This window comes from Oreochromis niloticus, linkage group LG18 (assembly GCF_001858045.2).
Source record: "Oreochromis niloticus isolate F11D_XX linkage group LG18, O_niloticus_UMD_NMBU, whole genome shotgun sequence".
Classification (NCBI taxonomy): domain Eukaryota; kingdom Metazoa; phylum Chordata; class Actinopteri; order Cichliformes; family Cichlidae; genus Oreochromis; species Oreochromis niloticus.
The window spans coordinates 13,580,286-13,683,534 of NC_031982.2; the positions used below are offsets into that span (position 1 = coordinate 13,580,286).

Below are 103,249 nucleotides of genomic sequence, written 5' to 3' on the forward strand. Positions count from 1 at the left end.
GATGTCAATGTTAAACATAACAAGTTAATTACAGTTTTTAAGGCTTGCAGAAATGAATCTCCATTCTTTTGCTGACTGTTTGTCTAAATCAGAAAATAACCTTTCATGAAATATAGATAGAGAAGTTGTCACTGGTACATTTGTTACCGAACTAATCAAAGCACAGGTTGATCTTTGTCTAACAATTACCCAGAAAATATTCATGAAAATGTCAGAACTCAAATTTAAGTATGGTATGTCTTTAATACCACATGGCATCAGAAAGACATGGACGTGTTTCAGCCTGTGGCTTTCCTCACTGTGTCTGATACACATTTGGGTGTGACGCTCATTTAAACACCCCCTGGTCCTAAACTATGGTGGATAAAATGAAATAAATGTCAAATTAAATGATAAATAGAAATATTCACAGCACGAGTTCCTTACTAAGTTGGTAGGTTGTCACAGCAGAGCTGTGCTTGCACAAATATGTAATTAAGTAAGATTGTAACATCTGATCAGACATTTGATAAGACTGGTTTCAGACACCTATTTTTAGCTGTCATCAACAAGTATCACTGAGGCTGGAACAAACTGTCAGCGGTTAAAACCTCTGAGGCTGGTATGAAATGCTGACTTCCTCTTCATGTGCTTTACCCACGTAGTATATCTCTTTATCTCTGTTGATGCAAATTCTGCTGCGAGCCTTTGGATTTCTTTTCACCAGTCATGTCAAACAAAGAGGAAAAATATAGTATTTGCAATTTTGTAAGTTACATTTAAATGTTTTATTTGTGAATATGCTGTTTGGGAAAACTAGTTTCCTGTTTGGGATTGGCAGAGAAAAAAGAGAAACAGATGCTCCTGAGGTACTTGGTTTAGAAAGAAGCTTTAAGAAAGCTGCACATTTGCATGGTTCAGATTAAAGTGTTTTCAGTGTGGGAAAATACTTGATGTACTGAGCTACATCAAACACTGAGGTTTCTCTTGGTTATTTTACAGCAGAGTGCCAAAAATATCAATCAGAGGATCTGGCATATGTAACTGTGGTTTAACAGCAACATCACATCAGTTTGAGACTGCAGGTGGAACAAATACCTGCAGCCTTCAGACGTCTGCAGAGACCTGCAACTATCAAGAAGTAACCTTCACTTTAGCTTTCTAACTGTTGTGGATTACAGAACTGGTAAGAATAACTAATTCATTTTATTCCATCTGTCTCACAGTAAATTGAATAGTCAAATATAAGCTTCACTTGTCATGGTCATGCATATTACAAAACTTTAAAAAACAAATACTGTACAGATAAGTCGTCCATGTACAAGTTTAGGAAACATATGAAACATTTGCTGTGTAAAAAAAACTCATTTTATTTGAGCAATTTCTGAATTCTAGATGTGGAAGAACAGTTTATGAACACATCAGTATTTTATTCGCAGCAGTTCCTGCAGGTTGTAGCTGCAGCTGTTTTCATGGATTTTTGCACTAACAAAACAAACCGTCTGTCAGTAACTTTCAGAGATGAACACAGTTTGAAACACAGTCCTGCATTTCATCTAGATTTAAGTTATCAACTCACTCTAATGCTGCACATACATATTTCTCTCATTTCATTTAGGTGCCAAATGAAACTTCTGTTTTGATTCGCTTTGTGTTTGTTTAGATAAAGGTTCACATGACACTGCACAGGGCTGCTGTTCTACATACACAAATCTAAAGTGATTATATTTTACTTTGAAATAAACCAGTCCACAAAGTCTTTACTTTAAAATACTAGAAAGGAGGAGGAGTTTGAAGGGAAAAAACCCAGTGTGAAGTGTTTGGGTCGACCACAGACTGAACTTTTCTGTCACTGATGACTCATTTTTACAGAGAACACATTTTGAGTCTCAGCCATGTGGACACAACAGAGAAACTTCTTCTATTTGACCATCGGTGAGATGAACTTTATATCAATTAATTATTTTCTTTCTTTGCTATACTAACGATGGGCGTAACTTTGTGCTGAACATAAATAAATAAATCTGGATAAATTCCCAGATGATTAAACATGCAACTATGTTGTGGGTAATAACTCAAATGAGTAAAGAAAATCAACAGCCTATTTATGCAAGATAATTCATAATTTTATGAATTAACCCCCCTGGAAATTACACCCCTGATACTAACAGAGTTTGTCAGAGGACTCCGGCAGTCAGTGTTCAGTTCCTTAAAGGTTTTCTGTTATTTATTGTATACAAATTAGAAACAAGAACAGCTCATTATTTCAGAATAATAAGTTATATTTTCTTTTCTACAGTCTCATATCTGTTTGCATCTTCAGCGTCTGCAGGTCAGTCAATTTTTCTGTGAACAGCATCAGACTCACAAATGTCCTACCACCACCTAAAACAGTTTTGCTACATTAAATTACAGTAAATCCATGTTTTCCCTCTTTTGTTCTTTTGATACATGCAATGCTTTATTTTTATCTATTTTTTTTATTAGATTAGATCTTTTATTAGTTTCTTTGAATAAGTGAATGAATTGTTTAAAATATAAACCCCACAGTACTGGTGAACATTTTAAATTTTGTTTTAATAGGTACACATTAACCTAACTGTATATATGTATGCATGTATATATATATATATATATACATATATATGTGTGTGTGTGTGTGTGTGTGTGTGTGTGTGTGTTTATGTTCAAGGAATGAAGAATTGTTCTAAAAGCAGTTTTTATGTACATATAAATATTTTTTATTTAGCATCAAAATCAAATATAAAAAACATTTAATGAAAACTTAAACTTACTACAATAACTCTTTTCAGGATTATCCATGTCAAGTGGAAAAGTAAAATATAAAACAATTGTAGCACATTTATTTGGTTAACAATATTAGGCCATATTTATCTGTTTGCAAGTCATTTAGCTCCTATTTTAGCACCATCACGTCGCAGAATAATGACTGCCCTGTTTTTTACAAGCTTCTATCATGAATTATGTTTTAATAGTGTTGAAATTAAACTAATTGCTACATTTCAGAGAGCTACTTATTTTGAAGGTTTCAGGCAATGCAGGCAATAATGTTGCCAGTAATTTAGTTTTCTTTTTAAAGCTCAAAGACATTTTTCTTTGTGAAATATGAATGCTGCGGACTGTGGCTGTTTTATATTCTTTTTGTTATGTTTCTTTTCTATTTTTTTTATTGTCTCCTTTTTTTTTTTCTTTTTCTAGTTGAATTTGCTTATTTAGAACATTTCTGCCACATGCATTAATGGTAGGTTTCAGTTATCAATTTCAGATTAAAATCGATTTTAGCTTGAATAATGCGATATCAATTCATTAAATCCTGAATTGATTATTAAATAAAAATGTATTTTGCAAGAAACACCAGAATCTCAGATTAAAGCTTTTATTCCAACAACCAGCAAACAGCTAAAACAACAATTGAGAGCAGGTTAACGATTCCACACAAAGACCTAAACACAAAGCGCAGACCCGACACATCAGAATCTGTGACATGTCGGCTTTCTCACCCGTCAGCACGTACATGGACATGCCGTCGGGGCTGAAAGCCGACAGCTCACAGATTCTGATGCTGCAGGTTTTGTCCAAAATTCACTGAACCAGCAGCAAAAGAAGATCAAAACTACGCTTCACATTTGATAAATATCCTCTTACCTTTGCTGTTTTGCTTCCACCATGATAAAAATCACACTTCCTGCAAAGTTCTTTCTCTCTCTTGGTGTACTTCAAGAACAGTTTCCCATCTCAAATTTCTGTTTTCTGCATTATTCGCGTGCTTATTATGCATCAGTTTACCATTGTGTACAGTGCTGTCGCCTGCTTTTTTTTCTCTTTTTTTTTTTTTGTTAATGGAATCCGACAAGAAAGCCATTTAGGCTTTCTTGTCGGATTCCATTAAAAAGTGGAATTCGGTTGTTAAGTGATGACATATGAAACCTGCTTCCGGGTCTAAACTACTCTGCGTTTATTAAGGTTGTTGTGTTTTTAACATGTTTTAATGCTTTCCAACATCTTGTTCTGTGTAATCTGAACAAGCTGTAATCCACAGAGAAATATATCGGTTACATAACATGCTGTAACACCGATGCTAACTTTCTTTAAAAAGCTGGCATGTGATTATATGTGGCTATTATTAGTTACATCGTATGTTTGAGTGAGCATCAAAGGTTTTAAACTTGAAACTTCTCACTCTCTGTAAAAATACCAACAGCTTTGTGAAAAATGCTGCTGTGGTACAGTTTATGCCATGCCCACTGGTTTCCACTGGCTTTTAGTTACTTCTTGTTTTCTTTCCTCACTGTGCCTCTGTGTTCTCCTGTCTGTGTCATCATGTTCAGTGTTAGTTATTTCTCTTTGTTTATTTTATTATTTTTTCAAATTACTGATTTTTTTCAGACAAATGTATTTGACACAGATGATGGAGTATTTGCCTTCATGAAACAGCACTAAACATTACAATCATGACTGCGTATATGCTTTATACCTTTTGTGCTTAGAAATCAGATTAGCTGGGCATCAGTCTGGTCTTTGCTCTGGAAGAGTTGAAATATCCTACAGCAACAGATGGGGAACAGTCTGTGATGATGATTGGGACCTTAATGACGCTCAGGTGGTCTGCAGACAGTTAGACTGTGGGACAGCTCTGGCAGCTCCTAAAAAGGCTCATTTTGGTGATGGAAGTGGACTAATCTGGCTTGATGATGTGTCCTGTTCTGGAAATGAAAGATCTATAATCCAGTGTCAGCACAGAAGATCTGGGAAAAACAGCTGTACACACAATAAAGATGCTGGTGTCATCTGTTCAGGTACGTCTTTAATCATCAACAGATTTATCATTAACTCACAGTAGTTTTGTCAGTGTTTGTTTAGTATCAACATTCAGGGTGAGCAATGGAAATCAACTCTTAAAGTAACCAAACTGTGCCACCTAATGAGCTTGGAAAGAAAAGTGACTGAAAGGTTCTTGAAGATGTTCTGCCTCTCAATCGAGAAGCTTTTTCTGTTCTATGACCAAATAATGGAGAGTCCAGGTTTTTAAGCTCTAGTGGGATTTATCCCTTAAGAGTCTTGAAGAAGTGAAGAGTGAGACCACATCAAGTTTCATCTGGATTCTTTGGATCCAGTGTAAGTTTCTGGACCTTTCCGTTTGTGTCAGTCAGTACTCTTAAAAAATGTGGTTATCCCAACTGGGCTTTCATCAAACTGGCAAAGATGCACAGGAAAGAAGGTCGAACACCAACTAGGAAGAAACAGAATGACAAACGGAAAAACATGTAGCAGGTTTATCAGAGAAACTCAGGAAGACTCAGAAGAGTCTTCTCTATGCACAACATCCAACTGCACTTCAAACCCAAACTAGCAGTGCTCAAACCTCTAAATTGGAGAAAACAAACAGGCACTTCATAAATGCATGGCACAACATTGAAGAGGCACCTTGACAAGACAAGACTCAGCTATACATCTGCATCTGAAGGATAAATGTCACTCTCTCAGGATGCCAATTTTCACATTTTGGACAGAGAAGACAGATGGTTTGAAAGAGGAGTGAAAAAAGCCTTCTATGTTCACTGTGAATGTCCATCCTTGAACAGCTAACGACACAAACCGTCTGCCGCCTGGACTTAGAACTGAAGAAGCTTCTCAAATGAGAGACGAAACGTCTTCAAGAAAGTCCAGAGCTTTTTCTTTCCAAACTCCGTAGATTACCATAACTTGGATGATTGAGAACCTAAACAGCCATTCTGTGCCATATTCAGTAATAAAATGTCCCACTATAAATGTACCTGTAATCTACAGAGAAATATGTTTTTTTTCTATCATCCTTTTAAACTGCTAATTCTTAAAAAGAAAAATGTCTGTCTGTGTGGAGCTCCAGCCATTTATTTCTCCACCGTGAGTTTGAGTGCGCTTCAGATGAGTCTCACAAAGATGTTCAAATAGTTGCTGTTCTAAACTATAAATAGAAAAAATATTGCATTTAAAATGCATGTACTGTGTGTTCAGGTGGACCCATCAGATTACCTGGGTCCATCCTTTGCTCTGGAACAGTTGAACTATATCACAAGCTCATTTATATTCTACTTTTTTGTTTTCAGTGACTCAAACTCACCATTATTTGCTTCTTTGACTTTAAGTAATAAAAAATAAGAAAAAAATTAGAAACACACAGTCTAATCTTGTCTTTTTTGTGTTAGGTGATCAGATAAGATTATTTAATCCAGATAAATCTGAGTCAGCTCGTTGCTCTGGAAGAGTCGAAATCTTTTACAACAACACTTGGGGAACAGTCTGTGATGATAACTGGGACATAAATGATGCTGAGGTGGTTTGCAGAGAGCTCGGCTGTGGAACGGCACAGAGTGCTGCTGTATCAGCCCGCTTTGGTGAGGGAAATGGATCCATCTCGCTTGATGATGTGGACTGTTCAGGAAGTGAGAGATCTCTGACTGAGTGTGAGCACAGAGGATTTGGGACACATGACTGTACACACAGTCAGGATCCTGGTGTTGTCTGCTCAGGTGAGAAGTGATTTTATTTGTAAATAATAAACAATGAAAATCATGAAAATAATCAAGTAAAACTTTTGTCATTATGGTTACACACGCTGTCTCACAGTGACTGCTATTTTCTCAGTGATCCTCCCAAAGCCCAGAATCTCCATGATTCCTGCTGGTAAAGTTGACCGGAGAAGCGACGTCAGCATCACTTGTTCAATATCACCTCAAAGCCAACAGCTTCTACAAGGAGAATTTACTCTGAAGCAGATTTCAGGCTCATTCAGTCAGAAAAAACTATCAACTACCAACTCTGCTACATTCAAGATCCTCCAAGTAGATTTTGATAAGGACGGATTGTACCAGTGTGAATATTCACACGGCTCCAGCATCTCCACAAGTGACTCTGCTAACCTCTCTGTTACTGGTAATAAGATGTACTATTGTTTATATTACAGTGATAAAGTAACAGTGAAAATATTGTGTTCACTTGTTACACCCACTACAGGTTATTATATTGAAAATATAACATTTGCCTCAATAGATAATTTTTAAGGAGAATTTAGTTCCAAACAAAGGTGGGATTAAGTGTTAATAAAAACAGAAAGCAATGATCTGTGAATCTCATAAACATAGAAAACATGTTTACACTGAGACCATTTCAATAAAAAATATTCACTCAGTCTGAATTTGATGGCAACAAATCTCAAAAACATGGACAGGGTCGTCTTTACCACTGTGTTGCATCCACTCTTACATTAACAACAGTCCATAAACAATTGAGGAGACCAGCTGCTGGACCTATGGGACGCAAATGTTGTCCAGACTGAAGATTCAAGCTGCTCAACAGTCTCGACTCCTGTTTATCAAGTGATTTTTATTTGATCCGTCAAAAAGGTCTGAACTGCAGAAACCCCAGTTCACCACCAGGATTCTTCTACTCTGAAGCTATGTTGTTATAATAGATGAGACCTCTGATGAACGCATAGCTTTGACTCCATGTACGGGCTATTTATAGTCCAAATGTGATCATTGTGGACATCTTTTCAAAAACAAACTCAGACTCCGTGTCATTTTTATAATGCTTCTACGTGTATAGCCTCTTTAGTCTCATGTTTTCAGAGGGCGGAGGGTATGCTTTCTGTACAGAAACAGTTATATGTGAAAGAATGCAGAGTGATCAGTGGACATCTGAAAGATGGTGCAGCCTCCTGAGCTAAAACAAAAGTGAGCAGCTGCACGGTGGATTTGGAGCAGAAATGTCCCAGCTTCTCACAGAAACTTTGCAAAATGTGCGCATTGTTGAGCGGATAGTTCACATACCAGTGATGGCCCATTTCAACCTGACATTCCAGTGTTCCAGATTAACTGGTGTCGCGAATTAACTGGTGACGGAGAGCAGTGTATTTCCCTTGGGTGGGGGGGATCCCGGAGGAGGGTCATCACATGGCGGGTGGACAGTGGATCCAGCGAGGCCTCCACATGATGGTATTGCATGTCGCCGGCTGAAACACCACGAAGAGCAAACTGAGCTTTGACGTCCATAAACCACGAAGGAGGGTTGTGAAGCCAAATCCGGCAGCTTAACCACCACAGCAAAAATTAAAACGTACAACTCTGCTATCCATCCCGATTGCCAGTCTTGATAGCCGGGCATCGGTCCTCCAGGACCTCCACTTCTGGCCGCAACCCGGCTCACAATGCACCCTACAGTGCCTCCTCCGGGTGGTGGGCCTGCATTAAGATGGGCACATGTCCCTTTTTCAGGTTGTGCCTGGCTGGGCCCTGACAAGGATGCCTCCTGGGCGCCTCCTGAGTGAGGTGATCCGGGCATGTCCTAGAGGGAGGAAGCCCCGGGGCAGACCCAGGACATGCTGGAGAGATTATATCTCTCGGCTGGCTTGGGAATGCCTTGGTGTTCCCCTAGACAAGCTGGAGGAGGTGGCTGCGGAAAGGGAGGTCTGGGCTTCTCTGCTTGGGAATAAAACTGTCACATAATGCCCAAAAAAATGACCCAGTCTAAAGTTCAAATGTTAAACGTCATACTGACGTCCAAGTTTGGTCACTGTTGGCCGTCAAATTGTGGAACTTGTTTGGACATCGTATAGATATCGAGAACTGGTCAAGGACCCAAGATAGACATGATCTGGACGTCTATCTGACATCCAGTGTTTAGTGGGCTATTTTTTTCTACAGTGCCACATGCACACACTAAAGTAAATTGTCTTGACATCACAACTGTGGTATAGAGTTTCTTCCTGCTACCAGGTGGTTCCTGTTTTACTTACTATAGCTTTGTTATTTGTTGTTTCTTTTGTTCTCAGTGTCCCTGCAGCAGCCCAGCATCTCTGTGACATCTCCAGATGGAGGACTGGTCAGGGTTCCTGATGGTTCAGAGATCATCAAGGGTTACAGCTTCGTCTTCACCTGCACAAACAATGAACACTATCCTGGAGGAGTTTTCAATCTCATCTTCTATGGCTCCAATATGAAACACACCAAACACACAAAGCCATCTGTCAACAACTCAGCCTCCTTTAGTTTCCCTGTAGCTGACTTTGGACATGACGGCCGCTACAGCTGTGTGTATGAGATAACTCTGTCAGCAGGAACATTCACTTCTCCTGAGGCATCGTCGATTCATATTATCATTATATGTAATCAGACAGCAAAACATTTCTACTTGCTGTGTGCAGTAATCGAATGACATATAGATCACTAGATTAATATCCACATATTGAAATAGATGTTGTTAAACATCACTGTAGTAACCCCCAAAAGTTTATTCTGTTCATCTGGACGTAGTGTTTTCAGTGGGAGAAAAGTTAAATCACTCATCCAAGTGACTTCTTCAGTCTCAGCTGACTGCAGGTTTCCCCAATCTTATAAACAGTACATTTGCACAGTGACTGAAACTAGCACCACTGAATGAACAATGGGCTGGGAGGTCAGTTCCTTGATTATTAATATGCAAATTGTCATGATGATTGATCAACAACGACTGATCAAAGCCCATGACTACCATTCACAGAGAGTTGGGGTTCCCCACTCCCAAAGGCCTTTGATCAGTGGGCTAAAGACTCCAAAACTTATCTGTAGGTACTTCATCAGTGGCTGCTGTTCAGTCTGATAATGATGCAATGTGGCCACCATATTGGCGAGATGGAGTCACACCTCCTAAACCATGTGTGTCTGGAGTGTCTGATGTGATGTAGTAAGGTTATGGGTGGAGAGACTTTTACATGCCATTCCCTGGGGGCCCATTGTTTCATAACATGGATGATTTATGAGGTTTGTCACATAATTTGTTTTAAGTTTTTTAAAACCAGTCATGTTTGTTTCATGGTGACTGATCTCTTTCCACAGATTCAATCATTTCAGTGCTGAGATGTGTTTTCCTGCCACTGATTCTGCTTTTGGAGAACATTGCCCTTCATTTCTACTATAAGGTACATCAGAGTGAATAAAAGCATGTATGAAACAGAGTAGTAGCTGAGAAGTGTATGAACAGTAACATGGATCGTGTCCCGTCTCTCCAGGTCATCAAAAAGCAGAAATCAGACAAAAAGCAGAACGATGAGACGGATGTTTCCAGAGATGAAGAAGTGGAGGCCGAGGAGGAAGCAGTCCAAGAAATAGAATAGAATCGAAACATATAGAAACAAATGCACAAGTTTAAAATTTTTGTTGGAATTTAGATTAAAATAGTTTAAATGTGGTTTAATTATGTTTTTTAAATGTGAGCCACATTAGTGCAGCGGCTCTATTTAACCTGCCTTTACTGTCCAGTATAAACTCTTAATAGCATGACTGTGACTTAAGTTTGAAAATAATCCTTCATCCTCTCCAGTCCTCACTTTCTTACATTTTCCTCCATCTCTGCCATTGAAGTTTTCACACATTAAGTTTTTTACTTCTCACTAAACTGTATCTTTGGCTAACAGACAGAATGTGTGTCAATCTGTACATAAACATGTTTTTATGTTTGGTGATATTTTTGAACTCTTTTAAATTATCTGTTACTTAAAAAAAGTTCTGACATTTATAGCATCCTATTATGTGGCACTAGCTAGATGCTTCAGTATTGTGACTGCAACTGTACTGACGGGCAGGGGCCAGTGGGACCCCGTCAGGCTCCCTCCTGTGGTATTGTGATAACCCAGAGTTCAACATATATTTAACATACATTTCGGTTATTTTCAATGCAAAGTATGAGAGTGGGCAGCTGTCAAGAAGCAGTTGTTAAGGAAGAGAAACAGGGAGGAAATGCTGACAAATTACACAAGAACTGGACTGAGAATCAGAGGCAACTGACGTTATAAGGTTAGGTCAAATTACAACAATATATTGGCAGAGAAAAACCCCCAAAAGGCAGTAAAAAGTGTTGTTTGTGCTTTGAATCATCATCACGCCTGGAGAATTTTTCCTGAAGACTACTAAAGAAATTAGAAGAATGCTGGCTAAGAGAGTTCAGGCTGTGTTGATCAATGAAGCTGATCACACCAAATATTAACTTTAATGCACGTTAGAATTGTACAAACTGTTTTTTCCTCATATACTGTGTTTGTATAAAGAAAACAATTGACTTTTGCACAGTACTGTAATAATGAACATGAAGCTGTCTCACATTCATGCAGCTTACAAAAAGTGTGAAAACAGAGCTGACAGCAGAGACACAGGAAGTCAGTGAGAGAGATAAGGGTATGAACAGCTAATAAACCTGAGATGTTGTGATTGTGTAATGTTGGACAAAAACAGACTAAATGATGAGCCTTAATTTGAATAAATTACTTTCATTTTCATCAAAGTAAACTGCAGGAAATTAAAAATCAGTTTTTTTGTTGACACTCTGATTTTTTAAAATATACTTTTGTTTTATTTTGTATTCTTAAAAAACAAACAAAAATAAACTTATTAATTCTTAAACAGACAAATTTTATCTGAGACTGTCTGATGGTGAAAAAATATACATTAATATATGAAAATTTTAAACCACCTCTCACTATCAGTAACACAAAAATACTCCTTTAACAGCCACAGTTTACTTCAGGCTGGAGGAGGTCAGTGGGAACCATTAAACCTCCTGACAGATTATATCAGCCCTCTTTTTGACTCCGTCCTTGTGGCTCACAAATCCTGGTGGGACATATGTGGTGTTTTTATTCCACAACCATCTGCAAAGGAAAGAAATCAAGGAAAATATACTGGTTTCTGAGAGCATGTCAGACACCACTGATCCAACATGTGGCTGTATTGTGCTGAGTAATTTTGACACAGTATAGGATCAGTGAAATTTCTCACATCATGTTCCCACTGAACAACATCTTTTGTTGTACTTCCTGTATTTTCCTGCTGCACTCTGAGCTCTCACTGCTACCGCTATAAAATGGCAAAGCTACGCCCCCTACTGTTCAAGATCAACACTGACAACAGGACTGTAGAGACTTTTCATTAGTGGTTTTATTTCCTAGTACATTAAATACTTTTTTTTTACTACCTGGTTGAAAAAAGTTTATTAACTTTATGATTGCTCGTCATTGCTTTTGCTACCTGTCAAAGTTCAGGGTCTGCCTGCTTGGCTCGGCATTCACTCAGATATAACTCTGGGTTCTTGGCTAGCTTAGCATTAGCATGCTGTCTGTGCTGAATCTTCAAAAGAGTCAAAGTTGTGTTATCAGCACAGTGCAGTTGTTTCTGTCCTGGGTCACGTTTTCACTTTAACATCACGCCCTTGTCATTTTGTGTAATAAAATATAAAAAAAAATGCTTAAATTTTGCTTATATTTTATAGACTGTGTGTTTGTGCCATTATTTTTTACCTAATGACACACAAACTGAGATCAGCTGATTGTCATGGAACCAATAAGCAGAATCGCAGATAACATTTCCAAGGAACTGAACTACTGGGAACCAGTTCTCTGCAAGAAGCAGTCCTCAGTTCCCATCCCTAATCTTGAAGAAAGTAAACATGAGAAGTTTGTCAACAGCTGTCTGAGCTGTTTGAGAACCAGATGTAGGACCTCCAGTGAAATCCACACTGACTGCTCGAGCCACCAGCTCAGTCAGCACTTTTACATTTTCATTGTTCAATGACGTTATGTATAATTTAAACCCATTATACCAGGATTTGGGGACTGCTGTCAACAAAATGTGAATTGTATAGTTGTTTATCAAATAACTTTTGAACCGTGGGTCACATATTGCTTCAGTAGGTGGAAAACGATCCACTCAGAAATAATGACATTATCACCAAAGTGATATGTAAACTATGACAGGAACATGTAATCATTGCTGTAAAAGAGACACAGGAACAGGGAGAAGATTTAAACACCTCAGAGAAATCCATCAGTTGATAAATGGCTTGAAGCAGGAACCATCTGTGAGGAAACACCACTAAACACTGAACCACCATACCGTCTAGGACAATATTTTGTTGGTAGCCAGTTTATTTAAACCAAAATAGAAAAGATGTGTTGGTGCTTTTTAACAATTTGCAATCATGAAAGGAGGGACCTGGACAAATACACAGGGAGTTGGAGTTCTTCCAGCCACAAGCTTCAGGTCAAAGTGTTGAACCAGCACACGTATTACTCCTGTGATGTCTGCAATGGCACGAGACAAGGGGAATATTTTGGTCAGTGATGATTCCCATGGGTGACGCTCACGCAGGCACTGGATGGGACAGCTTTGGGGTCCTGTGTGTTTTAGTGCATGGACAGCCTGCAGACTGCAGCCACGCTAAACCAAAGTGCTTGTGTTTTTGTATTTGCAGAGCAAATGAACAATTAAAGAGAAATGATTCTAAACTCATGCACGCCTGGAAGTGTCGTTTGTCCAAGTGTGCAACACACTGATATATGGAAACATGACTGACTCGGGAACAGTGGGAAACATAGAGACAAGGGTGTCCAGACATGAGATGTGGGACACAGGACACTCACAGAGAAGACATGAGGACAGAGACTAAACACAGGGTAAGATAAATACTACAGGAGGGAGAACTACGATCACCAGAGACATAAGAAACAAAGATAATCAAAACCATGAATAACAATAATCAAAGAATATTAGGTCAGAATCAAAAACACACAAATACTGGATCGCAGACCCAATACTGTGACATTTCCACCCATGGTGACCCTTACATTTTATTCAAGAACACTGGTTAAAATGTAACAGATAAAATGCCTACATACATTTGATGACTCAATGCAACAAGAATTTTTTTTTAGTAAGTAACTGTGTGGCGGGGTGAGCTTGGTGACGCGACCGCAGGGGAGGACTGGAGCAGTGGATTCAGATGTACTGGTAGGGAAGGCTGGGTTTTGCAGCTGGTGAACATCTTCTAATCATGCCTTCCCTATTTCAGTAGCGGCTGTAGCAGAGAGTTGGAGCTGGAAGCACTGCAAAGTACCAAACCACAGAGTATCAATTACCGAAACAGTGTGAACAAAATAAAAAGGCTGAAAGTGAGATTCCTGAGTTGTGTTGAATTCTTCAGGGTTACAATATGAAAATACTATCTATATTTCATGAAAGGTTAAAGTTGTCACTGGTACATTTGTCACTGAACTAATGAAAGCACAGGCTGATCTTTGTCTAACAATTACCCAGAAAATATTCATGAAAATATCAGAACTCAAATTTAAGTACGGTATGTTTTTAATATTACATGGCATCAGAAAGACATGGACGTGTTTCAGCCTGTTTCACTGTTTCTGATACACATTTGGGTGTGATGCTTTTTAAACACTCCTTGGTTCTAATCTATGGTGGATACAATAAAATAAATATCAAATTAACTCACAAACAGAAATATTCACAGCATGAGTTCCTTGCTAAGTTGGTAGTTGTCACGGCAAATGGGATAAGCCGTGTGAAGAAAATAAAGGAGGATCCAAGTGCAGGCACTCGTGGAGGTGTGAAGGAAGGTTATTGTAAGAATAAAGCATGAGGTGAACAATGGCAAAATGGAACAAAAGCTAAACTATACGGGGAAAAAGTAAACTACTAAAGACGAACACAAAAATGATGGAGGGTGAGCATAAGAAGGTGGACAGCAGGGTAAACACACAGATTCACAGGAGATTAACAGACAGACCAGCAACTAGTACATGAGAAGACACGACTTAAATACACACAGAAGAACACCGGGATATTACATAGCGGTGGGGAACACAGCTGGAAGTAATTGACGAAACGAGACAAGGGAAGCAAAACTGAATACACTCACATAAGACACGGACCTTCACAATAAAACAGGAAACAAGAAACAACTACACAAAGATGCAGACTAGACACTGAACTAAACCTACAGGAATCACAAGGGCACCAGAATAAAACCTAAGAATTAAACCCTTAACCAGAATAAACTGAAACATAGAATTCTAGTAATAATCAACAAAGCACAAGAATCAGAATACAATCCAAAATACAAAATTAAACCAAAACATAAAAACTCAAAATGCTGGGTCAAAATGACCCAGAACCATAACAGTAGTTAAGTAAAAGAAAAAAAAATATCTGTGTGTAAAACAGTAAGCAGTGTTTGTCCCAGCAGAGCTTTGCTTTCATAAATATGTACTTAGGTTGAGTTGCAACATCTGATCAGACATTTAATAAGACTGCTTTCAGAGAAGTTTTTTCAGCTGTCACCAACAAGTATCACTGAGGCTGGAACAAACTGTCGGTGGTTAAAACCTCTGATGCAGGTATGAAATGCTGACTTCCTCTTCATGTGCTTTACCCTCGTAGTATATCTCTTTATCTGTGGTGCCAAATGCAGGATGTGACCACAGGTAAAAGATTTACTAAATTGAGTAAAATAATGTGAACGGGGGGAATCCAGGTAGAATTTGTATCCAATAGTGATTGAGGAAGATCAGCAGCCAATGAGCACCTGGATAGTACTGAGACACTGGCTGATACACTGAGGACGAACGACATCAACATGAACTTTAAATCACTGAGGTAACTAAGAGCCTGAGTGTCACTAACACATAAGCAGACAGAACAATCTGAGGCAGAGATTTTAAACAGGAGGTAAGTGGAGTTTGATTGCAGGTGTTTCAGAAAGCAGAGTGCAGGAAACATGTGAAGGCCACAGTTTGAGCACGAGACAAACAACATGGAAAGAGACAGAGGGAAATATAGAAAAGACGAGTCAGTGGTGGAGGACAGGACGGACCATGACATTAATGTTTCAGGGCTTCCAGTGCTGCTATTTTAAAAATACTAAAAAAAAAACTTGTACAGACACAAACACATTTCTGACTCCAACTCAGAGACTGCAGTTTGTGTGACAGTTTGAATTTGGTTTAGAAAGAAGATTTAAGTAAACTGCATGGTCTGCATGGTTCAGATTAACGTGTTTTCAGAGTGGAAAGATACTTGATGTACTGAGCTACATCACACACTGAGGTTTCTGTGGTTATTTTGCAGCAGAGTACTAGAAATATCAATCAGAGGATCTTAATGTCTCTTAATCTGTGTAACTGTGGTTTAACAGCAACATCACATCAGTTTCAGACAGCAGCTGGAACAAATACCAGCAGCCTTCAGACGTCTGCAGAAACCTGCAACTATCAAGAAGTAATCTTCACTTTAGCTTTCTAACTGTTGTGGATTACAGAACTGGTAAGAATACTAAATCATTTTTATTCCATCTGCCATAAAACTTCAAATATTAGCTTTGTATGTCATGCTCATGCATATTACAAAACTTTAAGAAACAACATACTGTACAGATAAGTCGTCCATGTACAAGTTTAGGAAAAATACCTGCTGTGTAAAAAACCTCAGATTATTTGAACAATTTCTGATTTCAAGATATAGAAGAACAGTTTATAAACACACATCAGTATTTTGTGTTCACGTTCCTGGAAGTTGTAGCTGGAGATGTTATGTAGGAATTTTGTAGTAATGAAGCCAACTTCCTGTCAGTAACTTTTAAAATGAACACAGCTTGAAACACAATCCTTCATTCAACTCACTCTAATGCTGCACATACATATTTTCTCTCATTTCATTTAGGTGCCAAAGTAAACTTTATTTTTGAATTGCTTTGTGTTTGTTTAGACACTGCACAGGGCTGCTGTTCTAAAATCTAAATCTAAAATTATTATATTTTACTGTTAATTGATAACAATTTTACAATGTCTTTACTTTAAAATACTATGGAGGAGGAGGCGTTTGGGTAGATTGAACTTTTCTGTCACTGATGATTCATTTCACACAGAACACATTTTGAGTCTCAGCCATGTGGACACAAGAGATAAACTTCTTCTATTTGGCCATCGGTGAGATGAATTTAATATCATTTAATTCTTTTCTTAATTTGGTATGCTGTGTCCAGTTTAAGTTTTCTGTTTTTTATTGTATCCAGACAGGAAGAGCTTATTATTTCAGAATAATGAATTCTAATTTCTTTTCTGCAGTCTCTTGTCTGTCTGCATCTTCAGCTGCTGAAGGTCAGTCACGTTTTTTAAACTTAGTTTCACATGCAAAAGTTTTCTTTAAATAGTCTCATATACTAAAATTAAACTGTGCGTGGATGAAGGCGTTACCAAAAACACCAGACTGACAAATGGAAATACATTAAATGAATTATTTTCTCTTCTGTTTGGCTTTATGTTTATCTATAATTTTGATTAATTAATTCTCTGTTTTTATTTATCTTTCTTATATTATTTTTATTATTTTGTTTTAATAATTAAATAAATTGTTTTAAATATGGAGCAGCTCTCCTTCGTGTGACTGTCTGGAGTTGGGAACAAGAAGCAGAATAGCACTCTTACCTTCCTCTCTGCAGTTTCTCTTCTCCGGTCATCTTCCAAATCCCATCCCATTAAAGACTGTCTGCTCGCAAAACTTCAAACCCAAAAATTAGCCAAGAAGGATCTAACCCTAAAAATCGCAAAGAATGTAAAATATAGTATCCTCAGTGTTTTCCATAATGTACTGATTATTTCTTCTTTACTCACCTGTTCATAGACGACTCTGCATTTAACACTTAGTTATTATTAATCTCTGTCTCTTTTCCACTTCCTGTCTTTCTCCTGCCTCACCCCCAGCAGATAGCTGCCCCTCTCTGAGCCTTGTTCTGCTGGAGGTTTCTTCCTGTTAAAAGGAAGCTTTTCCTTCCCACTGTTACCAGTGCTTGCTCAGAGGAGGTCATTTGATTCTTAGAGTTTCTGTCTATTATTGTAGAGTCTTTAAAGCTTGAGGGGACTGCTGCTGCTATTGTTTAAAAATATATATATAAAAAAATCACATACAATGAATATTTTAACATTTGTTTTGATGGTACATATTAACCTCATTCAAATAAAATAATGTTTTATAATTTGATTTTATTGAAAGCATAGCACATAAGACAGTACTGAATGCATAATTAAATTAAAAAGGATAACAAAGCAAAAAAAGAATAAATACATAAACATAAATGAAATAAAATAAAAATACATTTCAAATTAATTATTAGATTAATTAATTTATTGGATGTAATTGACTTTGAAAATGTAGACATTATAAAAAAATAATTATAAAACAAGGCCATGTGGAAGCGAGAATAGATTATCATCTCATGAAGCGCTGATCTCATAGAAAATATCACAGGGATTCTAGTTGCAAGAGGTTAAAATACTTATCATTTTTTAAAAGATTGATAAATAAATAAATAAATAAATAAATAAATAAGCAAATTCAAATACAGCAAGAAACACACCAGAGAGACCAAAAAAAAAAAAAAAACTGAAATAGAAAAAAAAATCATAAAAAGAGTACAAATCAGGATTCATATTTTATGAAGAAAAATGTCCTTAAGCTTTTAAAAGAAAACTAAATTACTGGGAACTTGGAACATAGAAAAAGTATAATAATTTATTATCATTATTTCATTATTTCATCCTCCTCTGATTTATTAAAAGTATGGTTTTTTTTACTTTTTTACTACTACTATTAGATAAGTTGAAGAAAGTAAAAACAGATTTAATAACTGCTCTGTTGCTTGAAAGGTTCACAAGAAAAAAAATTCAGAAATGTAGAACAAAATGTATTCTCACCACTTTTAAAACATGATTCATGATAAAAGCTGATAAAAGAATAGGGTTGTCATTACTCTGCAATGTAATGGTGCAAAAATATGAGCTAAATGACTTGCAAACAGATTTAGATATGGACAAATATTCTTAGCCAAATAAATGTGCTATTCTCTCTAAACATTTGAAGTAATTAAAACATGAAAATTAAAATGTAGTTTGGTAGCATTACATTTTTCTTATTACCAAACAACAGACACAACATAACAAACAAGGCAAATATAGTATAGAGTATAAAAACAGGGCTGTGATAGCTAGAGATGAGAGGATGTGAAATACACTACAAAAGTAGAAAAAAAAGTCAAAATCTTCATAACAACCCAATTTTTCCAGGTTTTTATTGTATTTTAAGTTGTTCTAGTCCAATGAATAGCTTGATTTGGAGGTTGCTTGCTTGCTCCCCACACGTGTTCCAACTTTTCTGGATTACTTACAACCCCCTCTGTCTGCATGAACGCAGTGTTGGAAAACACCGTGGTATCATACCCTCGTGAGCAGTTATTGTAATGCAGAAAATAGTGTGTGGCTACAAAAATGGCAAGAAAAAGGCAATTAACAATAGAAGAGAGACAGACCATCCTAACACTTAAAAATGTAGCTCTTTCCTACAGAGAAATTGCAAAGAAAAGGTGTCAGTGAGGACAGTTTCCTTCGCCATCAAAAGGTGCTCAGAAACTGGGGCAAAGTCTGAGAGGAAGAGGTCTGGCAGACCCAAAGCCACAACTGATTCAGAGGGCAAGTTTCTGAGAGTGATAGGCAGCTCACAGGACAACAGCCTCAAGTACAGCTTAATAGTAGTTGTAGTAAGCAAGTCTCAATTTCAGCTGTGAAAAGAAGATTTCAAGCTGCAGGTTTGACAGTATGAGTTGCAGCAAGAAAGCCACTGCTAAGACGCCAGAGTAAGACAAAGAGATTTGCCTGGGCCATGAAACACCACCACTGGACTACTGAAGACTAGAAGAAGGTATTATGGACTGATGAATCAAAATTTGAAATCTTAGGTTCATCACACAGGATCTTTGCACGTGGAGTAGGTGAAAGAATGGTTCCACAGTGTGTGGCATCGACTGCCAAACATGGAGGAGGAAGTGTGACGGTCTGGGGCTGTTTTGCTGGATCCAGGGTCGCTGACTTGTGCAGAGTGAGACGCACCCTGAACCAAAATGGCTACCACAGCATTCTGCAGCGCAATCCAATACCCTCTGGTATGCACCTAGTTGGTCAGGGGTTCATCCTACAGCAACTTGGAAACATGGAGTGGCCAGCACAGTCTCCAGACTTAAACCCCATCAAGCTGGTTTGGGATGAACTGGACCGAAGAGTGAAAGCAAAGCAACCTACAAGTGCCACACATTTATGGGAACTTCTGCAACAGATATTGGAAGAACGCTGTGCTTGAATTACATAATTATTAACCCTTTATGACCGGTCAGAGCGGGCACGGTCCGTTTTGCGTAACTATTTTTAAATCATGGCAGAATTGCAGCCACATAAGCTAGCGCAATAATTTTTTTTGCATATGAAACCGGAGGAGTTGTACTTCCATCTTATGCATTCAGCTTGTCCTAGGTCACAGTTTCCTTCCACATATGGCTTTGCAAAAATTACATAAAAAGTGCTTGCAGCTACAAAAACATAATATTCCAGAAACACACTTTGCCAATCCGACCTGCTGTTCATAGCACTTCTTATGTTGGAATAGACGTCAGCGTGAACTATCGCATGTCCGCCATTGCCTGCTCCAAACTGGAAGTGATGTAGTTTTTTCCTATAGGGCATTTACAAAGATATGCTGGTGTTTTAAAAAAATAATAATTTCTGAGTTTATGCCTTTCTGTATTGTTTCTGGGATGCTTATAACTCAAATTACACTGTTGGAAATAGTTTATTTTGATGCACATGCTGTTTTTTTGCAAATTTGCATTATATAATTTATTTTTGTTTTTCCTGCAGTATATAAAAATTGGCATATCTCAAAAATAAAACTATGAAGACACTCAAAATAAATTTCCTGTAGTTGGAAACTATTTTGTGCAACTTTTTGCATTTACAGTTTTGAGGGATATCCCTCTGAAATTTCTCTAACTAGAAATATGTGTTAAAAAAACAAAAATGATTTTCATTTTTTTTTGTAGTTTATTGCCCTTTTTTGCAATTTATGTAGTTACTATGGACTTAATGCATATATATTATTAAAATCTGGGATATAATGGTTGTATTGATGTATAACAACTTGAAATACTCCCCAAAACGGCACTACAGCATGTAAAAATATAGATATATATACCAAATATAGAAGATAAGCTCTGGCGGACTAGGTTCTATGGTAGGTCTTAAAGGGTTAATAGGTTTACATATAATCATACAGTGACAACTCTTAAACAATTAGGACACTTTGTCCCAACATTTACTACAGTCAACAAACAGACCAAAACAAATACAACAGTTGCCCCCCTTTCAAAATTCTTGATCAAAAAACTTGACATTGTTTGCAACTTTTAATAGTTCGTTATACAAAGAAATAAAAAAGGCTATATGCCAAATGGCTTTTAATGACCCATACATGCAAAACAGAACAAAAAATAAAAACAATTAAGTGCAGTACACAGTTCAGGTTCATAGTAAAACATAATGTAAAGGATGTATCTGGACAAAAGTGACAGATGTTTTCTCCATTTGCAGATAATCACACATTTAGGTCTTCATGTCTTTGTCTAATATAATTATTTGTGTGCTGTGTGTTTATGCAAGTTTTCACTTCAAAATCGGTCTCTACTGTCAAATTCACACATGTACAATCCAATAATATCATTTGATCATTCTTTTATATTGGTGTAAATACCATTCGGAATAAAAATGTCATTGTCAAGACTGACCTAGGCAAGAAGTCAGCAGCTTTAGCTGAACATAAACACAGTTACATCTGAGTGAACATAATGTCCAGGCCATATGTATCAAGGGATAAAAATCAAAATAGGAGTTTTGATTTTTAGATCAGTTCAAACTGATATCAAGGCTCTTGGAAAGCTGTGTGTGTGTTTATAAAAGAAATAGAATGCATTCTATAACAGCAGCATACAGACCATCTAAAACAGAATAAAAATGGAAAGTCAAAATAGACTTAAACAATCACATTATTTAGACACTTTAAGTCAAGATAATATTTGTCATTTAAGAAATAAAACAAAATATTTTAATTATTGACAAATAAACAGTGAAGTGTCCTTTAATAACTGCGACTTTGGGACAATGCCTGGTGTACTTTTACATTTTCATACATGACAAAGTAAACTTTAAGTGGCCCTCGTGGAAACATGTCTCTAGCCCAGAAGCTAAATCATGTAAACAGATCTTCTTTTGTCAGTATTGGCAAAACAGGAAGTGGCACAGCATACCATTGGCCACTGTCACGTCCTGGTATCTCTTGCTGTTTACATGCTTTTAGATACTTTCATTGCTGATACTTAAAAAAAGAGAAAAATGTGGGTGAGTCTGTGTAGCCATTGCCGTTTAATAGCAACTGCATTGTGTGGAAATCATGAGGTATATTTCATTTGACAATATCAAGATTTAGCACTTTAGCTTTCATAAGAGATTGATTTTCTTCCATTTTTTTAAAAATTTGTTTTATTTTAATTTCAGATATAAGCACCTTGCATGCACAGTCCTCATTGTGATTCATATTAAATCTCTGGTAATACAGTACAAGTATTAGAATGAAGCATTCAAATGAATCTGTCCCTTTAGTATTTTTTAGAATAAATGAGCAGCTCAATATGTAGAGTGAGCAAATTAATGATTGTAATGATGAATTAATTACACACTAAATAACACTGATTTCATCAAAATGTTTTGTTTTGTTGTTTATTTTATTATGTTCACTGTGCCTAGGTGTGCCAGTCAGATTATCTGGAAGCACTTTGTGCTCTGGACGAGTCGAAATCTTTTACAACAACACTTGGGGAACAGTCTGTGATGATAACTGGGACATGAATGATACTGAGGTGGTTTGCAGAGAGCTCGGCTGTGGAACGGCACAGAGTGCTGCTGTATCAGCCAGCTTTGGTGAGGGAAATGGATCCATCTGGCTTGATGATGTGTCCTGTTCAGGAAGTGAGAGCTCTCTGACTGAGTGTCAGCACAGAGGATTTGGGACACATGACTGTACACACAGTAAGGATGCTGGTGTTGTCTGCTCAGGTGAGAAGTGATTTTTTGTAAATACTGAAAATTATAAATATAACAAGATAAAACTGTTGTCATTATTGTTACACACACTGTCTCTCTGTGATTTCCGTTTTCTCAGTGATCCTCCCAAAGCCCAGAATCTTCATGATTCCTGCTGGTAAAGTTCAGCGGAAAAGCAATGTCAGCATCACTTGTTCAATATCACCTAAAAGCCAACAGCTTCTACAAGGAGAATTTACTCTGAAGCAGATTTCAGGCTCATTCAGTCAGAAAAAAACAACAACTACCAACTCTGCTACATTCAACATCCTCCAAGTAGATTTTGACAAGGATGGATTGTACCAGTGTGAATATTCATACGGCTCCAGCATCTCCACAAGTGACTCTGTCAACGTCTCTGTTACTGGTAATAAAATGTAATATTGTTTATATTACAGTGATTAAGTGACAGGGAAAATACTGTATTGATTTGTTACACCCACTACAGGTTATTAGCATGATATCACATCTATTAAGATAAAAAATTTCTTTATTTCAATAATTTGTCAATCAATTAATAACAGCTACACTCTTCAGTCACCTTCTAGAGTACACACACACACTAAGTGAAAAAACACAATATATTTACTACTCTTTACTATTGTGTAGCATCCACACTTATTTTAACAACAGTCCATTGTTACAACCCGGCTCTGCTAGGCGACAGGGGAGGTAACATAATGAGCCCAAAGCCAGAAGGGTCAGCTTAAAAAACACAAGGTTTATTACCACAACTGAAAACCGTTAGTGAAACGACACACTAGGCAATTTAAACAACAAAAAACAACTCTCATACATTCAAATAACACAAGAACACTAACCATAAGGGCAGCAACTCAAAAACAGAGGCTCAAAGGCAGAGGCAGGAGGGACAGCCTACACAGTCTGTTCAAATAAAAGAGTCACCCACGAGTGAAGAATCCTCAGCCTTTTGTACTCGCAGGTAAACACAGGCTGCCGCGTCATTGGTCCGCTGCACCCGCGGATCCCGCAGCAGCCAATGGTGTGTGTAGACTGGCACACGCCGATCTGCATGCAGTTGGGTGGGCATAGGTCCCCGGCCAGCCAATCACCTCTGAGCCCTGGTACGCTTGAATTTCCATACAGGAAGGCGGGCCCAATTGAGGCCAGGAGCCATAACACTCCTCCCCTTAAAATACCAACTATGTTTGGCCAAACAACTGAGGAGACCAGCTGCTGGACTTATAGGAGACGAATGTTGTCCAGACTGAGGATTCAAGCTGCTCAACCGTCCCGACTCCCGTTTATCATGTTTTTATTTGATGTGTCAAAAAGGTCTGGACTAACAGGCCAGTTCACCACCTGGACTCTTTTACTATGAAGTCATGTTGTTATAATCAATGTTGGGCAAGTTACTTTGAAAAAGTAATTAGTTACAGTTACTAGTTACTTCAAAAAAAGCTATGTTAGTAACTATGTTAGTAACTGAGTTACAATATTATCAAAGTAATTAATTACTAGGAAAAGTAACTATTGCGTTACTTTTAAAAAATGTTTAAATATGTAAAACAACTTGAATCGCGTCTTAATCAAAGTTACTAAAATAATAAAATATAAATTACTAAAAGATACTTGAACATACTAAAACATATATGCAGCTGTCTGTCATAAAACTAAATATATAATTAAAGTAAATGCACACTTAACAGAAGGAACTAACAGGAAACATTAATATATATGTATACACACTATTCAAATGTTACTGTGATAATATGACAAAACCCCAATCAGATAATATTTTATAATTGTAGAAAGAATTATTTTTTCATTTGTAATAAATAATACAATAAAACACAACAGATGTGTCAGAGCCTTTGATATTTATTGCACATAAACTGGCTGAAACTGGATATCAAATAAGTATTAAATTAAATAATGCTTTTTAAGCAATGTAGTGCAAAATAAATGAGCCAAACAGTAACAGCTTTAGAGAACTCTGGCTAAACAAGTGTTTTCCTTCATGTACAAGTAAATAGTTGAAGGGATTTCAATGTATAACTGAAAAAGTACACTGTATAATAAAACTAAAACATTTTTATAAGGTATAAAAATATAAACAGGTAATACAAGGTGTCAACTCCATGGCCAATTACAATCTATTTGAAGTCACACGTGCTGTTCTTGCAGTAGAGGTATATTAGAGAGTCCTGTTTTAATGTCCTCTGCTTTTTAAAAACGTGACGAATTCTTATTTGCCACATCCACAAACCCCTTACATCCATTCATCCTAGCCATTAAACCAGTGGTTGTATATCAAAACAAGGAGCTTCTCAAATTTCTCATCAGAGAGCCTGTTCCTCTTTGGAGAGAAGACAAGCTTTCCAAGGCTAAACAATCTTTCTACTGGGGCACTGGATGGCGTGGCTGCATTGTATCTTAGTGAAATATTCTTTATCAGTGTATATCTATTCAGAGAGTCCATTCCATGTGATCCTGATTTGAAATAATCTATAACTTGACTTTCTAAAGTAGCAGAGGTGTCTCCCTCATCTTCAAAGGAAAAAAAGTCATCCTCTGTGGCTGAGTCTGTGCTAAGTTGGCATGCTGGTGTGTTGGTACCTGCTCACTGGTCTTTGTCAAGGACAATGTTCCATCACTCTGCCAGCAGACTTGCCTTGGCCTTGTCCTTCCTTTCCTGTGTGTCTGCAGCCAACATAGTCTGAACTTGGGCAGAGTCACAGCAGCCACAAGAGCATCTTCACTTTCCAACAAATCTGCAAATCTTGTTTTGATTGCTTGAAAGTAAAGTATGTAGAGAATATATTATACAACCTATCTATACACACACACACACACACCACATTATATATCATCTGCATCTTTAAAAATATATTGCATTTGACATATATTTTTCATAATTGTTCTTTTTAAAGTAGATGGTTTCTGTTCTTTCTTTACACCAAAAGGTCTGATCTCTAGTCATACAACTCTAAAGCGTAGAACATGATGTATGAACTACATCTTGTGCTACGCCATTATTCCCATCACTGGTTATAATAGATGAGACTCCCTTTTTTTTTTTAACTTCAGTTCCACCTGTGCACACTGAAACTAAAGTGTCTTTATATGACATTAAAACAGTGACACAGAAGAAGCTTCTCAGATGAGAGATGAAAATGTCTTCAAGCAACTTAAAGAAGTCCAGACGCTTTTCTTTCCAAGCTCCTTAGACTACGATGACCTGGATGACTGAGAACCCTCACAGACAGTGACACAGAGTTTATTTCTGCCACCAGGTCCCTGTTTACTTACTACAGTTTCTTTATTTGTTCTTTCTTTTGTTCTCAGTGTACCTGCAGGAGCCCAGCATCTCTGTGACATCTCCAAATGGAGGACTGGTCGAGGTTTATGAAGGTCGAGAGATCATCAAGGGTTACAGCTTCGTCTTCACCTGCACAAATAATGAAAACTATCCTGGAGGAGTTTTCAATCTCATCTTCTATGGCTCCAATATGAAACACACCAAACACACAAAGCCATCTGTCAACAACTCAGCCTCCTTTAGTTTCCCTGTAGCTGACTTTGGACATGAGGGCGAGTACAGCTGTGTGTATGAGATAACTCTGTCAGCAGGAACATTCACTTCTCGTGAATATCGGAGGATTCATGTTTCTGTGATATGTAAGTAGACGACAGAACTCAACCTTTGTACTTAACATAACTGTGACTACACAACTGTTTGACTATCCAAAGATTTACAAATCTAAATGTAGGTAATTCATTATGGGCTCAAATTGTGGTCATAAATATTTTGTACTTGTAAATCAAATGCGTATTTGTGTACTCAGTTTTGTAACCTTGTAAACCAAAATATCTGAAAGTTTTATGTTTGTGCATCTACAGATGAGAATTTTTGTGTGTGTAAAAAAGATTTGTGTTTGTAAAGAATATTTACACGAGTTACAAATTTTTTTGTTAAGGTTGGTTACAGATACAAAGCAAAAAACTACGTGTAAAACTCTGCGCTCAGGTTCCCTCTGGCTGCGTGTGGATTTCAACTTACAAGTACAAATTTTGACCTGATTTTTCTTCCTTTGAGCTGATTGGTCAATGTCATGTCAATCACAAATTTAACAATCCAATGAGAGAACAGATGGGTTTGGCTGTTGTGCTTTATGGAGCATTTGATTTAAAAGTACAAAATATTTATGACCACAATTTGAGCCCATAGTTCATCAGTGGCTGCTGTTCAGTCTGATAATGATGCAATGTGGCCACCATACTGGTCAGACATAGCCAGGCTTCCTAAACCATGTGTGTCTGGAGTGTCTAAGTGTGATGTAGTAAGGTTGTGGGTGGAGAGACCTTTATACGCCATTCACTGGCAGCCCATTGTTTCATAATCTGTTTTCAGACATTTAAAACAGTTGAAACAATTGATATCCTGATGATGACTGATCTCTTTCCACAGATTCAAGGACTCCAATCCTGAGATATGCTTTCCTGCCACTGATTCTGCTTTTGGAGAACATTGCCCTTCATTACTACTATAAGGTACATCAGAGTGAATAAAAGCATGTATGAAACAGAGTACTAGCTGAGAAGTGTAGGAACAGTAACATGGATTGTGTCCCGTCTCTCCAGGTCATCAAAAAGCAGAAATCAGACAAAAAGCAGAACGATGAGACGGATGTTTCCAGATCTGAAGAAGTGGAGGCCGAGGAGGAAGAAGTCCAAGAAATAGAATAGAAACATAGAAAAAAACACACAAGTCTAAATTTTTCCGGGAATTTGTATTAAAGTTGTTTAAATATTGTTTAATTATGTTTATGTTTTAAATGTCTGACAAAGTATAAACTCTTAATAGCATGACTGTGACTTAAGTTTGAAAATAATCCTTCATCCTCTCCAGTCCTCACTTTCTTACATCTTCCTCCATCTCTGCTAGTGAAGTTTTCACACATTAAGTTTTTTACTTCTCACTAAACTGTATCTTTGGCTAACAGACAGAATGTGAGTCAATCTGCACATAAACATGTTTTTATGTTTGGTGATATTTTTGAACTCTTTGAATTCATCTGCCATTTAGTTCCTGCATTTATAGCATCCTACTATGTGGCACTAGGTAGATGTTTCAATATTGTGACTGCAACTTAACTGACAGCTGCAGCATGGATGTATGACAGTGATGAGAAGGAGAAATACAGGCAGAAATACCCTCAGCCTCCTAGTAGATACACCTGTGGTATTGTTATGACCCAGAGCTAAACATATAACACACACATCACTGCTTTACCTGGATCAATATCAAAGCGTTACATGTCCAAGCCTGCATGGCAGGGTGACCACAATACTACATCAGGCTTTTATGGCTGGGTGACCAAGGGGTGACTTAACTGTGTCTGTGACATCACCAGCAACAGCTTTTACCTGGCTTATCTAAACGTGGTGTGCAGTGTGACCATACAAAACTGGACAAGATGTTGCAGGAGTCAGAAACTACAGCAGATGAACAGTTTCTGAAAGCCATGTTGGTAAGAAACAGGAAAACATCCAATAAAGACCTGACACAGGACCTGAGAGACACATTTGGCAGATTGTCGTGGTCTTGGGTCATGGACTCAGAGGTTTGAGTTTTAGGACTTAGAATTCTTGTTTGTTTACTTTTTATGTTTTGTTTTTGTTTCTCCTCCAGCATTTTAAAAAGTACAGATTACCTCTTCTTCTGGAACTTCTTGGTATTTTCCTTTTGAATTTATGGACTTTGATTTGTAGACCTTCAGCCACTTGGAATAAAGCTAGTTTTCAGTTTAATCTGTTGCTTGTTTCTGCTCATGTATTTGGGTTATTTTCCATGCAAAGTATGAGAGTGGGAAGCTGTCAAGAAGCACTTCTTAAGGAAGGGAAACATTGAGGAAAGGCTGCCAAATTACACAAGAACTGGACTGAGAATCAGAGACAACTGATGTTATAAGATTAGGGCATATTGCAACAATGTATTGGAAGAGAACAGAACAAAAGGAAGTAAAAGGAGTTGTTTGTGCTTCGAATCATTCACCAAGAAGCCTGGAGAAGTATTTCTGAAGACTGCTAAAGAAATTAGAAGACAGTTGCCTAAGAGAGTTCAGGCTGTTTTAATCAACAAAGTTCATCATACCAAATATTGACTTTCATTCATGTTAGGATTGTACAAACTGTTTTTGCCTCATATATTGTCTTTGTATAAAGAAAAGAAGTGACTCCTTTAACACCCTCTACTTTCTTGGGATCTGATCACTTCAGGCTGGAGGAGGTCAGTGGGAACTCTTAAACCCCCTGACAGATTATATCAGCCCTGTCTTTGACTCCGTCCTTGTGGCTCACAAATCCTGGTGGGACATATGTGGTGTTTTCATTCCACAACCATCTGCAAAGGAAAGAAATCAAGGAAAATATACTGATTTCTGAGAGCATGTCATACACCACTGATCCAAGATGTAGCTGTATTGTGGTGATTAATTCTGACACAGTATAGGATCAGTGAAATTTATCACATCATGTTCCCACTGAACAACATCTTTTGTTGGACTTCATGTATTTTCCTGCTGCACTCCTACTGCTGTAAAATGGCAAAGGTACGCCCCCTGCTGTATAAGATCAACACTGAGAACAGGATGCTAGAGAATTTTATTTCCTATTAGTACATTAAATCCTTTTTTTATTACCTGGATAAATAAAGTTTATTAACTTTATGACTGTTCATCACTGCTTTTTTTTTTACCTCACAAAGTTTAGTGTCCGTAGATGTGTTGTTGCCTTTTGAACCATTTGCAATCATGAAACCAGAGACCTGAACCACAGCAAGTTAGAGTTCTACCAGCCATAAGCTTCAGGTCAAAGTGTTGAACCAGCATAAATATTATGCTGCCCTTGGTGACCCTTACATTTTATGATTCAAACACTCGTTAAAATGTAACAGATACAATGGTTACAGTGTATTTGCTGATTCAACACAACAAAATCTGTGATGAGATAAAAAAAAAAAAAAAGTAGGTCAGCATGAGTGAGGTTTGGTTGGTGAATGAATGCTGAACATCCACATTAAATATAAACAGTTGACAAAAGTTTCACAATTTTAAAAATGATTTCAACAAACATTATGTATTCAACTATGTTACTGTAATTACTTTCTAGATAAAGGTTAGTATTAGTTATATGTTGACAAAGCACATATGCACTCTTCCTCCACCAGATGTCAATGTTAAACATAAAAAGTTCACTACAATTTTTCATGGTTGCAGAAATTAATCTATGGTGGCTAAAATAAAATTAATATCAAATTAAATGATAAATAGATGTTAGTTGCTTACTAAGTTGGTAGTTTGTCCCAGCAGAGCTGTGCTTTCATAAATATGTACTTAGGTTGAGTTGCAACATCTGATCAGACATTTAATAAGACTGCTTTCAGAGAATTCTTTTTCAGCTGTCACCAACAAGTATCACTGAGGCTGGAACAAACTGTCAGTGGTTAAAACCTCTGAGGGAGGTATGAAATGTGAACTTCCTCTTCATGTGCTTTACCCTCATAGTATCTCTTTATCTCTGTTGATGCAAATTCTGCTGTGAGCCTTTGGATTTCTTTTCACCAGTCTTGACAAAAAAAGAAAGAAAAAAAAAGAAGAAAAATATATGCAAATGCATTCATTACCTTACTGCCATGATATACTGAGCTGTCCTCACCACTGACACTGTGGAGAGTTTACAAGGACTCGACTCACAGAAGTCAAACCATACCTGATTTAAAGTCGGCCAATCTCCCTTTTGTATTTTTCAAGTTTGTCTAAACCAATGTTGTCAAATGCAGGATGTGACCACTGGTCAAACTTAAAGGATTCATTAATGAAGTAAAATAATGTGAAAGAAGGAATCCAGGTAGAATTTGTATCCAATAGTGATTGAGGATGTTAGGCAGGCAACTAGCCCCTGGATAGTACTGAGACACTGACTGATACACTGAGGATGAACGACATCAACATGAACTTTGAATCACTGAGGAAACTAAGAGCCTGAGTGTCACTAACACATAAGCAGACAGAACAATCTGAGGCAGAGATTTTAAACAGGAGGTAAGTGGAGTTTGATTGCAGGTGTTTCAGAAAGCAGAGTGCAGGAAACATGTGAAGGCCACAGTTTGAGCACGAGACAAACAACATAGAAAGAGAGAGAGGGAAATATAGAAAAGACGAGTCAGTGGTGGAGGACAGGAGGGACCATGACATTAATGTTTCAGGGCTTCCAGTGCTGCTATTTTAAAATCACTCAAGACACAAACACTTTTCTGACTCTAGCTCAGAGACTTCAGTTTGTTTCACAGTTTGAATTTGGTGCATCAGGTGAGAAGTGTGACTAGGAGATTGGTTCAATTATTGTTCTTTTTGTTGGACATATGCATCATATACATGATTTTGCAATGTTGCATTCAAAAGAGTGCCAACACAGTTTGAGGCATTCCAGGAAAAGCATTTTGTGCAAACAACACTGGTTTGTGCCAACATGTCAGTATGAGTTTTTGATGACAAAAACACAGTTCGACACAATTTTGGGTCAGTCCAGATATTTAATGATTTCATCTCATAGTGTTGTTGAACAAATGTTTTATTTGTGAATATGCTGTTTGGTAAAACTAGTTTCCTGTTTGGGATTGGCAGAGAAAAAAGAGAAACAGATGCTCCTAAAGGACTTGTAAGCTGCACATTTGCATGGTTCAGATTAAAGTGTTTTCAGTGTGGGAAAATACTTGATGTACTGAGCTACATCACACACTGAGGTTTCTGTGGTTATTTTACAGCAAAGTGCCAAAAATATCAACATCACATCAGTTTGAGACTGCAGGTGGAACAAATACCTGCAGCCTTCAGACGTCTGCAGAGAACTGCAACTATCAAGAAGTAACCTTCACTTTAGCTTTCTAACTGTTGTGGATTACAGAACTGGTAAGAATACAAATTCATTGTTATTTCATCTGCCTCACAGTAAAATGAAACTGCAAATATTAGCTTCATTTGTCATGGTCATGCAAATTACAAAACTTCAAAAAAAACAACATACTGTGCAGATAAGTCGTCCATGTACAAGTTGAGGAAACAGTTTATTTGAACAATTTCTGAGAACAGTTTATGAACACACATCAATATGCCGTTTCAGCAGTTCCTGCAGCTGTTTTCATGGATTTTTGCACTAACAAAACAAACCGTCTGTCAGTAACTTTCAGAGATGAACACAGTTTGAAACACAATCCTTCATTTCATCTAGATTCAGGTGTTCAACTCACTCTAATGCTGCACATACATATTTCTCTCATTTCATTTAGGTGCCAAATGAAACTTCTGTATTAATTTGCTTTGTGTTTGTTTAGATAAAGGTTCACAAGACACTGCACAGGCTGCTGTTCTACTTATACAAATCTAAAATGATTATATTTTTAAATAATTTTTAAATAAACCAATCCACGAAGTTTATACAGAGTCTTTACTTTAAAATACTAGGAAATAGGAGGAGGCATTTCAAGGGGACGAACACAGTGTGAAGTGTTTGGGTCGACCACAGACTGAACTTTTCTGTCACTGATGACTGATTTTACAGAGAACACATTTTGAGTCTCAGCCATGTGGACACAGCAGAGAAACTTCTTCTATTTGGCCATCGGTGAGATGAACTTTATATCACTTAATTATTTTCATTCTTTGCTCTGTTATTTATTGTATCCAAATTAGAAACAAGAACAGTTCATTATTTCAGCATAATAAGTTATATTTTCTTTTCTACAGTCTCATATCTGTTTGCATCTTCAGTGTCTGCAGGTCAGTCAATTTTTCTGTGAATGATAATATATATTTAAAATAAACTGTGCATGAGTGAAAGCACCAGACTGACAACTGTTCTACCAACCAACATATAAATAGTTTTGCTATATTAAATTACATTAAATCAAGTTTTTTTCTCCTCTGTTTTGTTCTTTTGATACATGCAGTGCCTCATGTTTATCTAATTTTTTGATTAGATTAATTCTATTTTATTTATATTTCTTTATATTTATATTTTTTAATAATTAAATTAATTGTTAAAAAATATAAAACCCACAGGTCTAGTGAATATTTTAAAACGTGTTTTGAAAGCTACATATTAACCTAATTCTAGTGCAATACAATTTTACACCTAGATTTTGTTGAATGCATAGCACACAGCACAGTACTTGATGCATAACTAAGCTAAAAAGGACAACAAAACAAAAGAAAAATAATAGATTAAAAAAAAGAAATTTAAATTATTATTAAATTAATTTGTTGTTTGTAAAATCTCATAAAACTCAGAACTCATAGAAAATATCATCTTTTCTCCGTTATCATGGGGATTCTAGTTTTTGGAGGTTAAAACATTATTTAAAAAATATTGAATACATATGGCAGAAACTTTATTAATAAGTAAATTCAACCAGAAAAAGAAACAAACCAAGAAGATCATAAAAAAAAGAAATAGAAAAAAATAATAAAAAGAATATAAAACAGCTGCAGTCTGCAGTGTTCATATTTTATGAAGAAAAATGTCTTTGAGCTTTTAAAAGAAAACTAAATTACTGGCAACATAATCTAAATGTTACAAAAACAATTTAAAAAACGTAATTATTTCAAAATGATTTATTAAAATATGATTTTTAACTTAACATAAAAACAGATTGAATAACTGTAGACTGCATTGCCTGAAATGTTCACGTGTTATATAAAATATTAATAACCTATTAACATAATAATAAAATTGCAACACAGTACTAGTTTTCAGTTCATTATGTTTGTTTTTTAAAATATTTTAAATGTTTTATGATTTTAAACTTGAAAGTATGATTCAATATGGAAGATCGGTTACTTATCAGAGTGAGAAGGAGTCAGAAAGAGAGTAACCCTACCATGGTGAGTGTCTTACTTGATAATGGGGGCGAATGGTCGTGAGAGGCGGGGGTCTGAGTGAGTGTCCGGGGCACCTGATTCATACCTGGGGGCAGGCGTCCAGCACCGGTCAGCGTAACAATGGTCTGAAACAAATTTTAAAGTAAAACTAGTATTTCTAACTGAACTATGAAAACATGAATAAATAAAATGAATGGAAAAGATTTACAGAAGAAATTGAAAACTCAATAAAAACAATTTTTTAAAAATTTGAATTCAGAATTTTAAAAAATGATTGTTTTTTTAAAGTTATTTAATTTCCTTTCTCAATTATTTATTAGATTTGCTTTGTCATCCTGATACTCCACACATATGTTTCTAAGTTTTAGCTCATATAATGACCAATTTACACCATTATTGCTTCTTTGACTTAAAATAAATAAATTAGATAATTAAAAAATATTAAAAAAAAACACTGTTTAATCTGCTCTTTCTTTTGTCAGATGCTCAGATAAGATTAGTTAATCCTGGGTCAGCTCGTTGCTCCGGAAGAGTTGAAATCTATCACAACAACAGATGGGGAACAGTCTGTGATGATGGCTGGGACATAAATGATGCTGAGGTGGTCTGCAGACAGTTAGACTGTGGATGGGCACTGGAGGCCCCCCGATCAGCTCACTTTGATGAAGGAACAGGACAAATCTGGCTTGATGGTGTGTTCTGTTCAGGAAGGGAGAGATCTCCAACTGAGTGTCGACACAGAGGATTTGGTTCACACGACTGTAGACATCATGAAGATGCTGGTGTCATCTGTTTAGGTGAGATGCTTTTCATCTCATACACAGTATTCAGTAACAAAATAGTCCATGCAGCTATAATCAGGACAGAAATCTGTATGTTAATTATTATAATGTATACAGTGTTGCTTTTTAGCTTTACTTCCTGTTCTTTTCCCTCCTTTGTGTTAATCTTTGTTTATTTTCCTCTATAGAAGCATGCATCTCATTCCCAATCACTGTCTGTGTGTTTATACTTTATTCTCCCCCAAAGGGAAGGAGTTTGTAATTGTTTCTCTGTCTATTTGTTAGCAGTCAGCGTCCACAGTTTACAAGATATCTTATTAAAATTTTGTGTGATGGTAGATACCAATGACAGCTCGAGCTGATTTCATTTTTATAAAAATCAGTTCGAGGTCACACCTAATGTGAAAATCAGTAAAAAGTTAATATTACCTACAATTTTTTTTATGTCTTCAAACTTCACACCAATACACTAGGCCTTTGGGATCATGAGTATCTAGGTTAGCTAAGCACTTGATCTTGACCTTCAGTGTTCGAGTACAAGGTCAAAGTTGACCTAGAAAGGAAATGTCCAACAACCACATCAAGTAATATATCATATGAAAAGGCCTGAAGAGAGCTGTTACGGCATCTTTGAGATGCCATAACTGACTGACATCATCATAAAGGGAGGCTGATATCAACAAGGCGTGATAAAAATGTTTCGGTACAGCACGTGTCCATCAGGGGAGATATGCTCAGATTTTTGCAACAGCCAATGAAGGCTCACTTTTGGGGTTTGTTCTGTCTCAATGTCTTACATTTGGATGCTCAGTTGACGTAGTTGACAGTGTTTATATGTTGTCATTTGTTTCTTGTTTGCCTTCAAATTACTGAGTCAGCACAGAGGATTTTGTAGAAACTACTGTGGACATTATTGTGATGCTGGTGTCATCTGTTTAGCTACATCTTTCATTATCAAAGCCATGTTGTTATAATTGATTAAACTCCAATTTTGCTTCATAATCACCTGCACAAATAATGAATGACAATCGCTACTCCTAGCTTCCTAGCTCAGAAAGAGGATAAAAAAGTTGGGAAACAAAAGGCGGCTCAACCCTTCGGCTTCAGCCTATGCAGACATAAGCACTGAACCTATTTACACAAATCTGGCAGCTCTCAAAGAGGGCACGCTCACACATACACAGAGAACACAAAAAGTCTGGAAGCCAGGGCTGGGTCTGAGTCCGCTGTCAATCTGATCACTCTCGCACTCCCTCGCTTCTCTCTCTCTCCTCTCTCGGCAGCTGTTGGAGCGGCTTTAAACCCAGTCACATGATCCATGAACCAATCAGCAGCCTATTGCTCTTCCTCAGAGAAAATAACCTGCAGAGGTTCTTAAATCAAAGTACATAAACACACAGGAACAGCTAACACAGACTTCTTATGGCCATGGGCAGTAACACCCACACCTGTTAAGACCCTGAAAGTTCTTGATATAAAATGTTAATTCCTTCACAGCACACTGAATACTTTTGTTGAATCTTTCAAAATCAAGCAGAAACTCACTTTAAGACCATTTACATCATATAACTGTGACTAAACTGCTAAAATAACAAAATATTGTTTGACTGTCTAAAGATTCCCAAACCTATCTGTAGGTAGTTCATTAGTGGCTGCTGTTCAGTCTGAAGCAATGTGGCCACCATATTGGTCAGATGGAGCCACGCCTCTTAAACCGTGTGCGTATGGAGTGTCTAAGTGTGATGTAGTAAGGTTGTGGGTGGGTGGGGTGACTTCTACACGCAATTCACTGGGAGCCCATTGTTTCATAATCTGTTCATGTTAACATGGATGATTTATTAGGTTTTTCACATAATTTGTTTTAGGTTTTTTAAAACCAGCAATGTTTGTTTCATGGTGACTGATCTCTTTCCACAGATTCAATAATTCCAATCCTGAGATATGTTTTCCTGCCACTGATTCTGCTTTTGGAGAACATTGCCCTTCATTACTACTATAAGGTACATCAGAGTAAATAAAAGCATGTATGAAACAGAGTAGTAGCTGAGAAGTGTAGGAACAGTAACATGGATTGTGTCCCGTCTCTCCAGGTCATCAAAAAGCAGAAATCAGACAAAAAGGAGAACGATGAGACGGATGTTTCCAGAGATGAAGAAGTGGAGGCCGAGGAGGAAGCAGTCCAAGAAATAGAAGAGAAACATAGAAACAAACACACAAGTCTAAATTTTTCTGGGAATTTGTATTAAAGTTGTTTAAATCTTGTTTAATTATGTTTATGTTTTTTAAATGTCTGACACATTACTGCAGCGACTCTATTTAACCTGCCTTTACTGTCCAGTATAAACTCTTAATAGCATGACTGTGACTTAAGTTTGAAAATAATCCTTCATCCTCTCCAGTCCTCACTTTCTTACATCTTCCTCCATCTCTGCCAGTGAAGTTTTCACACATTAAGTTTTTTACTTCTCACTAAACTGTATCTTTGGCTAACAGACAGAATGTGTGTCAATCTGCACATAAACATGTTTTTATGTTTGGTGATATTTTTGAAATTCTTTCAAATTATCTGCCACTTACAAAAAATTCCTGCAATTATAGCATCCTATTCTGTACAACAATATATTGGCAGAGAAAAAACCAAAAGGCAGTAAAAAGTGTTGTTTATGCTTTGAATCATCATCACACCTGGAGGATTTTTCCTGAAGACTACAGAAGAAATTAGAAGAACGCTGGCTAAGAGAGTTCAGGCTTTGTTGATCAATAAAGTTGAATGTTGCACGTTAGAATTGTACAAACTGCTTTTTCCTCATATACTGTGTTTGTATAAAGAAAACAATTGTCTTAAGACTTTTGCACAGTAGTGTAATAAGGAAAATGAAGCTGTCTCACATTCATGCAGCTGACAACAAAATACATAAAGTGTGGGAAAAGAGCTGACAGCAGACACAGGAAGTCAGTGAGAGAGATAAGGGTATGAACAGCTAATAAACCTGAGATGTTGTGATTGTGTAATGTTGGACAAAAACAGACTAAATGCTGGGCCTGAATTTGGTTACATTACTTTCATTGTCATCAAAGTAACCTGCAGGAAATTGTTGTATTGTTGTTGGCACAAATATATGTTTGTTTTATATTTTATTCTAAAATCAACGTTTCTCATTCTTACATTTTGGGGGGACAAATTTTATCTGAGACTGATGGTGGAAAAATATACACAGATATATGACAATTTTAAACCACCTCTCACCATCAGTAACACAAAATCCTCTTTGACCATCCTTTACTTTGTTGGGATCTAAACACTTCAGGCTGGAGGAGGTCAGTGGGAACCATTAAACCTCCTGACAGATGATATCAGCCCTGTCTTTGACTCCGTCCATGTGGCTCTCAAATCCTGGTGGGACATATGTGGTGTTTTTATTCCACAACCATCTGCAAAGGAAAGAAATCAAGGAAAATATACTGATTTCTGAGAGCATGTCAGACACCACTGATCCAACATGTGGCTGTATTGTGCTGAGTAATTCTGAAACAGTATAAAATCAGTGAAATTTCTCACGTCATGTTCCTACCGAGCAATTTCTTTTGTTGTACTTCCTGTATTTTCCTGCTGCACTCTGCTCTCTCACTGCTACTGCTTAAATGGCAAAGCTACGCCCCCTGCTGTTCAAGATCAACACTGACAACAGGACTGTAGAGAATTTTCATTTCCTATTAGTACATTAAATACTTTTTCTTTTATTACCTGGTTTATTAACGTTATGACTGCTCATCACTGCTTTTGCTACCTGTTGAGGTTCATGGTCTGCCTGCTTGGCTCGGGACGGCATTCACTCAGATTTAACTCTGGGTTCTTGGCTAGCTTAGCATTAGCATGCTTTCTGTGCTGAATCTTCCAAAGGGTGAAAGTTGTGTTATCAGTACAGTGCAGTAGTTTTTGTCCTGGGTCCAGTTTCCACTTTAACATCACGCCCATGTCATTTTGTGTAATAAAATATAAATAAAATGCTTAAATTTTGCTTATATTTTATAGACTGTGTGTTTTGTAGACTGTGCCATTATTTTTTACCTAATGACACACAAACTGAAATCAGCTGATTGTGATGGAACCAATAAGCAGAGTTGCAGATAACATTTCCAAGGAACTGAACTACTGGGAACCAGTTCTCTGCAAGAAGCAGTCCTCAGTTCCCATCCCTAATCTTGAAGAAAGTAAACATGAGAAGACTGTAAACAGCTGTCTGAGCTGTTTGAGAACCAGATGTAGGACCTCCAGTGACGTCATGCTAAATCCACGCTGACTGCTTGATCCACCAGCTCAGTCAGCACTTTTACATTTTCATTGTTCAATGACGTTATGTATAATTTAAACCCATTATACCAGGATTTGGGGAGTGTTGTCGACAAAAGGTGAATGGTATACTTGTTTATCAAATAACTTTTGAACCGTGGGTCACATATTGCTTCAGTAGGTGGAAAACGATCCACTCAGAAATAATGACATTATCACCAAAGTGATATGTAAACTATGACAGGAACATCTAATCATTGCTGTAAAAGAGACACAGGAACAGGGAGAAGATTTAAACACCTCAGAGAAATCCATCAGTTGATAAATGGTTTAAAACAGGAACCATCTGCGAGGAAACACCACTAAACACTGAACCACCATACCGTCCAGAACAATATTTAGTTGGTAGCCAGTTTATTTAAACCAAAATAGAAAAGATGTGTTGGTGCTTTTTAACCATTTGCAATCATGAAAGGAGGGACCTGGACAAATACACAGGGAGTTGGAGTTCTTCCAGCCACAAGCTTCAGGTCAAAGTGTTGAACCAGCACACGTATTATTCCTGTGACGTCTGCGATGTCAGACAGCATGGCTTGAGGAGACTGGGGACACAAATGCAGACAATGGAGTCAGAGTGAGGTGAACAAAAAATGAGCGTTTATTTTGGCTAAAAAAAAAGCAAAGGAAAACTGAGTGAAACTAACAAAAGGGGTAACTAAATATAACATACAACCTGAAAAACAGAGACCTGGAACAAGAAACCTGTAAACAAGGGGGAAGACGGACAGAGTAAATGCAGAGGATGACAAGCAAACGGTCCGACGAGGAACAGAGGGAAACACACACTATATAAACACACGGAGGGGAACGACGGAATGGCACACAGGCAGGGAACACAGCTGAGGGTAATCTGACATAATGAGACAAGGGGAAGCAAAACTCAATACACTGAACACAGGACAAGGGACTATCAAAATAAAAAAGGAATCATGAGACATTCATAATGACGGAGACACTTGTGGGACTCATTTAATGGGTGGACACAGATGGATGTATTGTAATAGATACTGCCCCCCTTCCATAATGTTACCTGTTTGGGGTGCTTATTGTTGTTACTGGGTGCATTCAGTTCTTTATTACTGTATTTCTGACACATACAGTGCTCACTGGCAATCCGGCTGGAATATTTTGGTCAGTGATGATTCCCATGGGTGATGCTCACGCAGGCACTGGATGGGACAGCTTTGGGGTCCTGTGTGTTTTAGTGCACGGACAGCCTGCAGCCTGCAGCTACGCTAAACCAAAGTGCTTGTGTTTTTGTATTTGCAGAGCAAATGAACAATTAAAGAGAAATAATTATAAACTCATGCACGCCTGGAAATGTCGTTTGTCCAAGTGTGCAACACACTGATATATGGAAACATGACTGACTCGGGAACAGTGGGAAACATAGAGACAATGGTGTCCAGACATGAGATGTGGGACACAGGACACTCACAGAGAAGACATGAGAACAGAGACTAAACACAGGGTAAGATAAATACTACGGGAGGGAGAACTACGATCACCAGAGACATAAGAAACAAAGATAACCAAAATCAGGAATAACAGTAATCAAAGAATATTAGGTCAGAATCAATAATACACAGATACTCGATCACAGACCCAGCACTGTGACAATTCCACCCATGGTGACCCTTACATTTTATGATTCAAACACTGGTTAAAATGTAACAGATAAAATGCTTACAAAAATTTGATGATTCAACGGAATTTGGTTTTAATAAGTAAGTAAGCATAAGTGAGTTTTGGTAAGTCAATGAATGCTAAACATTCTCATTAAATATGAACATTTGAAGAGACTTTCACAATTTTGATCATTATTTCAACAAACATCATGTATTCAACTATGTTATTTTGCATTAATTTCTGGATCACGTTATTCATTGTATGTTCACAAAGCACATATGCACTCTTCCTCCACCAGATATCAGTGTTATACATAACAAGTTCATTACAATTTTTCATGGTTGCAGAAATGAATCTCCATTCTTTTGCAAACTGTGTGGCGGGGTGAGCTTGGTGGTGCAACTGCAGGGGAGGACTGGAGCAGTGGATTCAGATGTACTGGTAGGGAAGGCTGGATTTTGCAGCTGGTGAACATCTTCTAATCATGCCTTTCCTTTTTTAGTAGCGGCTGTAGCAGAGAGTTGGAGCTGGAAGCACTGCAAAGTACCGAAAAACAGAGTATTAATCACAGAAACGGTGTGAACAAAATAAAAAGGCTGAAAGTGAGATTCCTGAGTTGTGTCGAATTCTTCAGGGTTACAATATGAAAATAACCTTTCATGAAATATTATAGTGAAGTTGTCACTGGTACATTTTTCACTGAACTAATCAAAGCACAGGCTGATCTTTGTCTAACAATTACCCAGAAAATATTCATGAAAATGTCAGAACTCAAATTGAAGTATGGTATGTTTTTAATATTACATGGCATCAGAAAGACATGGACGTGTTTCAGCCTGTGGCTTTTTGCTTGTCATACACATTTGAGTGTGACCCTCATTCAAACACTCCTTGGTTCTAATCTATGGTGGATACAGTAAAAGGAATATATGAAATTAAATGATAAATAGAAATATTAACAGCATGAGTTCGTTAGTAAGTTGGTTAAGTGAAAGAAAAAAAAATCTGTCTGTAAAACAGTTAGCAGTGGTTGTACCAGCAGACCTGTGCTTGCATAAATATGGGTTGCAACATCTGATCAGACTTTTGATAAGACTGGTTTCAGAAAAATTTTTTCAGCTGTCACCAGCAAGTATCACTGAGGCTGGAACAAACTGTCAGCAGTTATGAAATGTTTATTTCCTCTTCATGTGCTTTCCTGTCATAGTATATCTCTTTATCTCTGTTGATGCAAATTCTTCTGTGAGCCTTTGGATTTCTTTTCACTAGTCGTGCCAAAAAAATAAGAAAGATATATGCATATATGCAAATGCATTCATTGTCTTTTTACCATGAAACACTGAGCTGTCCTCACCACTGACACCCTTCTGAGTGTTTCAATTTTGTCTAAACCAATGGTGTCAAATGCAGGATGTGAACCTGCAGGTTCACATGACACTGCACAGGCTGCTGTTATACATACACAAATCTAAAATGATTATATTTTACTTTGTATAAACTTTGTGGATTGGTTTATTTCAGAGTCTTTAAGACACTAGGAAATAGGAGGAGGCGTTTCAAGGGGAAGAACACAGTGTGAAGTGTTTGGGTCGACCACAGACTGAACTTTTCGTCACTGATGACTCATTTTACACAGAACACTTTTTGAGTCTCAGCCATGTGGACACAACAGAGAAACTTCTTCTATTTGGCCATCGGTGAGATGAACTTCATATCACTTAATTATTTTCTTTCTTTGCTATACTAACAGTTTGTCAGAGGACTCCAGCAATCAGTTTTCAGTTCCTTAAAGGTTTTCTGTTATTTATTGTATCCAAATTAGAAACAAGAACAGCTCATTATTTCAGCATAATAAGTTATATTTTCTTTTTCACAGTCTCATATCTGTCTGCATCTTCAGTTTCTGCAGGTCAGTCAATTTTTCTGTGATTAATATCATATATTAAAAATAAACTGTGCATTACTGAAAGCACCAGACTGACACCTGTTCTACCAACCATCACGTAAAGCAGTTTTGCTATATTAAATCATTTTTTTCTTTTGATACATGTGATGCTTTATGTTTATCTAATTTTTTGATTAGATTAATTCTATTTTTATTTATATTTATTTTAGTATTATTTTGTAATAATTTAATGAATTTTTAAACATATAAAACCCAGAGATCTATTGAATATTTTAAAATAAGTTTTGATTGGTACATATTAACCTAATTGTAATGCAATTTTGTTGAAAGCATACCACAGTACTAGATGCATAACTAAGCTAAAAAGGAAAACCAAAGAGGAGAAAAATAATAAATAATTTTAAAAAAATCTAATTATTACTAAATTAATTTATTGGTTGTAAAATCCCACAAAACTCAGAACTCATAGAAAATATAATTTTATATGGATTCAAGATGCTGGAGGTTAAAACAACAAAACATTGAATACATAGGGCAGAAACTTTATTAATGAAAAAAATACAACTAGAAAAACAAACAAACCAAGAAGACCATAAAAAACAGAAATAGAAAAAATATAATTAAAAAAAATTGAAAACAGCTGCAGTCTGCAGCGTTCATATTTTATGAAGAAAAATGCCTTTGAGCTTTTAAAAGAAAACTAAATTACTGGCAACATAATCTAAATGTTACAAAAACAATTAAAAAAGTTTAATAATAATAACAATATACTTTTAATTATATATTTTACCAAGTTCAGATTGATCAGATATGATACTTTTTCTTTTTACTTATTTAAAACTACACTGTGCTTAAATTAAATAGCAATTAAAAGGTTTAAATAAAATCGTACTCTCACGTCCAGGTGGCTGGAAAGCAATATGTGAGATCACTTACTTATCAGAGTGAGAAGAAGTTAGATACAGAGTAACCCTGGCATGGTGAGTGTCTTACTTGAGTTTGGAGGCAAGCGGTCGTGAGAGCCGGGGATCTGAGTGAGTGTCCAGGGGCAAGCCATTTCCAACATGTTTCCCAGGAACGAGGCATGAGGACAGGCAGGTGAAATGGTGAAAATCCAGAGACGTGTGATGCCAGACAAGTGAGTAATCCTGAGGTTGAGATCAGGAGCTAATGATGTTCATTTGTGAGGCATGATGAGGTAGGATGAATGTGGAGAGCTGACAGCAGTTTGAGTTGAACGGCTAGAGGGCTGATGACAGTTTCAATCTCAAAAGGGTCAATGAAACAGGGTGCAAGTTTGTGTGACAGTGCTTTGATTGTAATGTCCTAGGCAACAAGCCAAACCCCATGGCCTGATTCATACCTGGGGGCAGGCATCCGCCGCCGGTCAGCATAACAACGGTCCGAAGCATGGAGCAAAGCTTCCTGAGTACATGCCTAAATTTGTTGGGTCCACTTCATTTGGTGTTGCACGGACAGGACTGCCAGGTCAAACTCTTTCTCAGGAAATAGTGGAGAAAAGCCTTTAGAGAAGAGTCATTTGCGTGAATTTAATCCAAGGGAGGACAAGGTGGCCGGGTTATGGGAAGTGACACTTCTGAGAACAGTTTCAAGTTCTTCATTTAACTTTTTGGTTTGACTGTTGGTCTGGGGGTGGAAACCGGATTTTAAGCTAACCTTGACACCTAATAAGGTGCCGAAGGCCTTCCAAGTCTGGGAAGTGAACTGTGGCCCTCGATTGGAGACTATTTCCTGTGGGATTGCATGGAGCCTGAAAACATGATGGATAAGCAGATTAGCTGTTTCTGTGGCAGTGGGTAGCTTCTCAAGGGCAATGAAATGTGCAGATTTTGAGAATTTGTCAACTATGGTAAGGATTACTGTTTTTTCTGAGGACGTGGATAAACTGGTGACAAAATCTACGGCAATGTGATACCATAGTGTAGATAGTGGTTGAAGGAGGCCGGACGGCCTGAGTGCTTGATTTGCTGAGGGCACAGATAGTGTAAGCAGCAACATACTCTCTCTCTCTCTGGGATCTCTTTCCAGTGTATTCTACCAAAAGCAACGTTTTAGTAAGGAAATAGTGCCCAGGGGCAATTTCCAACCTGTTTTCCAGGTGCAACATGAGCCAGTGGGCAGGAGGACAGGAAGGTAAGACATTGAAAATCTAGAGAAGTGTGATGCCAGACAGGTGAGTAATCCTGAGGTTAAGATCAGCGGCTAATGCAAGCGGTGAGTAGTTCGTGTAACCTCGACTCATGGCGTGACTGCTTGGAGGGAGAACAGATCAAGGTTTATACAACTCGAAAACAACTTATGTAACATAAGGTACAACCATAAGATAGCTGATGGACAGGCAGAGAACTGCTGGAGATGCTGATCTTAAATACACCTCCTGCTGACTGGCGCCAGTAAAGAACAGGTGGATGAGGCAGGTGTGGATTCCAAGCTCAAACTAAAATGGGCAGACGCCACATGACCAGGCGGAAAAACGCTGAACGCTCACTCACCACTGTTACTTTTATTGAGGAATGGGACCGCGGCTAAACTATTACATACTACACGGTCTGTTTACTCGAGAGATAAGCTGATCGCCCTGATGCCGGCTGGCTCATCGGTCAAACCCATAGACCTACCAGCTGAAATCTGGAGGAAAATACACTGAGGATGCAGAGGTCGAGGACAGAAGAGGAGAAGGAAGGAGATGATGAGACAGAGGAGGCTCGAAGTGAGGAGGAGGTACAAACCGTGTCTGCCGTCTATTATATTGGGAAGTGTTTGGTCGTTAGCAAATAAAATCAACGAGCTAGTAGCGCTAGCATGGAGTCAGAGGGAATACCGGAGTGTAGCTTGATGTGTTTCACCGAATCATGGATGAACTAGGGTATTCCCAATGACAACGCATCTGTGGAAGGCTTCCACACTATTCGAGCTGACTGGGACAGCGCTGCCATTAATGATTAATTAATTGTACAATATTAACCATTCTTAAAACAATTAAAAATGAGTTTTTTAAAAGTAACAAACAAACATTAACATTAACAAAGTTTAAATTAAAGAATAATTGATTATTTGATATTTCAATGGGAAAAATACATTTTAAAGTAGTATTTCTAACTGAACTATTAAAGCATGAATTAAAAAAGTGAGCGGAAGAAATTTACAGAAGAAAACTGAACACTCAATAAAAACAATTTTTAAAAATCTGATTTCAGAATTTTAAAAAACTATTGTTTTTTTAATTATTATTTAATTTCCTTTCTCAATTATTTATTAGTTGCTTTGTCATCCTGATACTCCACACATATGTTTTTAACTGATATATTTATTTTATAAATAAAATAGATAAATAAGATAATGAATTACAATATAAAAAACAGTGTAATCTGCTTTTTCTTTTGTTAGATGCTCAGATAAGATTAGTTAATCCAGATAAGTCTGGGTTAACTCGTTGCTCCGGAAGAATTGAAATCTATCACAACAACAGATGGGGAACAGTCTGTGATGATGGCTGGGACTTATATGATGCTGAGGTGGTTTGCAGAGAGTTAGACTGTGGACTGGCACTGGAGGCCCCCCGATCAGCTCACTTTGGTGAAGGAACAGGACAAATCTGGCTTGATGATGTTTCCTGTTTAGGAAGTGAGAGATCTCTATCTGGGTGTCAGCACCTAGGATTTGGTTTACACGACTGTGGACATGATGAGGATGCTGGTGTCATCTGTTCAGGTGAGATGTTTTTTCTGTGTCATACACAGTATTCAGTAACAAAATGGTCCATGCAGCTGTAATGAGGACAGAAATATGTATGTTAATTATTATAATGTATATAGTGTCACTTTTTAGCTTCACTTCCTGTTCTTTTCCCTCCTTTTTGTTCATCTGTGTTTGATTTCCTCTATAGAAGCCTACATCTCATTCTCAATCACTGTGTGTGTGTTTATACTTTATTCTTCCCCAAAGGGAAGGAGTTTGTAATTGTTTCTCTTTGTGTTCTCTTTCTGTTTGTGAGCAGTCAGCATCCACAGTTTACAAGATATGTTTTTGAAATTTTGTGTGATGGTAGATACCAATAACAGCTCAAGCTGATTTAATTTATGTAAAAAACAGGTCAACGTCACACCTAATGTGAAACTTAAAAACTTAATATTACCTTCAATTTTTTATGTATTCAAACTTCACACCAATACACTAGGCCTTTGGGATCATGAGTATCTAGGTTAGCTAAGCACTTGATCTTGACCTTCATTGTTCAAGTCCAAGGTCAAAGTTGACCTTGAAAAAAATGTCCAGCAACCACATTAAGTAATATATCATATGAAAAGGACTGAAGAGAGCTGTTACAGCATCATCGTGATACCATAACAGGCTGACATGATCACACTGTAATAAAAGCAGGGTGATATCAGCATGCTGTGATAAAAACAACGTTTTAGTACAACACTTGTTCTTTGGGGACCAGTGTTGTACTCAGATTTTTGCAACAGCCAATGAAGGCTCACTTTTTGGGGTTTGTTCTGTCTCAATGCCTCGTGCTCTCATGGTTTTGAGTTTTGGGTTTTTTAGTTTTGTTTACTAAATTTACTCTTTTTTTGTATTGTTTACTATCAGACTTTATTTGGGTGTTTTAGGTATTTTATCCCCTTTATTATCCCCATTCTGTTCCCTCAGTCTTGTCTCTTGTTTTTGGCTTATGTCTCTGTGTCAAGTTTGTGTCTTATATTCTTGGTCTCTGTGTTAGTTTCTTCCTGTTTTATTTTGATATTCTCTCGTTTGGTGAGGGATGAGTTCAGTTTAACTTCCTTAGTCTCCTTACCTCGCACTTGTTCCTATTGTTGTTGCATTTGTTGCCTGTTCCCTCATCAATGTGTGCGTATGTATTGTCTTGGTTTTTCACTGATTGTTGGCCATCTAGCTGTGCGTTCTGTTGTTTTTCCCCGAAGCCTTATTAGCTCCTGGTTTCTGCCAAATCATTTAACAGTGTGATAAAGCTGCCCTCAGTTTTACTGTCCTGCTTTCCGAGTTCTGGATTTGGGTCCTAACCTACCTGCCACACAGCACAGCTTAAGAGATGCTCTTTTTAATCATACACAGTATTCAGTAACAAAATGGTCCATGCAGCTGTAATCCAGAGAGAAATAGTCAAAGTCAAAGTAAACTTTATTGTCATCTCTGCTGTATACAGTACAGTATATAGAGAAACGAGACGTTGAGGCTCCAATTCCATTCAGTGCAAAAGACAACAATGAATATAAGAAGAGTAAGAAATAAATATATACTTTAAGACTAAGATAAAGGTAAAAGGTATAAATATATACTTTAAAATTAAGGTAAAAGGATAAACAAAAATCTAAATTTACAATTTACAGTTGAATGATTATAGATGGCACAATACCATTTTTTTATGTCCGATACCGATACCAATATCATAAATTTGGATATCTGCCAATACCAATATGAATCCGATATAGTGTATTTTATAATCAATAAAACTGTTTTTCTTTTTTTTATATCTTGCTACATTTTGTATAATTTCATACTCAAGTTTTAAAAAACAAAACACTAAAGCTATTCTGTTATACCTGTATGCAAAAAATACACTGCACCAAAATATTTCATAGTTCAGCGACACTGATCAATCTAACAAATTTAAACCTACACCATCCTCCCTATTCTGGTATTTTAAAGAGTACTTAGCAGAAATATTAAACAACCTAACTAATAGGGTTACCAACTCCCAGCAAAAAAAATAGGGAACCACCCCCCCACCCTCCACCTAATAATGCTTAATCGACGTAATCAACTTTAATTTAATGCACGTGTAAAACAAATGCAAAACAAATTTCTACAATTATTAAATAGATTCATCTGTTCATGTGGACGTAGCGTTTTGTGGGAGAAACGTTTCGTCACTCATCCAAGTGACTTCTTCAATCTCAGCTGACTGCAGGTTTCCTCAATCTTATAAACAGTACATTTGCATAATGGCTGAAACCAGGCCAGTGAAGGAACAATGTGCTGGGAGGTCAGTTCCTTAATCTTAATTATGCAAATTCTCATGACCATTGATCAACAACCGCTGACCAAAACCCACTGATCAAAGCCCACTGATCAATGGCCATGAGTACCATTCACAGAGAGTTGGGGAATGGCTGCAATCACAGCATTGTAAGATGGCCTTTCTTTCCAAGTGCCCTGGATTACTACGACCTGCATGATTGAGAATGTAAACAGCCATACTGTGCTGTATTCAGTAGTAGAATGTTCAACTATGAATGTAGCTGTAATTTATAGAGAAATATGTTTTCCATCATATTTTCATCTTTTCATTCTCCACTGTGAATTTGAGTGAACTTGGGATGATGAAAACTTGCACAGAAACGATTCTCACAAAGATCTTCAATTAACTGCTGTTAATAACTAGGGATGGGTATCGTTTAGGTTTTATCCGATACCAGTACCAAAACGGTACTTTTGAAACGGTGCCGGTGCTTAAACGGTGCTTGAACTGGTGCTTAAAGAATGGAGAACACAAAATTGGTCCAAAACCCTCTCATGTTCAGCTGTTTTTTTGTAAAAAGATAACAATGTTAGCCTTTTCTGCAGCTATAGGGGATTTATGGCATCACTCTTGGCTGGAAGCAGTGCTTAAACAATGGAAAAAACACAAACTTTGTCCAAAAACCTCTCATGTTTAACTGTTTTCCGCTTTTTCTTTGGTCATTTTAGCCTTTTTGGCCAGGGTGAAGGGAGTATCTGCCATCAAACAAGAAGACAGCCGCATGTAACTACGACGGTGTTTGCTAGTTCACCTTACATGCATTAATTTAATAACGTGGTTAGCCTACTCAACGTAAATTATACACGAACAACATTAAGCTACTCACGCAGAGAAGAACGGCTGCTGCTGCCATCATCATCCGTCATCATTTCTGCTACACTGGCAGGGCTAGGGGCCAGGACTCTACTCTTCGGGTTTTTGGGGGATGTTGCTAACTCCGGGTCCGATAACAGGCACCACACCCGCAGTAGATGTGCTCGGTGTAAAGTCTCGCAGCAAGCTATCAAATACGGTGCATTTCTCGGCTTTTAAAAAAACGCTATGCGTCGCCAGGTGTTTCATCAGATTCGAGGAGTTACCTCCTTTGCACAGTATCACCTTAAAGCACTTGTTGCAGGCTGCTGAGTTTGCATCTTTTGCTGTGAAGTACAGCCAGACTTTGACCGCTTCGCCTTGGGCATTTTTAATCTGTAGCTCTGCTCTAAAAGAACGTACGTACCTGGGCCCACCTACTATCCTCGGAAACGTAAAATGATTGGCTAGAATCCAAAGTGTATGACATCTCAGGAAAAAAAAGCACCGAAATCAAGCACCGAAATCAAGCACCGAAATGTGCGCTGCTTTTCGGTCTGGTTACTGCCGTTTATGTCAGAACCGATACCGGTACCCATCCCTATTAATAACCATGAAAAAAACATGGTATTTAAAATGCATGTACTGTGTGTTCAGGTGGACCCATCAGGTTTACCGGGGACGTTCTTTGCTCTGGAAGAGTCGAAATCTTTTACAACCACACTTGGGGAACAGTCTGTGATGATAACTGGGACATCAATGATGCTGAGGTGCTTTGCAGAGAGCTGGGCTGTGGAACGGCACAGAGTGCTGCTGTATCAGCCCGCTTTGGTGAGGGAAATGGATCCATCTGGCTTGATGATGTGTCCTGTTCAGGAAGTGAGAGATCTCTGACTGAGTGTCAGCACAGAGGATTTGGGACACATGACTGTACACACAGTCAGGATGCTGGTGTTGTCTGCTCAGGTGAGGAATTAATTATTTTAAACACTTATAGTTATAAATATGACAATATAAAACTGTTGTCATTATAGTTACACACACTGTCTCACAGTGACTGCTATTTTCTCAGTGATCCTCCCAAAGCCCAGAATCTTCATGATTCCTGCTGGTAAAGTTGAGTGGAGAAGCGATGTCAGCATCACTTGTTCAATATCACCTCAAAGCCAACAGCTTCTACAAGGAGAATTTACTCTGAAGCAGATTTCAGGCTCATTCAGTCAGAAAAAACCATCAACTACCAACTCTGCTACATTCAAGATCCTCAAAGTAGATTTTGACAATGATGGATTGTACCAGTGTGAATATTCACACGACTCCAGCATCTCCACAAGTGACTCTGTCACCGTCTCCGTTACTGGTAATAAAATGTACCATTCTTTATATTACAGTGATAAAGTGACAGGGAAAATACTGTGTTTACTTGTTACACCCACTACAGGTTATTATAATGAAAATATAACATCTATTAATATAAAAGTTAAAGTCTTTATTTCAATAATTTGTTTTCAATTGAAAACAGTAACACTCAACAGTCACTCCTCAGTCACTTCTTAAAGTACACACACACTAAGTGAATAAACACCTTATTTTTCTAATAACTGTTAACCATGAATCTATGCAGGAGTTTTGTGTCTGACTAGAGTCTGACCTGAATGAGCTTTAATACATAATTGTTAAGGAGAATTTAGTTCCAAACAAAGGTGGGATTAAGTGTAAATAAAAACAGAATGCAATGATTTGCAAATCTCATAAAAATAGAAACACATCGTGTTTACACTGTGACCATTTTAGGAAAAAATATTCACTCAACTTGAATTTGATGGCAACAACACATCTCAAAAACATGGACAGGGTCGTGTTTACCACTGTGTAGCAGCTACACTTATTTTAACAACAGTCCATAAACAACTGAGGAGACAGCTGCTGGACTTGTGGGAGACAGATGTTTTCCAGACTGAAAACAGCCCCTTCTCCAGTTTATCATGTTTTTACTTGATGTGTCAAAAAGGTCTGAACTGCAGAAAGGCCAATTCACCACCAGGACTGTCATGGTCCTGTGTCGGTGACCCAGTGTTTTCTGTTTGTTATTATTAATTTTTGATTTCTTGATTTGTCTTTGTTAGTTCTTAGGTTTTGGTTCCACTGTTCTGTGTTCCCTGTGTTCTGTGTTCGTATTGTGCCTCTGGTAATGTAAATATAATATGGCCAACTTTAAAGTTATTATTATATTAATCATCATTAGTTATTACAGCAGTGAACTTGAACTCTGTGTCAAATACCGAGCTTCAGTAAAGATTCTAGTTGCAGTTATTTATATTTCCTATCACCTTAAATCTTCACTCAAAGACAAGTATCTTTTATAGTGTATATATAGATGTGTTATATATAGGACACAAATGTTGTTCTTTCAATATGTTGGCATTACTGAATTTGGCTCAACGCTTACATATATGTGTAAAAAGAAAATGTACGAGCTGTGATAACTGTTTCTGATAGAATGAAGAGTAGACTGATATATTAAATATTCCTTTATTGGGTGAGAAAATCATACCAAGTCATAAGTGCTTTAAGTCAAACAGAATAAATATCAGATCCTTAAACAGGCTGACTTCTGCTAAATGGGTCAAACTGGGCAGAAAGTATACAAACACATAACATCCTTATAGAATATCATGTAACACTATCCGGTCTTTAAGTGATGACGTGATGAATCCTGCTTCCAGGCCCAAACTACCCTGTGTTTAATAACGCTTTTGTGTTTTAACATGTTTGTTAATGCTTTATATCTTGTTCTATTTAATCTCAACAAGCCCCTAAAAACAGTCATTGATCAGTGCCGGCCTCTCTCAGGTTTTATTACCGCTATTCATTTTAAAGCTCAGTTTTTAAAACTGTAACTACAGCCCAGCCCATGCAGGAGTATATTAATGACTAACCTTGTATTGTGGATGGATTATCTCAGTTGTTCTCCTGACTGAAGTTTGGTCCGTTTACAGCATCCTGCCATGCAATTGCATTTGTCCCTAACCTTCGGGAACCCTCGCGTGAACTTTTCTTGAGTGGGAAAAAGTTAGCGTTCATCCTCCAGCTTCACTGTTTATATTATGCTAACATAGCTGTGTCGCTAGCACATCGTTATACACCAGCTAGCCAAACTTCGGTAACCCTACAAATGTCACTGCTGTTTACATTCCTGTCTTTATTTTTGTCAGAATTGATAGCAGAGCTGTACGTCTTAATTTGTTTCACAAATCCCTCAGTCGACTGAGGGATTTGTGTTCTGATCAGAATATACCATGTTCTGATCAGAACATGGTATATTATATTTAGAAGGAAACTAGCGAGCTAACTCCCTGCTAACTTCTAACTCCGTTAAATTTAATAAATGTTGTTACACCTGGTAGAGCAGCCACATTTTGATCATTTTATTACAGAAGAAAGAATTTAGACAGTTTTTCAACTCTCAGTGATGCCACAGTGATCATTTGACATAGGGACCTGAAGCGGAGTTTGGGCCCAGACATGGCTAATGATGTCAGACTTAAAAACCGGATAGATGAACTTATCTTAAAATACAGTGGCTTGCAAAAGTATTCGGCCCCCTTGAACTTTTCCACATTTTGTCACATTACAGCCACAAACATGAATCAATTTTATTGGAATTCCACGTGAAAGACCAATACAAAGTGGTGTACACGTGAGAAGTGGAACGAAAATCATACATGATTCCAAACATTTTTTACAAATAAATAACTGAAAAGTGGGGTGTGTGTAATTATTCAGCCCCCTGAGTCAATACTTTGTAGAACCACCTTTTGCTGCAGTTACAGCTGCCAGTCTTTTAGGGTATGTCTCTACCAGCTTTGCACATCTAGAGACTGAAATCCTTGCCCATTCTTCTTTGCAAAACAGCTCCAGCTCAGTCAGATCAGATGGACAGCGTTTGTGAACAGCAGTTTTCAGATCTTGCTACAGATTCTGGATTGGATTTAGATCTGGACTTTGACTGGGCCATTCGAACACGTGGATATGTTTTGTTTTAAACCATTCCATTGTTGCCCTGGCTTTATGTTTAGGGTCGTTGTCCTGCTGGAAGGTGAACCTCTGCCCCAGTCTCAAGTCTTTTGCAGACTCCAAGAGGTTTTCTTCCAAGATTGCCCTGTATTTGGCTCCATGCATCTTCCCATCAACTCTGACCAGCTTCCCTGTCCCTGCTGAAGAGAAGCACCCCCAGAGCATGATGCTGCCACCACCATATTTGACAGTGGGGATGGTGTGTTCAGAGTGATGTGCAGTGTTAGTTTTCCGCCACACATAGCGTTTTGCATTTTGGCCAAAAAGTTCCATTTTGGTCTCATCTGACCAGAGCACCTTCTTCCACATGTTTGCTGTGTCCCCCACATGGCTTGTGGCAAACTGCAAATAGGACTTCTTATGGTTTTCTTTTAACAATGGCTTTCTTCTTGCCACTCTTCCATAAAGGCCAACTTTGTGCAGTGCACGACTAATAGTTGTCCTATGGACAGATTCCCCCACCTGAGCTGTAGATCTCTGCAACTCGTCCAGAGTCACCATGGGCCTCTTGGCTGCATTTCTGATCAGCGCTCTCCTTGTTCGGCCTGTGAGTTTAGGTGGACGGCCTTGTCTTGGTAGGTTTACAGTTGTGCCATACTCCTTCCATTTCTGAATGATGGCTTGAACAGTGCTCCGTGGGATGTTCAAGGCTTGGGAAATCTTTTTGCAGCCTAAGCCTGCTTTAAATTTCTCAATAACTTTATCCCTGACCTGTCTGGTGTGTTCTTTGGACTTCATGGTGTTGTTGCTCCCAATATTCTCTTAGACAACCTCTGAGGCCATCACAGGGCAGTTGTGGAGCTGTTTTGCAAAGAAGAATGGGCAAGAATTTTAGTCTCAAGATGTGCAAAGCTGGTAGAGACATACCCTAAAAGGCTGGCAGCTGTAATTGCAGCAAAAGGTGGTTCTACAAAGTATTGACTCAGGGGGCTGAATAATTACGCACACCCCACTTTTCAGTTATTTATTTGTAAAAAATGTTTGGAATCATGTATGATTTTCGTTCCACTTTTCACGTGTACACCACTTTGTATTGGTCTTTCACGTGGAATTCCAATAAAATTGATTCATGTTTGTGGCTGTAATGTGACAAAATGTGGATAAGTTCAAGGGGGCCGAATACTTTTGCAAGCCACTGTATATAAAGCATATAAACAATTACAGCAATATGATACAACAAACACAGCAATACTACTAATCCAAAATACTCAAAGCTTCATATAACTGATAAACACATGGACATTTATTTTTAGGTCCATTCTGCTGCTGATACATACTTTAGGTCTCTGAATATTAAACTTGTTGCTGCCTTTCATAGTGTTTAACTTGAAGGCCCTGAGTACTTTGTCCCAAATTGAAAACACTTGAATGATAAAATTATTTTAACATTACCTAATAAGACTGATTCAGGACAGACAATTAGTTATTTTAAACTTTCCTAGCAGTCCTTCACAAACAGGGAACAGTCTGTCTATTCTCTCCATCTGTCAGCTGCTGCTGGCTCTTCCTCCTCCTCTTCCTCGCACACTGCTGAGTTTGTCCTGGTGGATCATCAGGGGTGCAAAGCCTCACAGATGATGTGCAGCTGTGGGTCCCTCAGTCTGTCCTCACTCTTGACATTTGCAGTTGTCACACATGGAAATCAAATGTGTGATAAACTGGAGGATTCAAACACAAGTGTAACTTATAAATACATGTTCATACTTTTATTACACAATCAGAGAGAAAGAAAAAGGGAGAGAGTGCAGGACAGACAGACAGGTGACAGTCTCAGGTGTATACACTGCTACAAAACAGCACAAGAGAAGGAGGATTTAGTGTTTGTGTTATTAAGACTGCTAAACAAGAAGAGTTCCCAGGTGCTACAGTGGACACATGTGTGACTCCTGTGATTAAACCATCTTTCTTTAGACTTAACGAGTGAACCGTCAGCTCGTTCAAACAAACGTTGAAGTCCGAGGCAGCAGTATAACATAGCTAACATTAACAGTGCAGTGAATCCCAACAGTAATTTTTTTAATGTTCTTCGTTATAAAAAACATTCGCACATAAATAAGTGACATAATATTCAGTACTTACTTTTAAAAGTTCACTCTTTGGCTGCCCCGCTTCTGCCATCCACCGTTTTTTTCGGCAAAATTATCCACACCCACTGCCACGCTATAAATTCTGGGATAGGTTGGTCCACGAAGGATACACCGACCCATCCTTCAAGTTCGGGGAAATGAAGGACGCTGTCACTACCCGATCCGTACTGGTAACCCGATCCATACCGCGCATGCGCAAATCACTTCCTCTCTTTGCCAACATTAATATATTTGAATGGCATGGTAAGTGCCCAGTTAGCTCCTAGCATTTCTCGACAGCTCTGCCTCCTTTTCGACTGCCCGGGACATTTAAACAATGGATACCTCCGTATACAAACAAATTAATGCTTTTCACCTCAATGGAGAGCTTCCCCCAATTAAACAACAGCGCTGTAAAATAAGAAGAATGGCGCCTAATTACAGAATTAATACAGACTTAGTAATATGTCACGTGATGATTCATCAGGCAGATAAAGTGTTTACTGACAATTGACAGTGATAGCGGACATCATCATCACAATTCCAATCAATCCTCTCCACACAGACACGCATAAACACACTCGACTATCACTAAGTCAAATTTCACATGCATACACAAACACCATTTGTAATGACGCAAGCTCAGTTTACAATACGGCTCATTCGCTCGGTCAGCAATTGCCTGTATCCTCGTACACTGGGGAGTAAACTGCCATTAAACGAAACAGAAGAAGAAGAGAACATCTGCACATGCACGGTTGGATCGGGTAGACCTGATCCGTAACTATCTTTTTTTTTTCGTTTTTGTCTATGTTATATTGAAATGTTTCATTACTGCAAACATTTTAAAAGATAATTATTATTATTAACATCTTAACAGATACTCTGACCCGTAACTATCGTAAAATGCTTTGAGCGGAAGTAGTGGCCTTTCGCACATGCGTGGTACGGATCGGGTTTTCGGTATGGATCGGGTAGTGACAGACGCATTTGTCGGCCGCATTTGGAGCAGCCTTTGAATTGAGACACCCTTCGTCATGTCGCTGTGACATAATCGGCCTTCAAATGCGGCCTTGAAGGCTGCAGACCTGGGGGGGCGTTCCAAGATGTCTGAGTAACTAGATGCTTACTGCCGAGCTTAGCAAATGTAACCTTATAATACGGTAGGAACATCGTCTCAACTCAGACTTTGGAAGCTTCTTAGGTATTTAATCCAGTAAAGGACTGAATTTGATGAATAAAGTGAAAAATGTCACAGCGTGATAATAAAAGACCCTCGGCTAGCTCCAGAGCAAAGCTACTGCTAATGGCTAATGCTAACCAAACAGCCGTGTCGGTAAACCCACTGGTCGACAACTGCCATGACTACTCGGCTATTTCACTACCTCTCCCAATAACTGAGGATGTGATGGACCTTCCACCTCTACCCGTCTCACCCAGCCAATCTCCGTCGCAAAAGAAAGCGTTGTACTCCAAGGAAGATAGCGTGGATGTGGTTGAAACTCTATAAAAGCTAATAAACGAAAGAATGGATGACCTTGCGTTACAGATTGCCTGGATCAGAAAAACTTTGGACTTTGCATGTGAGGAGATAAAAGATGTCAAATGGAGAGTGGGCACTTTGGAGCAGAAAATCTCCAAAGAGGAATAGCGTAAGGATAAAAACCAGCAAAGAATCATAGATCTCGAGCGATACTCCAGACGGTGGAACCTCAGGCTGTTCGGTGTCAAAGTACAACAGGAGGATACATGGAGAGTTGCTGTTGAGATTTGTCAGGCCGTGTGGCCTGAATGTAAAAATCAACTTTATGATACCATTGACACCGTACATTGGGTCAGCCCCAAACACCCAAACAGCACCAGTCCCAGATGAACTATTATCATCCAGTTCATCTCCCGCAGAACCAGAGGTAGCCTGTGGTAAGCAGCCAAGACATCTCCATTCCTAAAGGAGAACCGGGACCTGAAGTTTGCTGAGGACCTTTCAAAAGAAGACACAGAGCGCCGGAGCAACCCATTATTGAGAAGGCTCGCAGAGAAAATAAAAAGTCTTATTACGTTGGATGCCAGGGTTTTGTTAATGGGACAGAAGTTTTCCCATCTTCAGAATGAGAAGTGAATAAGGGGGGAGTTACGGAATGTAAAAGTCCCTACTATTTTGCACAGTTGTTTGGATTTGGTTCATTGTTTTTCATCGATCCTTCTGGTGTTTTGGATCGTTAAGTGTACGCTTCATTTATAATATGAGGACACTTTAAGTTTTAGCACCTGAGTTGGATCCTAAAAAATATTTTTCGTATTTCTTTTTTTAATACTTGCAATGATCAGTCCCTTTTTGAGGTTATCTTAGCTAAATTTTATTTTCACAAATGCAAATACAGTAGCCAAAAGCCTAATTTTAAGCACTACTATAATGATACTTTATCTTACATAAAATTGATTCGTGGATCACTTAATAAAAAGGCTATGAAAACTATTACTATTTGTACTATTTGTATGTATGTAACTTTTTTATTACACCCCTTGGCATATGTTAATTTTGTTGAAAGTTGTATACATTTTCTGTATGCTGTTCTTTAATAAAGTTCCCCCCAAAAAAGGCTGCAGACCCTGAATTGGCATACAGCCATAGTGTGTGCTTGCCTGTCATCACTCCGTCTTTGTTACTTGGTGTATCTCTGCGTCTCTCTGCCCTACATTCTCTGTGTCATCCCTGCTCATCGCTCTGCGTCCTAATGGTTTCAGGTTAGTTCATTAGTTTTCCCCAGTTTAGGTTTTAGTAGCTCCCGTTCTGCATTTCCTGTTTTTGCCACTTTGCCACTCCTGTAAATAAAGTTCACTCGCATCACAGCCTATGCCTGCATCTTGGGTCCTTACTCTCACACACCACACGACTGCAGCCGCAGCTGTGACAAGGAGTCTTCTATTATGAAGCCATGTTGTTATAATAGATGAGACTCTGACACAGAGTTTTCTTCTGCTACCAGGTGGTTCCTGTTTTATTTACTATAGTTTTTTTTTTTTTATCTGTTGTTTATTTTGTTTTCAGTGTCCCTGCAGCAGCCCAGCATTTCTGTGACATCTCCAAATGGAGGACTGGTCGAGCGTCCTGAAGGTCAAGAGATCATCAAGGGTTACAGCTTCGTCTTCACCTGCACAAATAATGAAAACTATCCCGGAGGAGTTTTCAGTCTCATCTTCTATGGCTCCAATATGAAACACAACAAACTCACCAAGCCATCTGTCAACAACTCAGCCTCCTTTAGTTTTCCTGTAGCTGACTTTGGACATGAGGGCGAGTACAGCTGTGTGTATGAGACAACTCTATTATCAGGGACATTCAAGTCTTATCAATATTCGAGGACTCATGTTTCTGTGATATGTAAGTAGACGACAGAACTCAACATTTGTACATCATATAACTGTGACTACACAGCTGTTTGACTATCCAAAGATTTACAAATCTAAATGTAGGTAGTTCATCAGTGGCTGCTGTTCAGTCTGATGCAATGTGGCCATCATATTGCTCCTAAACCATGTGTGTCTGGAGTGTCTAAGTGTGATGTAGTAAGGTTGTGGGTGGGGTGACTTTAACACACCATTCACTGGGAGTCCATTGTTTCATAATCTGTTCATGTTAACATGGATGGTTTATGAGAAGGTTTTTCCATGTAATCTGTTTTCAGACATTTAAAGCAGTTGAAACAATTGATATTCTGATGATGACTGATCTCTTTCCACAGATTCAAGAACTCCAGTCCTGAGATATGTTTTCCTCCCACTGATTCTGCTTTTGGAGAACATTGCCCTTCATTTCTACTATAAGGTACATCAGAGTGAATGAAAGCATGTATGAAACTGAGTAGTAGCTGAGAAGTGTAGGAACAGTAACATGGATTGTGTACCGTCTCTCCAGGTCATCAAAAAGCAGAAATCAGACAAAAAGGAGAACGATGAGACGGATGTTTCCAGAGATGAAGAAGTGGAGGCCGAGGAGGAAACAGTCCAAGAAATAGAATAGAAACATAGAAACAAATACACAAGTCTAAAGTTTTGCTAGAATTTATATTGAGACAGTTTAAATACTGTTTAATTATGTTTGTTTAAATGTCTGACACATTACTGCAGCTACTCTATTTAACCTGCCTTTACTGTCCAGTATAAACTCTTAATAGCATGACTGTGACTTAAGTTTGAAAATAATCCTTCATCCTCTCCAGTCCTCACTTTCTTACATCTTCCTCCATCTCTGCCAGTGAAGTTTTCACACATTAAGTTTTTTACTTCTCACTAAACTGTATCTTTGGCTAACAGACAGAATGTGTGTCGATCTGCACATAAACAATGTTAATATTTTTGAAATCTTAAATTATCTGCCACTTAAAAAAAGGTCCTGCAATTATACCATCCTCTTCTGTGGCACTAGCTAGATGCTTCAATATTGTGATTGCAACTTTACTGACAGCTGCAGCATGGATGTATGACAGTGATGAGAGGGAGAAAGACAGGCAGGGGCCAGTGGGACCCCCTCAGACCCCTAGTAGATGCACCTATGGTACTGTTATGACAAAGAAATCAACATATATTTACATGTATATTTAACATGTATTTGGGTTATTTTCAATGCAAAGTATAACAGTGGGCCTCTGTCAAGAAGAAGTTCTTAAGGAAGAGAATTGCAATTGACTACTGCCATGTCCGCATCAAGCCTCCCAGCGGCCTTCCTATAGCACGGTCAGTGCTATAGGAACAGGAAATTGTTCCCCTCCATAATCCTGCCCTGTACATGACTTGTACAAAATGTAGGCATTCACTGCCGCCAGGACCAGCATATTGTAGAAAACCGCTACTGGCCACCTGCGTGTTGCTGCTCTTACAGAATACATCCGCCCCACTTGGTCCAACACATCTACACCACACTGTAAAAGCAGAGAGAGAGAGAGTCATGAGTATATGTGCTTTTTTTTCTATAGGCCTGTATAGCACACATCAGAAAACATTGTAGCACTGGTGTAAAATTATACACACATTCACATACCTTCATGTGGTTATAGTATGTTATTAGGTTTCCTCTTTCTGCCGTCACCGATCGCCACGTCTTGGTGCATGGTACTTAGAATACACACAGTCTTGTCTTTTTAGGTGCATAAATTGTCAAGGAGACACTGCCACTTCTAAGCACTGAAGTGGAGAATACCTCTCGCTGTGCAGTGTGTTTTGCAAGTTGAGGAAGTTCACGCCAGACTTTATTCACCGTGCCCAGTAACATTGTTTTGCGCTGCAGCAGTCTGTGCGACAGTGACAGTGAAGTAAAGAAATTGTCCGCTGTGACTATTCTCCCATCATCCAAAAACGGCTCCATCAGTTTCATGACCATGTTCTCTGACAGCCTCTCTCCCTTCCGACGACTTGGGTCCTTTCCCAAGTAAGGAGATGCATTGGAGACATATTTGGTCTCCAAATCCGTGGCCATCCAGAACTTGATCCCAAATTTGTCTGGCTTGGTTGCGATATACTGTGTGAAAGGACAACAAGGGAACAGGTGTTTATCTATGGTCATGTGTTCTCCTGGAGTGAAACTCTTAGCACAGTTCTCGTTGAAGCGTGTCCAGATGTCAGAGATTGCCGCAAATTTGTCTGTTTTCACCCGTTCTGCCCACGTGTAGTTGTCATCAAGGTGTTGCATAATTAAAATGAATCTATCTCGGGGCATTGTCTCTTTGATTACTGGCACCAGAAATCTTTCTGACCAGCAATCCACAATGGCACCAATAGGACACATGACTGCTCTTAGGGTTAGGGTTTTTTTTAAATTTTTGCTATTTTTACGTGAACAGGCAGAAGAGAGAACATGCAAAGCTGGAGAGATCACACATGTCACTCATGTCATTGTATTAGCAACTCGTCTTTCTGTTTTCACACAATTTTTTATATATAAAACAGACTTTTGTTTCCATATATTGTGAATGTGTGTCTTTCATATTTGCAGGTCAGTCAATGTGTGGGATATTTTGTATAGATACGGCAGGCATTTTTGAGGGTTGTAACACAGATTTTTCTCCTGCCTTGGATCTGAGCTACTCTGAGGCTACGTGCACTCTAATGTGTTTTCGTTTGAAAACGCATCGTTTTCTCTGCGTCTTGGCCTCCTGTCCACACTGAGACGGCGTCTTCCCCAAGAAAAAACGCAGTGTTTTGAAAACGCTCTCGAAAACCCATACATTTCAAAATGGAGCTGTCCCATCGCAGTGTGGACACTCGAAAACGCAGACTTTCGAAAACGATGACACATGTTGGTCATATGATGCAGTCAAGTGACCACTTAAACCAAGATTGCGGACAGCATCGGACAGCAGTTTCACGCATGCACAGAACTGCAACGTCATCGTTTTCTGCCGTTTTAGTGTGGACGCGCAACACTTTGAAAACGACTGAAAACGCTAGTGTGGACGCGGAGCGTTTTCAGACGAAAATGCCGTTTTCAAATCTATCCGGGCTAGTGTGGACGTAGCCTGAGTGAACAAATGCAAATGTGTCAGGCCTCAAAGATAATTCGTGGTTTGCACAACAAAAGCAGGAGCTGACGACCTGTAAAAATCTCAGCAGGGGTGAATAACACCTTGGGACTTGTACCAGAAAATAAAAAAGTCAATAATTCTAGGAGGTTTTAGGTTCAGGGAATTTACGCAAATTTGCGCAGGGTTAGTAAATCTAGTGTTAAGGAGCTTGGAAAGAAAAGCGTCTGGACTTCTTTAAGTTGCTTGAAGACGTTTCACCTCTCATCCGAGAAGCTTCTTTAGTTCTAGGGTCAAACGGTGGAGAGTCCCAGATTTAAGCCCTGGGGGAGTGTCCTCCTCCCAAGAGGGACAATGGACCCCCTGATGATCCTCTACCTAATCACATGAGCCAAGGTGTGAAAATGGGTGTAGGTCACAATCAGCCAGGGTTTCGGATGAGCTCATTGGGAAACCTAGCCCCACCCTATCATGTGATTTCCTGATGTCAGATGGCCCAGGATGTGAGTGGGCATTAAGGCGTCTGGGAAGGGATCTCAACACTGGATTATAGATGGCAGACAGTTGGTGTCTTAAACCACCGCCTCTGTTCAAAGATGGTCGCTCACAGTGGACATAAATGGCTTCTTTTACTCCTCTTTCAAACCATCTGTCTTCTCTGTCCAAAATGTGAACATTGGCATCCTCGAAAGAGTGACCTTTGTCCTTTAGATGCAGATGGCCCGCCAAGTCTTGTCCCGTGGAGGTGGCTCTTCTATGTTGTGCAATACGTTTGTGAAGTGGCTGTTTGGTCTCTCCAATGTAGAGGTCTGGGCATTCCTCGCTACACTGTACAGCATACACCACATTGTTAAGTTTGTGTTTTGGAGTTTTGTCTTTGGGATGAACCAGTTTTTGTCCTAGTGTGTTGCTGGGTCTGAAGTATACTGGGATGTCGTGCTTGGAGAAGACTCTCCTGAGGGACTGTGCATTTACAGTCACGTAAGTGTAACGAGTGTCACAAAATTCACCTTACCATTTAAAATTAAAATTCCATTAACTGTTTTCATCTTAACATTTGTGTCACTACTTCAAAAATAACGTACATTTGACAATGTGGGTGTCCTCCACCGTGGTTACTAGCGTCTCCGAAGCTGATGCCATCGTTACAAACTGAATTGGCTGGGCCGCGCTATGAATCCTGGGATAGGTTGGACCACGAAGGATACACCTGACCCATCCTTCAAATTTGGGGAAATGAAGGACAGATTTTCAGCCGCATTTGGAGTAGCCTTTGAATTGGGACAGCCTTTGTTGTGTTGCTGTGACCAGTGTTGCCAACTTAGCGACTTTGTCGCTATATTTAGCGAGTTTTCAGACCCCCTAGCGACTTTTTTTCTTTAAAAAGTCGCTAAAAAAAGACGTGAAAGCGCGTATCGCTTTTACTCTCAACAAGCAGCGGGTGCTGTAACACAGTCAGTTCTTCTTTTACTCTTTTACTCTTATGCTGTTTTGTGGATCACAAGGTTTAAAACTACTTATAAACACACACACACAAAGTAACTCCGCCAGAGTGCCTATTTCGGGTCACTTTTGCCGGTCCAAGCCCGGGTGAAGGAGCAGGGTTGGAATTGTGACATTAAAAAAAACAATAATTGCTAAAAGAAATTTAATTTGTAGTTCTAAATAAACTCTAAATGCATTTAGGACGTTTTTTACTCACTTTATGTCTCTTCCACGATGTTATTTCTCTCTCCAACAACATAGGTTGCAATTATATTAGCATGACAAATTATGCAAATTAGGTGATGACGTCATTTAGCGACTTCTAGCGACTTTTAGGACAACCAATAGCGATTTTCCTTACTGAGGAGTTGGCAACACTGGCTGTGACGTAATTGGTCTACAAATGCGGCCTTGAAGGATGCAGGCCCTGAATTGGGACACAGCAAAGAACTGGATTGAGAATCAGAGGCAATTGATGGTATAAGGTTAGGGCCTATTGCAACAATATGTTGGCAGAGAAAAAAACAAAAGGCAGTAAAAAGATTTGATGGTGCTTTGAATCATCACCAAGATGCCTGGAGAATTTTTTCTGAAGACTACTAAAGAAATTAGAAGAAAGCTGGCTAAGAGAGCTCAGGCTGTGTTGATCAATAAAGTTGATCACACCAAATATTGACTGTCATGCACGTTATAATTGCACAAACTGTTTTTGTCTTATATACTGTGTTTGTATAAAGAAAACAAGTGACTTAAGACTTTTGCACAGTACTGTAATAATGAACATGAAGCTGTCTCACATTCATGCAGCTTACAACTTAAAATACATAAAGTGTGAAAACAGAGCTGACAGCAGAGACACAGGAAGTCACTGAGAGAGATAAGGGTATGAAAGGCTAGTAAACCTGAGATGTGTAACGCTTGACAAAAATAGACTAAATGCTCGGCTTGAATTTGGTTGCATTACTTTCATTTTATTAAAGTAAACTGCAGGAAATTAAAAATCGGTTTTATTGTTGACATTGATTTTATGAAAATATATTGTGGCGAACTCAGACAAGGAGGAAACAGAGGTTTCGTTTGGTCTTGCTTCCCGTGAGCTAGCCAGGGAGCACAGCCATTTATTAGCCTTCGACAGGCGAGCACACAACACTAACACCACCGCTCGGCGCAGCTCTAGCGTAACGACCACAACACAAAATGGCGCTCTCTCACCCGGAAACACACAGTCGCAGAGAGAGCGTCACCTGTAACCATGGCAACAGAACATAACTGTCAATAACAAAACCCCAAACAGCCCTGGCCCGCTACAATATGTTTGTTTTATTTTAATTCTAAAATCAACTTTTATTAATTAGACAAATTTTATCTGTGACTGTGTGATGGTGAAAAAATATACACAGATATATGTAAATTTCAAACCACCTCTCACCATCAGTAACACAAAAATATTCTTTGACCACCCTTTACTTTGTTGGGATCTGATCACTTCAGGCTGGAGGAGGTCAGTGGGAACCATTAAACCCTCTAACAGATTTAATCAGCCCTGTCTTTGACTCCCTCCTTGAGGCTCACAAATCCTGGTGGGACATATGTGGTGTTTTCATTCCACAATCATTTACAAAAGAAAGAAATCAAGGAAAATATACTGATTTCTGAGAGCATGTCAGACACCACTGATCCAAGATGTGGCTGTATTGTGCTGAGTAATTCTGACACAGTATAGGATCAGTGAAATTTCTCACATCATATTCCTACCGAACAATATCTTTTGTTGTACTTCCTGTATTTTCCTGCTGCACTCTGAACTCTCACTGCTACTGCGATAATATGGTAAAGCTACGCCCCCTGCTGTTGTGTGCAAGATCAACACTGACAGCAGGACTGTAGAGAATTTTCTTCAGCAGTTTGATTTCCTATTAGTACATTAAATACTTTTATTACCTGGTTAAAGAAAGTTTATTAACTTTATGACTGCTCATCACCAGTGATGGGAATAACAGCATTAAAAGTAACAGACCCGTTACCTTTTTCAGCAATTAGTTATCTAACAAATTATTATTTCTATCAATACAACGCCATTACGTTACTAACAAGGAAATGCGGTGCGGTCGCATTGGAGGTGGGGGAGAGGCGAAACAATCGCACAAGTGCTGCTGATTGGCTGAGGAAGAATAAAGTATGGTAAACCACATGACAAATTTAAGAGGACATAGGATCAAGATACTAAGACAACATTAAGTCTCAATTTCTATGTTAAAAGTGCGGACTTTAAACTATGTTCCAGTCTTTAAATTATGTTTATAGGCCACGTAAAACCAGAGTTACGATACAAAAAATATATGCGATTTTTTTCCTGAATATAATCGTTGTTTATGTTTACTGCAGGAGGAAACTGTAAAAACTGTGTTTTCTAAGGAAAGCGCTCGAAAGCACTCTCCGCTTGCAAGCAAAAACAAAAACAAAACACCCCACCCTATCTGGTCTTTAAGTGATGACATGATGAACCCTGTTTCTGGGCCCAAACTACTCTGCGTTTAATAAGGCTGTTGTGCTTTTAACATATTTTAATGCTTTGTATCTTGTTCTATTTAATCTCAATAAGCCCCTAGAAACAGTCAGTGATCACTGTCGGCCTCTCTCAGTTTTTATTATGGCTATTCATTTTGAAGCTCAGTTTTTAAAACCTTACAATGTAACTACAGCCCAGGCAATGCAGCAGTATATTAATGACTAACCTCGTAATGTGGATGGATTATCTCAGTTGTTCTCCTGACAGAAGTTTGGTCCATTTACAGCATCCTGCCATGCGATTGCATTTGCCCCTTAACCCTCGGGAACCCTCACGTGAATTTTTATTGAGTGGAAAAAAGTTAGCATTCATCCTCCAGCTTCACTGTTTATATTATGCTATGCTAACCCCAGAGGGTTAAACTTTTTTTTTAAGTAACGCAAATGTACTTTTCCTAGTAATAAGTTACTTTTAAAATATTGTAACTCAGTTACTAACTCAATTATGTTTTTGAAGAAGTAACTAGTAACTACAACTAATTTCTTTTTCAAAGTAATTTGCCCAACACTGCTTATCACTGCTTTTCCTAGCTACAAAGTTCATGGTACGCCTGCTATTTGTGCTTAATCTTCTAAAGAGTCGAATTAGTGTTAGCAGCACAATGCAGTTGTTTCTGTCCTGGGTCCAGTTTCCAGTTTAACATCCCGCCTTTGTTATTTTGTGTAATAAAATATAAATAAAATGTTCATATCCACACTGTAGATTGCCCCATTATTTTTCTCGTTTTGTTTACAGCGCATTGTGTTCTGCGGCCTCATCGGCTGTAGACCATTGTCAATCAATCACCTTCGTGCTGTGTCTACTTTATAGTACAGAATGTGATCAGCTTGTCAAACTTACATAAATCTTCGATCGCTAGCAGTGTGACTCTAAAGTGCTGTACTGCATGTTTGTAAGTTTTCTCCCCAACAAACACAACAATGTCAACAAAACGTTTTGCACCGTCAAAGGCACCTGCAGTAGCACCCAAAAGGCAGAGGACGATGCTAACCATCGCACAAAAAGTTGGACATCTGGACATGCTAAAGGAAGGTAGAAGTTACCATATTTTTCGGACCATAAGGCACACCGCATTCTGAGGCGCATTAAGCGAAACACAACAGTCAGATAAGTCAAACTTTACTCAACTCATTCTTCTTGCTTCCTCTACTTCTGTACCATTGATTCATTAATGTTGAATTCTCTGGCAGCTGCTCTATTCCCATGTTCGGGACCTGAAAACAGGGTTTGATCTTTGGTTTCATTCTATAATGCTAGACTTATTTTTCCACGAAGGTTTGAACTTTGAGTGTTTAAACAAGAGAGAAAAGTGTGAAGCCATAAGTTTCAGGTCAAAGTGTGAACCAGCATAAATAATATGCCACCCATGGTGACCCTTACATTTTATGTGTCAAACACTGGTTAAAATGTAACCGATAAAATGCTTACATGTATTTGTTGATTTAACTTAACAAAATCTGTGATTAGATTTTTTTTTTTAAACAAGCTACACAGATTTTTTTAGTAAGTAGGCCAGCATAAATAAGTTTTGGTTGGTCAATGAATGCTGAACATTCTCATTAAATATAAACAGTTGAAGTTTATATTTATATTTAAACTTAAAAGTTTCACAATTTTAAAAAACTATTTCAACAAACATGATGTACTTAATTATGTTATTTTAGTTACTTTCTAGATCAAGGTTGGTGTTAATTGTATGTTCACAAAGCACATATGAATTTTTCCTCCACCAGATGTCAATGTTAAACAGAACAAGTTCGTTACAATTTTTCATGGTTGCAGAAATGAATCTCCATTCTTTTGCAAACTGTTTGATTAAATATGAAAATAACCTTTCACAAAATATAGATAGTGAAATTGTCAGTGGTACATTTGTTACTGAACTCTTCAAAGTATAAGCTGATCTTTGTCTAACAATTACCCCCCAAAAATTCATGAAAATGTCAGAACTCAAATTTAAGTACAATATGTTTTTAATATCACATGGCATCAGAAAGACATGAATGTGTTTCAGCCTGTGGCTTTCCTCACTGTTTCTCATACACATTTGAGTGTGACGCTCATTTAAATACCCCTTGGTCCTAACCTATGGTGGATAAAATAAAGTAAATATCAAATTAAATGATAAATAGAAACACTAAAAGCACGAGTTCCTAACTAAGTTGGTAGTTAAGTAACAGAAGAAAAGATATCTGGCTGTAAAACACTTAGCAGTGTTTGTCCCAGCAGAGCTGTGCTTTCATAAATATGTAATTACGTTGAGTTGCAACATCTGATCAGACATTTGATAAGACTGGTTTCAGACACATTTTTTCAGCTGTCACCAACAAGTATCACTGACGCTGGAACAAACTGTCAGTGGTTAAAACCTCTGAGGCTGGTGTGAAATGTGAACTTCCTCTTCGTGCAATTTTCCCTCACATTATATCTCTTTATCTTTGTTGATGCAAATTCTGCTGCGAGCCTGTGTATTAGAAGAAAAATAAAGTATTTTTTTTTACATGTGGATATTAATGCTGTCACTATGAGGAATTTTGTTGACTGCAGATCACATTAAACGGATATGGTCATGATAGTCGAGCCTGTCCTGGCAAATGCATTCATTATTTTATTACCGTGAAACACTGTGCTGTCCTCACCACTGACACTGTGGAGAGTTTATAAAGACTTGCTTCACAGAAGTCAAGCCATACCTGATTTAAAGTGGGCTGATCTCCCTTCTGAGTGTTTCAAGTTATTGTAAACCAATAATGCCAAATGCAGGATGTGATTGTCCGTAAAAAGATTATTAAATGAAGTAAAATAATGTGAAAGAAGGAATCCAGGAAGATTTGTTATCCAATAGTGATTGAGGAAGATCGGCAGGCAACGAGCCCCTGGATAGTACTGAGACACTGACTGATACACTGAGGACGAACGACATCAACATGAACTTTGAATCACTGAGGTAAGTGTCAATAACACATAAGCAGACAGAACAATCTGAGGCAGAGATTTTAAAAAGGAGGTAAGTGGAGTTTGATTGCAGGTGACAATGTTTCAGGGCTTCCAGTGCTGCTATTTTAAAAACATGCAAAAAACATATACAGACAAACACATTTCTGACTCCTACTCAGAGACTGCAGTATGAATTTGGTGCATCAGATGAGATGTGTGACTAGGAGATTGTTTTAATTATTTTATGTTGGACTTATGCATCAAATACATGATTTAGCACTGTGGAAAAAGGTGCCAACACAGTTTTTCTGTTGTAATGTTGTGAGTCATTCCTGGAAAAGCGTTTTGTGTAAACAACACTGGTTTGTGCCAACATGTCAGTATGAGTTTTTGATGACAAAAACACAGTTTGACACAATTTTTGGGTCAGTCCAGATATTTAATGATTTCATCTCATAGTGTTGTTGAACATGTTAAAGACCCTGTGGTCATCATGTTTTCTGTGCTTGCTTCACAATGATCCAAACAGATTTATTTGTAAGTTACACTGAAATGTTTTATTTGTGAATATGCTGCTGGGGAAAACTAGTTTCCTGTTTGGGATTGGTAGAGAAAAAAGAGAAACAGATGCTCCTGAGGTACTTATTTTAGAAAGAAACTTTAAGTGAGCAACACATTTGCATGGTTCAGATTAAAGTGTTTTCAGTGTGGGAAAATGCTTGATGTACTGAGCTACAGCAAACACTGAGGTTTCTGTGGTTATTTTATACCAAAGTGCCAAAAATATCAATCAGAGGATCTGGCATCTTAATCTATGTAACTGTGGTTTAACAGCAACATCACATCCGTTTGAGACTGCAGCTGGAACAAATACCAGCAGCCTTCACACGTCTGCAGAGAACTGCAACTATCAAGGCTTCACTTTAGCTTTCTAACTGTTGTGGATTACAGAACTGGTAAGAATAACTAATTCATTTTTATTCCATCTGCCTCACAGTAAAATGAATCTTCAAATATTAGCTTCATTTCTTATGTTCATGCATATTACAAAACTTTAAGACACAACATACAGATAAGTCGTCCATGTACAAGTTTAGGAAACAGTTTGTTTGAACAATATCTAAATTCTAGATGTGTAAGAACAGTTTATGAACACACATCAGTATTTTGTTTTCAGTAGTGATGTGTCGAACGAAACTGCTCTTAGAGCCAGATTTTTGAAGTGAACGACGGGAGCCGGCTCCTTATTGGGAGCTGTGTCTCTTTTTTTTCCCCTTTCTCTCACCCTCTCCCTCTCTCACTTTTTTTCGCTTCACGCTGCACATAAGCCTTGTGTTTGTGCTGAGCAGAGGGGGGAGGGGCAGTAGTTACACTCCCAGTAGCACAGGAACAGAGCGGGAGGGAGAGGGAGAGAAAGAGAGCCAGAGGCAACAACAAGAGACAACATCGTCACATCAGAAAGCTTTAGTAAAGAAAATGAGTGACACCAAGAAAAGAAGCAAAATCTGGAACCATTTCAATTTTATTGACAATACATAGGCAGAGAGTCTGCAAGAAAAGGATATCATATAGTGCTGGCTCCACAAACAACCTGCACAGGTACCTGAGAACTGTCCACCCATCAGTGCAATGGGAAGATAAAACACAGTCAGTTGAGTGTGATATTAATGAAGGTACCAGTGTGTCTATTGTAACTGTTGCTGCTGCTGCTGCACCTACAGCATCTTGCAGTATACCACCACAACCCCCTAAACCAACTGAGAGCTCTATTAGACAGTTTTTGCAGAAGTCTGTGACCCCAGCAAGACAGAACTCAATTGATAAAGACCTGGCAAAAATGATTGCACTTGATTTCCAACTATTTTTAGTTGTGGATGTTAAAGGATTCAGAAAGTTTCTATGCATGCAATTCCAAGCAGGAAAACACTTTCCCGAAAAAATCATCCCAGACCTATATGGCAGAGAACCTGCATCTTCTTTTTGTTTTGCATATTAATTTATATTTTATTGTGTTGTGGCTTGTGTTGTTTCACTTTAAAGGTTCACATGACACTGCACAGGGCTGCTGTTCTACATACACAAATCTAAAATGATTATATTTTACTTTTAAATAAACCAATCCACAAAGTTTTTACAAAATCTTTACTTTAAAGTACTACGAAGAAGGAGGAAGCGTTTCAAGGGGAAGAACCCAGTGTGAAGTGTTTGGGTAGACCACAGACTGAACTTTTCTGTCACTGATGACTCATTTTACAGAGAACACATTTTGAGTCTCAGTCATGTGGACACAACAGAGAAACTTCTTCTATTTGGCCATCAGTGAGATGAACTTTATATCACTTAATTATTTTCTTTCTTTGCTATATTGACAGAGTTTGTCAGAGGACTCCGGCAATCAGTGTTCAGTTCCTTAAAGGTTTTCTGTTATTTATTGTATCCAAATTAGAAACAAGAACAGCTCATTATTTCAGCATAATAAGTTATATTTTCTTTTCTACAGTCTCATATCTGTTTGCATCTTCAGTGTCTGCAGGTAAGTCAGTTTTTCGGTGAATAATATCATATATTAAAAATAAACTGTGCGTTACTGAAAGCACCAGACTGACACCTGTTCTACCAACCAACATATAAATAGTTTTGCGACATTAAATTACATTAAATCAATTCTTTTTCTCCTCTGTTTTGTTCTTTTGATACATGTGATGCTTTATGTTCATATATTTTTTATTAGATTAATTCAATTTTTATTTATCATTCCTCTATTACTTTTTAAATACTTAAATGAATTTTGAAAACCCACAGATCTCGTGAATATTTAAAATGTGTTTTGAAAGCTACGTATTAACCTAATTCTAGTGCAATAATATTTTACACCTTGATTTTGTTGAATGCATAGCACAGTACTCGATGCATAAATAAGATAAAGTGGACAACAAAACAAAAGAAAAATAATAAATAATTAAAAAAAAGAAATTCAAATTATTATTAAATTAATTTATTGGTTGTAAAATCTCATAAAACTCAGAACTCATAGAAAATATAATCTTATAGGGATTCAAGTTGCTGGAGGTTAAAACATTTTTTTAAAAAAAATTGAACACATATGGCAGAAACTGCAAATTCAAAAGAAACAAACCAAGAAGACCATAAAAAACAGAAATAGAAAAAAATATAATGAAAGAATAGAAAACAGCTGCAGTCTGCGGCATTCATATTTTATGAAGAAAAATGTCTTTGAGCTTTTAAAAGAAAACTAAATTACTGGCAACATAATCTAAATGTTACAGAAACAATTAAAAAACTTCATTATTTCAAAATCTTCCACTAGATTTATTAAAAATTTGATTTTTAACTTAACGTAAAGTAAAAACAGATTGAATAACTGGAGACTGCATTACCTGAAACCTTTAAAATAAAAATCTCAGAAATGTAGCAATAAGTTTAATTTCACCAGTATTAAAATATGATTCATGATAAAAACTCATAAAAGAGCAGGACATTCATTACTCTGCAATGTAATAGTGCTAAAAAATGACCTGCAAACAGATTTTATTCAGTAATTTTATATGAAAAATGTTACCTTATATTATCTTTGTTTTTTTTGTTTTGTTTTTTTAAATTATATGCCTCTCAAAAAATTCACAAAATATCATTTTGAAACCAGTAACAGGGTTTAAAATTATATATATCAAGTGTTATTGTTTGAGCTGATCAACCCTGATCAACTAATAAAAAGACATTCTGACATTAAGTTATTGGATTTAAATAAAAAATGTTATAATAATAATAATTATAAAGGAAATTTTGTTATTTCCAAATAAATGTTTTAAAATTAAAAGGAAAAAAATCTACTGCTGTTCAGCAACTTAATATATGTTTTCTTTTTACTTATTTAAAACTACACTGTGCTTAAATTACATAGTAATTAAAAGGTTTAAATAGAATCATACTGTCACGTCCAGGTGGCTGGAAAGCAATATGGGAGATCGGTTACTTATCAGAGTGAGAAGGAGCCAGAAACAGAGTAACCCTACCATGGTGAGTGTCTTACTCAGTAGCGGTTTTTGATACGGGTGACATGGGGGGTTGCCCAGGGCGGCATCGTGGTGGGGGGCGGCATCACGAGCATCGGCAAAAAAAAAAAAAAAAAAAAAAAAATTGCTCGTACTCATGTTGCCCCGACGTCATGCCAGCGCATACTGGGAATGGCATAGGCACCGATCGGTTTTCTATCGCCCATTTGCTGGGAGTAAGGGCGCCCTCCGTTTGCGAGGTGCGCCTGCTGCTTGCGGCACAGGGAGGAAAGGGCGGGATGGCGGGGGATTCTCTGGCTGGCTGGAGCAGCATCTAATAACCAACCCGCAAAATAAAACAAAATAAAAACAAACCAACAAACACGAAAACACCAGACATCATGATACAGACTTATAATTTGCACCGATGTTTTTTCGAAATTCAATATGTGAAAAGTGAGCGCGGGAGCCCTCGGTGCGCCTGCTCGCTGCTGAAGTCAAAGTAAACTTTATTGCCATCTCCGCTACATACAGTCCAGTATATAGAGAAACGAGAGGACGAGGCTCCAGTTACAGCAGTGCAAACAATAAACAAACAATAAATATAAGAAGAGTAAGAAAGAAGTAAGTAAGAAAGAAGAAGTAAGAAAAAGGAGCAAGAAAATAAATATACACTTTAGGACTAGGGGTAAAGGGATCAATAACAATTTTAAATTTTAAATTTACAGCTTGATGACTTAAAGTCTCACACACAACCCGTCGAAAGGGGAGGGGGCCGGCTGCTTCTAAATAGAGCACATTTCATTCATAATGTTGTAAATCCAAGCCCATTATGTATTCATGATTTGAATCCTGGGTTGTGCGAAATCCCAGAAATAAACCCTAGACAAAGTGAATCTGTGAACTAAGGTGTAGGTCTATTATGTTATGTTGTGGTGATCCTCGAGTTGAGGGATGGGTGTTCATACTGGAGTGCAAAATTAAAACCAATGGAAGATGGACAAGAAAAGTTCAAAACCATCAGGTGCTCAGTTTAGAAAAAAGAGAAAAGAAGAGGAGGAGAAACGAGCAAAAGATACAGGTAAGCAGATGTGTCATTGGATAATGGCAGGTCATCCTGAAACAATCAGAACCAGAATACTTTATTAATACCTAAGGAAATTATGTGGGTTACAGTTGCTCCAAGAAGAAATGATAAAAATAGTAACAGTAACAGACTAAACTCCAAACAATACATTATGTTACAGTTCTAAAAAATTTAAGAAATAGCACTAATATATGCAGATCACTCAATTATAAATATCAAGGATTATCAGAGGTGATTATAAATAAATATCAAGAAAACTGACAAGAATATTCCAGAGTAGAAAAGAGCGTGTGTAAAAAGGGTGTAACTATTGCAGTGTTCACAGTGTGTTAGATGGAGGAGTTGTACAGGGAGATGGCCACGGGCAGGAATGATTTCCTGTGTTGGTCAGTGGTGCTTGTTGGTAATCTCAGTCTCTCACTGAATGTGCTTCTGTGACTAGCCAGCATGTCATGTCATGGAGTGAGTGGGAGGGCGCCAGAGGGCGTGTTCGCCCAGGGCGCCAAACAGGCTAGGACCGCCACTGGTCTTACTTGAGTATGCAGGTGAATTGTTGTGAGAGGCAGGGATCTGATTGAGCGTCCAGGGGCAAGCCATTTCCACCCTGTTTTCTATGAGCCGGTGGGAAGACGACAGACAGGTGAGGTGGTGAAAATCCAGAGAAGCATGATGCCAGACAAGTGAGTAATCCTGAGGTTGAGATCAGCAGCTAATGATCTTCATCTGGAGGAGGTGACATCAGTTTGAGTTCAATTGCTAGAGGGCTAATGACAGTTTCAATCTCAAAAGGGCCAATGAAGCAGGGTGCAAGTTTGTGTGACAAGGCTTTGATTGAAACTTCCTTGGCAGCAAGCTAAACTCTCTGGCCTGATTCATACCTGGGGGCAGGCGTCCAGCGCCGGTCAGCGTAACAACGATCCAAAGCGCAGAGCACAGCTTCCCGTGGACATACCTAAATTTGTTGGGTGCGCTGCGTATTGTGTTGCACAGACAGGACTGCCAGGTCAAACTCTTTCTCAGGAAAGAGTGGTTGGTATCCAAGGGTTACCTCAAATGGAGAAAAGCCTGTACCGGAGGAGGTGAGTGAATTGTGTGAATTCAATCCAAGGGAGGACAAGGTGGCCGGGTTATGGGAGGTGATTTTTGACGGGCCTCCCACACAAAAGCAAAGCAGAGGATGAAGCATCACCAAATATGCTTCCAAACCAACTTCCTTCCAAGCCAAAGACTAGAACATATGATGAAGCACATCTTGCCTTTGGCTTCACCTGCACAACAGCTGACGTGCCAAGGTAGGTATCCCTGACAGAATTCATTTCCCCTGCATTGGGAGCACACACTGGACTCTCTAAATGACAGACAAACAGCATCTCACATTGTTGATTTTTAGTTCACAAACACTTCTTATAACGACTAACTACTCTTGAAACTTTGGAGGTTTTAGCTCTTTATACAGTAAAGTTACAGGAGGATAAAAATAATCATCTGGCAAAATGTCCTTCATTTGTTAAAAAACCCCGTCCGATACCACGTGAGAATAATAATATTTTCTGTTGTAACCCTCAAACTGAATGGTAATGTAACAGCACTCATTTTTCACTTTTTTACAAAACTAAAACATCACTACTTCCATGTCTAATTGTCTGTAATGGAGGCGGAGTAAACTGGATCCGCACTCCATGCCAGTGAATGCTCGCGACGCAGGGGGAACAAATTTTGTCGGTGATACCTACCTTGGTACAACACTGATCCTGCCACAATTTGTTCACCCGGTTCAAATCATGGACAAACAGTATCCCACAGTTGTTTATGTTTTTAAACCCATTTTTCACAGAGAGATATTTTTGGAAAAATGTATTGATAGCAGTGTTGAATATTGTTATACAGTAAAAAAAACACACACAAAAAAACCCCAACTATATGTAAAATAATTACACCATAAAGATGGTTTGTTTTTCTGTTATTTAAAAGAGTTAGTGGTTTATTTTATTGCAACCTGTAATTTATTGCAATTAACTTTTATTTGTTATGCAATGAAGTGTGTGGTTGGAGGATGTGTTTGTGCGGGGCGTGCGAAGATTTTCTTGTAAAACAAAGGGGGGCCTAGCAAAAAAAGTTGGGGAACCACTCCCCTAAAACATGATGGACAACCAGATTAGCTGTTTCTGTGGCAGTGGGTAGCTTCTCAATGCCAAAGGATGCAGATTTTAAGAATTTGTCGACTATAGTAAGGATTACTGTTTTTTCGGAGGATGTGGGTTAACCAGTGACGAAATCTAAGGTGATGTGAGACTCTTGTAGATAGTGGTCGTGTTGGGTAACATGTAGGCGATTTGTCACCTAGCATAAAATATTATGCTTTGGGAGTGAGAACGTGTTGACTGATCACAAACACCTAAATTCAAGGAGGGCTCATTACATCTGAATGAACATAATGTCCAGACAATATGTAATAAAAGATAAAAGTAAAAATAGGAAATTAGTTTGGGACAATACCCTGAGTATCTTCTCTCAGATTGCTGACTAAACATGTGCACCTTAATGTTTGTACCACACAGTTATCAATTACAGACACTTTACACCTCCACCCTCCGTTTTGCTGTACTTTCCACAACTTTTCCTGCACTTTGTAAATATGGAGAAGCTGAAAAGACGTGGAAATAAATCAATAACTAATGTAATAATTATTAATTAATTGTATGACAATATTAACCGTTCTTAAAACAATTACAACTGAGTTTTTTAACATCAACATAGTTTAAATCACAGAATAACTGATTATTTGATATTTTAATGGGAAACAAATTTTTAAGTAAAACAAGCATTTCTAACTGAAGTATGAAAGTGTGACTAAATAAAGTGAGTAGAAAAGATTTGCAGAAGAAATTGAACACTCAATAAAAACAATTTTCAAAAGTCTAATTTCAGAATTTCAAAAGATGATTGTTTTAAAAAATATATAATTTATTTTTTTTCATTTCCTCACTGCATTTCCTTTCTCAATTATTTATTAGATTTGCTTTGTGATCCTGATACTCACATATGTTTCTATGTTTTAGCTCATTTAGTGACACATTTACACCATTATTGCTTCTTTGACTTAAAATAAAATAAATAAATAAGATAATTAAAAAATATAAAAAAACATTGTTTAATCTGCTCTTTCTTTTGTCAGATGGTCAGATAAGATTAGTTAATTCAGATGAGTCTGGGTCAGCTCGTTGCTCTGGAAGAGTTGAAATCTATCACAACAACAGATGGGGAACAGTCTGTGATGATGTCTGGGACTTAAATGATGCTGAGGTGGTCTGCAGACAGTTAGGCTGTGGACCGGCACTGGAGGCCACTCAATCAGCTCACTTTGGTCAAGGAACAGGACAAATCTGGCTGGATCAAGTGTCCTGTTCAGGAAGTGAAAGTTCTCTAACTGAATGTCAGCACAGTGGATTTGGTTCACACAACTGTGGACATAGTGAGGATGCTGGTGTCATCTGTTCAGGTGAGATGTTTTTTGTCTCATACACAGTATTCAGAAACAAAATGCAGCTATAATCAGGACAGAAATATGTATGTGAATTATACAGTGTTGCTTTTTAGCTTCACTTCCTGTTCTTTTCCCTCCTTTGTGTTTATTTTCCTCTATAGAAGCCTACATCTCATTCCCAATCACTGTCTGTGTGTTTATACTTTATTCTCCCATGAAGTGAAGGAGTTTGTAATTGTTTCTCTGTCTATTTGTTAGCAGTCAGCGACCACAGTTTACAAGATATCTTTTTAAAATTTTGTGTGATGTTAGATACCAATAACAGCTCAAGCTGATTACATTTTTATAAAGGTATCAAGGTCACACCCAAGGTGAAAATCAGTAAAAACTTTATATTACCTACAATTTTTGTATGTATTCAAACTTTACACCAATACACTAGGCCTTTGGGATCATTAGTATCTAGGTTAGCTAAGCACTTGATCTTGACCTTCAGTGTTCGAGTCCAAGGTCAATGTTGACCTAGAAAAAAAATGTCCAGCAACCACATTAAGTAATATATCATATGAAAAGGACTGAAGAGAGCTGTTACGGCATTTTTGTGATGCCATAACTGGCTGAAATCATCATATTGTAATAAAGGCAGGCTGATGTCAGCATGCTGTGATAAAAACAACGTTTTAGTACAACACTTGTGCATCAGGGGAGTTGTGCTCAGATTTTTGCAACAGCCAATGAAGGCTCACTTTTTGAGGTTTGTTCTGTCTCAGTGTCTTACATTTGGATGCTCAGTTGACTTTGTTGACAGTGTTTAGATATTGTCATTTGTCAAAGGCTTATTAGCTCCAGGTTTCTGCCAAATCATTTAACCGAAACTTGGAACTAATAGCTCATTTTGTTTCTTTACGTTCAGTAATGAAGTTGCCTTTAGTTTTACACTCCTGCTTTCGCAGTTCTGGATTTGAATGCTTCATGAAATGGCACTAAACATTACAATCATACTTGAGTATATCCTTTATACTTTTTAAGCTCAGAAATCAGATTGGCTGGTTCTGGGTGTTATATATGTCATAATTGAGTACATACTTTATGTTTCTTGTACTTAACAAATATGTTTTCCATCAACCTTTCACACTGCTAATACTTAAAAAACAAAAATGTCAGTCTGTGTGTAGCTAATGCTATTTATTTCTCCACTGTGAATTTGAGTGAACTTGAAATGATGAAAACTTGCACAGAAATAAGAATCACAAAGATCTTCAATTAGGTGCTGTTCTAAACTATTAATAACCATGAAAAACATGGTATTTAAAATGCATGTACTGTGTGTTCAGGTGGACCAGTCAGATTATCTGGAAGCACTTTGTGCTCTGGAAGAGTCGAAATCTTTTACAACAACACTTGGGGAACAGTCTGTGATGATAACTGGGACATAAATGATACTGAGGTGGTTTGCAGAGAGCTCGGCTGTGGAACGGCACAGAGTGCTGCTGTATCAACCAGCTTTGGTGAGGGAAGTGGATCCATCTGGCTTGATGATGTGGACTGTTCAGGAAGTGAGAGATCTCTGACTGAGTGTCAGCACAGAGGATTTGGGACACATGACTGTACACACAGTCAGGATGCTGGTGTTGTCTGCTCAGGTGAGAAGTGATTGTTTTTTTTAATAATAAACAATGAAAATCATAAATATAATCAAGTGAGACTTTTGTCATTATTGTTACACACGCTGTCTCACAGTGACTGCTGTTTCCTCAGTGATCCTCCCAAAGCCCAGAATCTTCATGAGTCATGCTGGTGAAGTTGAGTGGAGAAGCGATGTCAGCATCACTTGTTCAATATCACCTCAAAGCCAACAGCTTCTACAAGGAGAATTTACTCTGAAGCAGATTTCAGGCTCATTCAGTCAGAAAAAAACATCAACTACCAACTCTGCTACATTCAAGATCCTCAATGTAGATTTTGACAAGGATGGATTGTACCAGTGTGAATATTCACACGACTCCAGCATCTCCACAAGTGACTCTGTCACCGTCTCTGTTACTGGTAATAAAATGTACTATTGCTTATATTCAGTGTTGGGACTAACGCGTTATTAAGTAACGCGTTACAGTAACTACGTTATTATTGTGGTAACGAGCACGGTAACTAGTTATTATGCCAAAACCAGGAACGCGTTACTCGTTACTGGGATTTAGATAGGCTCGTTACTTCGTGTGGTGGATATCGCGGAGCTTCCACAGATTCAATAACATTACCAAGTGGTGGAAGCCAGCAGGTGGATGAAGGAAAAGGGAGGCAAGAGGAGAGACCCGAAGCGGCCGCCGGTCCGCGTGTCAGGTGAACTGAACTTCAGGTAAGAAGTTATGACCTGCAGTCTATCGGAGTCAGATATAAACCAAGTTTAGGTGGAGTTTATTTTCGGTATGCTGACATTTTCGTACTGCGTGCTAGCTAGCATGGCGGAGTTTCTATACAGCTGGGTGGGTGCTATGTTACTGATGTTGAACTTTATTTTGTTCATACGGTTAATTATTAGAGTTGCCAACCGTCCCCTAAAAAACAGAATCGTCTGGTATTCAGAGAAAATATTACGCGTTTTGTACTGAAGTGAAAAGGAACACAGTTTGTCCCGGACTTCAGCTACAATGAAAAAGACACAAAGCTGAAGCTGCACAGCTGCCTCTTCTTCTCTCATTCTCTCCTCTCCTGTTTCTACTTCAATCACGAAACTGATCAATGATCAGCTGATCGGCTTTTCTCTCTTGTTTATTTATCGCCCACTTTGCGCCAGAAAGAGGAAACCAGCGGATGTCGCGTTAAACAACAGCAGCACGTTTAAGCTTGATCAGCTGTTGTTAGAATTTATTTAATATTAATTGCTAGTATCAGCTGATGTTTGCTGGAGCCACAGCTGTAAAACTGCTGGTCATGATATCGGTTTGGTTATCTGGTGAGAGGGAAACATGCAGATGAAACCAGGAGATGTCCTTACTGAATCATCAGAGCTGAACAGGTGATGGAGAAACAGGTTTACCTTTTAGGTGACATGAATGAGTTGAAGGGAAGTTATGAACTGTTTCTGAGAGACAAATAACACCAGGATCCTTTTCTAAGTAGCTGACAGCTGGTAACTGTGCAGGGGCGGGTCTAGCAAAGTGTTGCCAGGGGGCCAGGTAGGGCATTAACAGGGAAAGGGGGGGACAAGGAAATACTTTTCTTTATTATTCTCATTTAAAATGTCTAGCTTTTAAAAAAATAATTATCTGAGTCTTACAACAAACGATTGATAGATTGATACATATATACCATCAGAACAGTGTACATCACTGTCACAACAGTGTTTGTTTTCATTCAAAGGCTTTATGATTTTTCCTATAATGGTGGGCCGGTCTCTAGTCAAAATGCCCGGGACGATTGTTTTGTCCCAGTCCAGCCCTGGATGCAGCTCATCTGCAGTCTGGTGTTACCTACATCTTCCTATTCAGAAGGCAGAATTTCCAAGTTCTGAGTACAATCAAAAGCACCACGACTGCAGTTTTTGTGTTGGATGTAAAAAGCAGGCTAGAATCATGGCGGCGGTCAACGACGGTCCAGGCGTGGGATTTCTCTCGTGGAAATGTGCACATTATTTTTTCCTTTCTATTGGTAGGTGGCACAGTGCACTTGTGGCAAGTAAGCAAGCTAGAAGACTGGCAATCTGGCTGGGTATCCAGTTACGGAAGCAACACCTTAACAAGAGAATTCTGAGTAAAACCAAAGTTACTTTCCCTAGTAACTAGTTACTCTGAAAGTAACGAGTAACTTGAAGTAACTGAGTTACTTTTTTAGAGAAGTAACTAGTAATGTAACTAAGTTACTAATTTAAAGTAACTTACCCAACACTGCTTATATTACAGTGATAAAGTAACAGTGAAAATATTGTGTTTACTTGTTACACCCACTACAGGTTATTATATTGAAAATATAACATCCAATAAGACTGGCTGGGGTCTGACCTGAGTGAGCTTTAATAGATAATTGTTAAGGAGAATTTAGTTCATAACAAAGGTGGGATTAAGTGTTAATTAAAAAAAAATGCAATGATTTGTAAATCTCATAAACATCACATGTTTACACTGAGACCATTTTAAGAAAAAATATTCACTCAATTTGAATTTGATGGCAACAAATCTCAAAAACATGGACAGGGTCGTCTTTACCACTGTGTTGCATCCACTCTTAATTTAACAACAGTCCATAAACAACTGAGGAGACCAGCTGCTGGACTTACGCCAGACAAATGTTGTCCAGACTGAGAACAGTCTCGACTCCTGTTTATCATGTTATTTTTACTTGATGCGTCAAAAAGGTCTGAACTGCAGAAACCCCAGTTCACCACCAGGACTCTTCTACTATGAAGCTATGTTGTTATAATAGATGAGACTCGCTCCCACTGCGCAAAGTGACGTCTTTGATAAATCATTTTTGGACTTCCAATTTTGGTCTACTGCAGGTGTTTTTTAACACCAGGCTATGTTTTTACTTTTGAACTTCTGATGAATGCATAGCTTTGACTCCATGTACGGGCTATTTATAGTCCAAATATGGTCATTTTGGACATCTTTTCGAAAACAAACTTAGACTCAGTTTCATTTTTATAATGATTCTACGTGTATAGCCTCTGTAGTCTCATGTTTTCAGAGGGTGGAGGGTATGTTTTCTGTACAGAAACAGTTATATGTGAAGGAATGCAGAGTGATCAGTGGACATCTGAAAGATGGTGCAGCCTCCTGAGCTAAAATAAAAGTGAGCAGCTGCACGGTGGATTTGGAGCAGAAATGTCCCAGCTTCTTACAGAAACTTTGCAAAATGTGCGCATTGTTGAGCGAATAGTTCACATACCAGTGATGGCCCGTTTCAAGCTGACGTTCCAGTGTTCCAGATTAACTGGTGTTGCGAATTAACTGGTGATGATCAAATAGATGTATAGTAGGCTTGCTTTTTAGGAGCCGCTAACAACAAACAAGGAAATAAACACTGAATATTCCATCTTTGGCATTTGTGAGGTTAATTTAAGCACAGTCCGTCTTATTGCTCTTGGACAATAAAATATAAAACTGTCTCAAGTTTACCTGATAATTAATTAATTAATCCTTTTTCAATGCAAGCATCATTGCTTTAGAACAGTGATTCTCAAACTGTGGTACGCGTACCACTAATGGTACTTGGGCTCTCTCTGGTGGTACCCGGGAAATCGCTAATTTTTTTTAAGATTATATAGTATACCATTGTGGAGGTATGCAAAGATGACACGAGAGTTCCGAGACTTCTGGGAGCCTGAGTCGACCAGAAAACGTCTCCCTGAGCCTTTCCTTATCGCCAGCAATCGTAGCTACTCCCTCTCTGCGTTGGGGAGGGAGTAGCGCTGCAGCAGCAGCACCTTGAGAGCGGTGTATTTCCCTTGGGTGGGGGGATCCCGGAGGAGGGTCATCACATGGCAGGTGGACAGTGGATCCAGCGAGGCCTCCACATGATAGTATTGCGTGTTGTCGGCTGTGCTGGCAGGGCCCTGACAAGGATGCCTCCTGGGTGAGGTGTTCCGGGCATGTCCCATCGGGAGGAGGCCCCGGGGCAGACCCAGGACACGCTGGAGCGATTATATCTCTTGGCTGGCCTGGGAACGCCTTGGTGTTCCCCCAGACAAGCTGGAGTAGGTGGCTGGGGAGAGGGAGGTCTGGGCTTCTCTGCTTGGGAATAAATCATGTTCGCTTATTAATAATCTGTATTCATATGTATAATGTTGACAACCACAGTCTCAATATTTGTAAATTAAAAAATATTACATTTATTAAACATGTAAATTTCGTCCAAAAAAATGACCCAGTCCAAAGTTCAAATGTTGAATGTCATATTGACGTCCAAGTTTGGTCACGGTTGGACGCCCAAATTGTTTAACTTGTCTGGACATCGTATAGATATCTAGAATTGGTCATAGACCGAAGGACCCAAGATAGACATGATCTGCACATATATCTGACATCCAGTGTTTAGTGGGCTATTTTTTTCTGCAGTGCCACATACACACACTAAAAGTAAATTGTCTTCACATCACATTAAAACTGTGGTATAGTTTTTTTCTGCTACCAGGTGGCTCCTGTTTCACTTACTATAGCTTTGTTATTTGTTCTTTCTTTTGTTCTCAGTGTCCCTGCAGCAGCCCAACATCTCTGTGACATCTCCAGATGGAGGACTGGTTGAGGTTCCTGATGGTTCAGAGATCATCAGCGGTTACAGCTTCGTCTTCACCTGCACAAACAATGAAAACTATCCTGGAGGAGTTTTCAATCTCATCCTCTATGGCTCCAATATGAAACGCACCAAACACACAAAGCCATCTGTCAACAACTCAGCCTCCTTTAGTTTCCCTGTAGCTGACTTTGGACATGACGGCCGCTACAGCTGTGTGTATGAGACAACTCTGTCAGCAAGAACATTCACTTCTCCTGAGGCATCCTCGATTCATATTATCATTATACGTAAGCAGACAGCAAAACATTTCTACTTGCTGTGTGCAGTAATCGAGTGACATATACATCACTAGATTAATATCCACATATTGAAATGGATGTTGTTAAACATCACTGTAGTAATCCCCCAAAAGTTTATTCTGTTCATCTGGACGTAGCGTTTTCAGTGGGAGAAAAGTTAAATCACTCATCCAAGTGACTTCTTCAGTCTCAGCTGACTGCAGGTTTCCCCAATCTTACAAACAGTACATTTGCATAACGACTGAAACTAGCACCAGTGAATGAACAATGGGCTGGGAGGTCAGTTCCTTGATTATTAATATGCAAATTGTCATGATCATTGATCAACAACGACTGATCAAAGCCCATGACTACCATTCACAGAGAGTTGGGGTTCCCCACTCCCAAAGGCCTTTGATCAGTGGGCTAAAGACTCCAAAACTTATCTGTAGGTACTTCATCAGTGGCTGCTGTTCAGTCTGATAATGATGCAATGTGGCCACCATATTGGCGAGATGGAGTCACACCTCCTAAACCATGTGTGTCTGGAGTGTCTAATGTGATGTAGTAAGGTTATGGGTGGAGAGACTTTTACATGCCATTCCCTGGGGGCCCATTGTTTCATAACATGGATGATTTATGAGGTTTTTCACATAATTTGTTTTAAGTTTTTTAAAACCAGTGATGTTTGTTTCATGGTGACTGATCTCTTTCCACAGATTCAATCATTTCAGTGCTGAGATGTGTTTTCCTGCCACTGATTCTGCTTTTGGAGAACATTGCCCTTCATTTCTACTATAAGGTACATCAGAGTAAATAAAAGCATGTATGAAACAGAGTAGTAGCTGAGAAGTGTAGGAACAGTAACATGGATTGTGTCCCGTCTCTGCAGGTCATCAAAAAGCAGAAATCAGACAAAAAGGAGAACGATGAGACGGATGTTTCCAGAGATGAAGAAGTGGAGGCCGAGGAGGAAGCAGTCCAAGAAATAGAATAGAATCGAAACATATAGAAACAAATGCACAAGTTTAAAATTTTTGTTGGAATTTAGATTAAAATAGTTTAAATGTGGTTTAATTATGTTTTTTTAAATGTGAGCCACATTACTGCAGTGGCTCTATTTAACCTGCCTTTACTGTCCAGTATAAACTCTTAATAGCATGACTGTGACTTAAGTTTGAAAATAATCCTTCATCCTCTCCAGTCCTCACTTTCTTACATTTTCCTCCATCTCTGCCAGTGAAGTTTTCACACATTAAGTTTGTTACTTCTCACTAAACTGTATCTTTGGCTAACAGACAGAATGTGTGTCAATCTGCACATAAACATGTTTTTATGTTTGGTGATATTTTTGAAGTCTTTCAAATTATCTGTCACTTAAAAAAAGTTCTGACATTTATAGCATCCTATTATGTGGCACTAGCTAGATGCTTCAGTATTGTGACTGCAACTGTACTGACAGGTAGGGGCCAGTGGGACCCCGTCAGGCTCCCTCCTGTGGTATTGTGATAACCCAGAGTTCAACATATATTTAACATGTATTTTGGTTATTTTCGATGCAAAGTATGAGAGTGGGCAGCTGTCATGAAGCAGTTGTTAAAGAAGAGAAACAGGGAGGAAAGGCTGACAAATTACACAAGAACTGGACTGAGAATCAGAGGCAACTGACTTACAGGCTGGAGGAGGTCAGTGGGAACCATTAAACCTCCTGACAGATTATATCAGCCCTCTTTTTGACTTCCTCCTTGTGGCTCACAAATCCTGGTGAGATATATGTGGTGTTTTTATTCCACAACCATCTGCAAAGGAAAGAAATCAAGGAAAATATACTGGTTTCTGAGAGCATGTCAGACACCACTGATCCAACATGTGGCTGTATTGTGCTGAGTAATTCTGACACAGTATAGGATCAGTGAAATTTCTCACATCATGTTCCCACTGAACAACATCTGTTGTTGTACTTCCTGTATTTTCCTGCTGCACCCTGAGCCCTCTCACTGCTACCGCTATAAAATGGCAAAGCTACGCCCCCTACTGTTCAAGATCAACACTGACAACAGGACTGTAGAGACTTTTCATTAGTGGTTTTATTTCCTAGTACATTAAATACTTTTTGTTTTACTACCTGGTTGAAAAAAAGTTTATTAACTTTATGATTGCTCGTCACTGCTTTTGCTACCTGTCGAAGTTCAGGGTCTGCCTGCTTGGCTCGGCATTCATTCAGATATAACTCTGGGTTCTTGGCTAGCTTAGCATTAGCATGCTGTCTGTGCTGAATCTTCAAAAGAGTCAAAGTTGTGTTATCAGCACAGTGCAGTTGTTTCTGTCCTGGGTCACGTTTTCACTTTAACATCACGCCCTTGTCATTTTGTGTAATAAAATATAAATAAAATGCTTAAATTTTGCTTATATTTTATAGACTGTGTGTTTGTGCCATTATTTTTTACCTAATGACACACAAACTGAGATCAGCTGATTGTGATGGAACCAATAAGCAGAATCGCAGATAACATTTCCAAGGAACTGAACTACTGGGAACCAGTTCTCTGCAAGAAGCAGTCCTCAGTTCCCATCCCTAATCTTGAAGAAAGTAAACATGAGAAGTTTGTCAACAGCTGTCTGAGCTGTTTGAGAACCAGATGTAGGACCTCCAGTGATGTCATGCTAAATCCACACTGACTGCTCGAGCCACCAGCTCAGTCAGCACTTTTACATTTTCATTGTTCAATGACGTTATGTATAATTTAAACCCATTATATCAGGATTTGGGGACTGCTGTCAACAAAATGTGAATTGTATACTTGTTTATCAAATAACCTTTGAACCGTGGGTCACATATTGCTTCAGTAGGTGGAAAACGATCCACTCAGAAATAATGACATTATCACCAAAGTGATATGTAAACTATGACAGGAACATGTAATCATTGCTGTAAAAGAGACACAGGAACAGGGAGAAGATTTAAACACCTCAGAGAAATCCATCAGTTGATAAATGGTTTGAAGCAGGAACCGTCTGTGAGGAAACACCACTAAACACTGAACCACCATACCGTCTAGGACAATATTTTGTTGGTAGCCAGTTTATTTAAACCAAAATAGAAAAGATGTGTTGGTGCTTTTTAACAATTTGCAATCATGAAAGGAGGGACCTGGACAAATACACAGGGAGTTGGAGTTCTTCCAGCCACAAGCTTCAGGTCAAAGTGTTGAACCAGCACACGTATTATTCCTGTGATGTCTGCAATGGCACGAGACAAGGGGAATATTTTGGTCAGTGATGATTCCCATGGGTGACGCTCACGCAGGCACTGGATGGGACAGCTTTGGGGTCCTGTGTGTTTTAGTGCACAGACAGCCTGCAGACTGCAGCCACGCTAAACCAAAGTGCTTGTGTTTTTGTATTTGCAGAGCAAATGAACAATTAAAGAGAAATGATTCTAAACTCATGCACGCCTGGAAGTGTCGTTTGTCCAAGTGTGCAACACACTGATATATGGAAACATGACTGACTCGGGAACAGTGGGAAACATAGAGACAATGGTGTCCAGACATGAGATGTGGGACACAGGACACTCACAGAGAAGACATGAGAACAGAGACTAAACACAGGGTAAGATAAATACTACGGGAGGGAGAACTACGATCACCAGAGACATAAGAAACAAAGATAATCAAAACCATGAATAACAATAATCAAAGAATATTAGGTCAGAATCAAAAACACACAAATACTGGATCGCAGACCCAATACTGTGACATTTCCACCCATGGTGACCCTTACATTTTATTCAAGAACACTGGTTAAAATGTAACAGATAAAATGCCTACATACATTTGATGACTCAATGCAACAAGAATTTTTTTTTAGTAAGTAACTGTGTGGCGGGGTGAGCTTGGTGACGCGACCGCAGGGGAGGACTGGAGCAGTGGATTCAGATGTACTGGTAGGGAAGGCTGGGTTTTGCAGCTGGTGAACATCTTCTAATCATGCCTTCCCTATTTCAGTAGCGGCTGTAGCAGAGAGTTGGAGCTGGAAGCACTGCACAGTACCGAACCATAGAGTATTAATCACAGAAACAGTGTGAACAAAATAAAAAGGCTGAAAGTGAGATTCCTGAGTTGTGTTGAATTCTTCAGGGTTACAATATGAAAATACTATCTATATTTCATGAAAGGTTAAAGTTGTCACTGGTACATTTGTCACTGAACTAATGAAAGCACAGGCTGATCTTTGTCTAACATCAGAACTCAAATTTAAGTACGGTATGTTTTTAATATTACATGGCATCAGAAAGACATGGACGTGTTTCAGCCTGTTTCACTGTTTCTGATACACATTTGGGTGTGACGCTTTTTAAACACTCCTTGGTTCTAATCTATGGTGGATACAATAAAATAAATATCAAATTAACTCACAAACAGAAATATTCACAGCATGAGTTCCTTGCTAAGTTGGTAGTTGTCACGGCAAATGGGATAAGCCGTGTGAAGAAAATAAAGGAGGATCCAAGTGCAAGCACTCGTGGAGGTGTGAAGGAAGGTTATTGTAAGAATAAAGCATGAGGTGAACAATGGCAAAATGGAACAAAAGCTAAACTATACAGGGAAAAAGTAAACTACTAAAGACAAACACAAAAATGATGGAGGGTGAGCATAAGAAGGTGGACAGCAGGGTAAACACACAGATTCACAGGAGATTAACAGACAGACCAGCAACTAGTACATGAGAAGACACGACTTAAATACACACAGAAGAACACCGGGAGATTACATAGCGGTGGGGAACACAGCTGGAAGTAATTGACGAAACGAGACAAGGGAAGCAAAACTGAATACACTCACATAAGACACGGACCTTCACAATAAAACAGGAAACAAGAAACAACTACACAAAGACGCAGACTAGACACTGAACTAAACCTACAGGAATCACAAGGGCACCAGAATAAAACCTAAGAATTAAACCCTTAACCAGAATAAACTGAAACATAGAATTCTAGTAATAATCAACAAAGCACAAGAATCAGAATACAATCCAAAATACAAAATTAAACCAAAACATAAGAACTCAAAATGCTGGGTCAAAATGACCCAGAACCATAACAGTAGTTAAGTAAAAGAAAAAAAATATCTGTGTGTAAAACAGTAAGCAGTGTTTGTCCCAGCAGAGCTGTGCTTTCATAAATATGTACTTAGGTTGAGTTGCAACATCTGATCAGACATTTAATAAGTCTGCTTTCAGAGAATTTTTTTTCAGCTGTCACCAACAAGTATCACTGAGGCTGGAACAAACTGTCAGTGGTTAAAACCTCTGATGCAGGTATGAAATGCTGACTTCCTCTTCATGTGCTTTACCCTCGTAGTATATCTCTTTGTCTGTGGTGCCAAATGCAGGATGTGACCACAGGTAAAAGATTTATTAAATTGAGTAAAATAATGTGAACGGGGGGAATCCAGGTAGATTTTGTATCCAATAGTGATTGAGGAATATCAGCAGGCAATGAGGCCCTGGATAGTACTGAGACACTGGCTGATACACTGAGGACGAACGACATCAACATGAACTTTAAATCACTGAGGTAACTAAGAGCCTGAGTGTCACTAACACATAAGCAGACAGAACAATCTGAGGCAGAGATTTTAAACAGGAGGTAAGTGGAGTTTGATTGCAGGTGTTTTAGAAAGCAGAGTGCAGGAAACATGTGAAGGCCACAGCTTGAGCACGAGACAAACAACATGGAAAGAGACAGAGGGAAATATAGAAAAGACGAGTCAGTGGTGGAGGACAGGACGGACCATGACATTAATGTTTCAGGGCTTCCAGTGCTGCTATTTTAAAAATACAAAAAGAAAAACTTGTACAGACACAATCACATTTCTGACTCCAACTCAGAGACTGCAGTTTGTGTGACAGTTTGAATTTGGTTTAGAAAGAAGATTTAAGTAAACTGCATGGTCTGCATGGTTCAGATTAAAGTGTTTTCAGAGTGGAAAGATACTTGATGTACTGAGCTACATCACACACTGAGGTTTCTGTGGTTATTTTGCAGCAGAGTGCCAGAAATATCAATCAGAGGATCTTAATGTCTCTTAATCTGTGTAACTGTGGTTTAACAGCAACATCACATCAGTTTGAGACTGCAGCTGGAACAAATACCAGCAGCCTTCAGACGTCTGCAGAAACCTGCAACTATCAAGAAGTAATCTTCACTTTAGCTTTCTAACTGTTGTGGATTACAGAACTGGTAAGAATACTAAATCATTTTTATTCCATCTGCCATAAAACTTCAAATATTAGCTTTGTATGTCATGCTCATGCATATTACAAAACTTTAAGAAACAACATACTGTACAGATAAGTCGTCCATGTACAAGTTTAGGAAAAATACCTGCTGTGTAAAAAAAATTTGAACAATTTCTGATTTCAAGATATAGAAGAACAGGTTATAAACACACATCAGTATTTTGTGTTCACGTTCCTGGAAGTTGTAGCTGGAGATGTTATGTAGGAATTTTGTAGTAATGAAGCCAACTTCCTGTCAGTAACTTTTAAAATGAACACAGTTTGAAACACAATCCTTCATTCAACTCACTCTAATGCTGCACATACATATTTCTCTCATTTCATTTAGGTGCCAAAGTAAACTTTATTTTTGAATTGCTTTGTGTTTGTTTAGACACTGCACAGGGCTGCTGTTCTAAAATCTAAATCTAAAATTATTATATTTTACTGTTAATTGATAACAATTTTACAATGTCTTTACTTTAAAATACTATGGAGGAGGAGGCGTTTGGGTAGATTGAACTTTTCTGTCACTGATGATTCATTTCACACAGAACACATTTTGAGTCTCAGCCATGTGGACACAAGAGATAAACTTCTTCTATTTGGCCATCGGTGAGATGAATTTAATATCATTTAATTCGTTTCTTAATTTGGTATGCTGTGTCCAGTTTAAGTTTTCTGTTTTTTATTGTATGAAAACTGTAGAAAATAAATTCTAATTTCTTTTCTGCAGTCTCTTGTCTGTCTGCATCTTCAGCTGCTGAAGGTCAGTCACGTTTTTTAAACTTAGTTTCACATGCAAAAGTTTTCTTTAAATAGTCTCATATACTAAAATTAAACTGTGCGTGGATGAAGGCGTTACCAAAAACACCAGACTGACAAATGGAAATACATTAAATGAATTATTTTCTCTTCTGTTTGCCTTTATGTTTATAATTTTGATTAATTAATTCTCTGTTTTTATTTATCTTTCTTATATTATTTTGTTTTAATAATTAAATAAATTGTTTTAAATATGGAGCAGCTCTCCTTCGTGTGACTGTCTGGAGTTGGGAACAAGAAGCAGAATAGCACTCTTACCTTCCTCTCTGCAGTTTCTCTTCTCCGGTCATCTTCCAAATCCCATCCCATTAAAGACTGTCTGCTCGCAAAACTTCAAACCCAATAACTAGCCAAGAAGGATCTAACCCTAAAAATCGCAAAGAATGTAAAATATAGTATCCTCAGTGTTTTCTATAATGTACTGATTATTTCTTCTTTACTCACCTGTTCATAGACGACTCTGCATTTAACACTTAGTTATTATTAATCTCTGTCTCTTTTCCACTTCCTGTCTTTCTCCTGCCTTACCCCCAGCAGATAGCTGCCCCTCTCTGAGCCTTGTTCTGCTGGAGGTTTCTTCCTGTTAAAAGGAAGCTTTTCCTTCCCACTGTTACCAGTGCTTGCTCAGAGGAGGTCATTTGATTCTTAGAGTTTCTGTCTATTATTGTAGAGTCTTTAAAGCTTGAGGGGACTGCTGCTGCTATTGTTTAAAAATATATATATAAAAAAATCACATACAATGAATATTTTAACATTTGTTTTGATGGTACATATTAACCTCATTCATATAAAATAATGTTTTATAATTTGATTTTATTGAAAGCATAGCACATAAGACAGTACTGAATGCATAATTAAATTAAAAAGGATAACAAAGCAAAAAAAGAATAAATACATAAACATAAATGAAATAAAATAAAAATACATTTCAAATTAGTTATTAGATTAATTAATTTATTGGATGTAATTGACTTTGAAAATGTAGACATTATAAAAAAATAATTATAAAACAAGGCCATGTGGAAGCGAGAATAGATTATCATCTCATGAAGCGCTGATCTCATAGAAAATATCACAGGGATTCTAGTTGCAAGAGGTTAAAATATTTATCAGTTTTTAAAAGATTGATAAATAAATAAATAAATAAATAAATAAATAAATAAATAAATAAATAAATAAGCAAATTCAAATACAGCAAGAAACACACCAGAGAGACCAAAAAAAAAAAAAAAACTGAAATAGAAAAAAAAAATCATAAAAAGAGTACAAATCAGGATTCATATTTTATGAAGAAAAATGTCCTTAAGCTTTTAAAAGAAAACTAAATTACTGGGAACTTGGAACATAGAAAAAGTATAATAATTTATTATCATTATTTCATTATTTCATCCTCCTCTGATTTATTAAAAGTATGTTTTTTTTTACTTTTTTACTACTACTATTAGATAAGTTGAAGAAAGTAAAAACAGATTTAATAACTGCTCTGTTGCTTGAAAGGTTCACAAGAAAAAAAATTCAGAAATGTAGAACAAAATGTATTCTCACCACTTTTAAAACATGATTCATGATAAAAGCTGATAAAAGAATAGGGTTGTCATTACTCTGCAATGTAATGGTGCAAAAATATGAGCTAAATGACTTGCAAACAGATTTAGATGTGGACAAATATTCTTAGCCAAATAAATGTGCTATTCTCTCTAAACATTTGAAGTAATTAAAATATGAAAATTAAAATGTAGTTTGGTAGCATTACATTTTTCTTATTACCAAACAACAGACACGACATAACAAACAAGGCAAATATAGTATAGAGTATAAAAACAGGGCTGTGATAGCTAGAGATGAGAGGATGTGAAATACACTACAAAAGTAGAAAAAAAAAGTCAAAATCTTCATAACAACCCAATTTTTCCAGGTTTTTATTGTATTTTAAGTTGTTCAAGTCCAATGAATAGCTTGATTTGGAGGTTGCTTGCTTGCTCCCCACAGGTGTTCCAACTTTTCTGGATTACTTACAACCCCCTCTGTCTGCATGAACGCAGTGTTGGAAAACACCGTGGTATCATACCCTCGTGAGCAGTTATTGTAATGCAGAAAATAGTGTGTGGCTACAAAAATGGCAAGAAAAAGGCAATTAACAATAGAAGAGAGACAGACCATCCTAACACTTAAAAATGAAGGTCTTTCCTACAGAGAAATTGCAAAGAAAAGGTGTCAGTGAGGACAGTTTCCTTCGCCATCAAAAGGTGCTCAGAAACTGGGGCAAAGTCTGAGAGGAAGAGGTCTGGCAGACCCAAAGCCACAACTGATTCAGAGGGCAAGTTTCTGAGAGTGATAGGCAGCTCACAGGACAACAGCCTCAAGTACAGCTTAATAGTGGTTGTAGTAAGCAAGTCTCAATTTCAGCTGTGAAAAGAAGATTTCAAGCCACAGGTTTGACAGTATGAGTTGCAGCAAGAAAGCCACTGCTAAGACGCCAGAGTAAGACAAAGAGGCTTGCCTGGGCCATGAAACACCACCACTGGACTACTGAAGACTAGAAGAAGGTATTATGGACTGATGAATCAAAATTTGAAATCTTAGGTTCATCACACAGGATCTTTGCACGTGGAGTAGGTGAAAGGATGGTTCCACAGTGTGTGGCATTGACTGCCAAACATGGAGGAGGAAGTGTGACGGTCTGGGGCTGTTTTGCTGGATCCAGGGTCGGTGACTTGTGCAGAGTGAGACGCACCCTGAACCAAAATGGCTACCACAGCATTCTGCAGTGCAATCCAATACCCTCTGGTATGCACCTAGTTGGTCAGGGGTTCATCCTACAGCAACTTGGAAACATGGAGTGGCCAGCGCAGTCTCCAGACTTAAACCCCATCAAGCTGGTTTGGGATGAACTGGACAGAAGAGTGAAAGCAAAGCAACCTACAAGTGCCACACATTTATGGGAACTTCAGCAACAGATATTGGAAGAACGTTGTGCTTGAATTACATAATTATTAACCCTTTATGACCGGTCAGAGCGGGCACGGTCCGTTTTGCGTAACTATTTTTAAATCTCGGCAGAATTGCAGCCACATAAGCTAGCGCAACAATTTTTTTTGCATATGAAACTGGAGGAGTTGTACTTCCATCTTATGCATTCAGCTTGACCTAGGTCACAGTTTCCTTCCACATATGGCTTTGCAAAAATTGCATAAACAGCATTTGAAGCAACAAAAACACAATATTCCAGAAACACACTTTGCCAATCCGACCTGCTGTTCATAGCACTTCTTATGTTGGAATAGACGTCAGCGTGAACTATCGCATGTCTGCCGTTGCCTGCTCCAAACTGGAAGTGATGTAGTTTTTTCCTATAGGGCAGCGGTCCTCAACCCCCGGGCCTCGGCCCGGTACCGGTCCGTGAGTCGTTTGGTACCGGGCCGCGAGAGTTGAGGCTCAGGTGTGAAATGTATGGTTTTCAGGGTTTTTATCGGTTTTCAGCGTTATTTTGTTATCATTTTTATCGTTAACTCGGTTTTCCTGGGTCTTTTCACGTGTGTTATGAATAAATCTTCTTTTTTTCGGTACCAGCACTAGTTTTATTTTGTTGTATTTATCCGCGACACCTTATTGCCGGTCCGTGAAAATATTGTCGGGCATAAACCAGTCCGTGGCGCAAAAAAGGTTGGGGACCGCTGCTATAGGGCATTTACAAAGATATGCTGGTGTTTTTAAAAAAAAAAAAAAAATTTCTGAGTTTATGCCTTTCTGTATTGTTTCTGGGATGCTTATAACTCAAATTACACTGTTGGAAATAGTTTATTTTGATGCACATGCTGGTTTTTTTGCAAATTTGCATTATATAATTTATTTTTGTTTTTCCTGCAGTATATAAAAATTGGCATATCTCAAAAATAAAACTATGAAGACACTCAAAATAAATTTCCTGTGGTTGGAAACTATTTTGTGCAACTTTTTGCATTTACAGTTTTGAGGGATATCCCTCTGAAATTTCTCTAACTAGAAATATGTGTTAAAAAAACAAAAATGATTTTCAATTTTTTTGTAGTTTACTGACCTTTGTTGCAATTTATGTAGTTACTATGGACTTAATGCATACATATTATTAAAATCTGGGATATAATGGTTGTATTGATGTATAACAACTTGAAATACTCCCCAAAATGGCACTACATCATGTAAAAATATAGATATATATGCCAAATACAGAAGATAAGCTCTGGCGGACTAGGTTCTATGGTAGGTCTTAAAGGGTTAATAGGTTTACATATAATCATACAGTGACAACTCTTAAACAATTAGGACACTTTGTCCCAACATTTACTACAGTCAACAAACAGACCAAAACAAATACAACAGTTGCCCCCCTTTCAAAATTCTTGATCAAAAAACTTGACATTGTTTGCAACTTTTAATAGTTCGTTATACAAAGAAATAAAAAAGGCTATATGCCAAATGGCTTTTAATGAACCATACATGCAAAACAGAACAAAAAATAAAAACAATTAAGTGCAGTACACAGTTCAGGTTCATAGTAAAACATAGTCAAACATAATGTAAAGGATGTATCTGGACAAAAGTGACAGATGTTTTCTCCATTTGCAGATAATCACACATTTAGGTCTTCATGTCTTTGTCTAATATAATTATTTGTGTGCTGTGTGTTTATGCAAGTTTTCACTTCAAAATCGGTCTCTACTGTCAAATTCACACATGTACAATCCAATAATATCATTTGATCATTCTTTTATATTGGTGTAAATACCATTCGGAATAAAAATGTCATTGTCAAGACTGACCTAGGCAAGAAGTCAGCAGCTTTAGCTGAACATAAACATAATTACATCTGACTGAACATAATGTCCAGGCCATATGTATCAAGGGATAAAAATCAAAATAGGAGTTTTGATTTTTATATCAGTTCAAACTGATATCAAGGCTCTTGGAAAGCTGTGTGTGTGTTTATAAAAGAAATAGAATGCATTCTATAACAGCAGCATACAGACCATCGAAAACAGAATAAAAATGGAAAGTCAAAATAGACTTAAACAATCACATTATTTAGACACTTTAAGTCAAAATAATATTTGTCTTTTAAGAAATAAAACAAAATATTTTAATTATTTACAAATAAACAGTGAAGTGTCCTTTAATAACTGCGACTTTGGGACAATGCCTGGTGTACTTTTACATTTTCATCAAGGGCGTAGATTTGGCATGGACGGAAGGGACATGTCCCCACCAATATCCAGCGATTATTGAATTGTCCCCACCAATAATTTGACCTCTTCCAGTAAAGAAAAACAAACCCGATAGAAAGAAAAAAAACGATCTGTCAACGTCTCATTCACCCAGCGGTGCAGAAAGAGTTAAATTACGTTCTCTACTGGAGTCCTACCTCATGTGACAAATATGGCCAATGTGAGCTCTGTTTAGTTTTAGCAGCGGCAAGCCTGCGCTGCGAGGACCTGCAAGGAGGAGAGGAGGATGGCAGCAAAAAGGAAGAATCTGGATATAAGAAAGTATTTTTCAAAGAAACCTGTAAGTCACTTAAAGTCAAGTTCACTCATAAAATGTGTCCGTCATAATAACGTTACAGGCTATGCTACGCCATACATGCCAACACTCCAGATTTTTCCGGGAGAATCCTGAATTTCAGTGCCCCTCCCGAAAATCTTCCGGAGCCACCATTCTCCCCAGTTTCTCCCGATTTTCCACCCGGACAACAAAATTGAAAAACCATATCCTAGCTTGGCCCAGCCAATTCAAGTTTCCATCAATGGCTACTACTGCTGCAGCTACTTAGTTTTAATATTACTCTTATTAATCTTTCTGGGTCGCAAAATAAACTTTTAACATATTTTCAGTGTTCACCTGTGCACACTGAAAGTAAAGTGTCTTTATATGACATTAAAACAGTGACACAGAAGAAGCTTCTGAGATGAGAGATGAAAACATCTTCAAGCAACTTAAAGAAGTCCAGACGCTTTTCTTCCCAAGCTCCTTAGACCACGATGACCTGGATGACTGAGAAACTTCACAGACAGTGACACAGAGTTTTTTTCTGGCACCAGGTCCCTGTTTACTTACTACAGTTTCTTTATTTGTTCTTTCTTTTGTTCTCAGTGTACCTGCAGCAGCCCAGGATCTCTGTGACATCTCCAAATGGAGGACTGGTCAGGGTTTATGAAGGTGCAGAGATCATCAAGGGTTACAGCTTCGTCTTCACCTGCACAAATAATGAAAACTATCCTGGAGGAGTTTTCAATCTCATCCTCTATGGCTCCAATATGACACACACCAAACACACTGAGCCATCTGTCAACAACTCAGCCTCCTTTAGTTTTCCTGTAGCTGACTTTGGACATGAGGGCGAGTACAGATGTGTGTATGAGATAACTCTGTTAGCAGGAACATTCACTTCTCCTGAAAATTGGACATTCCCTTTTTCTGAATATTGGACATTCCCTTCTCCTGAATATTGGAGGATTCATGTTTCTGTGATATGTAAGTAGACGACAGAACTCAACCTTTGTACTTAACATAACTGTGACTACACAACTGTTTGACTATCCAAAGATTTACAAATCTAAATGTAGGTAATTCATTATGGGCTCAAATTGTGGTCATAAATATTTTGTACTTGTAAATCAAATGCGTATTTGTGTACTCAGATTTGTAACCTTGTAAACCAAAATATCTGAAAGTTTTATGTTTGTGCATGATGATGATGATGAGAATTTTTGTGTGTGTAAAAAAGATTTGTGTTTGTAAAGAATATTTACACGAGTAACAATTTTTTTTGTTAAGGTTGGTTACAGATACAAAGCAAAAAACTAAGTGTAAAACTCTGCGCTCAGGTTCCCTGGCTGCGTGTGGATTTCAACTTACAAGTACAAATTTTGACCTGATTTTTCTTCCTTTGAGCTGATTGGTCAATGTCATGTCAGTCACAAATTTAACAATCCAATGAGAGAACAGATGGGTTTGGCTGTTGTGCTTTATGGAGCATTTGATTTAAAAGTACAAAATATTTATGACCACAATTTGAGCCCATAGTTCATCAGTGGCTGCTGTTCAGTCTGATAATGATGCAATGTGGCCACCATACTGGTCAGACATAGCCAGGCTTCCTAAACCATGTGTGTCTGGAGTGTCTAAGTGTGATGTAGTAAGGTTGTGGGTGGAGAGACCTTTACACGCCATTCACTGGCAGCCCATTGTTTCATAATCTGTTTTCAGACATTTAAAACAGTTGAAACAATTGATATCCTGATGATGACTGATCTCTTTCCACAGATTCAAGGACTCCAATCCTGAGATATGCTTTCCTGCCACTGATTCTGCTTTTGGAGAACATTGCCCTTCATTTCTACTATAAGGTACATCAGAGTAAATAAAAGCATGTATGAAACAGAGTAGTAGCTGAGAAGTGTAGGAACAGTAACATGGATTGTGTCCCGTCTCTGCAGGTCATCAAAAAGCAGAAATCAGACAAAAAGCAGAACGATGAGACGGATGTTTCCAGATCTGAAGAAGTGGAGGCCGAGGAGGAAACAGTCCAAGAAATAGAATAGAAACATAGAAAAAAACACACAAGTCTAAATTTTTCCGGGAATTTGTATTAAAGTTGTTTAAATATTGTTTAATTATGTTTATGTTTTAAATGTCTGACAAATTACTGCAGCTACTCTATTTAACCTGCCTTTATTGTTGAGTATAAACTCTTAATAGCATGACTGTGACTTAAGTTTGAAAATAATCCTTCATCCTCTCCAGTCCTCACTTTCTTACATCTTCCTCCATCTCTGCCAGTGAAGTTTTCACACATTAAATTTTTTACTTCTCACTAAACTGTATCTTTGGCTAACAGACAGAATGTGAGTCAATCTGCACATAAACATGTTTTTATGTTTGGTGATATTTTTGAACTCTTTGAATTCATCTGCCATTTAGTTCCTGCATTTATATCATCCTACTATGTGGCACTAGGTAGATGTTTCAATATTGTGACTGCAACTTAACTGACAGCTGCAGCATGGATGTATGACAGTGATGAGAAGGAGAAATACAGGCAGAAATACCCTCAGCCTCCTAGTAGATACACCTGTGGTATTGTTATGACCCAGAGCTAAACATATAACACACACACCACTGCTCTACCTGGATCAATATCAAAGCGTTACATGTCCAAGCCTGCATGACAGGGTGACCACAATACTACATCAGGCTTTTATGGCTGGGTGACCAAGGGGTGACTTAACTGTGTCTGTGACATCACCAGCAACAGCTTCTAGCTGGCTTATCTAAACGTGGTGTGCAGTGTGACCATACAAAACTGGACAAGATGTTGCAGGAGTCAGAAACTACAGCAGATGAACAGTTTCTGAAAGTCATGTCAGTAAGAAACAGGAAAACATCCAATAAAGACCTGACACAGGACCTGAGAGACACATTTGGCAGATTGTCGTGGTCTTGGGTCATGGACTCAGAGGTTTGAGTTTTAGGACTTAGAATTCTTGTTTGTTTACTTTTTATGCTTTGTTTTTGTTTCTCCTCCAGCATTTTAAAAAGTACAGATTACCTCTTCTTCTGGAACTTCTTGGTATTTTCCTTTCGAATTTATGGACTTTGATTTGTAGACCTTCAGCCACTTGGAATAAAGCTAGTTTTCAGTTTAATCTGTTGCTTGTTTCTGCTCATGTATTTGGGTTATTTTCCATGCAAAGTATGAGAGTGGGAAGCTGTCAAGAAGCACTTCTTAAGGAAGGGAAACATTGAGGAAAGGCTGCCAAATTACACAAGAACTGGATTGAGAATCAGAGGCAACTGATGTTATAAGATTAGGGCATATTGCAACAATGTATTGGAAGAGAACAGAACAAAAGGAAGTAAAAGGAGTTGTTTGTTCTTTGAATCATTTACCAAGAAGCCTGGAGAAGTATTTCTGAAGACTGCTAAAGAAATTAGAAGAAAGTTGCCTAAGAGAGTTCAGGCTGTTTTAATCAACAAAGTTCATCATACCAAATATTGACTTTCATTCATGTTAGGATTGAACAAACTGTTTTTGCCTCATATATTGTGTTTGTAGAAGAAAAGAAGTGACTCCTTTAACACCCTCTACTTTCTTGGGATCTGATCACTTCAGGCTGGAGGAGGTCAGTGGGAACCATTAAACCTCCTGACAGATTATATCAGCCCTGTCTTTGACTCCGTCCTTGTGGCTCACAAATCCTGGTGGGACATATGTGGTGTTTTCATTCCACAACCATCTGCAAAGGAAAGAATTCAAGGAAAATGTACTGATTTCTGAGAGCATGTCAGACACCACTGATCCAAGATGTAGCTGTATTGTGGTGATTAATTCTGACACAGTATAGGATCAGTGAAATTTATCACATCATGTTCCCACTGAACAACATCTTTTGTTGGACTTCCTGTTTTTTCCTGCTGCACTGCTACTGCTGTAAAATGGCAAAGGTATGCCCCCTGCTGTTCAAGATCAACACTGAGAACAGGATGGTAGAGAATTTTATTTCCTATTAGTACATTAAATCCTTTTTTTATTACCTGGATAAAGAAAGTTTATTAACTTTATGACTGCTCATCACTGCTTTTTTTTTTTTTTACCTCACAAAGTTTAGTGTTCGTAGATGTGTTGTTGCCTTTTGAACCATTTGCGATCATGAAACCAGAGACCTGAACAAATACACAGCAAGTTAGAGTTCTTCCAGCCATAAGCTTCAGGTCAAAGTGTTGAACCAGCATAAATATTATGCTGCCCTTGGTGACCCTTACATTTTATGATTCAAACACTCGTTAAAATGTAACAGATACAATGGTTACAGTGTATTTGCTGATTCAACTCAACAAAATCTGTGATGAGATAAAAAAAAAAAAGTAGGTCAGCATGAGTGAGGTTTGGTTGGTGAATGAATGCTGAACATCCACATTAAATATAAACAGTTGAAAAAAGTTTCACAATTTTAAAAATGATTTCAACAAACATTATGTATTCAACTATGTTACTGTAATTACTTTCTAGATAAAGGTTAGTATTAGTTATATGTTCACAAAGCACATATGCACTCTTCCTCCACCAGATGTCAATGTTAAACATAAAAAGTTCACTACGATTTTTCATGGTTGCAGAAATTAATCTATGGTGGCTAAAATAAAATGAATATCAAATTAAATGATAAATAGATGTTAGTTCCTTACTAAGTTGGTAGTTTGTCCCAGCAGAGCTTTGCTTTCATAAATATGTACTTAGGTTGAGTTGCAACATCTGATCAGACATTTGATAAGACTGCTTTCAGAGAAGTTTTTTTCAGCTGTCACCAACAAGCATCACTGAGGCTGGAACAAACTGTCAGCGGTTAAAACCTCTGAGGGAGGAATGAAATGTGAACTTCCTCTTCATGTGCTTTACCCTCATAGTATCTCTTTATCTCTGTTGATGCAAATTCTGCTGTGAGCCTTTGGATTTCTTTTCACCAGTGTTGACAAAAAAAGAAAGAAAAAAAAAAGAAGAAAAATATATGCAAATGCATTCATTACCTTACTGCCATGAAATACTCAGCTGTCCTCACCACTGACACTGTGGAGAGTTTACAAGGACTCGACTCACAGAAGTCAAACCATACCTGATTTAAAGTCGGCCAATCTCCCTTTTGTATTTTTCAAGTTTGTCTAAACCAATGGTGTCAAATGCATAATGTGACCACTGGTCAAATTTAAAGGATTCATTAATGAAGTAAAATAATGTGAAAGAAGGAATCCAATTTGTATCCAATAGTGATTGAGGATGTTAGGCAGGCAACGAGGCCCTGGATAGTACTGAGACACTGACTGATACACTGAGGATGAACGACATCAACATGAACTTTAAATCACTGAGGAAACTAAGAGCCTGAGTGTCACTAACACATAAGCAGACAGAACAATCTGAGGCAGAGATTTTAAACAGGAGGTAAGTGGAGTTTGATTTCAGGTGTTTCAGAAAGCAGAGTGCAGGAAACATGTGAAGGCCACAGTTTGAGCACGAGACAAACAACATAGAAAGAGACAGAGGGAAATATAGAAAAGACGAGTCAGTGGTGGAGGACAGGAGGGACCATGACATTAATGTTTCAGGGCTTCCAGTGCTGCTATTTTAAAATCACTCAAGACACAAACACTTTTCTGACTCTAGCTCAGAGACTTCAGTTTGTTTCACAGTTTGAATTTGGTTCATCAGGTGAGAAGTGTGACTAGGAGATTGGTTCAATTATTGTTTTTTTTGTTGGACATATGCATCATATACATGATTTTGCAATGTTGCATTCAAAAGAGTGCCAACACAGTTTGAGGCATTCCAGGAAAAGCATTTTGTGCAAACAACACTGGTTTGTGCCAACATGTCAGTATGAGTTTTTGATGACAAAAACACAGTTCGACACAATTTTTGGGTCAGTCCAGATATTTAATGATTTCATCTCATAGTGTTGTTGAACAAATGTTTTATTTGTGAATATGCTGTTTGGTAAAACTAGTTTCCTGTTTGGGATTGGCAGAGAAAAAAGAGAAACAGATGCTCCTAAAGGACTTGTAAGCTGCACATTTGCATGGTTCAGATTAAAGTGTTTTCAGTGTGGGAAAATAGTTGATGTACTGAGCTACATCACACACTGAGGTTTCTGTGGTTATTTTACAGCAAAGTGCTAAAAATATCAACATCACATCAGTTTGAGACTGCAGGTGGAACAAATACCTGCAGCCTTCACACGTCTGCAGAGAACTGCAACTATCAAGAAGTAACCTTCACTTTAGCTTTCTAACTGTTGTGGATTACAGAACTGGTAAGAATACAAATTCATTGTTATTCCATCTGCCTCACAGTAAAATGAAACTGCAAATATTAGCTTCATTTGTCATGGTCATGCAAATTACAAAACTTCAAAAAAAACAACATACTGTGCAGATAAGTCGTCCATGTACAAGTTGAGGAAACAGTTTATTTGAACAATTTCTGAGAACAGTTTATGAACACACATCAATATGCTGTTTCAGCAGTTCCTGCAGCTGTTTTCATGGATTTTTGCACTAACAAAACAAACCGTCTGTCAGTAACTTTCAGAGATGAACACAGTTTGAACACAATCCTTCATTTCATCTAGATTC

At 38.1% G+C, this 103,249-nt stretch overlaps 2 protein-coding genes and 2 long non-coding RNA genes across 4 annotated transcripts; all 4 read left to right on the forward strand.

Moving 5' to 3' along the window:
* Window positions 1-658: 658 nt before the first annotated feature.
* LOC100703125 (deleted in malignant brain tumors 1 protein-like) lies at window positions 659-86,329 on the forward strand. Its single transcript, XM_025900025.1, has 10 exons — window positions 659-747; window positions 982-1,165; window positions 1,852-1,914; window positions 2,279-2,311; window positions 4,488-4,796; window positions 6,186-6,509; window positions 6,607-6,912; window positions 83,654-83,986; window positions 84,697-84,779; window positions 84,870-86,329. The coding sequence occupies exons 3-10, from the start codon at window positions 1,875-1,877 to the stop codon at window positions 84,972-84,974; spliced, it is 1,533 nt and encodes a 510-aa protein (XP_025755810.1). The 5' UTR covers window positions 659-747; window positions 982-1,165; window positions 1,852-1,874; the 3' UTR covers window positions 84,975-86,329.
* Window positions 31,645-32,600, forward strand: LOC109195655 (uncharacterized). The gene is made up of 3 exons (XR_002057211.2): window positions 31,645-31,743; window positions 32,393-32,455; window positions 32,578-32,600. It is a non-coding gene; the product is annotated as an uncharacterized LOC109195655 (long non-coding RNA).
* On the forward strand, window positions 36,408-37,066 carry LOC112842742 (uncharacterized). The gene is made up of 2 exons (XR_003214750.1): window positions 36,408-36,493; window positions 36,584-37,066. It is a non-coding gene; the product is annotated as an uncharacterized LOC112842742 (long non-coding RNA).
* Window positions 86,330-90,035: 3,706 nt separating the features above from the next.
* Window positions 90,036-99,731, forward strand: LOC109195652 (uncharacterized). Its single transcript, XM_019348015.2, has 6 exons — window positions 90,036-90,224; window positions 90,817-90,877; window positions 90,999-91,031; window positions 97,214-97,594; window positions 98,387-98,469; window positions 98,560-99,731. Exons 2-6 carry the CDS (start codon window positions 90,838-90,840, stop codon window positions 98,662-98,664), a joined length of 642 nt encoding a protein of 213 aa, XP_019203560.1. The 5' UTR covers window positions 90,036-90,224; window positions 90,817-90,837; the 3' UTR covers window positions 98,665-99,731.
* Window positions 99,732-103,249: the final 3,518 nt, after the last annotated feature.

Excerpts from the sequence above, each read along its gene's own strand:
- LOC100703125 (XM_025900025.1), top strand. The coding sequence starts at position 1,875 with ATGTGGACACAACAGAGAAACTTCTTCTATTTGACCATCG. Across the intron at positions 1,915-2,278 it reads CTTCTTCTATTTGACCATCG|TCTCATATCTGTTTGCATCT; the intron begins GTGAGATGAACT and ends TCTTTTCTACAG. Across the intron at positions 84,780-84,869 it reads CCCTTCATTTCTACTATAAG|GTCATCAAAAAGCAGAAATC; the intron begins GTACATCAGAGT and ends CCGTCTCTGCAG.
- LOC109195652 (XM_019348015.2), top strand. The coding sequence starts at position 90,838 with ATGTGGACACAAGAGATAAACTTCTTCTATTTGGCCATCG. Across the intron at positions 97,595-98,386 it reads GATTCATGTTTCTGTGATAT|ATTCAAGGACTCCAATCCTG; the intron begins GTAAGTAGACGA and ends CTCTTTCCACAG. Across the intron at positions 98,470-98,559 it reads CCCTTCATTTCTACTATAAG|GTCATCAAAAAGCAGAAATC; the intron begins GTACATCAGAGT and ends CCGTCTCTGCAG.